This window comes from Bos indicus x Bos taurus, chromosome 24 (genome assembly GCF_003369695.1).
Source record: "Bos indicus x Bos taurus breed Angus x Brahman F1 hybrid chromosome 24, Bos_hybrid_MaternalHap_v2.0, whole genome shotgun sequence".
NCBI lineage: Eukaryota > Metazoa > Chordata > Mammalia > Artiodactyla > Bovidae > Bos > Bos indicus x Bos taurus.
This window is the reverse complement of record NC_040099.1, coordinates 7,495,078-7,606,468: the sequence shown is the minus strand read 5'-3', so window position 1 is coordinate 7,606,468 and position 111,391 is coordinate 7,495,078. Positions and strand designations below refer to the sequence as shown.

The following is a 111,391-nucleotide window of genomic DNA, read 5'->3' as shown; positions in this document are numbered from 1 at the left end:
ACTTCTTGAATCCAGATATAAGTATCTATAAGCAAACAAATAAAAATGACAGCTAACTCTCATTGCATGTACATAGTACAACTGGGAGTGATCGTTTTCATTCTTTCCCTTCTGAAACAGTTAGGGGCACTCACAGTTTCCATAATTCACAGAATAATTGCACTATTTGGTGTGCATGGTATGTAAAGATAAAACCACAACATATCCACTGTCTTGCTAAAACTGTAAATTACAGCTTAAGAATCTAGACAATGTGAGGATTTGCTTTGGGTTCATTTCAGATTATCATGCCAAGTCTCCAACTTTGAAACCTAAATGAATCTTTGAGATGAGTCTTTTAGAAATAAGGATCTTTTAAAGATGAGTAATAAGGGCATGAGACAGGAATGATCACTGTTTTGTCATTACCAAACCACTGTGGTTTCAAGGTGACCATGACCGTTACTGAGTTTCACAAATACTTTTCATTGTTGCTTCCATCTAGAATTTGGACAACAACAGGCATGGTCTAATTGCTCTGAGAGTCATATCATGAGGCCAAACTGGGTACTTGTCAAAGCTTTGAGGCAAAAAAAAGTTTTTCTGTACCTTCCTACTCTTTGATCCCTTTTCCTCCTTCCTTACACCCTCCTCAGCCTCTTCCCCTCTCCTTCCCAGTAATGGACTTGGGCCCCACTCCTACACAGCTCTAGCAAGCCCTTAACTGACTTAGCCCATCCACCCTTTTCTGGCCATGTTGTTGTTATTGTTGCTCCGTCACTAAGGCATGTCCGACTCCTTGTGACCCCATGGACTACAGCACACTAGGCTCCTCTGTCCTCAACTTTCTCCCAGAGTTTGCTCAAATTCATGTCTACTGGGTCAGTGATGCAATCTAACCATCTTAACCTCTGTTGCCCTCCTTGCCTTTTGTCTTCAATCTTTCCCAGCATCAGGGTCTTTTCCAGTGAGTCAGCTCTTCCCATCAGGTGCCCAAAGTAGTGGAGCTTCAGCTTCAGCATCAGTCCTTCCAATTGATATTCAGGGTTGATTTCCTTTCTGGCCATGATGACTGCTTAACGATGGACAAGTCATCGAATGTGCTTGCTCTCTACCAGGCAGAAACAAGGATTATGACTTGCTGAGAGTTGTCGGCAGTCATCTTGGAAACACAAGCGGAAAGCCTGAAGGAGAGTGAGGCTAACATCAAGGGAAGTAGATCCGATGCTGTGAAAGGGGATCCAGAAACTGTCTTTTGTCCATTCTTAATTCTGGACATAATCTTTAAGCCCTGGAAAATAACCCTTCCCTGAAGCTTGATCTTCCCTGGATTGTCCCATTACATGATTCAATGTTTCCTTTCATGTAAAAGCTAATTACAGTCAGGTTTTCTAAAACATATCTGTTAAGAATGCTCTCTATGGTTAGGCAGTATTTTTCTTGTCGAATGAAATAAATTTGGTCAACCAATATCCAAGGTAGACATTAAATAGTGGGAAGAACTGTATGACAATCCATTTACATAATAGTTATCATTTACATTCTCCTATGATGGGCTTAGACTCTAGCCCTTGGTCCAAGACAGAAGACCGGGTGGTTGACATAAATGTCCTCTCCTGCACCACCTGCCGGTGGATTGGGAGGGAAGGGATTTCTGTAGTTGTTGGTTGCCTAGAAAGATAAACACAGAGGATGTTAATAATTCACTGCATTTCAGCACTTAATCAAGACACTCAAAACAAATTTCTCCTCAATTCAACCATAATATAGGTCAAATTTCTATTACAATTAATTTCATAAACCATTCTCTTCATTGCATGGACTTTCCACGAGAAAATTACATTCTTGATCTCGTGACTCTGAGATACAACAGAGACTAGTCTTGATTATCACTTGATATAGAGGGATATAAATTACCTCTTTAGATGTAAAATTCTCTCTCCTGATGTTACGCTATTTCAAAGAGAACAATAATTCGCATTTTTATATGGAAGGTCTAGTACAGTATTTTCCCGTAGTGGATAACCATTCATTTCTGTTGAACGGATGAATTACTAAATACGTGTTTTTAAAGTACACCATGTCCTGGCTTAGGAATAAGCAACTGAACACAACTTAAAAATTACAAAAGCAAGAGGACATTCACTTTCCAGACGATGTTTTACAGTCATTAATCTTCCCTAGCTAATCAAGTCTCTTTGACCACATGTATGCATGTGTGTGACAGAAGATGCAGAGGCATAAGTGAGAGCAGGGAGAGAGAGCAGGGGACGGAAATGAAGGGAAGAGGAGGAGGAGAGAGAGGCCTTTTGGTGAGTAGTGAGGAGCTTGAAAATTTAGAGTGGTATTGGTGTTTGCACAAAGAAAGCAAAAGTAAAGTTCAAGTGGTATTGCTATCTACTCAATTTGTCTTTTTTAAAAGAGCCCCCAAAGAATCAAGGAAGTCTAACTTTGACAGACCAGCTGACTAACTTTCTAATTGCCACTCAAAATATTAAAAAGCCTGCAAAAGCCTGGAAGCGTTGAACATCTAGGGCAGGAAGTTGCAAAGCGCCTTTCCTCCCCTGGAATTCAGAGCAATAAGTGTACCTTTGCATTGGCTTGAGTGGACAACAGCTAAGGACAGAGAAGAGACCCAAAAATTGTATGTGACAGAACAAAGCCAGGCTTCTCCAGCCTTTGCACTTGGTGCCCAGAAGCAAACCATGAGTTATTGAGGAAGACAAAAATTTGTTTTGCAAAGAGTAACTCCTTAATAGAAGAAGAAAGCTAAACTGAGAGATTATTAAGAAGTCTGAAGCACACACACTGGATTGTCAGAAGCTTTTTAGAACTGGATGTTTTGGCCATGTAGCATTCAAGTGCAAATAATTTAATTGAAGAGAAATGGATGTAATTTTAGATAACACTCGGGGAAATGTTTTATTGTAAGATTTTGTAAACAGAAAAATGTGCATTAGAGGGAATATTTGACCTACAGTGGAGATAATGAGTGAGCATGGAAATAAGCATACATCTTATCTGCAAACCCAGAAACCTCCTCTTTCAATTAAACATGAAGGGGCAGGAGCAGGTAGAAAGACAATGTCATGGTTAACCCGCGTCCTGCCCAGCAGAAGGGTCTCTAGCTTCATAATCTGGACATCAATTAATTAATCAATTAATCCAAATATCATTTCAGTAATGAATATCCTGTATTGCATCCTTTTATGTGCTTGCTATGCGTTAGTTTAAATTAATTTAACCCTCACAAAAACCTCAAGACACAGAATATCGTCATGCCCTGCACCGGGTCAGAGAGCATCTCCCCCAAATGTATGTACTTCCTAGACCTTCATTAATGTGACCTTATGTGGAAACAGGGTTGCTTCAGTTGTCACTGGTTAAGATGAGGTCGTACTGAAGAACCATGGGCCCTTAGCTCAATATCACTGGTGCCCTTAAAGAAACGGAGAAGAGACACAGACATTCACGTGTGCATGCGGAATAACGCCATGTGAAGACAGAGGAAGAGGTTTGGGCAATGTGTCGACAAGCTGCAGATTGCTGATAACCGCGGAAACGGAGAGAGAAGCACGGAGCAGAGCCTCGTGCCAAAAAGGACTCGACCCTGCGGAGACCTTGATTCTAGATTTAAGCCCTCCAGAACTGTGAGAGAACAGGGTTCTCTTGTTTCTAGTCACCCACTTTGTGGTAATTTTGTCGTTGCAGGCCTCCAATGGCGGTAGCTAAACGTGCAATGTTGACTATTAAGTGTAATTGCTCCTTTATTTATATGGATGTAAAACAGTGTCCAAGGGTATTAATCATAGGAGACTAAATCAGAAAAGAACTGCTTCATCAAATAGCTGAGACTTGAACAACAGGCGACTGTGTGGTTAGGTTATTGAGAATAAAAAAGAAGCTTGCAAGCTGCAAAATGAACTGACTTGACAAGACACTCAGGATGCACAAAAGAGTTGGGGGGGAGAGGGGAGTAACTATTCTGAGAACACTTACCCTATTCTGTGTGATCCAGACGTCTTTAAATAGGCCTCTTTTCTGTTGCCTTTTCTTTCTGGGAACACATGTACAAAAGAGAAATTAAGAATGACATGTCAGCACTAGCAGTATTTCTTCTTTTTTTTTCCAAAGATTTTTTTTGATGTAGACCATTTTTAAAGTCCTTATTGAATGTGTTACAATACTGCTTCTGTTTTAAGTTTTGGTTTTTTGCCACAAGGCATGTGGGTCTCAGCTCCCCGACCAGGGACTGAACCTGTGCCCCCTGCATTGGAAGGAGAAGTCTTAACCACTGGACCACCAGGGATGTCCCAGCACTCTCATGATTTCAAACGCTCTATACCTCACCTGCACCCCAACCCTTACTGATTAAGCTGAAGTTGTTCATGGCTGCTTTATATGCAGTCACTCAAAATTCCATTGACCTAAATTTTTCCATTTTCCCTACATTCTCCAATGTGCTCACAAATGGCAAAGGCAGCTAAATGGATATCCAGTAGTGTAGCTTAGTAATTAATCTCAGGGAGTTTACTGAAGAATGCTGCAGAGTAGGTTGTTACATATATGACTGACAACCTTCTCCAAATAATTTCAGACATTTCCCACAATTAAAAGTTCCTTTTAAATGCCCACAGTGTAACTTCTTGGATGACAATGACAAAAGAACTAAGCTTTACAGACTCTTTCAGGCACTTCACTAAACCATCTGTATTGCTTTGCTTGCTGAGCCCCTTCAGGTGCGTCCCACATTTTGCAACCTTATGGACCGTAGCCCGCCAGGCTCCTCTGTCCATGGGATTCTCCAGGCAAGAATACTGCAGTGGGTTGCCACGTCCTTCTCCAGGGGATCTTCCTGACTCAGGGATCAAACTCTTTTCACAAGTGAGGAAATATATGCAGATCTATGACCTTTGATTCATTGTTAAATTATCATTCACAAGGCTTGTTATATCATAATATAGAGTTAACTTTCCAAGTAGGTCCAAATATATATATATATGTGTGTGTGTGTGTGTGTGTATGTGTGTATACATGTGTACATGTGTAAAGAAATATATTTTAACATAAGCCTTAGTGTATACAATGTGATGAAAGAAAAGAGAACATGATTTCTTTTCTTTCAGTTTTATTGAGATATAACTGACATGGAGCACTGTATGGGCTTTCCTGGCGGCTCAGCAGCAAAGAATCTGCCTGCCAATACAGGAGACGTGGATTCAATCCCTGTGTCAGGAAGATCCCCTGGAAAAGGAAAGGGGGCCTGGTGCCCAGGGGCTTCTGGGTGTGTGCCAGGCATGAAGGAAGGATTTCGTTTCCTCCAGGCACCCTGTGATGTATTATGGCTCCTCTCCAGGTCAATGCATCTGAAGCTGAAGCTGCAGGATTAGTTTAAACGTTTGCTAAAACAGAGTTCAGAAGGTCATTGTCAGGTCCTTGGGTCATTTTTCAAGACGTTTCTATTCTAAGCAATGACCACAAACCGATACTAGCGACAGGGTAGAAAAGAGGACCCAATTTTTGCTTTGTGGTTTTGGCCATGATCGTGCATTCAGGTCCACTAATCTTCTTTTTATCACATTTAACCAAGTAGAACAATATATTCTACAGTTCCATTTAGCTATTCACGTAAAAGTGATGCATTCTCATGACTCAAAATCCATCCTGTCTGACACCTGTGACCCTCCCGAGACCTGCCTGTCGCTCAGTCTCTCTCCGCTGTGTTTCCCGTGTTCCCATGCGCTCTAGCTGTCACGTTGGCCCTCAGCACATCTTTATGAACCAAGGTGAAGCAGGGGAGAAACCCTCACTGCCACTAACAACCTGGCTTCCGCACCTCGATTTGCTTATTTCTGACCAGGGATTGACTGGAGGGCAGCCCGCCATGCAGAGAAAGGGACATCGACAGTTTCATGTTTCAACTTAATTAGGCATATGCTTGTGGACCATCCATTGTTTGGAAAGATTAGCACTAAATGCCATCAAGCACAAAGAAATGAATAAAACACAACCCCTGCCATTATGAATAGCAGGGAAGACAAGCGAGGAGGAAATGATTAAACTACAAAGCAGGCTGAGAGGCGTGGAGGGTGAGAGGCGCAATGGGACTCTGGATGGTGACCTCACGTCTGCTTGCAGGAGGTGGAATGCAGGGCAGCCCCCCAGAGGGGACATGCTCCCCACACCAAGAACATCCACAGGACTGAGGCTAAATCTGGGGGAACCAGCATTTTGGTGGCATCACAGAGGGGAAGAGTCGGGTGTGTTCACAGAATAAAAGTTGTATTTCAATACAACTGGTCAATATCAGGAGAGTAAGTAAAGTAGAAAATATGAATGAATATTAGATTGAAAGAAAGTGAAGTCGCTCAGGCATGTCCAACTCTTTGTGGCCCCATGGAGTGTAGGCTACCAGGCTCCTCCATCCATGGGATTTTCCAGGCAAGAATACTAGAGTGGGTTGCCATTTCCTCTTTCAGGGGATCTTCCCAACCCAGGGATCGAACCCTGGGCTCCGGCATTGCAGGCAGACACTTTACCATCTGAGCCACCAGGGAAGTTCCTGAATATTAGATTGAGGTTAGATTAATCAGGCTGAACAGAGGGTACCTGTGACACAAGGTTAATGAGTTTAGCATTATTCTGGTGGCAGTGGAAACATAAACAGTCTTTAAACAGGGAGACAAGGTGGTCAGTCTAACTTTTAGAGAGGAACCAGGAAACATCAGATGAGTTAGAAGGAGAGAGATACCTGGGAGCAGGCAAGCAAGTTGGAGGGATCTCAGATGGCAGGTGAGCAGTGAGGGCCGCCTTTGGAGAGCTGCAGGCTGGGGGCGTGGCAACAAGATGGAGAAACCTACGGGAAACCCTACCAATAAGCACACATGAGTGTGTGTGTGTGTGTGTGTACATTAATATTACTGGGGGAGAGGAGTGGAGATGGATGTAGATATTCACTCAACAAACATATAATAAATGGTTACAATGTGTCAGACTTTCAAAAAGCAGACACCAAAAGTTTGGTTCCTTCTTTCCCTGAGACTTAAATGCAAGGGGTGGGATTGGGAGTGGGAGGGAAGCTGAAAGAGAGGGGATATGAATACATTGACAACATCCATTAGATCATCATTGAAAAAGCAAGAGAGTTCCAGAAAAACATCTACTTTATTGACTATGCCAAAGCCTTTGACAGTGTGGATCACAACAAACTATGGAAAATTCTGAAAGAGATGGGGATACCAGACCACCTGACCTACCTCCTGAGAAATCTGTATGCAGGTCAAGAAGCAATAGTTAGAAATGGACATGGAAAAACAGACTGGTTCCAAATCAGGAAGGAAGTATGTCAAGACTATATTGTCACCCTGCTTATTTAACTTATACACAGAGTACATCATGAGATACGCTGGGCTGGATGAAGCACAAGCTGGAATCAAGATTGAGGGGAAAAATATCAATAACCTCAGATATGCAGATGATACCACCCTTATGGCAGAAAGTGAAGAGGAACTAAAAAGCCTCTTGATGAAAGTGAAAGAGGAGAGTGAAAAACTTGGCTTAAAACTCAACATTCAGAAAACGAAGATCATGGCATCTGGTCCCATCACTTCATGGGAAATAGATGGGAAACAATGGAAACAGTGACAGGCTTTATTTTGGGGGGCTCCAAAATCACTGCAGATGGCAACTGCAGCCATGAAATTAAAAGATGCTTGCTCCTTGGAAGAAAAGTTATGACCTAGACAGCTTATTAAAAAGCAGAGACATTACTTTGCCAACAAAGGTCTGTCTAATCAAAGCTATGGTTTTTCCAGTGGTCATGTATGGATGTGAGAGTTGGACTGTGAAGAAAGCTGAGTGCCAAAGAATTGATGCTTTTGAACTATGGTGTTGGAGAAGACCCTTAAGAGTCCCTTGGACCACAAGGGGATCCCAACAGTCCATCCTAAAGGAAATCAGTCCTGAATATTCATTGGAAGGACTGATGCTAAAGCTGAAACTCCAATACTTGGGCCACCTGATGCGAAGAACTGATTCATTGGAAAGGACCCTGATGCTGGGAAAGATTGAAGGCAGGAGGAGAAGGGAACGACAGAGGATGAGATGGTTGGATGGCATCACCGACTCAATGGACATGAGTTTGAGCAAGCTCCGGGAGTTGGTGATGGACAGGGAGGGCATTCTGCAGTCCATGGAGTTGCAAAGAGTCAGACACAACTGAGCAACTGAACTGAACTGAATACATACACAAGTAACTGATTCAGGTTGTCTCATGGCAGAAACCAGCACAACATGGTAAAGCGATTATCCAGTTAAAAATAACTCAGTAAATAAATTAACACATTAGTTAGAATCACGAGTTATAAGGAATGATTCCAACCCAATGTGACTACAAATAAGATTGCCACAAATACCTAGACTGGTGAGTCGATGAATGTGGGGCAGCTAGGAGGGAAGGGTCAACCAAGAACATCCTAGAAAATTCCCAAGAGTGTCACAGACAATAAAAGGTAGGAGACTTTAGAAGAGGCAAGGTGGCCCCCTGCTCTCTCTAGGGTAGCCCCTCCCAACTCCTTTCTTCTCAATAATCTGTAATAAAGGCACCTATATTACTTGTTTCAGACATTATATAACCATTTAAAATCACACTGTTTGCTTATTAGAATGTGCATGCCATTACATCTCATTCACTGTGGTCAGAATAAATAAATAAATGAAGGTGTTGGGGGTTCCCAGGTGGCGCAGTGATAAAGAACCTGCCTACCAATGCTGGAGACACAAGAGATGCAGGATAGATCCCTGGGTCAGGAAGATCCCCTGGAGGAGGAAATGGCAACCCTCTCCAGTGTTCTTGCCTGGAGAACCCCATAGACAGAGGAACCTAGCGGGCTACAGTCCCTGGGGTAGCAAAGAGTTGGACATGACTGAGCATACATGTAATGAGTGTTCAGCCCTGGTTTTGGCCTCAGAATCCACCCCTCCCCGACCCCTCTGTCACACACACACACCTCGCCCCCCCATCTGCCAGCCTTTTGTGTTTGCAGGAGGAAGAAGACAGATATAGCTGCAGACAGGCAGTTGAACCTGTGGATGAGGGGGTGGACTGCCCACTCCTCCTAATTCTGAGATGAACTGCTCTAGCCTTCTCCTCTAACACCCCCACAGCCCCTGCTCCTCCTCTACCTTTAAGAACAGCATTCAAAGGACATGGCCTCAGTACATGAGTCCTAAGACAGCTCAGCCAGCTGCTGGGTCATTAATAGAGAAACTCGAGCATCAGAATTACTCAGGAGGAGCTGCAGTACTCACCTCTTGTAAGTAATGACAGTGATGGTGGTAATTAGGATAACCAATAGGAACAGAAGAACTGCCCCACCAGCCACAAAGGGGATGTATGAGTTCTTGGTTTCACCTAGGAGGAAAAAAAATAAATAAATTATAGGAGGAATTAGGAACTCAGCTAAAGCTAGAATAGAGAGGAAGTTGGGAAAATTTTTAAAGTGTACATTAATCATCACAGAATAACAATGTATATAAAACAAAGAATCCAATTTAAAAAACATAGGATGAGTAGGGGGAAAAGATTTCTTCTTTCAGAGTCTCCTAAATATCTCTGACTCCTCACAGATTTTCCTTACTTCCTTGATCTAATAGTGGGTTTGACACCTTAAGAAGAATAAGAATAGAAAGCATTTATTCACGGTAGGTAGCACTTCATTCTAATGAACTCCCAATCAGAAACACAAAATCTTTAGTAGGAAAAAAAAAACTATCAAACTAGTATATAAATGAAGATTACTGCTGGGACTTCCCTGGTGATCTAACGGTTAAGACTTTGCCTTCCACTACAAGGGATGCAGATTCAATGCCTAGTCAGTGAACTAAGATTCCACATGCTTTACAGCCAAAAACCCAAAATATAAAACAGAAGCAATACTGTAACAGATTCAATAAAGACTTTCTAAATGGTCCACGTTAAAAAAAAAAAAAATCTTTTTTAAAAAATGAAGATTACTCCTTAGTTCTGATAATAATAAGTACATCACAACAGTATGTAACTTTGATATCTGTAAGTGGAATTTTGCTTAAGAAATACTGGCTACTTAATGGTAGTTTAGGATAAAAATAATCAAGAAAAGTATGTTACTTTTCCAACTCAGGTATTAACTGGACAGACCAGCGATCGGGGTAAAAGGAAAATCTGAAATTTTCACACTGATTCTTTCACTATTTAGCTATTTGACCTCCAGCAAATTCCTAACCTTCTCTGCCAGCCTTCCTCCAACTGTCAAGTGATGCCAACACTCCTAATTACATCACGGAATTGGGATAAGAGTCTAATGAGGCAATATTCAAATGAGCAATATTTGCTCCCCTCTGGACTGAGATCCTGTGAGATCAGAGACCATCTTATCTTTCAGATGTCCTCCTGCCCACAGCACACCTCACCCACCACCACCCACAGAGCTCCTTGCAAGAAGATATCAGAATGTGTTGTCGATGGAAGTGGGATTGAACGGAAACCAAGGTGCTGTCTTTATGCCCATCTCTCTTTAGATGGCAAATTTTCCAGGCCCCCCTCCTGCAGAAAAGGGGCTGCTATGGCAGAGAACAACACAACTGCCCATCCTCTTGAAACTGAGATTTAATTTCCTGATTCCCAGGCTGTCTGGAATCCCATGGCAACCTGAAAACCATGCTTTTCACAGCAGTCTTCCCAATCTCTCATTCAGATGATTTCTTCCTTCCTGACTCACTATTTAGCTGAGATTTTTTTTCATGTCAGTTCAGTTCAGTCCCTCAGTCGTGTCCGACTCTTTGCGACCCCACAAATTGCAGCACTCCAGGCCTCCCTGTCCATCACCAACTCCTGGAGTTCACTCAGACTCATGTCCATCGAGTGGGGGATGCCATCCAGCCATCTCATCCTCTGTCGTCCCTTTTTCCTCCCGCCCCCAATCCCTCCCAGCATCAGAGTCTTTTCCAATGACTCAACTCTTCGCATGAGGTGGCCAAAGTACTGGAGTTTCAGCTTTAGCATCATTCCTTCCAAAGAACACCCAGGACTGATCTCCTTCAGAATGGACTGGTTGGATCTCCTTGCAGTCCAAGGGACTCTCAAGAGTCTTCTCCAACACCACAGTTCAAAAGCATCAATTCTTCGGCACTCAGCTGTCTTCACAGTCCAGCTCTCACATCCATACATGACCACTGGAAAAATGATAGCCTTGACTAGACAGACCTTTGTTGGCAAAGTAATATCTCTGCTTTTGAATATGCTATCTAGGTTGGTCATAACTTTCCTTCCAAAGAGTAAGCGTCTTTTAATTTTATGGCTGCAATCACCATCTGCAGTGATTTTGGAGCCCAAAAAAATAAAGTCTCTCACTGTTTCCACTGTTTCCCCATCTATTTCCCATGAAGTGATGGGACCGGATGCCATGATCTTTGTTTTCTGAATGTTGAGCTTTAAGCCAACTTTTTCACTCTCCTCTTTCACTTTCATCAAGAGGCTTTTAGTTCCTCTTCACTTTCTGCCATAAGGGTGGTATCATCTGCATATCTGAGGTTATTGATATTTCTCCTGGCAATCTTGTTTCCAGCTTGTGCTTCATCCAGCCCAGTGTTTCTCATGATGTACTCTGCATATAAGTTAAATAAGCAGGGTAACAATAAACAGCCTTGACGTACTCCTTTTTCTATTTGGAACCAGTCTGTTGTTCCATGTCCAGTTCTAACTGTTGCCTCCTGACCTGTATATAGGTTTCTCAGAAGGCAGGTCAGGTGGTCTGGTATTCCCATCTCTTTCAGAATTTTCCACAGTTTTTTGTGATCCACAGAGTCAAAGGCTTTGTCATAATCAATGATAAGAGCTCAAAGTTTACTCCACTCATTCTTTGGTAAGGTTTACTGCAAAGAGAGACTGAATCATATAATAAACACTATTTTTACTTTTTAAATTTGTTTAACCTATAAGGTGAATAAAGGTAGCAAAATATATGAACACTTTAAAGACCTCGTACGTAGCATCTAAGATGGGGTTTTGTTCAGATATGATGGGGAGAAGGAAACTGAAATTTATTCAGAGCAAAAAATACATTGAATCATCACTGCAAAAGGAACAAGGGAATTTTCTCCCAATCAAATAAGAAATTAGCATTTTTCAGTTCTTGGCACATTTTTAAAAGTAAACAAAATATCTGAAGTTATTCTGCATTATAACACAGGCTTATGAAAGGACCACAGTTGCTATGCTGACATAATTTGAATATAGTAGGTGCTAAGGTTAAGTCAAATGAACAATTGTGAAAGAAAAAAATGAAAGTTATGATCAAAAAATTCATTGACAGTACTCTGGGAAAATAATTTACCTACTTTTTGAAATATTTTTTAGATCTTAATTACACTAAAAAAAGAAAGAAAGAAACAAAACCAATCTGGGTAGACTACAGAGATCTAAATGTTTAAATGTAAACATGAGAAAAATGTGAGTATTATTTAATCTCTGAAATGAGAAATGACTTTCCAGTTTATACAAATAAGCAAATACATAGGATCTATTGGGTCAAAATGAAAAGTATCTGGAGGTCAAAGTCATCACAAACAACATGCAGAAACAAAAAAAATCAGTTGACATCTTTAACATACCCTTGCTATTAAGAGAAAACTAAGCAAGACAATGAGAAGGATGTGGATAACTTATTAACCAAAGCACTTAAATTTGCATGAAAGGAAGCCAGTGGCAAGATGGATGACCTCAAGTTCAATCTAGGGAGCGAAATCTACCACAACCAGCCTCCAGGAAGAAAGCATTCTCTGTACATCCATCCTTTCATGAACTGCTTGCACATTTGATTAATTTTTTCTCTACAAAAATGTTCAGAAATATGAACAAAGAGTTTTGTGAAACATTTATAACAGCAAAAAAAAAAAATCTTTATTTTCTGAGAGCAGACTAAAGCAAGACTACATAGCGGAGGGTCTCATACGAAACTAGCATCACTAGCGGGCTTGTTAAAATGCAGATGGCTGAGTGGTCCCCTTGGAGTTTCTGACTCAGTAGGCTAGGGAGGGATTCCCAGGTGGTGCGCATAGTTTTGCCTTTTCCAGGTTATCACATGGTACGTAGCCATTTCAGATTGGTTTCTTTCACTTAGCAATATGCATTAAGATTCCTCCATGTCTTTGTGGGTGTGGAGATTCCTTAAAAAACTGGAAATAGAACTGCCTTATGATCCAGCAATCCCACTGCTGTGCATACACACCGAGGAAACCAGAATTGAAAGAGACACGTGTACCCCAATGTTCATCGCAGCACTGTTTATAATAGCCAGGACATGGAAGCAACCTAGATGTCCATCAGCAGATGAATGGATACGAAAGCTGTGGTACATATACACAATGGAGTATTACTCAGCCATTAAAAACAATACATTTGAATCAGTTCTAATGAGGTGGATGAAACTGGAGCCTATTATACAGAGTGAAGTAAGCCAGAAAGAAAAACACCAATATAGTATACTAACGCATATATATGGAATTTAGAAAGATGGTAACGATAACCCTGTATACGAGACAGCAAAAGAGACACTGATGTATAGAACAGTCTTTTGGACTCTGTGGGAGAGGGAAAGGGTGGGATGATTTGGGAGAATGGCATTGAAATATGTATAATATCATATATGAAACGAGTCGCCAGTCCAGATTCGATGCACAATACTGGATGCTTGGGGCTGGTGCACTGGGACTACCCAGAGGGGTGGTATGGGGAGGGAGGAGGGAGGAGGGTTCAGGATGGGGAACACATGTATGCCTGTGGTGGATTCATTTCGATATATGGCAGAACCAATACAATATTGTAAAGTTTAAAAATAAAATTAAATTAAAAAAAAGAAGAATCCTCCTGTCAATGCAGGAGACACAGGCGACTCGAATTCAATCCCTGGGTCAGGAAGATCCCCTGGAGAAGGAAAAGGCAACCCAGCACAGAGTTCTTGCCTGGAAAATTCCATGGAGAGAAGAACCTGGTGGCAGAAGAGCCTGGTGGACTACTGTCTATGGGGTCACAAAGAGTTGGACATGACGAAGCAACTGAGCACACAGGTCTGGGAGGGTCCCAGAATTTGCAGGTCCTGTGTGATGCTGGTTTGGAGCCACCTCTTTGAGAATCAGGGCATGGACATTAGAATGATGAGTGTAAAGAATTCCAGTGAAATGGAAAACTGTTGACTATAAATAGAAAGTTAAGTAAAATTTCAAAGCCAGAATTCACAAATGCGCATGCTAAGATATCTCAATAGAGGATAGAACTTATGAGAAAAAAAGTCTGCCAGGCAACAGCATGCCACAGTTTTAAAGTGATGAGCTTCAGGGAATAGAATTAAAAGTGATTATTTCTTTAGGCTTTTTGCTATTTTCCAAATGTACTAAATGATAATAGTCAGAAAAAAAACAGTAGAAAAACTTAGAGGTCTGCCTGCTTAAAACAGAATACTCTGCCGGTTTTTAATGGTTATATTTAAAGTGCAGGACGTAGAGAGTTTCTCTGCAGAACTGTACTCAGAACCCTTAAAAATCACAATGGCTTTCTTTGTTAAGCTCTACATTATGATAAGTAAGTAGAAACCACTGAAAAGTATGGTGATTTGTTTCATGCTGCTTACTTATAAAACCAAAATCAAAATTTCAGATTCTTCACATTCTTTCATGTGAAGTATGTTGGCTCTTTTTAACCTCTTCTAGCAAATGTTGGACTCAGATCCATCTTACTCATTTTTTAACACGTAGTATTTTAAGGCACAGTGCGTACTTGGCATTAGAGACGGAATGGTGGGTAAAAACAAAAAACAAAAAAACAAAAAGGTAGAGATTCAATCACACTCCAGAGGTATGACAATCCAGATATCTCAGCCTAAAGCCAATACTACTTTTTTAAAAAATTTCTTTCTTTTCTTTTTTTTTTTTACTTTTTTGGCCAGGCAGTGCAGCATGTGAGATCTTAGTTCCCCAAGCAGGGATTAAACCTGTGCCCCCTGCATTGGAAGTATGGAGTCTTAACCACTGGCCTGCCAGGGCTGTCCATAGGTAATCCTACCTTTTACCTCTTCTGTGCCTCCCACTCCTCGGCTGCATTAATGTGAACCATAATTGATGGGGCTAGTGTAACCACACAACTTGCTGGGCCCTCTGTGACTAAAACCAGAAACAAAAGGGAAAAGCAAACAGTGGTGGAAACTTTAGGGAGTCAGTCAATATTTCCTAATGCTCACTTTTTCCTAAATTCTGCTACTAGATCCTAGCTTGAGTAATGTCAGCCCTCAAGCCCCTCTCTTAAAGAAAGAAGAATTACTGTCTCATCTCAGGCAGCCACTTTTTGGCTGATTTTTTTTTTTTTTTTTTTCAACTTTCATCCCCATGCTGTGTTGATTCATGGGAGGACAAAAGTGTCGTGAACCATAAAGCCATTATTTTCCCACCCATCAGAAAAGATAAATACAGTTAAAACAATTTAAAGCACGTCAGTGAGAGATATAAATGAATAATTTACTCCAGGACTGCAGCCCTCCCGGCTACGTTTCTGCCGATGACAAGTATTTATGGCTGAGTTATAAACTTTTCTTTAGAAAGGCTCGGATAGAAATGCTTCCTGGTCCTTTCCTCAGAGCCAGGCGGGCAAGAGCAGGCGTTGATGTTTACAGTATGTCCTTTATCATGGTTGGGGTGGGGTCAGGGAGTGGGGAGACCAGGTAATTCCAAACCTAAATATCTGGGTCAAAATAATGAACATTTCCCAGTTTTTCCATGCTGGGAAAAACTCACAGTTCCTGACCCTCTCTCTAGCCAGCCCTGGATAGGTCACGGTAGATACCAGTAAAAGTTATCTGTGCTGAATTGCCCTATTAAAAAAGAGAAGTATTCAAGTTCACTCTAGGTTCAGACAGGATATATTCAGGGTGTGTGTGTTCCCACAGGATGCATGTGTGAATGGACAGACTCAGCATTATCAGGTCGATTCCAATTTTTGGCTCACGGTATGATGCAAATATCCAACCTGTCCCAAGCTAGATATTGAAAAGCACAGATTGAGAAGGGAAGCCTTGGAGTCTAAGTTCTGTCTTCTAAGTCTTTTCCCTGGAAGACCCCAGTACAAGACACTTGAACTTCTGGACACTTTTCTTAGCAACTGCAAAATGATGATGAAATCAACACCAGAGTGGCTATGGCGGTGGCTATAGATAAATCATGTAGAGGTGCTTTATATATTTAAGCATCACATAATGTAAATCATCAAGAGTGTGCTTATATTTTGTATGCATGCATTCAAAACAGAGTTAAGTAACTAACTTCTGTTCTTTCGTGTTGAAATTCCATGTTGTTCTAGTCATGTAAAACAGAGGGTGTTTGTTTCTGGAACTAGATTCACCTTTCTGGGGAAAGGTAAAAGGGGTGTTGATAAACATGTACAGGATGGCTGTCCGTTTCGGGGACCCCTGGAAATAACGGTAGCCTTGAGTTTGTTGAACTTTCCTGTATGCCTGCAATATGCATCAAGCGGGTTTTGGCATGGTAATATGATTCCAAGTTTTCAAAGGTCAAACTTCTTTGTGCAAATCAATTTTATACTCTCTGTATTTCAGAAACCTTTCCCTGTTTTATAGCAAGAAGGTCCTAGGGAATAAATTATTTGCAGAGAATTAAAGGACCATGACATCAACCTCTAATTTTTCTTCAGAGTGAATAGTAACTATTCCTCCTCAAAATAAAAGTATCGTGCATGTGGAATCCAAAGTACAACACAACACAACGTTGAAAATCAATTATACTCCAATAAAAATTAATTAAAAACAAGTATAATAAAATGCTGAAACTAAAAAATATAAAAGTAAAATAAAATACGACACAAATGAACTTATCTATGACACAGAAACAGATTCACAGACTCAGAGAAGGGACGGATTGCCAAGGGTGCGGGGATGCGGGAGGGGTGGGTTAGGAGTTCAGGTTAACAAACGCAGAGTATTATGCAAAGAATGGATAAACAAGAAGGTCTACTGTATAGCAGAGAAAACTATATTCAATATTCTATAAAAACCATAGTGGAAAGGAATATAAAAAAGAATATATATACACATATATATATATATAAAGAATATATATGTGTGTGTATATATATATATTTGTATTAATATAACTGAATCCCTTTGTTGTACAGCAGAAAGCAGAGAGTAGTTAAAGAGCCTCTTGATGAAGGTGAAAGAAGAGAGTAAAAAAGCTGGCATAAAACTCAACATTCAAAAAATTAAGATCATGGCATCCAGGCCCATCACTTCACAGCAAATAGATAAGGAAACAATGGAAACAGTGACAGACTTTATTTTCTTGGGCTCCAAAATCACTGCAGATGGTGACTGTAGCCACAAAATTAAAAGACGCTTGCTCCTTGGAAGAAAAGCTATGACCAACCTAGACAGCATATTAAAAAGCAGAGGCATTACTTTGCCAACAAAGGTCTGTCTAATCAAAGCTATGGTTTTTCCAGTAGTCATGTATGGATGTGAGAGTTGGACTATAAAGAAAGCTAAGCACCGAAGAATTGATGCTTTTGAGCTGTGGTTTGAAAAGACTCTTGAGAATCCCTTGGACTGCAAGGAGATCAAACCAGTTAATCCTAAAGGAAATCAATCCTGAATATTCATTGGAAGGACCAATGTTGAAGCTGAAGCTCCAATACTTTGGCCACCTGATGCAAAGAGCCGGCTCATTAGAAAAGACCCGGATGCTGGGAAAGATTGAAGGCAGGAGGAGAAGGGGATGATAGAGGATGAGGTGGTTGGATGTCATTGCTGACTCAATGGACATGAGTTTGGGCAAGCTCTGGGAGATGGTGAAGGACAGGGAAGCCTGGCGTGCTGCAATTCATGGGGTCACAAAGAGTCAGACACGACTGAGCTACTGAACAACAACAAGAATGTTAAGACCTACATACATCTTGCTCACTTCCGTGCTGAATCAGTGTGCAAAAAAGAGTCAGTGTAGCAGCCCCAAGACCCCCATCCTTAGAAAGCCCTGCTTACAAGGTTTGCCTTTGGCTGATGTGTGGGAAGTTGGGTTTGGAGAGCATTCTTACCTTTTCTTAACTGCCAAGGTGGTTCGTTGAATCTGAACTATTGACACAATGTGGTTTATGCTAAACACCTGCTTTCTTTCTGGGACTCAGCCAATCCTGACTTTGCCCCACCCATCTTTTCCATTAGCTGATATTGCTTTGTATCCTTTCGCTCTACTAAATCAGGGCCATCTCTTTGAAATGCAATCATCAAGGAAGAGAGAGCCCATATCTTCCAGTTCTATGGGAAGACAGGAGTCTAAGGTCCAAGGGCACCATGCTTCAAGGTGCAAAACTACCTCCAGCTGCTTGAAAACATACATATAGTTGCATCTGCGGGACTCTATGAGAAGTTAAGATTTCCTTCTATCTTTGCAGTCTCTTAGTGGACTGCCTGTGACGCATATCACAATTCTAGTTTAATGCTTATTCAATAATAAAATTGTTTTCTTTCCCTTCTACCCTTGTGGAGCAGTTTTCCGGGTAGGGAGAAGATTTTGTTTCTAATTCTAATTCCCCAACACATTGTTATTACTGTTGTTTAACCAAGTGTAGCTCTACCTTACGGTGTCACTATTATGCTAATCCAAGAGGATATAATGGGAAAATTTTCAAATGTTCCACTAAAATCCAGATGAACATTTCACCCATGCAATAAGACATGGTGGGCATAACATACCATTGAAATATTTTATGTATTTAGCTGTTCAAATAAAGGTCCATAAATATGAGAGACTATAACTCTTCAGAATACTTAACATAGAAAAGAAACTTTTGTTTTTCCTGGGAGATTCTAAGGGTTAAGCCTTCACTGCCCTAATTCTGATAGCTAATAACTCCAGCTCTGGGTTCAGTGGTCGTTCATCATCTACAAGACCTAAAGGAAGAGCAGGATTTCAGAGGAAGAGGCGGAGGAGAGACTTAAAATGGAAGGAGGGTGATGTGGGGAACTCTGAGCTGATTCCAGGGAAGTTGCTCAAGGAAATGGAGCTTTCCCACGGGACGAGTGTACTGGGTGGGTCTGGTGAAGACCTAGGAGGCAGGTGGTTGCAAAGCTGAGAAGCCACTGGAGAGCTGAGCTCTCACCAGTTCTCTCCAGCAAGAACCTTCACTCGCCTTTGTTCAGGGGTTACTCTTAAAGTCCCCTTATCAGTTCCTGGCATGGACTGGACCAGCCCTCACCTCCACACCCTAATACCTGCTACCTGATTTCACTTGTCCTTCATGAGACTGATGCAAAGAGCCAACTCATTGGATAAGACCCTGATACCGGGAAAGATTGAGGGCAGGAGCAGAAGGGGGCAACAGAGGATGAGATGGTTGGATGGCATCACCGACTCAGTGGACAGGACTTTGAGCAAACTCCAGGAGATAGTGAAGGACAGGGAAGTCTGGTGTGCTGCAGTCCAGGGTGTCACAAAGTGTCAGTAATGACTTAGTGACTGAAGAACGTGAGACTGTGTGAACACCCTCCCTCACGTGACTTCACGATACTCAGAAGCCCCAGGAAAGGGGACGAGTCAGTGGGGAACTCACAGACACAGCACCTGGATGACCTGAGCACACGTAAGCACAGGGGCTGGAAGAAAATAGTGGGTGATCAAACCCCGCTTCCTCTGCCTACCCCTGCTCCATGTGTTGGTTCAGTAGGTGATCTATGATACCTACTCACTTCCCAAAAGGAAGAGCACAAGGCTGTGGAACTCTACTGTAGCCAGCTTCTCCTGTGATGCTGCTGTTGATGGCAGTAATGTTTTTTTTCCTTCTGCTTGGAGAAGTAATTCAGTGCTGTGGTTAAGAACAAGAACCCTGGAGCCCATCTTCACGGCTGTGAAACCCAGCCCCGCTCCTTACTAGCTATGAAGCCTGAAATAAGTTTCTTAAGCTCTTCATGCCTCACCTTCCTCATCCATAAAATGTAGATAATAATAGAGTTGTGGTGACACGGCATGACTAATTATCAGTAAGTGTTAGAGTGACTGGCACAGACATAAACATAATATGCAAGGCTGTCATACAGCAGCCAAGACAAAGCCTTGTGCCACTTAGTCCTTATAACTGCTATTTATAACTTTTCCCTTGGGTCCTTAGAAAACTTTATACCTCAAACTCTATGACATTTATAAAGGCGTATATATAAATGTGCTATAAATGTCATACAGATAGTTTCAGAATATGAAACAGAAAGCATTGGGCTGAAGATTAATTTTTCTGTACAACTTTAAGTTATGTTACACGAAAAAATTTACTAATTGCTCTACAAAACATGTAAAAGTCAATGCCTGGTTATAAGAAACAAGGGATCTGGTAATAATTTCAAAATCTACAGCTTTATTCTCTAGAGTTTAACTATTCATCCGTTCTCTCCATTTTTAAAATAGCCAGTGATTTTATTATAAAAAGAACTGCATGATTGGATTTCAAAGTTGATATCTTTACTTACTAGACCAGGAAGAAAAGACAGTCATCAACATAAAAGCAAAACAACTTGTTTTGATTAAAGTATTTGGGATTTGTGAGTTTCCTGTGAGTGTAAAATTGCCCACACAAGCACATGTATTTATTGAATGTTTGCCATCTGGCAGATTGTTCCTCCTAACAAATATTCACAGTTATCTTAATTCACAAATGCATACACACACATGTGCACACTAAAAGAGTGAAGAATTATCTCAATGCTCAATATAAAACATGAAAAACAACAGGAGAATAATTACACTTTGCAAGCCTGTATTGCTTTATATTCGTATACTTGCCTCCTATGTGGCCCTGATTTGGGGGTCATTTGCATATCCATCACATCCTTAAGATTCTTTGATTTGAAGTCACAAAAACATCCTATCCTTTGTTAACATCGTTTCTTCTCATCAACAATTACTCTTGACTTGCCCATGTCCATCATTGCAATGATAAGGATTTTCATCACTCACTATTCACCTTCACTAAAGCCATTTCACACTCCTGACCAGCGCTATGGAGAGCTTAAAACAGCTCAACCCTATATCCATGAAAGGAAGAGTTGCCTCCTGTGGGTTAATTAAATAAAACCACTTTAATATTTAAAAGATTATGAGCATCATAGTTACTTCTGAGTTTTAGCCAAAGTGAACTACATTCAATTAATTCTGAAAATAAGGTGTAGAGGGATCAATGGGGATTGAAAAATATTTATTTTATAAAAATTTATCCAAGCATATTCTTCTGTTGAATGTGAAAGGGTTAGTCACTCAGTCAAGTCTGACTCTTTGTGACCCAGTGGACTGTAGCCCACCAGGTTCCTCTGTCCATGGGATTCTCCAGGCAGGAATACTGGGGTGGGTTGCCATTCCCTTCTCCGGGGGATCTGCATGACCCAGGGATCAAACCCATGTCTCCTGCATTGCAGGTGGATTTTTTACCATCTGAGTCACCAGGGAAGCCCTATGCTGTTGAATAAATACCTTTAAAGAAAACTCTGAATCATTTCAGTATACATAACTTTACAATACAAATGGGGGGTTCAAAGATGTATCTCTACGGCTGACAGGACTGCATTTATTCTTCATTTCTTTTTCTTTCAAATAATATAGACTACTGAAAATGAACTAGGTCACCTTTGAATGCTTATCAAGGGTCAGGTCAGAACATGTTCGAAATATCTCAGTTGAAGTTGGAAGTAGTTGTCTGACTAATTGAACTGCAATACTTAAAACTAGAATTTCTATTAAGAATGAAATGCCATTAACCTTACACAAAGAACTGTCTTTTTAAAAATTTAAGAAGTTTTCTACTTGCCTTTGGGGAAAAATTCACACCATCATCTATGTTCGGTTCCTAATAAGGCTCTAAGAGATCATTATAAGCTGTTAACGATTCTCAGATGTTTTAAAATTTAAAAAAAAAAAAAATCACACATGACACGGAAGAACAAATGGCTATTTTGCAGTTGGAGTCATTAGACAGGTCTCTCAGGTAAATGTGGTCATGGATTTTAAGTGGGAGGAAAATCAGTACATTTTTCTGAATTTGAATTCCTACCTGAACTCTGAGTTTCTAGGGAGAGGAAAGCGTTATGAAAATTATTTAAAATTCAGGCTGAGGATAAAGATCCACTTTAAGAAAAACAGTTCTTAGGATTAGCTGCTTTCTAATACCATCAACTCAGGGATGCCCAGGTGCCTCATTGGTTAAAAAAAAAAAAAATCCACCTGCCAATGTTGATGATACAGGTTCAATCCCTGGGTCGGGAACATCCCCTGCAGGAGGAAATGGCAACCCACTTCAGTATTCTTGCCTGGAGAATGCCATGAACAGAGCAAACTGGCGGGCTACAGTCCATGGGGTCACAAAGAATCGGACATGACTGAGCGCACATGCACACACACACAATACCACCAGCTGCTTCGTGTACAGTAGTGATGATAATGAACAAGGCTCCTTATGCAAGAGCTCCATCAGATCATTTAACACGAGATTTTCAACATTTCCTTCTCTCTGATACTAACTTGTCACTATCATTATTCAGCTCAATATCTTGTTTATCTACACAAATATGGTATGTACAAAAAATGACTTCAGGCCGCAATTCCAGGATTGTGTGCTTTAGGAAAGATGAATAAATCAAGATGTAGGGCTTATAAAACAAACTGACTGACTGCTTGCTTTTTTTTTTTTTTTTAATTCAATGACTCGTAAAAGAAAGATGTGGGCAGAGGCAAATGTAAAGTAAAGCTGTGATGTGTGCTCAGTCGTGTCTGACTCTTTGCAACCCCATGAACTGTAGCCCACCAGGTTTCTCTGTCCATGGGATTTTCCAGGCAAGAATAAAGGAGTGGGTTGCCGTTTCCTCCTCCCAAAGTAAAGCTACAAGGACAAAAGAGGGCCATGACTGAATAGCTAACTCGTTTGTGATGATGGAAACAGTATGTTTCATCTGGATACCCAATTATCATCCAGAACTTTAATAACGACTAAACAGGCTAAAAACCATAGGTGGTCTGTACTGGTAGAAGATACTGAACTTGCAGGCAGCGACACCAGTGCTCTGAGACTCTAGTCCTGTGGTTCCAGCATATAAGCTGCCGTGACATGATTTTCTCTGCAGGAAGAGATAATAAAAGGCAGATGTTCACCATATCAGGTCATGGAAACAGATGTACCTGGGAGCCTGGCGAGCACCAGCTCAGACAGCCACCATGCCTACCATTTCAGGGTCTTTTCCAATGCCTACAATAGTCACATCTATTATAAATTCAGAAGACTCAGACAGAAAGTTCTGGATTAATAAATCCCTAAAAATCATATTTTATCTACAACTTCAAACTCTTTAGAAATCCAAATCAGCTGGGAAAAAAACGGAGTGAATTTTAGCAGAAACTAAGCCCAAATAAAGAAATGAAATTAATTCCTCTTCCTTAATAGTTTCATAGTCCAACTCAGGAGCACAGAGTCCAGAGTCAGTGATCTCCGCAAGCCATTAGAGGCAAGATTTAGAACCCAGAGAAGCTACTCCTCAACACTACCCCTGTGTTGACCCATACCTCACAAAGATCAGGAAAGAGTCTCTTGGCTGTGGGCCCATGATTTCCTAGTGAAAACTTCTGCAATCTTCATTTACAAGTTCCATCCTCCACGTCTATCAATTAGTAATTACACACCATTAATACAGAATTGGAAGGACCGATGCTGAAGCTGAAGGTTCGATACTTTGGCCACCTGATGCGAAGAGCTGACTCACTGGAAAAAACCCTGATGCTGAAAAAGATTGAAGGCAGGAAGAGAAGGAGACAACAGAGGATGAGATGGTTGGATGGCATCACCGACTCGATGCACATGAGTTTGAGCAAGCTCTGGGAGTTGGTGATAGACAGGGAAGCCTAGTGTGCTGCAGTTCATGGGGTCCCAAAGAGTCGGACACAATTGAGCGACTGAACTGAACTGAATACAGAATATGCACAACAAGAGAAGTTTAAAAAGAAGATATACTTTTTGAAAGATATATATGTAAATGAAGCTCATGAGAATTTTCTCCCCAAACATTCCAATGGATCTTCTGAGAGCTCAGGTTTCTTTTGATTAGCAATCACTAAATCTCAAATGTTAAGTGTTGATGAAGAAAACCCAGAAGCAATCCAGCTAGAAAACTGGAAAATGAAATGGACACAGTTTGTACTAGAACACACAGGAATATCGGCATGCACAGCATGGGTCAAGAACACTTACTAAGCATACTCTGGAAGGATACTTTGACATCTCTAAGCAGAGATATCATGATCCTCAATCTCAAGTAATTTCTAATGTAAGGGTCTGGGTCATTGCAAATAGATGCAGTTATTCAATAACTTGAGGTTATCACCTTTCCTGCTATAAAAGTTTGAAAAATTAAAGCTGCTTAATGGTTCAATGTCAGGGAATCATTTGAAATTATAGATTCATGAAGATGGTGAGATCTGACCGAAACTCTAAAGGAAACGAGGTAACTGTGGTGAGAATGAGTAAATGGGTTAGGAAGAAGAGAGAGTAGGAAGGTGTGAGTGACTGTGGAGGTGGTGACAAGCACAGGCTGACATTCTCATCTGACCAACATCTTTCCGCTTCGCCAGGCTACGTGTGCCCAGCCGAGTGGTAGGGGACCTGGGGCCCATCACCAACTTGTACATGAGCTTGGATCTGCATTGGTGCAGAGAAGGGGAACCTTTTTCTAATTTATATGCCATTTGTAATTTGTCTATCAAACTGTGGGCTCCTGTTTGTGGGCCAAAGACCCAGAATGTGACAGTGGCAGTCCATTTGAGAGCCCCCTCACTGATGCCCTGACTGTTGCAACCAACTCTTAGCTAATTTCCTTTGTCTCCAATGCCTCTTTCTTATTCTATACTACTTGATTGACACATCCTTAAATACTACCTTGTGCCACCTGTGATAAAGAATTGAGAGTAACTTTCATTGCTCTTATACAACATCCAGAATTTCACCAAGCTATCATTCAATTGAGACTACCTCCTGTATTAACCCATAACTCAGAATCTCAGCACCAACCTAGTCATTTGATTGCAATCACCTCCTCTGTCCATGGGATTCTCCAGGCAAGAATACTGGAGTGGGTAGCCATTCCCTATCTGGGGAATCTCCCCAACCCAGGGATCGAACCCAGGTCTCCTGCATCGCAGGCAGGTTCTTTACCATCTGAGCCACCAGGGAAGCCCAACACACACAACTCCTCCTTCCCCACACGTGCTGTGTAAGTCCCCAGATTCTGTTTTAACTCTTTCTTCTGCTCTGATCATCAAAGTCTTATTTGAAACTTGATGGTTCAGCTAAATACCCTCATTAGTGGGAAAAGATTGGAGAAGAATACTTCTTAACAGAGTTAGAAACAGGTCTTCTCCAGAAACTTTCTGAGACGACTGCTTTCACGTCTTTGATCCCCCTTCTTTTTATAATCAAAAACAACTGTAGTCAGAATGCTATTTAGTTAATATTAGAAGACCTCAAAAATCCTTCTGATGAAAGTTAAAATACTTTTCCCATGACTAGTGAAAATCCATAGGATATTAAGGGTCCAAATTAATTTTGGTCATTGTAGGTATACCAGCATTTTCCCCTGTTCCTGGCCCTTCCTTGGTCCAGACAAGCTCCAAATTCAGAAATTTCAGTCTGGATCCATTTTAGACTACTTACCAGGTCTTGAGTACAAAGAAGGGGAAACAAACATTTCATTCCGCAGAGAAAATGTTTCTGCCACTTTCTGCCTCTGTTCAAAATAAGTCAAGGCCTGGATATACGATGTATCAGTTGATAGCGTATCATCTTTTTGGTGACCTCTCAGTACCTGGTACTTGTCTGAAGATGAACGCAAGTGGGCAAAATCAGGGGAAGAGGCATGTGTGTGTATGTGTGTGTGTGTGTGCACGCATGCATGGGTGTATGTGTGTGTGTGTGCATGTGTGTGTATGTGTGTATGTGCGTGCATGTGTGTGCATGCACATGTGTGTGTGTGTGCGTGCGTGTGTGTATATACATGCATGTGCGTGTGTGTCGAATACGAGAGTCATGAAAATCTCTTTTGGATCCCATGAAAAAAGTTGATGGGAGCTCACAAAAGGATGCCCAGCAGTTTACAAAATCTGCGTCACCATCACCTTTCCCTTGACAGTTGAAATAAATTAGATCGCCTCCACATCTCATACCTGTCTCTCTGCTTTCATCCCTACATTGATTTTTGACCGAACAGCCCTAGGACTTGAAATAATCAAATCATATCAAAGAAATACAAGTGATCTATTTTTGCTTTCCATCTGATTTTTTTTAACCTTCAATCTTTACTTACAGTTATTTTGAAAAGAATTAAACCAAAATATTGAGTCAACAGCTATCATGTTCTGTCAATTATAATGTTTTACTAATGGGCCCAGTTGATATTCTTTCAACCTGTCAATTGAATGTCAAAAATCCATTTTTTAAGTATTCAAAACACTTGAACCCTAACTATACTGATCATTACATTCAGTCATTTTCAACACTGTCTGTGGCTTATTTACAGAGAAAAGAAATAGCTGTGTGCAAGGAATTTAGCCATGTTTGGATAAGTGAAAGACATTTTTATTAATTATTTAGAGTTAAATAACTATACCTCCTAAGAATCCATTTTTCTCTAGGATTTAAGATGTTTATAATAACTTTTTCAACATATAATGGCCAAGATCTTATTTCAGATGTGTTTGAAAATGGTTATGACATTTTCTGAAGAGAATATTCTCTTACCTTGGTCTCTGAGAGAAGATTTGTGTGTTTATTGTTTAGTCGCTAAGTCATGTTCGATTCTTTGCCACCCCATGGACTGTAGCCTGCCAGGCTCCTCTGTTCATGGGATTTTCCAAGTAAGTATACCAGAGTGATTGGTCATTTCCTTCTCGAGGGGATCTTCCCCACCCAGGGATTGAACCTGCATCTCCTGCATTGGGAGGTGGGTTCTTTATAACTGAGACACCAGAGAAGCCTTAATGATTGCTTTTATTCTTTCTTTCTCTGGCCAGGTGTTAAAAACACTTCTATAATGCAAGAGTATTTCTTCAAGGCAAGAAGTATTTTCTCTATATGTATGAAGGAATGAAGTCAACATTTAAAATGAAGAACCTCTGTTAATTTTTCTCCCCTGAATATTTCCTCCCTCCTCAACATTCCATTAACCCTCTAGTTCACTTGAGAAGCAAAGAAAGCTTTGATGCTGTCCAAAGTGATTATGTACTGACAACTGCTAACCTCTGGCCAAGAACATCCTTTGCACACACAGCTGCCGGGGCGCAGCTGCGGAGGCTGCTGTACACACTAAACCTCCTCTTCTTCCCGAAGCAGGAAGGCACTCTGGCCGGCAGCGTGAGCAGCGTGTATGCAGGGCAGCCACATCCTAGGAAGCCTCAGCTCAAAAGTCTACACACAGGCTGAAGCACACGAGGTGGCTGGAAGCACACGAAAGTAATGGAGAAAGAGATATGGGTGGATGGAGAGAAGGAAGGAAGGAGGAAAGGAGGGAAGGAAAGCAGAAAGGAAGGAGGAGGAGGAAAGTAAAGAGTGAAAATACAGTGAAATAAAATTTCTGTCATCAGTAAATATACATTATTTTCTCTGACAGGTTCCTCTGACATTATTTTCTCTGACAGACTTCCCCAGAGCCAGAAGGGGGAGTCTGAGATGGCCTTCCTCCTGCTAGGCTGTAACTCGGGCCTCTGGACTGACTTCTACACAGGTCCGTACAGGTCTCTCTGTATTTGCACTTCAGCAGGTGAAATACCACTTTTTCTTACTCTCACACAGGTTTTAGGGCTTCATTATGACACAGCAGACAAATGACTAATACTAAATAAGCACTGGGCCTTGAGCCAGCTCAGATGAGAAGCCTTGAAGGCGAGTTGCAAAGCTTCAAGGCCAGTCTGTTCCTGCTCCCAGGTCTGAAAACAAGTGAGGGAACCAAAGCTCTGATCTGGCAAAGGAGCAAGCACATTACCACACATGTATTACATTCTACTCAATGCTGATTCAGCAGACGCTAATCAAACATCTTCCCCGTCATTGCTGAGGAGCCACGAGGATGGTAAAACCCAGTCACCACCGTCAGCAAGTTTGAACAGAATTGAAAAGTTAGAAATTATATAGCTGAGGGGATTCCCTGGTGGCTTAGTGGTAAAGAGCCTACCTGCCAATGCAGGAGACACAGGTTCGATGCCTAGTCCAGAAAGATCCCGCATGCCAAGGAGCAACTAAGCCCGGGCACCAAAGCCATTAAGCTGTGCTCTAGAACTGAGCCACAACCACTGAAGCCTCTGTGCCCTGGAGACCATGTCCACACTAGAGAAGCCCCCGTGATGAAAAGCCCGCATGCCACAACTAGAAACGCTCGCTGCCACTCAAGAAAGGCCTGTGCAGCAACAAAGACCCAGCACAGCCAGAAATAAATTGATTAAATTAATAAAAAAAAAAATTTAAAGACACTTTTTAAAAAAGAAATTATATAGTCAAAACATATTGGATGTTAATGCCACATATTTTTCAGATGCACTGAATTTTTTAAAAGTTTTTGGAATATGACAGATCCAAAAAAAATCTGTGATTGACGGATCAGCAAGATAAAGAATAACATTCAGTAACTGACAACTTACCAAATTCAATCATTACAGGTATTTTGTATAAGAAAGTCATGAGAAAGACAAAAGAAATCAACCCACTCGAGCTTTTCCTATTTTTGACACGTGGAGACAGGTGCCACCCACTCACCATTGGTTACGGTCAATCTCATCACGAAGGTTTCTTTTTCCCCAGTGCTGGCTTTGAAGCCACAGCGGTAGAGTCCTGAGTCAGAGCCTATAACATTAGGCATGGTGACAAAGGCCTTTTTCATGCCCTTGTTGCAGTTGCTCAGTATCTGTCTTGGGTACTTGGACGTGTAATTTCTTCCTTGGGACAAGTTGCAGCTTATTAAGAGGTCAATCTGCTGGGGCTGGATCTTTTCCCATGACACTTCTTCTAACAGATGGTTCTCTCGAGGCTCACAGGTGAGCGTGATGTTTTTTCCAGGTTCTGAGACCATCTGGCTATTTGGTGGCCCAGCATCCTCAAAATTGTCTGAAAAGAACAAGCAAGTGATTACATTTTGGTCCTCGAGTTCTTGGATATAAGGGTGGAGAAATCCAGAAAGCTCTATGAAAATGATGATTAATGATGTTATTTAACATAGTCTCACTGAGTGTAAATGATACCTTTACACCACATTTTTTATAAGAAAAGGATTTTTGAAAGAGGCTGGAACATAAATAGAAAAGAGGATGTGGTTGTTCACACATATTCCTTTAAGATTTCCTTGGTTAACCATATAATAGGAACATAACTGAACCCCCTGGAGTTTTTCTTGGTAGTGATCATATCAAAAGGCTCAATTTCACAAGACTGTTCTGTGGTGATGCTAGGCTGGTGACTCAAGTGTTTGAGTATCAAATATACAGATTGTAACCTTACTGATTGAGACTTTAATGGCCATAAAAGAAAGAGCAAATCATTGTCACAGAATATATACATAAACTCATCTTTCAGATATACAGGTTGTCTTATGCATAGATAGAGCAGGAACCCACATGTGATATGAATTCCTGGAAACCAAGAAAGCTCTCTAATACTTCCCCACCTCCCTATCACCATAGCTGGCAAACCCAGCACACAGTGCTCAGGAAATCATTACCAACTATCTAAGTCAGTAGTTCTTATAATGTGGTCTGAGGACCCTAGGGAGTTCCCGGTCTGAGACCTGCAATAACAAACTTATTTTCACAGTTATATTAAGATTTAACTTACCTTCTTAAATCTTATTATATAAGAATATATATATATATATATTCTTAGAAATTCGTCATCATATAGGAATATACTGATGTTTTCAGAGGCTCTGATGGATAATGCGATATGTACTTATAAACCAGACATGGAACAACAGACTGGTTCAAAATTGGGAAAGGAGTATGTCAAGGCTGTATACTGTCACCCTGCTAATTTAACTTATATGCAGAGTAGATCATGTGAAATACCAAGCTGGATGATTCACAAGCTGGAATCAAGATTGCCAGGAGAATTATCAATATGGCATTTCACATGATGTACTCTGCATAGAAGTTATTGAAAAGTATATCATAGAGCCTCTTGATGAGGGTGAAAGAGGAGAGTGAAAAAGCTGGCTTAAAACTCAACATTCAAAAAACTAAGATCATGATATCTGGTCCCATCACTTCATGGCAAATAGAAGGGGGAGATGTGGAAGCATGGACAGATTTTATTTTCTTGGGCTCCAAAATTACTGCAGATGGTGACTGCAACCATGAAATTAAAAGACACTTGCTTATTCTAAGGAAAGCTATGACAAACATAGACAATGTATTAAAAAGCAGAGACATCACTTTGCTGACAAAGATCATCTAGTCAAAGCTATGACTTTTCCAGTAGTCATGTAAGGATGTGAGAGTTGGACCATAAAGAAGGCTGAGCACTGAAGAATTGATGCTTCCAATTTGTGGTGCTATATAAGATTCTTGAGACTCCCTTGGACTGCAGGGAAATCAAGCTTATCAATCCTAAAGGAAATCAACCCTGAATATTCATTGGAAGGATTGATACTGAAGCTAAAGCTCCAAAACTTTGCCCACCTGATGCAAAGAACTAACTCACTGGGGAAAACCCTGATGCCTGGAAACACTGAAGGCAGGAAAAGAAGGGGGCAACAATGGATGAGATGGTTGGATAGTATCACTGACTCAGTGGACATGAGTTTGAGCAGACGCCAGGAGATAGTGAAGGACAGGGAATCCTGGCATGTTGCAGTCCATGCGGTCTCAAAGAGTTAGACACAACTAAGTGACTGAACAACAACAACAATTTGTAAGTTCTGGTCTTTTCAGTTTTATGCCATTTTAATATCTAATATAGTAAATATTGATAGTTATAAGCTATATTAACAAAAGACTCTTTGGAGTCCCTGATAATTTTAAGAGAATAAAGAGAACAAATAATTCTAAAATTTATATGGAACCACAGAGCCAAAAAAATCTTGGAAAAGAACAAAGCTGGAGGCATCACACTTCATGATTTCCAACTATTCTATAAAGCTACAGTAATTAAGAACATGATACATAAAGACATAAATACAGATATATTTCTAAAGAAGACATACACACGGCCAACAGACACATGAAAAGATGCTCAACATCACCAACCATCTGCTGCTGCTGCTGCTGCTAAGTCGCTTCAGTCGTGTCCGACTCTGTGAGACCCCATAGACGGCAGCCCACCACGCCCTGCCGTCCCTGGGATTCCCTAGGAAAGAACACTGGAGTGGGTGGCCATTTCCTCCTCCAATGCACGCAAGTAAAAAATGAAAGTGAAGTCGCTCAGTCGTGTCCAACTCTTAGTGACCCCATGGACTGCAGCTTACCAGGCTCCTCTGTCCATGGGATTTTCCAGGCAAGAGTACTGGAGTGGGGTGCCATTGCCTTCTCCCTCACCAACCATCAGGGAAATGCAAATCAAAACCACAATGACATAGCTCCTTACACTTGCCAGAATGGCTATTATAAAACAGACAAGAAATAATCAGTATTGGTGAGGATGAAGACAGACGGAAGTCCGTGTGCACCGCTGGTGGGAACATAATAAATTGGTACGACCTGTGGAAATAGTACGGAGGTTCCTCAAAAGATTAAAAATGTAACTACAACATGATTCAGCAATCTCACTTTTTGGATATTTATCCAAAGAAAATGAAAGCACTTATTTGAAAAGACACATGCACCCCTAAATTCACACTGCAGCATTATTTACAACAGCCAAGATTATGGAAGCAACTTAAGTGTCCATCAACAGATGAATGGATAAGAAAGATGAGGTATATACACACAATGGAATATACTCAGCCATAAAAAGAATAATGAAATCTTGCTCTTTGCAACATCATGGATAGACCTAGAAGGTATCATGCTAAGTTAAATAAGTCAGATAGAGAAAGATAAATACCATATGAAAAACAAACAAACAAACAAACCAGAAGCAAACTTATAGATACAGAGAACAAACTGGCAGTTGCTAGTGGGGAAAAGATGGGGGGGTTAGGTGAAACAGGGGAAAGGGATTAAGAGGCGCAAAATTCCAGTTATAAAATAAACAAACAAGGTATGTAATGTACAGCATGGGGACTATAGATAATAATATTGTACTGGGAATTCCCTGGTACTCCAGGAGCTAGGACTGGACTAAGCAGTTTCAGTGCTATGGGCCTAGGTTTGATCCCTGGTTGTGAACGGAGATCCTGCAAGCCACTCAGGGCAGCCAAATAATATCAATAATATTGTACTAACTTTGTATGGTGACAGATGAACAAGACTTATCCTGGTGATCAGTTCGTAATGTACATAAACGTTAAACCACTATGTCGTACACTTGAAACTAATATAATATTACATGCAAAATATACTTCCAATAAAGAAAAAAGGCATAGAGATGAGAGGACAGAAGAGGAGAAGGGAAATCGCTCTTGAAAAAACAATTTATTATAAAATACAATAAGACACGCCATCTGTGTTAAACTACAATACTCTGTCTATGCAAGTCTCACGTCCCCCAAAAACTAGCTTCCTCCTCAGCAAGTGGATCCATGTGACAAAATGCTGTTGGAAAGAGAAACCACAGCCCTGCAGTTTACAATCTGCAGCCATACAACAATTCACAGAGCTAACACTCCAGACAGAAAACACTTCCTGTCCAAGCAAGACAACCCAACACCAGGGGAAAAAAAGGAAAGGGAGACCATGCACAAGAAGAAAATAAAAGCTTAAAGGAAACAAAGGAGAACTGAGATTCAGACAGGGAGAGGAAGGTATGAGAAAAGAGAAGGAAACGTGGGGCAGTATAAATGAAAGGCTACACCAGAGAGGGGCCCTGTGTTGGGAGAAGTGAAAGAACAGAGACATAATTTTAACAAAAAAGAGCAACAAAAACTTTCTGCGAGCCGTGCTGGACCCTGGGAAGGAAGAGGCCCGCTTGCTCTCCCCGCGGGTTTGCTGTCTGTCGTCAGGGCCAGAGCCCCTGTTTGTTTGCTTTGTTTTCCTCTGTGGGTCTCGCTCGGGGTCTCGGGCGGACAGACCCCTCAGGGAGCAGGCACAGGGAGGTTTTCACAGCGCAGGCCCTGGGTAAGGACCCGACCCACCTGTCACTAGACACTAACTGGACTGAAGGTCAAGGCCCCCATGGCAGAGGCAGGTGACTGCAGCACAGACTCGCCCCCATTAACCTCTGCCGATGAACCAAACAGCTGACTGTGTCCCGTGAGAATCCAGACCCCGAGGAGGGCTGCAGAGCCTGCCCTGCGCAAAGGCTTGCTGGGCTCAGGCCTCCTGGTCCCCCTGCTCAGCACATGTAAAGCGACATGGAACGACCCTGAAAGCAACAACCAGAGAGACCCCACAAGCCCGAGACGACCCGGCATCTGGATGTGCTTGGAACCGGAAAGGGAATCTACTTAAAGGAAGGATCAAAATGACATTATTAAAAGGGAAGCAAGAGGTTGATTAAAAATAGAAACAAAAAATAATAAAAACCAGTTAATTTTATATATATTTTAGTTACATATGGATTTGTAGTGCACACATAGAATAGTCTGTGTTGTCTTTTGTTTGAAAGACTAGTTTTTAGAACAGTTTATGGTTGACAACAAAATTGAGAGGAAGATACTTCCCTGCCTTTGTGTGTGTGTGTGTGTATACACACACAGCCTCCCTCATTATCAACATCACACACAGAATGATAACATCTTTTATCAAGGCTGAACCCACAATGACACATGATAATCATACAAAATCCATCATTTACCTTAGAGTTAACTCTTGGTGTTGCACATTCTACGGTTTGGACAAATGTGTAAGGACATGTATCCATCATCACCATGCCATGTAGTTTCCCTGTTCTAAAACCCTCCATGTGCTTCTAATAACCCCTCAGTCCTGCAAACCACTGAGCTTTTTATTGCCTCATAGTTTTACCTTTTCTAGAGTGTCATACAGTTGGAATCCTACATATGTAGTCTTTTTCCAGGGCTTTCGTCATGGCTCAAATGGTAAAGAATCTGCCCACAATGCAAGAGACCTGGGTTCCATCCCAGGGTTGGGAAGATCCCGTGGAGAAGGAAATGGAACCCCACCCCAGTATTCTTTCCTGGAGAATCCCATCGACAGAGGAGCCTGGCAGGCTACAGTCCATGGGGCAGCAAAGAGTCAGGACAACTGAGTGACTAACACTTTCACTTTTTCTTCCACTTAGTAATATCGATTGAAGTTTCCCCTGTGTCTTTGCATGGTTTGATAGCTCATGTCTTTTTAGTACTAAACAATATTTTGTCATCAGGATGTACCACAGTGCCATTCACCTACTAAAGGACATCTTAGTTTATTCTATAAAGTTTGGGAACTTAGGAATAAAGCTGCTATAAACAACCGTGTGTAGGTTTTCACATGGATATAAGCTTTCAGTTCCTTTGGACAAACATCAACAAGCAAGACTGTTGGACTGAATGGCAAGAGTAGGTTTAGTTGTTTAAGGACTGACCGTCTTCCAAAGTGGCTGCACCATTTTGCATGGAAACCAGCAGTGAATGAGAATTCCTGAATGACTGAGCTCCACTTCCTGCCAGCACTGGGTGTGGTCAGTGTTCTGGCTTTGGGCCATTCTAATAGGTTTGTCAGTGTGTTGCTTTCACGTGATTTTTTTTTTTTAATTGTAGAATAACATGATGAAATCCTCTGCACTGTGCATGTGTTTTTTCTGGCAGGGTAATGGATCATTTCCGAAAACTACTTCAGTGCTTCACTGCCGTTTCCAAGCACCATTCAGTCCCTGGGCACCACCTGCATTCCGGGGTGCCTCTGGGCATCCTACCGCTGCCTGCCCGCCATCACATCCCAGCCACTCACCATCCTTCCCCACAGTCCTCACTGGTTCTGCCTGCAATGTGAGCAGCTCTGCCACAAAAGTCACCAACCTCACAAAACCCTGAGTTTTGTTTTACTTCAAACTTCATGAACCCAGACCTTTATTTACCATTCTATCCTTAGGACCTAGAACAGTGCTTGGCATAGAGTAAAACATCAACTGATATTTTTCTAACAACAACAACAACAACAAAAATTTGCAGTTTCACTTGGCAGACAATATGCAATGTGTATCTGTTGATAATATTAAGAAATGTGCTTAGTATCACATTTAGAATGCCTAAATGAATTAATAGGGCTTCCCAGATTGCTCAGTGGTAAAGAATCTGCCAGCCAATGCAGGAGACGAAGGTGCGATCCCTGGGTGGAGAAGATCCCCTGGAGAAGGAAATGGCACCCCACTCCAGTATTCCTGCCTTGATAATCCCATCGATAGAGGATCCTGGCGGGCTCAGTCCATGGGGTGGTGAAAGAGTTGGGCACAACTTAGCAACTAAATAACAACAACAAAATGAATTAATGTTTCCCAGCAACCATTACCCATGTTGACAAATTCACAACAAAGGCACTGGAGTCGCCACAACGCCACCCTGGAAGTAGCCGCCTTGCCCAAATGATCAAACCTGACTGTGATCAAGCCTCTAAATCCAAGGACCAATTTGCAGAACTAGGAAGGGCAGAGAGACGTGCCACGTGACACCCTGGCCAACACTCCAGGGGAAGACGGGAACCAGAAAGCTCCTCGACACTGAGCAAGGTCTCCCCCGGCCCTGAAAGCCTGCTTTGCACGCTGACCCTTTGCTTCCCCATCCGTTCAGAATTCTGCAGGGCACCCGCTGCCCCGGACTCCGCCTGCTCAGTTCCGACGTGAGCTTCCGCGCGGAACACCGTTTCCACCAGGCCCCACGCTGCTCGACTCACCCACACTCTTGATCCTCAGAACTGAAGGCTCACCCTCCTGGAAACGCCTTGGCTTTGCTGACACCGCACGTTCCTGCTTTACCCCTCTCCTTCCTCACCTGCCCTGGTCTCCTTCCCTCTTTCTTTGCTGGTCTTTTCAAACACCGTTGTCCTCCCTGGATTCCACTGCTCTCCTCTCTGCACTTACCATCCCTGGGTCATCCCACCCACCCTCCCGAGAGAGGCCACATCCATAACCTCTGCTTGGTCAGGCCTCTCCCCGGGCACAGCCTGAGACAACGCCTTCTCCTACTGAGATTTCCAACAGGCTAAAAATTCAACAGCCAGATGGCCTGAAGCTTTCTGCAAGAACACTGCATTTTTAAAATATTTTATTTTTAATTGGAAGATAATTGCTTTACAATGTGGTATTGGTTTCTGCCATACACCTATGTGTATGACCTATGGATCATGTATAGGTATACACATGTCCTCTCCCTTTTGAACCTCCCTCCCACCTCCCTCCCCATCCCACCCCTCTAGGTTGTCACAGAGCACCAGGCTGAGCTCCCTTGTCATACAGAAGAGCGCTGCATTTACACCAGCTAACGGGAAGTGAGCAGAGCAGAAGCCTTGTATACTCCCAACTGCACCGCAACTACGTATGTGCTCAGTTGAGAACTTCTCTAAAAACTCACCAATAGAAAGTGTCCCCTACAAACGCAAGATAAAATGATGACTGCATGGGACTGTGGAAGTATTCTTAAGTGACCTGAGATAAAATTCTAAAAAAATAAGCAAGCAGGCACTTGTGGGCCAGTGGCTAAGTTTTCATGCTTCCAATGCAGGGGGTACAGGTTTGATCCCTGGTCAGGGAACTAAGGTTTCACATGCCATGCTGTGAGGTCAAACTAATTTTTTTAATTATAAAATTTTAAAAAAGAAAAACAAGGAATCACGAAGAGAACAGATCTTAAAAGTTCTCAGCACAGGAAAATTTTAAATTCTGTGTATATATAGGGTGATGATTTTACAGTATGTACAAATATCAAATCATTATGCTGCACATCCAGCTAACATAATGATATATGCCAACTATATCTCAATAGTTAACTAATTAAAGCAGTGTAAAAGGCAAGAAAAAGAAACAGAATCTCAAAGACTCCCCTGGTGGTCCAGTGGTTAAGAATCCATGCTTCCAGTGCAGGGAGCATAGGTTTGATTCCTGGTCGGGCATGGCATGCAGTGTGGTCAAAAAAAAAATTAAAATAAAGAAATAAATAGGGTCGGTCTTAACATGGCAGAGGAATAGGACGGGGAGACCACTTTCTCCCCCACAAATTCATCAAAAGAACATTTGAACGCTGAGTAAATTCCACAAAACAACTTCTGAATGCCAGCAGAGGACATCAGGCACCCAGAAAAGCAGTCCATTGTCTTCAAAAGGAGGTAGGAAAAAACATAAAAGGTAAAAAGAGAGACAAAAGAGGTAGGGATGGAGCTCCAACCCAGGAAGTGAGTCTTAAAAAAGAGAGAAGTTTCCAAACACCAGGAAACACTCTCACTGCCAAGTCTGTGGCAAGCCTTGGAACAACAGAGGGCAACATAACCGGGAGGAAAAATAAGTAAATAATTAAAACCCACAGATTACGTGCCCAACAGTAACTCCCCCAGCGGAGAAGCAGTGCAGATGCCTGCACCCACCACTAGCAAGCGGGGGGCTGGGCAGGGAGGCACAGGCTGCATTGCTTAGAGTAAGGACTGGGCCTGAATGCCCCGAGGGCAATCTGAGGGAACTAACTTGGGCTAGCAAACCAGACTGCGGGATAGCTACCACACAAAAAGCCCTAACCTAAGACACCACCAGGCCTGCTCACAGAACAAAGGACTGACTAGAGGTACGCGAAAAGCCCTAACCTAAGACACCATCAGGCCCGCTCACAGAACAAAGGACTGAGCAGAGCTAGCCCGGCCCATCCCCCTGCCTGGTGACAGGCAGGCGAGGGCAGCCAGAGCCGGAAGGGGTCAATTGCGGCCCCAGAGAGGCATTGTCTACCAAACTGCAAGCAGGCTTCGTTGCTAACCAAGACTTCTTGGGATTCTAGACAGTCAACATCCACCTGAGAAGGTGCGCTGGTTGTACACCCAGAAAACCAAGCGGCAGGGATAGGGGAAGTGATAAGTTGCAGTGACCTCGCTTGCCAAACACCTGGTCACCTGAGCTGCTCGGACCTGGCAAGGGTACAAAACACAGGCCCAACTGAGTCTGCGCCTCTGAGGAGTACCCAAGTTCCTGAAGCTGAGCGGCTTAGACCTGGGAAGTGCATACAATCCAGGGCCCGCCTCAGACAGTTCCCGGCAGAGCAACCTAGAGCCTGAGCAGTGTAGACAGGGAAAGCACATACGCCGTGAGCGGGGGCAAACCCAGTGTGGCCGAGACCCTGCGAGCACACACCAGTGTTATTTGTTCGCAGCGTCCCTCCCTCCCTCCCCACAGCACGACTGAACAAGTGAGCCTAAAAAATTGTCCACCACCACCCTCCTTGTCTCAGGGTGGAAATCAAACAATGAAGAGACCAGCAAACAGAAGAAGCTAAAACAGAGGGAACCTCCTTGGAAGTGACAGGTGCAATAGATTAAAACCCTGTAGTTAGCACCGACTACATAGGAAGGGGCCTATAGCTCTTGAGATATATAAGCCGGATCAAGGAACTATCCGAAAATGAACTGACCCTACACTGCCCACAACAAGACCAGAGAAAGTCCTAGATATATTTTTACTATCATTCTTTAATTTTTTTAATCTTTAAGTCCTCTATTACTCCTTTAATTTTCATTTTTATAAGCTACTATTACTTTGCAAAAAAAAGAGAGACACCCTATTTTTTAAAGAAAGCTTCATATATATATATATTTTATAATTCTTGTGACTTTGTGGGTTTTTTTCCTTTAATATTTTATTTTTGAAAATCCAACCTCTACTCTAGATTTTTAATCTTTGCTTTTTGGTATTTGTTATCAACTTTGTACCTTTAAGAACCCAATCTTCAGTATCCATTTTTACTTGGGAGCGAGATTACTGGCTTGACTGCTCTCTCCCTCTTTGGGCTCTCCTTTTTCTCCACCAGGTCGCCTCCATCTCCTCCCTCCCCCTTCTCTTCACTACCCGACTCTGTGAATCTCTAAGTGTGTTCTGGACAGTGGGGAACACTTAGGAAATTGATTACTGGCAGGATCTGTCTCTCTCCTTTTGATTCCCCCCTTTATCCTTCTGGCCACCTCTGTCTCCTTCCTCCCTTTTCTCTTCTCTGTGTAACTCTGTGAACATCTCTGAGTGGTCCAGACTGTGGAGTACACATAAGGAAGTGATTACTGGCTAGCTTGCTCTCTCCTCTTTTGATTCCACCTCATCTCATCCTGGTCAACTCTATCTCCCTCCTCCCTCTTTTCTTCTCCATGTAACTCTGTGAACCTCTCTGGGTGTCCCGCACTGTGGAGAAACTTTTCATCATTAACCTAGATGTTTTATCATCGGTGCTGTATAGACGGAGAAGTCTCGAGACTACTGTAAAAATAAGACTGAAAAGCAGAAGCAGGAGGCTTAAGTCCAAATCCCAAGAACACAAGAGAACTCCTGACTCCAGGGAACATTAATTGACAGGAGCTCATCAAACGCCTCCATACCTACACTGAAACCAAGCATCACACAAGGGCCAACAAGTTCCACAGCAAGACATACCATGCAAATTCTCCAGCAACACAGGAACATAGCCCTGAGCTTCAATATACAGCTGCCCAAAGTCACTCCAAACCCACTGACATCTCATAACTCATTACTGGACACTTCACTGCGCTCCAGAGAGAAGAAATCCAGCTCCACCCACCAGAACACCGACACAAGCTTCCCTAACCAGGAAACCTTGACAAGCCACCTGTAAAACCCCACCCACAGCAAGGAAACTCCACAAAAAAGAGAACTCCACAAACTGCCAGAATATAGAAAGGCCACCCCAAACACAGCAATATAAATAAGATGAAGAGACAGAGGAATACTCAGCAGGTAAAGGAACAGGATAAATGCCCACCAAACCAAACAAAAGAGGAAGAGATAGGGAATCTATAAAGAATTACAAATAATAATAGTGAAAATGATCCAAAATCTTGAAAACAAAATGGAATCACAGATAAACAGCCTGGAGACAAGGATTGAGAAGATGCAAGAAACGTTTAACAAGGACCTAGAAGAAATAAAAAAGAGTCAATATGGAATTAATAATGCAATAAATGATATCAAAAACACTCTGGAGGGAACCAACAGTAGAATAACGGAGGCAAAAGATAGGATTAGTGAGGTAGAAGATAGAATGGTAGAAATAAATGAATCAGAGAGGTAAAAAGAAAAATGAATTAAAAGAAATGAGGACAATCTCAGAGACCTCTGGGACAATGTTAAACACCCCAACATTCGAATCATAGGAGTCCCAGAAGAAGAAGACAAAAAGAAAGACCATGAGAAAATACTTGAGGAGATAATCGTTGAAAACTTCCCTAAAATGGGGAAGGAAATAATCACCCAAGTCCAAGAAACCCAGAGAGTTCCAAAGAGGATAAACCCAAGGTGAAACACCCCAAGACACATATTAATCAAATTAACAAAGATCAAACACAAAGAAAAAATATTAAAAGCAGCAAGGGAAAAACAACAAATAACACACAAGGGGATTCCCATCAGGATAACAGCTGATCTTTCAATAGAAACCCTTCAGGCCAGGAGGGAATGGCAGGACATACTTAAAGTGATGAAAGAAAATAACCTACAGCCCAGATTACTGCACCCAGCAAGGATCTCATTCCAATACGAAGGAGAAATCAAAAGCTTTACAGACAAGCAAAAGCTGAGAGAATTCAACACCACCAAACCAGCTCTCCAAAAAATGCTAAAGGATCTTCTCTAGATAGGAAACACAAAAAGGGTGTCTAAACTTGAACCCAAAACAATAGAGTAAATGGCAATGGGATCATACTTATCAATAATTACCTTAAACGTAAATGGGTTGAATGCCCCAACCAAAAACACAAAGACTGGCTGAATGTATACAAAAACAAGACCCCTATATATGTGGTCTATAAGAGACCCATCTCAAAACAGGGGACACATACAGACTGAAAGTGAAGGGTGGAAAAAGATATTCCACGCAAAGTGAAAGTGAAGTCGCTCAGCCATGTCCGACCCATTGTGACCCCATGGACTGCAGCCTACCAGGCTCCTCCATCCATTGAGTTTTCCAGGCAAGAGTACTGGAGTGGGGTGCCATTGCCTTCTCTGATTCCATGCAAATAGAGACCAAAAGAAAGCAGGAGTAGCAATACTCATATCAGATAAAATAGACTTTAAAATAAAGGCTGTGAAAAGAGACAAAGAAGGACACTACATAATGATCAAAGGATCAATCCAAGAAGAAGATATAACAATTATAAATATATATGCACACAACATAGGAGCACCACAATATGTAAGACAAATGCTAACAAGTATGAAAGGGGAAATTAACAATAACACAATAATAGTGGGAGACTTTAATACCCCAATAACACCTATGGATAGATCAACTAAACAGAAAATTAACAAGGAAACACAAACTTTAGATGATACAATAGACCAGTTAGACCTAATTGATACCTATAGGACATTTCATACCCAAACAATGCATTTCACCTTTTTCTCAAGTGCACACGTAATCTTCTCCAGGATAGATCAGATCCTGGGCCATAAATCTAGCCTTGGTAAATTCAAAAAAAATTGAAATCATTCCAAGCATCTTTTCTGACCACAATGCAGTTAGATTAGATCTCAATTACAGGAGAAAAACTATTAAAAATTCCAACATATGGAGGCTGAACAACACACTGCTGAATAACCAACAAATCACAGAAGAAATCAAAAAAAGAAATCAAAATATGCATATAAGTGAATGAAAATGAAAATACAACAACCCAAAACCTGTGGGACACTGTAAAAGCAGTGCTAAGGGGAAGGTTCATACAGGCATACCTCAAGAAACAAAAAAAAAGTCAAATAAATAACCTAACTCTACACCTAAAGCAACTAGAAAAGGAAGAAATGAAGAACCCCAGGGTTAGCAGAAGGAAAGAAATCTTAAAAATTAGGGCAGATAAATGCAAAAGAAACAAAAGAGACCATAGCAAAAATCAACAAAGCCAAAAGCCAATTCTTTGAGAGGATAAATAATATTGACAAACCATTAGCCAGACTCATCAAGAAACAAAAGGAGAAAAACCCAATCAATAAAATTAGAAATGAAAATGGAGAGATCACAACAGACAACACAGAAATACAAAGGATCATAAGAGACTACTATCAACAATTATATGCCAATAAAATGGACAACGTGGAAGAAATGGACAAATACTTAGAAAAATACAACTTTCCAAAACTCGACCAGGAAGAAATAGAAAATCTTAACAGACCCATCACAAGCACGGAAATTGAAACTGTAATCAGAAATCTTCCAGCAAACAAAAGCCCAGGTCCAGATGGCTTCACAGCTGAATTCTACCAAAAACTTAGAGAAGAGCTAACAGCTATCCTACTCAAACTCTTCCAGAAAATTGCAGAGGAAGGTAAACTTCCAAACTCATTCTATGAGGCCACCATCATGCCAATACCAGAACCTGACAAAGATGGCACAAAGAAAGAAAACTACAGGCCAATATCACTGATGAACATAGATGCAAAAATCCTTAACAAAATTCTAGCAATCAGAACCCAACAACACATTAAAAAGATCATACATCATGACTAAGTGGGCTTTATCCCAGGGATGCAAGGATTCTTCAATATCCACAAATCAATGTAATACAGAACATTAACAAATTGAAAAATAGAAGCCAAATGATTATCTCAATAGATGCAGAGAAAGCCTTTGACAAAATTCAACATCCATTTATGATAAAAAAAAAAAAAAAAAAAACTCTCCAGAAAGCAGGAATAGAAGGAACATACCTCAACATAATAAAAGCTATATATGACAAACCCACAGCGAACATTATCCTCAATGGTGAAAAGTTGAAAGCATTTCCCCTAAAGTCAGGAACAAGACATGGGTGCCCACTGTCACCACTACTATTCAACATAGTTTTGGAAGTTTTGGCCACAGCAATCAGAGCAGAACAAGAAATAAATGGGATCCAAATTGGAAAAGAAGAAGTAAAACTCTCACTATTTGCAGATGACATGATCCTCTACATAGAAAACCCTAAAGACTCCACCAGAAAATTACTAGAGCTAATCAATGACTATAGTAAAGTTGCAGGATATAAAATCAACACACAGAAATCCCTTGCATTCCTATACACTAACAATGAGAAAATAGAGAAATTAAGGAAACAATTCCATTCACCATTGCAATGAAAAGAATAAAATACTTAGGAATATACCTACCTAAAGAAACTAAAGACCCATATATAGAAAACTATAAATCACTGGTGAAAGAAATCAAGGAGAACACTAATAGATGGAGAAATATACCGTGTTCATGGATCGGAAGGATCAATATAGTGAAAATGAGTATACTACCCAAAGGAATCTATAGATTAAATGCAATCCCTATCAAGCTACCAATGGGATTTTTCACAGAGCTAGAACAAATAATTTCACAATTTGTATGGAAATACAAAAAAAACCTCGAATAGCCAAAGCAATCTTGAGAAAGAAGAATGGAACTGGAGGAATCAACCTGCCTGACTTCAGGCTCTACTACAAAGCCACAGTCATCAAGACAGTATGGTACTGGCACAAAGACAGAAATATAGATCAATGGAACAAAATAGAAAACTCAGAGATAAACCCATGCACCTACGAACAACTTATCTTTGACAAAGGAGGCAAGAATATACAATGGAGAAAAGACAGTCTCTTTAACAAGTGGTGCTGGGAAAACTGGTCAACCACTTGTAAAAGAATGAAACTAGAACACTTTCTAACACCATACACAAAAATAAACTCAAAACAGATTAAAGATATAAATGTAAAACCAGAAACTATAAAACTCCTAGAGGATAACATAGGCAAAACACTCTCTGACATAAATCACAGCAGGATCCTCTATGACCCACCTCCCAGAATATTGGAAATAAAAGCAAAAATAAACAAATGGGACCTAATTAAAAGCTTCTGCACAACAAAGGAAACTATAAGCAAGGTGAAAAGACAGCCTTCAGAATGGGAGAAAATAATAGCAAATGAAGCAACTGACAAAGAATTAATCTCAAAAATATACAAGCAACTCCTGCAGCTCAATTCCAGAAAAATAAATGACCCAATCAAAATATGGGCCAAAGAACTAAACAGACATTTCTCCAAAGAAGACATACAGATGGCTAACAAACACATGAAAAGATGCTCAACATCACTCATTATCAGAGAAATGCAAAACAAAACGACAATGAGGTACCATTTCACGCTACTCAGAATGGCAGCTATCTAAAAGTCTACAAGCAATAAATGCTGGAGAGGGTGTGGAGAAAAGGGAACCCTCTTACACTGTTGGTGGGAATGCAAACCAGTACAGCCGGTATGGAGAACAGTGTGGAGATTCCTTAAAAAACTGGAAATAGAACTGCCATACAACCCAGCAATCCCACTGCTGGGCATACACACCGAGGAAACCAGAATTGAAAAAGACACGTGTACCCCAATGTTCATCGCAGCACTGTTTATAATAGCCAGGGCATGAAAGCAACCTAGATGTCCATCAGCAGATGAATGGATAAGAAAGCTGTGGTACATATACACAATGGAATATTACTCAGCCTTAAAAATGAATACATTTGAATCAGTTCTAATGAGGTGGATGAAACTGGAGCCTATTATACAGAGTGAAGTAAGCCAGAAAGAAAAACACCAATACAGTATACTAACGCATACATATGGAATTTAGAAAGATGGTAACAATAACCCTGTATGTGAGACAGCAAAAGAGATACAGATGTATAGAACAGTCTTTTGGACTCTGTAAGAGAGGGCAAGGGTGGGATGATTTGGGAGAATGGCATTGAAACATGTATAATATCATATGTGAAATGAATTGCCAGTCCAGGTTCGATGCATGATAACAGGATGCTCAGGGCTGGTGCACTGGGATGACCCAGAGGGATGGTATGGGGAGGGAGGTGGGGGGGGCATCAGGATGGTGAACATGTGTACACCCGTGGCGGATTCATGTTGATGTATGGCAAAACCAATACAATATTGTAAATTAATTAGCCTCCAATTAAAATAAATAAATTTATAGTAAAAATATAAATAAAATTAAAAAGAGCTTCCTTTAAAAAAAAAAGAAATAGAAACCCACATTCCTGATCACAAGCAGGCAATAAGGTTCAGAAAGGGGAGCAGTGGCCACTGAGGGTCTCCCAGGGATGGCGGGTGGGGGGCAGCAGAGGCCGCAGGCGGAAGGAAGAGCATAGACCCAAAGGCTGAATTGACCACGGGTGACTTTGCCTCCCCCCAGCTCTGCCTGGTCAGATACGCAGTCATGCTGAACCGAGAGTCCAGCAGCTTCGAGCGGAACAGAACTAGAGCACCCTCAGGAAGCCGTATGGACTACATGCTCTGACCACCCTCAAACTCTTGCAGTGTCATTGTTTCGAATGTAGAAAGCACTGCAAGGAACGACGGCATTTCTCCATAAACCTGGACTTATCCCAGGTGATGTCTGGGGTGTTGTAGGTTGAATTGTGTGCCCCCCAGAATCCCTGTGCTGAAGTCCTACCCCCAGCACCTCAGAATACGACCTTGTTTGGAAACACGGTGGTCGCAGGGGCATCAGGTAAGGTGAGGTCGAGCTGAAGGACAGTGGGCCCTGATCCAGCAGGACAGGTGTCCTTGTAAACGGGGGAACTCGGGACACAGACAGGCACACAGAGAGACTGTCTGTGACAATGCAGGCAGAGATCGGGGTGATGCATCCACAAGCCAAGGAACGCCAAGGATGGCCAGAGAACACAGAAGCTGGGAGACATGGTGCAACAGCCTCTACTTGAAGCCTCGGGAGGAACCAAACCTTTGACACCTTGATTTTGGATGCCCAGCCTCCAGAGCCGTGAGATAACACACTTCTGTGGTTTAAGCCACCCAGCCTGCTATCTTGTTCCAGCAGCCCCAGCAGACTAATGGGGGGCGGGGAGTGAGGACTTCAGTGGCTGAATTTCAGTACAATCTGGATCTCGCCAGAACTGATCAGAAGCAGCAAGACCACCTGGTTAGGGAAATTAGGGGTCTTCACAAAAATCCTCTCCCCATGTCCTTCATTTAAAGTTCAGATAAGAGGTAAAGGAACCAAACAAGATAAAAATAAGCTAAAAGACTGCTTGACAGAAACACGCAGATAAATCTGGAAGAATGAGAGCTGCGTCAAGAGATAAAAACACCAGCCACAAAGCCCTCAGGGAGGCAGGACCAGTGTGGTCATTTGTTTAAATGCAGGATGTAACCAGAATCAGGGAGGCATGTCCTGGGTGGTAAGTCAGAAATTCGGCCCCAACATTACATAGTAAGACAAAGTTTGCCTCATGTCCAAAATGTGATGCCCCTGTCTGAGCATCAAACAGTAAAAGGCTTGCAACTCAGGCTGCCCATACTTGTGATTAAAACCCTCTGTGATTCCAAGCAGCTGCTGCAGACCCAACACCCCCAGCCTGATCCCAGGCAGCCCCCAGAAGCTTCATGGAGCTCCTAGACGCTATGTGAAGGGTGACCAGGCCTTCTTACACAGCAAACTTTCCTCATTTTTTTATTTTGGGGTGGGGGGGCGGCGGGGGCTTTGTTTTAAGTACAGGCTTCCTTCGTAGCTCAGTCAGTAAATCTGCCTGCAAGGCTGGAGACCTGACCTTGATTTCTGGGTCAGCAAGATCCCCTGGAGAAGGAAATGGCAATCCACTCCAGTATTCTTGCCTGGAAAATCTCATGGACAGAGAAGACAAGCAAGCTATAGTCCATGAGGTTGCAAGAGTCGGACATGACTTGGCAACTAAACCACCACCACAGTTGATCTGCGATGTTTGTTAGTTTCAGGAGTACAGCAAAGTGGATCAGTTATACATACATCAGTTACACGTACATATCAGCTATACACATAAAATAAGTGTGTGTACTTGTTGCATCTGACTCTGCAACTCCATGGACAGCAACCTGCCAGGCTCCTTTGTCTATGGGATTTTTCAGGCAAGAATACTGGAGTGGGTTGCCATTTCCTTCTCCAGGAGATCATCCCGATCCAGGGATCAAACCCGAGACTCCTGTGTCTCCTGCACTGACAGGTGGATTCTCTACCACTGAGCCACCTGGAAAGCCCTTAGTTATACATAGATACATATATATTTCACTATTTTTTAATGCTCTTTTCCCATATAGACTATTACAGGGTATGGAGTAGAGTTCCCTGTGCTATACAGAGACTCCTTATTAGTTACATATTTTATATATAGCAGTGTGTATATGTCAATCCAAATCTCCTAATTAACCCTCATGGGTTTTAATTGCTGAAAGAACACATTGCAATCTCTCAGTCATGGTACAATGAAAATGATGCTTTTTATTTAAGTCAGTATCATAAGGTCTGTTGAAACAGTTTAACTTTGGGGTATACACTGCAATTTCTCCCAACTAGGAAAAGAAATGACCCACAGGATATAAGAATTTTAAATAGTCTAGTTCTGAAGTCTTGTAAAACCAAAAATGACAATAGTGCCCAGGAACGTTGGCTTGTTTTCTGCTAAAATGTTAGCAACTGCCCGCCCCCCCCCCCCCCCGCCCCAGATTTGGAAATTTAATGTAGAGTTTCTGCATGGCAGAGTTTTCCAGAAAAAGAATCAAAAGATTAACACCAACTCTAATCATACCCTTCTGTGCCTGTGTGCTAAGTTGCTTCAGTCACGTCTGACTCTTTCTGACCCCACGGACCGTAGCCTGCCAGGCTCTGCTGTCCATGGAGTTCCCCAGAGAAGAATGCTGGTGTGGGTTGCCATGCCCTCCTCCAGGGGATCTTCCCGATTCAGGGATCGAACCTGAGTCTCTTACATCTTCTGCATTGGTAGGCGAATTCTTTACCACTAATGCCACTGGAGACTAAATTGTGTTAGTGAATTGTCTGCTGCTGCTGCTGCTAAGTCGCTTCAGTCGTGTCTGACTCTGTGCGACCCCATAGACGGTGGCCCACCAGGCTCCCCTGTCCCTGGGATTCTCCAGGCATGAACACTGGAGTGGGTTGCCATTTCCTTCTCCAATGCTTGAAAGTGAGAAGTGAAAGTGAAGTCGCTCATTCGTGTCCGACTCCAGCGACCCCAAGGACTGCAGCCCACCAGGCTCCTCCATCCATGGGATTTTCCAGGCAAGAGTACTGGAGTGGGGTGCCATTGCCTTCTCCATGAGTCCTAATCATGCACCAGCATTAGACGCATGACGAGTGCCAACTCAGACTGACGATCAGAGGTGAGTCTCCCAGACGGCGGGTGGCACAGAAGGGGTGGGGTTCACAGAGCCACCCTCAGCCAGGGCTGGGGCCCCGGCCCTCATCTCCGGGAAGGATCTCACGTGATACTCCGAGTTCTCCTCTCCACCCTGCAACCAGGCTGAGTCACACAAAGGCAAAATAGGCTCCCAGGAGGCCCTTGCTTTTAAAAATCTTATTTTATTATGCCTTAAGTCCTATAATTAGAAATCAATTTCTTTACTTGTCCTTGTTAAAATGCACATAACAACTTCTGCTCTTGGCAGGCACCCACACATTAGTGTGAAATCGTCCATTAGATTGCTCTCTGCGTGAAGGAAAGGAGGCAGGCTCCCACAGGCAAGTGGCCTGGAGCAGACCGGCTGTGGCAGAGGACACAGAAGAAGCAGGAGTCAGGCCCCCACCGGCCACGGTGCCCCCCGGGGAGCAGAGGCGGGGGGGGGGGTGCCTGCGGGTGCAGGAAGGGGCGGTGGGAGACATAAGCAGGGTGACGGATAACGGATGGGAGGCAATGACGTTTTACCAATTTTGCCATTCATTCATTCAATAAAGATTCCTGAATATTGACATAAAGTAAGGCACACGTATATCAATGAAGTTAGAATATTCCCTCACACCATACACAAAAATCAACTGAAAATGGCTGAAAGTCTTAAATATAAAACATGACATCATAAAACTCCTAGAAGAGAATATACAAAAAATAGTCTTTAACGTAAATCGTACCAGTGTTTTATTAGGTCAATCTTCCAAGGAAAAAGAAAGAAAAGCAAAAGTAAACAAATGGGACTTAAACTTATAAGCTTTTTCAGAGCAAAGGAAACCATAAACAAATAAAAAACACAGCCTATGGAATGTGAGGAGATATTTGCAAATGATGTGACCAAGAAGGGCTTAGTTTCCAAAATATACAAACAGTTCATACAGCCCAATATAAAAATAAAAATAAAAAATAAAAAAAATGGGCAGAAGGTCTATTAATAAATAGACATTTATCCAAAGAAGTCATACAGATAGCCAAAAGGCACATGAAAAGATGCTCAACATGGCTAATTATTAGAGAAATGCAAACCAAACAAGGACCTACTGCATACACAGCACGAGGAATTATAGTTGATATCTTGATGGGGTCGCGAAGAGTTGGACACAACTGAGCAACTTCCCTTTCACTTTTCACTTTCACGCATTGGAGAAGGAAATGGCAACCCACTCCAATGTTCTTGCCTGGAGAATCTCAGGGACGGGGGAGCCTGGTGGGCTGCTGTCTCTGGGGTCACACAGAGTCGGACATGACTGAAATGACTTAGAAGCAGCAGCAGCAACAATCTAAATGGAAATAATCTGAAAAAACAATGCATATATCTGCTATACATGTATATTAATATATGTATCACTGAATCACTTTATACCTAAAAATAACACAACATTGTAAATCAACTATACTTCAATTTAAAAAAAAAAAAAGACAAATAAGGCACAGTTCTAAGTGGATGAACAGACACATAATCTGGTCTTAGAAAAACAGAGCCTCTAGAAATTGTCCATTGAGACTCCATGTTCACAGAAATCCTGGGATAGAAAAAGTGTCATTTTGATTTCAAGCCAACCAAAAGCCATTCTGTAGGCTGACTCTGGGAGCACCAAGATATCTCAAAGCTTCTTTGACCAAATGCAAAGTTATTCGCCCTAAGAAAACCTGCTGAGGACATGAAAGGCAGATGGTTGATTAAGTTTCACAGCATCTACCCCGTGTTCAATTTCTTTCCTCATTTAGCATTTTCTGGCACATCACTATTTACAGTATTTATTTTAGTATCTACTTCATTACATTTCTTCAATATTTTCAGTTGGCTTTGTGCAGAACAAATAAAAGATGAATGACATGAGAAATGACTAAGGAGCAACTGATATAAAGCTAAAAGGGGCAAAGAAGAAATGACACATGCACATCCCCACAATTCATCAATATATAACGTGTGTGACATTATATAAATATATGTCTGAGGATTTAGATACTTCAACTGCCATAGAAGGAAACGATGTAATAAAATTAACTGAATTGCAAAACCCAGTCTTTAAAACACACTGCTCAGAAAAATCGGGAATTCACAATTTTTACCAACAGGATTTCTATCCAATTCAAATTTCTCTGAGAAACTGGAAAGCAATTTCTGCAAAATTCTACAGCCAGAAGTCAAGATCTATGAAACAGAAGACATTTTAAGTAAGGAACGGGGAACTTGCTGCCCTTTCATCTCCCTTGGCTTTGCAAAAATCTCCAGTTAATAATAGCAACAGCATTTAAAGAAAAGCAAGCTGAATATTCACTCTTACAGCTCTCTTTTGACTATCTGAATATAAGCCTCTTTCACTTGGGAAAAATATCTTATACGTATGGTGCCATCACTAAGAAAGGAGAAGGCTTCTGGGGACCTTCAACTCTCAGACATTCGTGTTCTCCATAACAGATAAAGGCAAGTGATGAAGGGGAGAATGGAAAAACCTGGTTCAATGCTTGGTGTCTCCAAGCAGTGAGCTCCAAACAGCCCTGCACTGCAGGGAGCTCTGTAGACTTGAGAAGGGGCCATGCGCGACGTGGACACTGACGAGATTTCAGCACTCCCTGCAAACCCCCTGGGCCCTCTATACGCTGTGGGGGTGCACCTACCCCTGTGTGCTTCTCTCCCTAACAGCCAGTAGCTGCCACTCTTCACTGGGACCACCCAGGGGGCTGGAACCTGCTGTGCCTGGGAACCCACACACCGAGAGGGACCCTTACTCAGGCCTGACGGGGTGCGATCCTCTGCCCTGTGGTTGGCTGGCCCAGCTTCACCAGCAGCATCTTACCCGGACTCATAAAGACATCTTCCCAGCCTTCACCACATGATGTTTTCAAAAGCAGTAGAGAAAAGAGAGAGAGAGAGATCTGGAGATTAGCAAGGGTATCACAGAAAGAAAAAAGAACACAGGGGCGTTGCAGAACATAGAATGGTAGAGCTCTGACCACAAAACGAGTCCTTAAATAAATATGCTTAAAGGATTTGACATCCTCAACAGATCACAGATCGGATCATTTTTCCATTTAAATTTCTCATTTCTCAAAGTGAAAGAAGGACTGGCTTGGCCACAATCGGAAAACAAACAAAAATGTTTACTACTTCAAATAATTGTATAATAACGCACACATATGGAAAGAAAAATAGTGTAGATGAGCCTGTTTGTAGGGGAGGAAAAATGACGCAGATGTGGAGAAGGGACTTGCGGACAGCAGGGGAAGGAGAAGGTGAGATGAACTGAGAGAATAGCATTGACATATAGATGCTACCACACGTACAGCAGATAGCTAGTGAGAGCCTGTTGTAAAGCACAGGGAGTGGAGCTCAGCGCTCTGTGATGACCGGGTCGGGGGCATGGAGGATGCGAGGGAAGCTCAAGAGAGAGGGGTTTATGTATACATATAGCTGATTCACTTTATAGTAGAGCAGAAAAACTAGCACAACACTGTAAAGCAATTACACTCCAATAAAAAATTTTACTTCCTAAAACAGAAAACTACCTGAAGCAAATTTAGAATTTCCTTAATCTATGCTCATGCATAGATTAATGCACTTCATGCATTGATTAATGCATAGATTAATCTATTTATGCATATATTCATAACAGATTTCACTAATCTATGCTCATGCATAGAATAATCTATGCTCGTGGGTTTTCCATGTGGCACTAGTGGTAAAGAATCCATCTACCAGTGCAGGAGACATAAGAGATGCAGGTTTGATCCCTGGGTTAGGAAGATCCCCTGGAGAAGGAAATGGCAACCTACTCCAGTGTTCTTGCCTGGAGAACTCCATGGACAGAGGAGCCTGGCGGGCTACAGTCCCTAGGGTCCCAAAGAGTCAGACATGACTGAAGTGACTTAACACACACGCACACATGCTCGCTCATGCATTAAAGTGTGAATTTTTTTTTAAAGATCACCTTTAAATTGGTAAATTTCCATCTATGTTGCTCTTGAGTGACAACCGGAGAGCATTTACCATTACATTCCAATAGCGGGGTGAGCGCCAGTGACGGTGGAGAAGGAGGTAGCTGTGGTCCCTCCGCCAGCACGGATCTCAGAGGCAGGAGAAGGCACTGTGGATACAGAGCGCTTCATCCACAGCCCAGGAGTCCTAGTCAAACAGTTGTTACTGAGCAAAGGACCAGTCCAAAGGAAACAGGCGAGAACTCAGATAGGCCAAGAGGGTGATAGAGGGTGATAAACCACCCTGTACGAAGAAAGGGGGAGGAAAGAAGACGCTTCTCATCAAAGGGCACAAGGAAGAAATCAGCATCTCACACCTTCTCCATCCCTGGGTCAGATCTTCTCGACTTCCTCTATAATCCCTAGTGATCCTAATGAAGTTTCTGGACACAAAGTAAGTTGGTGAAAATACCTCACGGTTATCAGAGGACATTTCCAAAATTTGGAAAGCTGTGTTACTGTATTCATATTTTCCGAGCGTTATTTCAGAGCAGTGATCAAAAGTGTCTATGATTTATAATACTGTCCAAGAGTTGGGTCTGTAAATATTATATCAGGAAGTAGACATTTTCTGGCTCTGAAATCCTTTCTACAAAAGGATTCTGTGCACCACATTCAAAACAGCTCTGCAGCCCTTAGTCTGCCAGGTGACCGCATGCTAAGAAGTCTCTGCACTGCTGAGCCTGTGAGGAGTTTGATGAGATCTGCCTTGACTGTTTCCTGTCAACCACCTCTTATTAGTGCCGGTGGCAATAAGAAGAAGCAGTGGAACTCAGTTCATTACCACTGTGAGAAATGAAACTCACAGTGTACACCTTATATCAATATATTCATGATGTTCGTGGATCCAGGGCAAAATATTTTTATTTCGATTTGCACCTGAGGTTGGCAGTTCCTTAGCAAGGGCTCTTTCGATTTTCTCACTGCAGAGCTGTAGAGTTCGGTATTTCTGCCAGGTCCTATATATCACTCTTTTAGAAAAGTAGTTCTACCAAAAGAAATTGGAAAGAGAAGAAAGGCCAAGCTAGACCAGACTTTCGGCCCTTTTTCTAATTGAGAATGACAACCGAAACCATTTCAGTTGCATTCAGCTGTCATTCTGTTACTCCCAATAAAATAGCCATGTTCACACTCTAAAGTAACTAACACACAAATAACCATCAATTGAGGACCTACCACATTTAAGACAATGTTCTGAGTTCTGAGGCAAAACCTAACAACAGTCAAAGGGACTACAATTAATAATGTAAGAGGTCCTGACTCATCTGAAAATGAACTGGTACAAGAAAAAACCCACGAAATATTTCTGAACCCTTTTAACATATCCTGAGTTTTTTAGGAATTCTATTTCTAGTCAGTTTGAATCAGAGTGGATTTCACTTTGAAGTATCAGAACTTCACCATAAGTTGTTCATTTTGAAAACAGCATTGCTGTGACAATGCCACTCGAGGTAACTGCATCTTCAGTGGCACATGAAGTCACGGTTCACAGTGATTCTAAACAGAGTGGACACATTTGACCACTTTATTTTGTCTTTTCACATAATAAAGCCTTAATACTTATGCATTAAAGTATAGACTCAGTTCAGTTCAGTCTCTCAGTCATGTCTAACTCTTTACAAACCCAAGGACTGCAGCACGCCAGGCTTCCCTGTCCATCATCAACTCCCAGAGCTTGCTCAAACTCATGTCCATTGAGTCAGTGATGCCATGCAATCATCTCATCCAACCTTCTCCTCCTGCCTTCAATCTTTCCCAGCATTAGGGTCTTCTCCAATGAATCAGTTCTTCGTATCAGGTGGCCAAATTATTGGAGCTTCAGCTTCAGCATCAGTCCTTCCAATGAATATTCAGGACTGATTTCCTATAGAATTGACTGGTTTGATCATGAACAGTATGAAAAGTATAGACTATCTTATTATAAATTAATTTCTTGTTACTTCTCCTTGAAATTATGCTTAAAGCACTAAGTTTACTCTGTTAAAATGGTTTGTGTAGGTTGGTTTTATTATCTAAGAATATGATTTGAAAATAGTTAAAGGGATTTATAAAGTATTGATTATGAAAGATAACATTGACTCTAACAGGGTTCAGAATCACTGCTACCTTAATTTTTACAGTCTTATCATGTATCTATTTTTGGCTGTGCTGGTCTTCGTCGCTGCACAGGCTTTTCTCTAGTCGTGGCGAGCAGGGGCTTCTCTCCAGTTGCGGTGCATGGGCTTCTTAGCGCAGGGGTTTCTCTTGTTGCAGCTCCCGGGCTCTAGAACATGGGCTTGGTAGTTCTGGCACAGGGGCTTAGCTGCTCCATGGCATGTGGGATCTTCCGGGACCAGGGATTGAGCCCATGTCTCCTGCATTGGCAGGCAGATTCTTTACCACTGAGCCACCAGGGAAGCCCTACCTTAGTTAACTAGTAAGTGAAAATATACAGACAAGTTTAGGCATCAAGTGATCAAGTAGCCTGTGCAATATACTCTAGTCTAATAAAGAAATCCACTATTAATGTCACTGACCAAAGACCCTGGGTACTTTCTCTTTGCCATAGCTCTCCACATGTTAGAATTCACCTAAAAGCCACATTAAACATGTAAACACTGGAAGCAAATATGAACCAGGAAAAAGAAACAGATTTCTTTTTCAGATTACAATTAGTTCTCAAACACAGTTTGCAGCCTTGAAGAACTTAGATAAATATGTCTCTTAGGAATGTGTGTGTCTCTTGTTACATGTCATTTTTTTAAAAGCAGACACTAATTAAAATGGTTATATCTAAACCCTGCATTTGGCATTTCTCCGGCCTATCTTGCTGTAAACACTTCCTCTAAATTAGGGGTGACTTCCATTTCCCCTGCACAGTAGAGACTTTCCTCCAAAGTCTGCAATTTAATTTCCACCTCCATCATTTTAAATATTTTAAAGTCATCATTTTACACTTTCCATTTTCCTCTAAAATTGCCTTCACTGATGGCTTCCTAACTCCATTATCTTGAAATTACATTTATCCCATTTATGGGTCTGCCTTTTAAAAACAAAACAAAAAGCTGTGCAATTGGGGGATCAGTGTCTAATCGTGGGATGTGTTAGAGCTGGCCGTTGTGATTACAAATACTCCCTAATGTGCTGCAGTCAAGGTGAGGTTTATCATAGTTGTCTATTTCATTTCAGAGGTCTACTGTGTAGAGTAACAGATAGGAGAATGAAGCATCTTTTTTGTCTGTCAATAGAATCAACTGTATTCAACAGCAAAAGTAATTCACTCATGGGTTTAAATTAGGTATCTAAGCGATGCATAAAAATAAATCACTGGTGGCTTCAAGCTACCAGAAATAACCACCAAATGATGATTTGTGAGTTGTGATACACCACAAATAAAACCCAAAACCTCACTGCATATTTCAGGAAAAGATTAATTTAGCACTTACTTACTTATAAAATCATATAAGATAAATAAACCAAAACTGATTTTAAATAATAGAAGTTACCAATATGCTAGCCTTAGGGAGTAATTTAGTATGACATTGACTATCCACCCTTCTCCACTTTCCCTCTCCCCAAATGTTATTTCAACTTTAAAATGAAATACATCTTCTGAAAAAATTCAAAATAAAAGGTAAAAAATTAGGCTGTCAGGCTAATCTGTATGAAATAAAATGTTTTCCAGAAAGCTATGACTCAACACATTTATCATCTCAACTAGAAACAGTCCTACATTTGATTCACTGAGTAATATGAAAAAGTATATTTTCTTGATATTTAAACAAAAGGTAACTACAAAATAATATTTTACAATGAGTCATTCCCAAGGAATTAGAGATCTGACTTCATCTTCTGTGATGAATGGTTGAATGGTTCATCAACTACAGCAGAAACCTACTCCGGGCATGAACCATGCATATGCCTTCTGTATCCAAGAGAACACCAGGGAGGATTTTTACACTCAGTATGTGTATGTGATCAGCATTCCTCACAGCCTCAGTTTTGCTCTGAGAGGTGTTAAAAGAACTGACTTACTGCATGTCACTTCTGAGCCTTTGTGACATGGTATCCTTCTGATGGTGTCTATCCTGGTAAACTCATCCCCAGACGCAGTAAAGACTCCGCCTGCCAATGCAGGGGATGCAGGTTCGATCCCTGGGTGGGGAAGATTCCCTGTAGGAGGAAATGGTAACCCACTCCAGTATTCTTGCCTGGAGAATCCCATGGACAGAGGAGCCTGGCGGACTAGAGTCCACGGGGTCATGAAGAGTTGGACACAACTTAGCGACTAACCCACCACCACCACATGCCCTGTTACCTGGTTAGAAGCCAAACTTACTCTTCCCCTGCTCCCCCTCCTCAGCTAATGCACCTCCAAATCCTCTCACTTGTGCTCCCCACATGCCTTCACACACCCCCTCCCTACATCCCCTCTTGGGAGATTCATATCGTCCCCGCTGCCCTGGGTGGTAGCAATAGGCTGAAACTGACGCTTTCTACTCAGGCCCACTTCACCTCCATCCATCCCTCATCGCAGAGTCAGAGCAATCCTGGGAAAAGACACAGCTGGCCCCGTAAATCCCCAGTTTAAAATTCTTGAATGTACCCTCAAAGCCTGCATGGGGCCAGTTTTGCCAGCCTGCGGCGTTGGTGCACACCGGTCCTCCCGTCCCTGAGTTCACTCTTGTCCGCCCTCACACCGCTCACACGAGGTCGCCCCTGCCTCCTCCATCCTTTCCTCCTGCCCCTTCCCTGGCCGCTTCCCCCGGCTTTGCAGTCAGGTGTGGATTCTCCTGTTAAGCTTCTCTGTTTCACTCGTCCTTTTTCTCCTCCTGCTAGTTTAGACCAACCTCCCTCAACTTATGCCCATAGTTTAACCTGTACGGTTGTTGACTTTAAAAAAATAGAACAGAAGGACTTACATATTTTCCTACCCAATTTTGTCTTGACAGTTTGATTTACATATTTGCAAATTGTTGCTTTTATCTTTCATTCTTCAGAACATTAGATAAGCCCTGAGTTTTGTATATAAACCTTTTTTTTAAATTCCTTATATAACTTGTTGGCAAAAGAGAAAAAAAAAAGTCATTAAAAATGACCAGAGGGACTTCTCTGATGGTCTGGGCGTTAAGAGTACACGATCCCAATGCAGGAAGAACGGGTTTAGTCTCTAGCTGGGGAACTAAGTTTCCACATGCTGTGGGCACAGCCAAAAGGGAAAAAGAAAAAAGGAAATGATCTGAGACTGAGACTCCAGTGTCAAAATTCATTCATTGCTCGCTGTGCTTTGAGATCACAGTGGGAAGGTTTAGTGAAAAAATTTTTTTAATGAGTAGTTCGGATTCCCTCTGAAAAGGAGTAATAGGGCTTGATAATTGCCGAGCGCCCCTGGTGTCAAACCTTGGAAATGGCTGGAGAGCTGGGTGTGCGCTTATGCTGAGTCTTGCAGATTAAACGTCTGGGGCAAAGCTGTGATGGCGCAGGGGAGTGAGTTGGATGCAGTTCTGTGTGGACACATGGGAAGGCAGCAGAGGAGACAGGCAGAGGAGAACCTGTGCAGGGCCCAGAAACTGAACAATGAAGAGGACTTGGGAAACCACGGAGCTGAGCAATGATTCGGCCACCAAAATGAGAGCAAAGAGCCACGGGGAGAGAAACATCAAGCCCACAAAGAGGGTGAAACTTTACATGGTAAGCATTTTGACAGGAGAGGCTTCAATCACTGCATCGAATGAGACTGGACATTATCTTGGCTAACTTGCCGCCTCGTTTCTCCAGGGTAACCTGACACTGGCTGGGGCCACTGTCCTTCCATCATGAGTGCTGGGGAAGCTCGAGCCACTCAAACGCTGCAGAAAAGCTGCCGGGGAAATGGTTTCAAAAAAACCTGACCTTATACATGACTACAACAGAATATCCAACATACTCCAAAGGAAGCCATGAACCAGGAAAATTTATCACACAGGACAAAATATTTCATTTGCACCATGATATTTACAGGGTCATCTGGAAGGCAGACAAAACCCTTCAAACAATGGCTGATGACTGTAAAGTCATGACTCTTTGTTTTTTTTGAAAGAACTGAAGGCAAGAAGATTATCTCAATTTTAAGAATAAACAAATGGTGAAGAGACCGAGCATATCATCTCTGTGTGAAGTGAGTGGCCTTCTGCAAAGCATATTTTCACCTAATCTTGCTGAACAACACAAGGCAAGACCGTGGAGTCTAGCAACAAAGGATGGTTTATCATGGCTGGTGCGTGAGTGCTAGTAACGAGGTGTGGAACTTGCTGAATAGTACAGGACGCTGCATGACGATTTTGCAAATCAAGTTCTTCCAAAAAAGAGTCAATGGTATCCTGAGGACCATGAACCACCCCCTTACTGTCATCTGCTCTGTTCTCACTCTTTCTTCCTAGACTCAACCCCAAACTGGCAAGCACTGAAGATAATCTTCACTGTCTCCCTAACCTCAGGAAAGACACAGCAAATGAACCCACTGCTGTCCCTTACTGGTTCTGATAAAAGGTGACCTCGTCTCTTTGAGCTTCATATTTCGAAGCTTCACGTCACATGTTCTGAAACACAAGCATTTCCCCACAGAAAACACACTCCTGTGCATATATGTGGAATTTAGAAAAATGGTACAGATGAACCTACTTGCAAAGCAGAATAGAGACGAGACATAAAGCAGAAACGTATGGACACCAAGCGGGGAAGGGGGGCTGAGATGAATTGGGAGGTTGGGCTTGACACACATACACACTGTATGTATAAAACAGGTACAACTAATGAGAACCCAGTGTACAGCACAGGGAACTCTGCTCAGCGCTCTGAGGTGACCTGAAAGGGAAGGAAGTGTAAAAAAGAAGTGACACTCCCCCAGTGGCTCAGCGGTCAAGAATCCTTCTGCAAAGCAGGAGACACGGGTTCAATCCTGGGTCAGGAAGATCCCCTGGAAAAGGAAGTGGCAACCCACTCCAGTATTCTTGCCTGGAGAGTCCCAAGGACAGAGGAGCCTGGTGGGCTACAGTCCATGGGGTTGCACAGAGTCGGACACAACTCAGAGACTGAGCATGCATGCACACATATATGTACAGTTGATTCACTTTGCTGTAGTAGAAACTAACACAACATTGTAAAACAACTGTGCTCCAATAAAAATTTTTCTTAAAAAAGAAGAAAGAAAATACTCCCCTGTTACTTTCAAATGTCCATTCAGACATGAGATGAAAGGATGCCCCGAGAAGCCCTTATTGCCCTCCTAAGGCATCCCTTTCTTTTCTTATTATCTTATTTGACGAATCTTATCTCTTCTTTCTTTTACTTTCATGAATATATGTCTTCTGCATCTCTCACTCTACACAGCACTACTCTTAACTCTTCCCTCAAAACAAAACAACTTTGGCACATTCTCTTTGATGTGGTATGCTGTGCTTAGTGGCTCAGTTGTGTCTGACTCTTTGTGACCCCAGGGACCATACCCTGCCAGGCTCCTCCATCCGTGGAGATTCTCCAGGCAAGAATACTGGAGTGAGTTGCCATGCCTTCCTCCAGGGGATCTTCCCAACCCAGGGATCAACCCAGGTCTCCTGCCTTGCAGGTGATTCTTCTACTGTGTGAACCACCAGGGAAGCCCAAGAATACTAAAGTGGATAGCCTATCCCTTTTCCAGGGGATCTTCCCAACCTAGGAATCAAACCAGGGTTTCCTGCACTGCAAGCGGATTCTTTACCAGCTGAGCTACCAAGGAAGCCCCTTTGATGTGCTAATTTGGGCCAATTAACGAAAATAATATTTAACACGTCCTCAGTACTTACACCTTGACCTGAGATGTGACACTATCTGGGGAGTGTTTCATTGAATCTCAAAACCACCCTATTTAAAGGCTCTATTTTTATCCTTCTCACTTTCAAGATAAGGTAACAAAGTCATGGCTATGGAAGCCATAGTCAGTATTTGAATCTGAAACGTGATTAACAGAAAGAACCAAGGGCTCCTGATGGACCAGAATAGTAGGTGTCTATCTTACAGCACATCACAGCTCCTGCTTTGACATCTATAAACCACTGATCCTGGAGCCCTTTTGATAAAAACGCCATCTCCCACGTGCAGTGCCAATCGGCTGTACGTGTCCTCCTGTTATCTTCATACAACCAGTCACCGTCATCCTCAACAGCATTTGTTTTTCATGCCCAGGTTGTGGAGACAGACATCCGCCTCTCTTCCGAGAGCTCAGTCTTCCCCAGTTGTAAGTCTGACGGTGACGGCCTCTGCCACGCAGACCCACAGCCCAGCACCCCGGCCCGAGCACCGTCCGCAGCTCCGCCTCTCTGCCCTCGCCATCCGTACCTCACACCCTCCTCTCTGCCCGAATCCCATCAAGTCAAAACACTCAGAACCAGGTGAAACGGGGGACACGCGGTGCTGAAACGGGAAGGGAGGAGCCCTCTATGGCTCCACCCCCAAATAGATCCAAGGTGGGAGATGGGAGACTGAGAGGCATGGAGAGTAGATTTGAAGCAGAAATATGGTAACGAAATAGAAAAATATGGCCTAATGTTGGAGAGGAGGGGTCAGGTTGCAGGGTGTCAAGACTGGAGGGAACTGACCAATAGAAATCCATCTTTATCTCCACCTTTCTTAAAATGTGCTGTCCCAGAGTGAAGTCTCCATCGACCCCACCCCAGTCCGGGAACTGACCAACAGAAATCCATAACTTTATCTCCACCTATCCTGGAGCCTAAGGAAATTCAGTGGATTAATGGAAAACTTACGAGAAACTGACAAGCTTGATCGAAGCGACATGTCTGATTTGGGGTGGAAAGAGGTTACTCAATAAAAATCAATAGAATATTTTGCCTTCGGACAAAAGAAAATGTTTCTGGGAGACAGATACAGCATCGTTTATAAAAGAACAGCATACACGGAAATCGTCTGAATAAGAAAATGTTACATAAACACCAAATTACAAAGTAGGCACTAACTTCTTGGTGTTTTTTTTTTTTTTTTGAAAGTTAGTAGTATCATCATTTTATTTTGTTCACTGGAGAGATCATTATGTGAAAAAATATTCTTTCTATTTTTTATATTTTCCTTTAAGTTATTTTAAAGTGAAAGTATTAATTGAAACTCAAAATGATAAAAGTGAATCCATATAATGCTGAATGTTAAAGAAAACACAAAAGGAAGTTTATATAGGTAGGTGGCATAAACAACGTTTCACTAACAAAGTTATACATAAATAGCTTTAAGTTCTATCTTCTTGGGCTTGGGTTGTTCTTTGGACCTTCGAGCCAATACTATAAAACTTAAGAGGAAAATATTATGCAAAATGGAAGAGGAATGAAAAGTTAAACTGGTGGACTCCTTAGATGTGTCTACAGTCCATTGTGAATTCCTCCTCTGAAAAAGCTATCTATGCTCTGAATTTGGGTTGTACATATAACTGGTCTATGTGTCCACAGAAAATAAAAATACCTTGAAATTTATATTACATTGTGAAAGGGAATAAATACATGCTATGCACTTTGAAGCACCTATCACAATCCAAATGACTAAAGGCAATTCTAACTAGAAAGCAAATGAAAAAAAAGAAAACTGGAAATTCTGCATAAGTAGAAATGATAACAAAATGCACATTTCCTGGTTAAAAAAATAAAAGATATAGTTGAAAGGGTAAAAATCCCAAAAGAAACCCCAAGACTACTGAAAAACACTGTTTTGAAAGCCCGGGGGAAGTAAGTGCTGCAGATCTAAAGGGCTGGGTGTTTGAAACCAAACCCCTCACGGCTAGGCTGGCAAAGGGAAAGTGCCACAGACGGATGAAGCTCTCACCCACAGACAGACCTTCAACTGAGAGTGATGAAGCCCAGAGGTACAAATGAGTAACCAAGCCAAAAGAGTATCTGAAAAACACCGTGCAAAAGACTACGGAATAAATGCCAAAAAGTTTTACAATACATCAAAGAGAGAAAGTGAGTGACAGAAACTTGATGGCATTTGAAACTAGCACACACAACAAGTTTTCGAGAGAACAAAAAGAAAATGAGAATAAGGACACGTAAGGAATGATCTGATTCCATCTTTCTGGGGCAAGCTATTACGTTAGGGAATTTCCAAACTTCCCTATTAGAACAGAGAGGTAACAGGTTACTCTAAAGAAATGATGAGCACTTGATCTAACTCAGGAACTGGATAGAGAAATGACCTCTCCAGGAATAGTTTCTCCTCCACTCAGAGTTTCTCTGCAGATGCCAGGCCCAGTTTGTTTGACAAAATGTGCATGATATTTACGAATGGGTACCATGCTTCAGAACAAGTATCTTTCCAGCGGGCACCATCTAACAGGGGAAGTCTAGATAGGTCATGAAATTGACTTCACTGAGGCCCCCTCCTGTCCAGAAAACAGGGAGAGCGTATTGGAACAGCATTTAGTGCATGCATGCATGCATGCTAAGCTGCTTCAGTCATGTCTGACTCTGCAACCCTATGGTTCATAACCTGCCAGTCTCCTCTGTCCATGGGATTCTCCAGGCAAGAATACTGGTGTGGGTTGCCACGCCCTCCTCCAGGGGATCTTCCCAATCCAGGGATCAAACCCCCATCTCTGACCTCTTCTGCACTGGCGTGTGGGTTCTTTACCACTAGCGCCACCTGCACAAGCCAGCTATGCTATGGCAACTAGAAAGGCCACTGCAGCATTGTTCTCCAAACAGAAAGAAAGTCCAACTTGCCTCCTAGATTTCCAAAGTAGACAGTGACGCAGCAAAGGAGCACCGATGGATGCACCGATTTAGGTTTCCAGAACTTCTTTCTCCACTTTCTAGTCACAGATACTGCAGAGCCACCTTCCCCTTTCCAAACTGACTCCTTCCCACTCTCCCGGCTTTCAGAAATCCAGGGCCATTCTGAATTTCTCTACCCATGCAATCAGGCTTTGGATCCTGTCAGTTCTACCTCCTAAACATTTGTCACGCATGTCCCCTGCTCTCCATGCCCATCGCCCTGAGTCCAGTCACACCTACTCCGGCTGTGCTACCACAATAGCCTCCAGCCTGTGCTCCCTGCAGTCTCTCTTCCATGCAAACCCCTCCCTACCAGGCCCAATCCACTCCCCCTCCCCTTCAGTCGCCCACCCCTCCACCCGGCACACCGCGTTGAGTCGTGTTTGGTCCCTGCCAGCCTCTTCCATTGACCTGTCCTCACCCCCACCTCTTATTTTACCCTCCAGGACCGTGGACTCCCATCTCTACCATCTCACACGTTTTTTGTTCTCTGGACCTCTATGCATGCTGCTCCTGCCACAGAGAACATGCCTACTAGGCTCCCTCTTTGGCCAACTCCGACCCCGCTTTCATTATCAGATACTCCTGCCAGCAGCTTGAACAATGGGAAAAATTAGGGTAGTCTTAAAGGTCCTGACAGCCCCCTTTGGCATTTCTCTGCATCAGAGCATCTATCATACTATGAATTGCTCTGCATCAGAACATCTATCATACTACCATCTAAGACCACCTGTTTTTCTCCCCTACGAACATATAAAGGGGATGAGGGCAGGAGCTATTTCTTATCACTCATCACATTATCTCAAGTTCCTGATGGGCTACCTGGCAACTAGTAACTGCCTACTCTGCAATTGTGGAAATAGTCTCTTTTTTTAGACTCAGTAATTCATTTACTCAGCCATTAGTTATTGAGTGCTTATTATATATCAGGTGCTTTACTTAATTAACAGCATCAGTTCTAACATGAGTGCTGAACCTTTATTCTTTCCATATATAACAGGTACTAGTGATGATAGGTAATACTGATTGAACCTTACACTGTACCGCTGTAATACTGACTGAATCCTACACATTGTATTTATATTATCTGGTTTAATTCTCTCACTAAACCTGTAAAATAGGGAGTTGCTATGCTCTTTACAGGTATATTTTCATACAGTGCCTTTGTAGATATCTTTCCATTGGGATCAAGGTATATGATCTGCTTTTAAAATTTTGTTTTTGAAATTTGAAAATCTATACTTTAGTTAATAATATTGTATCACATGTTAATGGGGGGGTACAACATAATATTTCTTTATATCCCCAGTATTGGATTAGAAGTTTCAAACGTCATTCAAATTTTATTTTTAAAAATCACTAAGGTAACAGAGTTTCTAGACTTTTAGTGGTAATACTAGATGCCAAAATACATGGAACTGTATCAAAGTTTTGAGTGAATATATAAATTAGAGCTCTAGCACTGTGGAAACGCTCTTGACACAGAACAAGAAGATATTACCTTTTAGGGGGCATGGGAAGGGAATCCAATGTGCCCACCAGGTACCCAGCATCTGCTGTGACCTCACAGGGCCTGGACACGTGATCTCATTAATGCTCAAGCGTGCCCCCTAGGTACCCATGATTATCCCCGTTCTATAGGTGAGTAAACAGGAAGAGACTTTCCCAATGTCACAGGAGTACTAGAAAGAAGGGCAGACACGGAACCCAGAGTCCTCTGCCAACAGATCCATTTTCGTTCTCACCGTCACGAAGACAAAAAGCCACACAAACGGGAGCGAGAATTTCTCTAAACAGAAAACTGTCAACAGTGAAACTGCCCATGAGTTAATCCTGTAACTAAACTCACTACTGTGTATTTAATATATGCTATTTCTATATTTATATTTAATTGCCATAAACTTTATATAACATCCAAGTGACCATTTTCACCACCTTAAGTGTGCAGTTCCATAATGTTAGTATATCCGCACCATTATGTAACCAGTCCACAAAACTTTTCATCCTGCTAAACTGAAACTCTGTACTGCACCCACTAAACTTCCCCTGGGCCCCACCCCGCTCCTTTCTGTTTCTATGAATTTGACGGCTCTAGGTAACCCATAAAAAGGGATCGTGCAGGATTTGCCGTCTTGTTACTGACTTATTTCACTTAGAATTATATCCTCAAGGTTCATCCAGATAATTTCATGTGTAAGAACTTCCTTTTTAAAGACTAGATAGCATTTACTGCATGTCTTTACCACATTTGCTTACCCATTCATCCCTCTTCGGAGACCTGCGTTGCTTCCATCTTTTGGGTATTATGAATAATGTATCTAGGAACTTGGTGTACTAAACTCACAATATATTCACAAATAATGTGCTAACAGATATCATAACAAAATGTCATCCTTGTGGATGACACTAAACCTTTCTGTGTGTGAATAACAAACCAGTAGGGTGAATTACCAAAGTATCTTAGCAAGCTGTGAATTATGCACAAAAGTGGTTAGATATATTTTAATAAATGCTCAATGGAAAGAAAACTTTGGGGGTAAAAAAAATCTCCTCTATTTATCTTTTAGAATGAAGTTAATATAAATAATTAAATTATTTAGGGAAAAAACTACACCTCAAAGTACTCCAAACTCTATTTTATATATGAAGAAAGTGAAGTGAAAGTTAGTTGCTCAGTCATGGTGTCTGACTCTTTGCGACCCCATGGACTGTAGCCCACCAGGCTCTTCTGTCCATGGGATTTCTCAGGCAAGAATACAGGAGGGGCTTGCCATTTCCTCTTCCAGGGGATCCTCCCATCCCAAGGATCAAACCCATGTCTCCTGCATTGGCAGGCGGATTCTTTATCGCTGTGCCACCTGGGAAAATCAAATCTGTACTTACTACCCAGGAAAGAACTTTACACTTCAGGAAGTTATTCAGAAGAAGGCATTCTGTTTCACATAATTGTCTCTGGAATAAATGCTTTTTACCTGTCCACTTAACACTCTTTTACCAAGTCACCCTTATGTGCTAAGTTCTTTTTCTCCCTACACTCTCATGGTTTGTCCTTCACTTTCTGCTTTAACGCATTTTCAAAATTCTACATTAAGACTATCTACTTCATGGGGTATTTCAAGGATTAAATGAAAGAATCCATGAAAGCCTTTAACCCTGCCCAGGGCTGCCATGTAATAAACATTCAATAAACCACAGTTACTGATGCAAAAGAATCACCAGCCAAAGCTCTGCACACTCAGGGCTTCACCACACTTACATCTCCAGCCCAACTTCTCTTGGGCTCTGACTCAAAATCCTCCTGCCTACAAGAAAGAGCTTCCCTCGGATGTCCAGAATTAAACCACTCAGCCCCACCCCAGACCGTCCCTTCACCCCATACACTCCAGTTCAGGAAATGGCAGCATTGTCTGCCCGGGATCTCAGGTTAAAACTGGGAACCACTCCAGTGGCCTCCTCCTCTTCACACCCGACATTCACTCCACAGCTCTCCTGCTGCACAGCCACTATGTGAGCTCGTTCCGGAAACGGGGAGGCTAAGCAGACTGTCTGCCTCAGCTGGGGGTGGTCAGCAATGAAGGAGGCCAGGCACCCTTTATCTGCATGTAGAGCACAGATAACTAGAAACAGTCCTGGCAGGTCCAGAATCCAAAAACAGGGCAACGATGCTGTCATTCTGGGAAGATGACAGGCTATGTTACTCAGATCAGACCTTCACGTAAACACATGTAAATTATGAATAAACTTTTTAAAAAATACATAGAGGTGAGAAATAATAGCGCAATAAGGACAGAGATACAAGGATGAGATACTTCTTTTGAAAGTCTAGCCTTTTAGATAAGAAGAATAAGAGAAAATAAGGTAAAAAGAAAAGAACCCGAGATGGTGACTCCAGTGACAGAGACTAGGAGCAGAACAGATTGGGGGGTGAGTTTATTTTTTAGAAATGTCATTTCAGTTCAGTTCAGTTGCTCTGTCATGTCTGACTCTTTGCGACCCCATGGACTGCAGCACGCCAGGCCTCCCTGTCCATCACCAACTCCCGGAGCTTGTTCAAACTCATGTCCACTGAGTCAGTGATGCCATCCAACCATGTCGTCCTCTGTCATCCCCTTCTCCTCCTGCCTTCAAGCTTTCCCAGCATCAGGGTCTTTTCTAATGAGTCAGTTCTTCACATCAGGTTGCCAAAGTATTGGAGTTTCAGCTTCAGCACCAGTCTTTCCAATGAATATTCCTTTAGAGATGCAGATATTTCTAGTAAAATACCAGGCTCCATTATTAGCACTCAGCCTCCTACTAAAAACTAAATAGGTGTGCTGCATGATTTAAAATATCTTAAAAGCACCAAATTTCTGACAACATGGGAGTCACCAGGAGCAATCTAGGAGCATGTAAGAAATTGGGGCCGTCAGAATGTGGGAGAAGCCCACTGGCCGGTCTCAGCAGACTTGGGCTCTGACTCAGCCTCACACAACGCAAGGGACACGGATGTCATAGCCCAGGGTCTCCCCGCAGGGGAATTGGGAAGACCACCTGCCGAGAGGCCTGAGGGGGCACACCCTTGTGGTGAGGATGAACCAGAACTAAACCTGGCCTCATCCACACGCCTAGGAGACCATGGAAACAAAGAAAATCCTTGAGTAGCTGTAAACCACAAGTCAGTTCTCGTGTGAATTTTCAGTCAAAATTCTCATTACACCGGTGTGCTATAAAGACTAAAGCAATCCAGGATAACGCCTCTGTGAATGAAGGTCCCTGCATTCACAGAAGAACCGGCAACGCTTTATGAAGAGTGATGAGCAGCACAGAGTCAGAAACGGCCAAGTACTTAAGGAAATAAAGCAGTAAGAGGAACAATCAGCGATGGAGGTGGGGTGGGGGGACTGATATTGTAAATAGAGCCTTTTGATATGAGAATGTCAGACACAGATTACGAAGCCACTGTGTGTCTCCATTCTGGGATCGATAGGAGGGTGTGTGCTGGGAAAAACAGCTTAGGATGGAGAGACAATGAGGATCCGGAGTGGCAGGTGAACAAAGTCCTCACAAAGCGCACAGGCGCGGGGCGGGGGCAGCGCTCCAGCAATGTCTAAGCCAAAGGGCTGGCAGCGGCAATGTTTTTTTGTTTTTTTTTAAAAATATAAGTTTTGACTCTTTGGGAAGAGAAGAAAATCAAAATAATGAGAAGCACGCTAGAAAGAGAATCAATATCCTACCGGTGTAAAATAGCTCGTGGGAACCTGCTAGAAACACAGGGAGCTCCACCTGGTGCTCTGTGATGACCCAGCGGGTGGGCTGGGCTGGGGAGGGAGAGAGGCCCACGGAGGAGGGGCCCACGGAGGAGGGGACGTATGTATACACACAGCTGACCCACGCTGTTGGACAGCAGAAACTAAAAACACGGTAAAGCAATTATCCTCCAGTAAAATTAAAAAAAATAAATAAATGCTAAACAACCAAAAAGAAAAGGGGACTCTCTTAAATATGCCCCCTCTGCTTCAGCCCCACTTCTGTGGCCTCAGTGTAACTCTTCTTCCTCTCTTGTCTGACCTATTTCTCTAGCCGCTGCATGACTCTGCTGCGGACTGGGTGGCTTAAACCGCAGAGCTCTCTGCTCTCACAAGGCTGGAGGCAGGAAGTCGGCTGTCCTCCTGAGGCCACCCTCCCCGGGTTTTCACATGGCCGTGGCTTTGCGTGCGTCTGCATCCCAATGTCCTCTTCTTTCAGGAGAGCAGTCATACTGGATTAAGGCCCACTCCCGCGATGTCATCTGAGCTTGGTTCTCTCTTTACAGACAACTTCCGTATATAGTCGCCTTCTGAGGTACCAGGGATCAGGGCCTCAATATACGAATTTGGGGGGAATGTGACTCAGCCCACCGCCACCTCCGTACTTCCCCCTCACCTCTAACCCCCTGTAGACTCTTGTCTGATTTCTCTAAATTGCAAACCATTCAACTAATCAAAATTCTTAACCGCTCCTCATTGCCTAAAAGAAAATAAATAAAGTAGGACCCCTTAGAATGGAGTATGGTTGTGACACAAAGATGGAACCAGAGTGAACCCTCGCTACCCGCCCCCGCCCCACAGCAAAGAAAGCTGCTCTCTAAGCCCGAATGAGGCCTTGCACACACAGCTCCAAGTCGAGTATTCTGAAAACTGCCCCCACTCCTTCCAAATCAAAACCTGGAACCCCTGCAGAAAACAAAACAAATTTCTTCTCTGCTGCTCTCCGCCCCTTCAGGCTTGCCCCTGGGTATCACTAGCCATTGAAACTAAATTACACTCTGGCTTAACTCAGCAGCCTGGCACCCAAGCATACAGTCTCAATTTGCCTTTTTTGTACTATTACCATGAATTGATGCTTTTGAACTGTGGTGTTGGAGAAGACCCTTGAGAGTCTCTTGGACAGCAAGGAGATCCAACCGGTCCATCCTAAAGGAAATCAACCCTGAATATTCACTGGAAGGACTGATGCTGAAGCTGAAGCTCCAGTGCTTTGTCCATCTGATGCGAAGAACTGACTCATTGGAAAAGACCCTGACTCTGGGAAGGATCAAGGGCGGGAGAAGGGTTTGACAGAGGATGAGATGGTTGGATGGCATCACTGACTCGATGGACATGAATTTGAGCAAGCTCCGGGAGATAGTGAAAGACAGGGAAGCCTGCATGCTGCAGTCCATGAGGTTGCAAAGAGTCAGACACAACTAAGCGACTGAACAACAATGACTATTAGCACGAGCTCCCTCTAGCAGGAGGGCTGTCCTGCAAACAGCTCAGTCATCCTCCAGACTAAGAGGTTTCTAACCTCCCTCTATGAGTAAGCTCAAGCATCTTTTGTTTTCTGAGGCTTCCTGAATGACCCGCTCCCCTGCCAACAACCATTCTTCCAACACACACACACACACACACACACACACACTACTATCCCCACCACCCTGTCACAACCAGCACCTCTTCTGTATATTGAATGGCATTAAAAATGATCCCTAAGCTGGAGATCAGAGACTGGGACATTTCTGTGTACCCTCAAAACTCACACAGCCAACATTCCATAACTATGTACTGAAGGGAAGCGGGAAGGGGGCGGGAAGCAGGCACCTGAGGAGGGGAAAGCCTTATCTGGTTGTGCACTGGTGGGCCATGCACACTCCCTCGCCTTGCTTCCTAGTCTCCCATCTGTCTTCTCCCTGCCTTGCCTCTAAGTGATCCCACACACACCTGCCGCAGGAATGGTCCCAAATAATGGCTGCAGTCATGACTGACGTGCCACTTCCACGGTTCGGAAACTTTATTAAACACTGAAGAAGTTCAAAGCTACACCTTCCACTACTGCCTTTCCTCCACTCCTGTGATCTTTTTCATTTGCCCCAAATGCAAAGAGTGTTTCCCTTTTATGGGATTTTTCCCCTGATGCATTTTCCCCTGGAATCCTACCTAGATCCCAGTTGGTGCAGACAGCTTTCAAGATCCCCCAAGCGGTGAGCTAGTCCCCACATGTTATTCTCCGCTGCTCATCAACTTCCACCGGACATCACGGCCACTTGGTCCATGTGTTTACATAACGCAGAGGACCTACTTCCCTGTCTTAGATTATAAGCTTCTCGAAAATAATGACCTTCTTCCTCATCTCTCCTTCTCCTCACAGCAAACTGTAAATGTCTATTCAGTATCTTCAGAGAGGACTTAAAATGCTTTAAATTACTGTTATCAACATTCATCCAATAAAAGAAGAACATCCCAAAGTGTCTTTCAACAGTAAGGTGTAATAACTAGCCCTCTGGTTCCGCTGTACTACTTCCACTGAAAACATAATAGTCAGGGCTGTGTTAAGAATAAAAATTCAAACACTGTGTCAGCTTAAAGAAACACAATGCCTGTGATTAGAAATGTTTCCATCTTATTAAATATTCATTCTTTCTGGAAACATTTGTAGGATTTCAGGAAAACCGGAGGAAGAAGTAGCAAGTCCTATGTTAAATAGATATGCTATTGACTTATTTAAATGAGCAACTATGTTTCTTAAAAGATAGCAGGGACATAACTTGAGAATTGTGGTGTCACAAGCTAATGGGACACAAAATAATCTCATTTGGGGACATATGCTAATGTCACTGAGCTTTGCCTCAGAGACAAGTATGGAATCCCTGGCTGCTTCTCAGATGTAAAATGGCAGGTGCATCCACTTTCAACAGTAGCATCCAGTTTGTAAAGAGAAATAAATGTACTCTGTCCATTAGTGGAATAGATTAGGTAGATGATCTAAAATTTTCTGAAGTCTTGGGGTCTTTCTATGTCAAGAAGGAAAGCATCCTGTACACAGGCATGCCCCTTTGGTACACTATTCTGGAAATGCCAGTGTTGGTATTAATAGCATACAGGATTTCACGTAGCCTGGCAAGAAATGGGACAAATATGGTCTTAAGAGGTAATTTGCCAAAATGAGACTGTTAAGTTCCTTAAGTATTCCGGTAGTTAAACGGTGCACAGAAACGCAGAACAGAATTCATGCTCAGACACCATCCTCACCGGCCCCACTAAGCCCAGCAGGTATGACGCATGTGGCTATTCACAGAGTTATTAAATGTGAATTCTGCATCTAATATCTTTGTCCTTAGAAAGCTTTCTCTATCAATCTTCTATGGAACACAGGTCTTTCTCTCTAGGCAGATTATGAAGGCTTTTTTTTTTTTTAATGTAAGTGGGTTAAATGGCTGAAGTCAGGGAAAATTTTCTCACATTGAGATTTATTGGGTAGTGAATAATCTCTCCAGGGAAGTAGCAGAAGCCCCATCAGCTACGTTATTTAATTAAAACTTTTGTGGAGTAAGGAGAAGAGATGGTGCCTGGAGGAATAATTTCGCATTGATCCCTGAAGGATGGACTTGATAAACTTTAAAATTCTTAATGGTTTCAAAATCTTAACTGTCTTCAGAAATGTGCCTGAAGGAACAGAAGAACCATCCTGCTTGCGACCTCCCCTCCCTATAAAAACGAAAGGAAAACAAAAACCAGGAACCAAAGGCAGAGACCAAGTGATTTTTCTGTCTATACTAAACCAGCCCCCTGCCCCAGCATCAGCTCAAAGAGACAGTGGGTTGCGGAGTCTCAAGCCGCTGGCCCTGAGAGCTTGATCTTTCACCTTGCTTCAGTTATTTATTTTCATTTCTCCACTTTTAAACATCCAAAATCCAGCATTTTTATCTAATAAAATGCAAAAGTATCATTTTATACTCAGTCAGTACTGTCAGGATGCCTGTCCCCATAAGGTTTCTTTGAAGGTCCCTGACACCACCTCTAATCCTATGAGAAGCTTCTGAGCAAAGGTGCAGTGAACACACCTTCTCACCCCTTCATAGGAGGAATTTTTTTTTTTTTTAAGAATCTAGAAGCTGAGATGGTGCAGAGGAGGGTCTCGGCGTGTGTGGGCTGAAGGGGTTCCAGTTAACCCAGGGGTAGTGGAGGGGGTGGCTCTTACTCATACTTGAAGCCACAGTCCCCACCCTGCACTCACACCCACACGCCAGCAGCACCCACTCGGCAGGCAGAGGAAGCGTGTTCCAGAGGCTGCGGTTGGCAGCCACCTGAGCGCTGGGGAGAGAAGGGCTGTGGTCACGAGCGACAGAAGAGTGTGAGCTGGAGGAGGGAAACCCGAGAGCTGTGTGTCTGCGCGGCACTAAGGCGATTTCGAGGGCTGCAGGCGAGTGAAGCGCACCTTCCTGCGGTCCCACCAAAGCCATCCCCCACCCCGGGAAAGGAGAGCAGCTGGTCAAGGAAGGAGTGGGCTTGTGAAGTCAACAAAAACGCCCACGGGCAAGGAGCGCAGCCAGTGGCCTCCCCTGCTCTGGACGGCCTGGGTGCATCTTCCCACAAGCCTGCATGACCATTCTCTCCAGGGATGCAGAGGCCTGGCAGAGTGGGAGGGATTGAGTGACCCAAAAGGGCTCTCAGGCAACACCCCAGAGAGAGGTCTGTGCCCCGGGATGGATGAACAGAAAAAACTACTCTCGTTGAAACCGAGGCAGAGGACGGGATGGCTCTTAACGGACATGAGTGTGAGCAAACTCCGGGAGATGATGAAGGACAGGGAGGCCTGGCGTGCTGCGGTCCACGGGGTCGCACAGTTGAACACGACTGAGCGACTGGAGAACAACAAAACTGAACTTCACCAGCCACTCGATTGTTGAGTTTAATTTTGTATACAAATCCAGTATTGCCTTGTTTCAGAGTCGTTTTTTATGTCTCCCTTTTTGATTTTTTATTACAGAGCTCTACCCCGAAGACCGAGAGTTGACTCTCATGGTGAATCTCAAGCATCTCCTCTAGGTTTAGCGACCAGAGAGCGAGTCAGTAGAAGCAAGCATGGCCCGCGTACTGGCGACTGTTCCACTTTCAGGCTCCCATTAATTTCACCCTTGAGAAGTTCAGTGACCGTGAACTCGCTCTCCACACGTCTTAAGATGCTCTTTATCGTCTGCCTCCTCTATCTGCTATTTTATTTCATTAAGGAGTGAGATTTCTCAGCCTTTAAAATATTTCTGCTTTCCTCAGCTGGCTATTTCTTATTGACACTATTTAATATCTTTTTCCCTTCCTTAAATGAAAAACTACTGAAATGTAACATTTTAGAGAACGCATTTTTCTTCTCATATATGTGTACAACACACAGTTGTATAGATGGGGAAACGCTCATGACTTACTTCTGAGCTTTTAAGAATGGACCTTAAGATCTTGAGTTTGGTATTTATTAATATCATTTATTATTATCTATTAGTAATCATTTGTTAATTCTTTCAATAGTAAATGTGAAAGAATTTTTCTACCTCACTTAAACAAACAAATAAAAAAATCCAACTCCAAAGCAAGAGCATACATCTGATGGGCAAAACTGAAAGAATCTGGCAGAGATGAGACATGCTGGTGTGTCCTGGTGACACTTGTAATGGGAGAGTAAGAAAGACCCTTTCCAGTGGCCTCTTAGTCCCGTCTGGAATTACCACTGAAAGACAAAGAAGCCTTTTAGACTAAGTATCCTCCTCCATCTCTTGTCACTAATATATAAGGTAGTGTTAGTTTCTCTGTTTTCTTCCTTTCTTCTGAATTTGGGATAGATAACACACCAACTGAATTGAGAGTATGAAAATATCTTGAGATAGATTGTAAAATATAATTTCCAAATACATCTGGATTCCTATGCCTCTTGAAGCATTAAGTCAGCAACACGCTGAAATAAACCAAGCCATGAACTGTAAACCAGAATAAACTGCATCTTCCCAACCCAGGGATCAAACCCAGGTCTCCCGCATTGCAGGCAGATTCTTTACCGTCTGAGCCACCAGAGAAGCACACGCCTAGGTGTTGTCTTGCAATGTGGGTTAAAGCAGAGCCAAAGTTGTCTACTTTTTAGATAATATTTGAAGTGATTCTCCTGAATGCTACTATCTCCTTATCCAAATATTCAAATTTACCTCCATCAGGGTGAACTTCAAATTCCCTGTTTCCAGGAAATTTATCCTGAATTTCCCGGTTGAAAGTAAATAGCACTTACTCTTGGCTTTAAATTATAATTTGCGATACACAACTTCTATCTCCCCTAATACTTTGTGTACGGTTTAGAGCTAAGATCGTGTCTCTCTAGTTTCCCAAGCACAGACATTATTTTAAATAGATCAGGCTCTCAATAAAGCCGTGATGAGTGAATTAGTGGATGAGTGATGTCATTCCCACAAATCAGCCCAGCCAGGTCTACCTGCCAGATCTGGGCCACTTTCCCATTTCCAGCTTTAAATAAATTTAAATCCTGAGATACCCCAACTTTAGAAAAACCAACTGACAAGACAAGAGCAAATATTGACATTGACGGGCGTAGCGATAAGACCCATCTAAGGCCAAGTGTCAGAGAAGGCAATGGCACCCCTCTCCAGCACTCTTGCCTGGAAAATCCCATGGATGGAGGAGCCTGGTAGGCCATAGTCCATGGAGTCGCTGAGTCGGACACGACTGAGTGACTTCACTTTCACTTTTCACTTTCATGCATTGGAGAAGGAAATGGCAACCCACTCCAGTGTTCTTGCCTGGAGAATCACAGGGACAGGGGAGCCTGGTGGGCTGCCATCTATGGGGTCCCACAGAGTCGGACACGACTGAAGCGACTTAGTAGTACTAGTAGTAAGGCCAAGTATGGACGACATACAGGGAGTCTCATCCCACCCAGGAAAGAACAAAACCAGAAAGGAGACAGTGAGGAACACCCTCACTGTCCGAGTTGAGATGGGAGCAGGTGGGGCTGGAGTGCCGAAGAAGATAGGGTGAGAAGCCTGCGTGATACAGCGACACAGAGCACCTCTGCCATGAACACAGTAGCTCCCACACCAAGAGCCCCCATCCTGCTTGAGTGTCCCCCACTTCCCTCCTCCCTGCCCCCAGCCCTCTCCAGTCTGTAACACAAATGCTCCCCACCAGCTTCAGTGTGACCATCCTGTGACGCGATGTTCTCAGCTTCCTCCCACCCATAAGAACTCGATTGGTTAACTGCCGTCTTCACATGTGCTGGGTGATCATCCAAATGTCTTCAGTCCTCAACTTTCTTTTGGTTTTCTGTTCCATAACCCAACCCATTAACTGGTCAAAGGCTACTTTTCAACTCAATGTATTTGAAACCATTTGCAGTTACTTCCTCTCTTCCAAGACAAGCCATCTCCTAAGTTCCCATCTTTCTAAATGAAACCATCATTTTTCAGCCCTTGGATTATAAAAATTTGGACCGTTTTCCCTCTTCTGGACCTCTAGCCCAAATCAGAATGAAGATCTCACCATTAATTTAGATAATTATCTGTGAATGCTCAAAATCGCAAGTGCATTCTTCTTCACTGTTTTTTTTGTTTTTTTTTTTATTAGAAATTCAATAGATTTAAGAGGAATTTCATGAAACATTTTTAAGGCAGATGGGAAACAAAGCTCCTGGATAAGAAAAACACCTGACTGGGAACTCGGAAGACCCTCGTGTCTCTCCTTGACTCCATCTCTTTCCAGCCTGTGCTTTCCTCAGCGTTTCAGCACATGTGTGCATCTCTAAGTAACATATCACTTAGCCCTGCATGTTTCTAAACTATAAAGGAAAGGAATCGCACCCTACGTGTTCTCCAGAAACCCTTGCTTTTTTCCTCTCACATGATGTTCCCCAAATTCATCCTGGCCGGGGAGCACCGTGATCAGTCATTCATTTGTAGGCTGTCACAGCAACCTGCTGCCTAAACCTTCTCAGGCATGTCTCCTACATGTGGGCAATCCCCAGAATACACAAGGGGGTGGAATGATTAGGTCTTAGGAATCGGATTCTTTAACTAAAGCAGTATCATTTTCCAAATAGATGTGATGGCTAAATTTAGGGTGTTAATTTGGAGAGTGGTTTTGGTTAAGTTGTTGTTCAGTTGCCAGGTTGTATCCAACTCTTTGTGACCCCACGGACTGCAGCATTCCAGGCCTCCCTTTCCTTCACCATCTCCCAGAGTTTGCCCAAGTTTGTGTCCATTGAATCAGTGATGCCATCCAACCATCTCATCCTCTGTTGCCCTCTTCTGCTTTTGCCCTCAATCTTTCCTAGCATCAGGGTCTTTTCCAATGAGTCAGTTTTAGTGAAGATTAACATTTAAATTGGTGACTGCTGAGCAAGAAGATTGGTCTCCCTAATGTGTGTGGGCCTCATCCAATCACTTGAAGGTCTGAATACAAGAAAAAGACCGCCCCCTCCCGCCTTCAGCAGGCTGCTTCCCGATGGCATCTGCACCATCACTGGGCCCTCCTGGGTCTCCACCTGCTGGCCCCCCCTATCCAAAATCACATGACACACGGTATTGACTCTGTTTCTCTGAACAGCCCTGAGTATTACCATCACCATTAACACAATAGATCCACCAACTTGCACTCCTGTCACCAGTGGATAAGCATTCCAACTCATAAAATCCTATTAATATTTGTTCACCTGCCCTTCAACTCTTCCCCTTCTATACGGCTGCAATGAGTTTAACATAGGTGGTGAGGGAAAAAACTGGTTTATTATGTGTCTCCCTCTGAAAACATTCAGAGACTTCCGATGGTCTACACTGCAGAGTCAAGTTCAAACTCCATCAGGCACAGCGACATTGGGCCGTCCAACATTTCCAGGCTCTTCTCTGACTTTCTGCTGCTTTGTGGGCTTTGGCTTCTTTTTTAAACACAGAATCTACTGTATAAAACCTTAGCTGGGCCCACAGAGAACCTCTGCTGTGAGCGCAGAGAGAGGGTCCCACTGTCACAGTTCCTTCTGTGACCTCGAGGCCGCCTCTCAGGCAGTGAGGGGCCCCGAATGAGGCTCAGGTGAGACCTGGAGCTCTGCCCTCCAGTCACACCATCCAGTCTCCATCTGCCTGAATCAGACTTCCCCATGCCCTTCTCGTGGCCATCAGCACCCCCACTTTTTTCCCTCCATTTTCAGTCTTTCCTTCCCCCAGGCTATGCTAAAAAATTCCTTGTAAAAATGTATTATGTATTAAATAAGCTACAAGGATATATTGTACAACACAGGGAGTATTAGTTGCTCAGTCGTGTTTGACTCTTTACGACCCCATGGACTGTAGCCCGCCAGGCTCCTCTGTCTATGGAATTTTCCAGGCAAGAATACTGGAGCGGGTAGACATTCCCTTCTCCAGAGGATATTCCTGACTCAGGGATCGAACTGAGTCTCCTGGACTGCACACAGATTCTTTATCATCTGAGCCACCAGGGGAATATTGCCAATATTTTTTAATGACCATAAATGAGGTGTAACTTTTAAAAACTGTGAATCACTACACTGTATGCCTGTGATTTATATCGTGTGTGTGTGTGTGTGTGTGTGTGTGTGTGTTAGTCCCTCAGTTGTGTTCCAACTCTTTGTGAACCCATTGACCCAGCAGGCTCCTCTGTCCATGGGATTCTCCAGGCAAGAATACTGGAGTGGGTTACCATTCCCATCTCCAGGGGATCTTCCCGACTCAGGGGTTGAACCCGGGTCTCCAGGCTTGCAGGCAGATTCTTTACTGTCTGAGCCACCATGGAAGCCCAGCTTATATCATACTGTACAGCAATCATATCATAATTTTTTAAAAGATCCTTCCAAGTCCTCCAGGTCCAGCAGGACCTGTTCCTCCTAAGCCTCCTTGTTCACACCCACTCTGCTGGCATCCGGCTCTCCTTCTCATTCTTTGAAAATACCACCTGGTTTCACCCTGGTGTTGCAACTTGGCAACCTTGAATTGGCTAATGACCCTTCGGTTTCCTCAGCTGTATTTGGAATTCCCAGGAGGCACAGTTGTAAACCTACCTCCCCATGCAGGAGATGCGAATTCAGTCTCTGGGTTGGGAAGATCCCCTGGAGGAGAAAATGACAACCCACTCCAGTATTCTTGCCAGGAAAATCCCATGGACAGAGGAGCCTGGTGGGCTACAGTCCATGGGGTCGCAAAGAGTCCAGTCCCACCGTCAGTCTCTTTGCAAGAGAGACTATAGTCTCTTTTGTACAGTCTGTGGAATAGCCAAGAGTTGGACATGACTGAGCAACTGAGCACACACAGAACGGGAACACATTACCTCCGACCCCACCTTGTTTCATGAGCATTAAACCAGAGGATAAGTATCTACCTCATGCACACCTGGCATGAGTCAGATTTAGCTAATCTGGTCAGAGTTAGCTGGTGGAATATTTGGGGTGCATGACACGTTTGGGGGGACACTTCCACCAATGTAACTACATTCACCCTGACTAGTGAAGCCAGAGACACGTGGGTTACACAGTCATTTTCTCCACAACCCCACTTCCTCCACAAACTCTTCCATGAAAGGGCTGCCTTTGAATTGTCCCCTCTCGAGATGCCTCAGTATATCTTTCCATGAGGCACTGAAATAAATGTAGCCATTCTTGCCATTAAATGCTCTAAATCAGTTACTGATTAAGAAATGCCTGCTCTGAAGGGAACGCACATTTTCACATAATTTTGCACTAACAATATCATTTATCCAGAAGGAGATCTTCAACGTGCTCTTCCACTCTGTGCTGAAAACTCAAGGAGGAGAAGGACCGCAGGGACCAGCAATGACGGGTGTCCCCTCAGCCCCCACCTGCTCACGTGTCCCCTGAGCCGGCACTTCCTGTCCTCTACTTGCAACTCGATCCAGTCGACACAAAAGCCTGAGAACTTGGACAGGTCACTAGACCTCACTTCCCTTCAGTGTCCTCACCCTCAAATCTAAGTTACATCTACATCCAAGTGCGAAGGAGGGGGAGTTAAATGAGAAGACCTCAGTAAGGTTGACTGAGCTCCTTGCACACTATCAACTTTCAGTAAAGAGGAGAAATCTGTATATTTAGAGCACACGTGGCTCAATGCTTTCATCTTTTTAAAGATCTTACAATGTGTTGTACACATGAAGATCTCTGGATTCTGAGTCCAATCTTTCACTGTTAAATAGATAACTACCCCTCTGCGTTATACAAGCAGGTGATGTTTGTAGACCCTGACATGCACTAAAGCACACATGGGACTTCCCTGGTGGTCCCCTGGTTAAGAGTCCCCCTGCCAAGGTAGGGGACATAGGCTCGATCCCTGGTGAGGGAAGATTCCACGCGCCACGGAGCAACGACTGAAGACTGCAGGCCCAGTGCCAGCGCTCCACAACAAGAGAAGCCAGTGCGATGAGAGCCGCGCACTGCGACTAGAGAGTACCCTGCTCGCTGCAACTAGAGAAGGCCCACGCATGGCAAGGAAGGCCCAGCACAGCCAAAAGTAAACAGATAAATACGTTCTGAAAAACAAAGCACGCAGGGAAGAGCTTAAGTATAGTTAAGATTAATTTTGAAATATAGCTACTATATTTTATAAATTCACTATCATTCTTAGCTTAAAAGAAAAAATGAAACCCTCCAAATCTCAAAAGTGAATGAAATACTCTCACCAGCTGGTTAATGCAATCTATCCTTTAAAAATATAAATGATCAAAAACAACAGCAAAATATGTTTAAGAATACCATCATCAGAATTCCGGCAACAAGGAGAGTTGGCCTTTTCTCTGACTGGTGACTGACTGACAATCTCACCACAGTTTCTGAAAAAGTCCCATATGGCAGAGATCTCCCTTTTCCTCAAAATAACAACAGGGAGAAATAAATCTGGATGGGGGAAAATATTGCCGAAGTCATTCGTACATGGTGCTACAAATCCTACCTTGGGGTGGCAACCATAATTTAGTTCTCAATAATTTAGTGCTACCCTGTATCCTTAAACCCTCAGAAGAGGTCAAGCTACATGTTTTTGTTCCAAATAAAAATTGTATATATTTAGGGCCTATACCACAAAATGGTATGTAGAATAATTGCTATAGTCAAGTTAATTCACATATCTTCTCCCCACAGTTACATTTTGCTGCTGTTGTTGAGAAGAGCACCCAACATCTACTCTCTTAGCAAACCTCCAGAGTTCAAGATGATGACATTAACTATGGTCTTTACACTGAACATTGGGTCTCTAGACTGATTCCATCCATGTAACTTCAACTTTGTTCTCTGACCAACATGTATCTCCCCAACTTCCCACCTCCCCGCCCTAGTAACCAGTGCTCTACCTGTGTTTTGTTTTTTTTTTTAAAGAAAAGCCTTTCTCACTCACAGTGGTTATTTTAAGACAATTGAGCATAGACATGTCAGTTCTAGAGACAGAAAAATACAAACTTTTATACAAAGCGTTTTTTTTTTTTCATATAAAGAAGACAGTGCTAATAAATCATATTGAATCAAGACCTTGAAAGAAGCAGAAAAGTCTGTACAGATCTCAAATACACCCATGAAAAATATATTACCTTGCTGCTGCTTCATAACACAGTATTTTCACGTTTTCATTTCACTGGAGTACAGCTGGTTTACGGTGTTGGGTCCGTTTCAGTTGCACCTGTTTTCAGTTGACTGTTCTTTGACAGAGATCAGAATACCTGACTTGGAACCCAAACTACAAAATCTCGCCACCCGAGGCAGGGTGGGGAAGCATATAGGTTTCTGGCCCAGGTGGTTCAGGCCGTGCATCCAAGAGCTCACCCCAAGACCCTAGTCATCCTCTGCCCCACCTGAGTGGCTCATCAGAGTGGACGAGACACTGAAGACGTGCAAACAGCTTTTAATAGCTTTCACCAGCAAATGAGAGCTTGAGTGATGAATGAGGTCTTTAATAAGTGAGTATTTAAGGAGAGATTTTGCTGATTGACACTCTGTAAGGCTCATTCATATGCACAGAATTATTCTTAAGCTTAGCTAAAGGGAAAACTAACACATGGAAGTTTGTCTCACCTCCTGACCATTAGATATTCCTATGTACTACTGTAAGTTGTTCTTTATAATACGGATTCCTTAAAAAGAGAGCACTGTATCAGGTGGTATATGGTGTGCTCTGCTGGAGGTCTGTTTGGGATACAACTTGAGAGACACCAGACAGGAAACACACAGTCCCGAACTTTTGCCTTACCCAGTCTATCTAAAAATGTCATCGTTAGTCATTTTGCATCAAAAGCACAGGCCTACCCTGGTGGTCCAGTGGTAAAGAATCCCCCTGCCGATGCAGGGGACACAGGTTTGAGCCCTGGTCTGGGAAGAACCTGCGTGCCATGGGACAACCAGGCCTGTGCATCACAATGACTGAGCCAGCGTGCCAGGGTCCAAGAGCCACAAGAGGAGCCACCGCAAGGAGGACCCAGCACCCCGCAACCAGAGAGGAGACCCTGCTCACCACAACTAGAGAAAGCCCACGCGGCCATGAAGATCAGCACAGCCAAAAATAACAGAAGAAAAACTGTTTAAATTTTTTAAAAATAAAGTAAAAGCACAAGCAATAATAATACCTACCAATAATAATAATTCCCCGGCTATCGAGGACCAAGTTCTTTACATATCTGATCCCTAAACCATTCAACAAAGAGAATGGAGCTATTAACTCAATTTGCTGTTTTGGAACCTGAGATTCAGAGAGACTGAGCAGCTAATTCAAGGTTATAAAGGAAGTAAAGGCTTTAAAACCGAGTTTTTCCAAATATAATACCCCATCCATGTGGGTATTCCTCGCAGGACTCACTCACTCACTAAGCACTGAACCACAGTCACTGGCAGACATGGCAGGAAACACTTAAAGAGCTCATTTGATTCTTCCTGAAATGACAGCTTGCAACTTCTAAAGCATCCTTTCTAGTGAAACTTGGGTGAAGAGAAAACAGGAGCCAGGGCTTGAACCCTGCCCAGGACTCACTAATAAACCCAGATTTGCTGTCACAGAAAGGACTGAATGCGCAGAGCTGAAGCACTTGGAGTCTTGCAAAAGGAAATGGGACCACCACACAGCGGGTGACTGGCCCCAGAACCCAAACACTGTCCACAGCAGCTTCACTGAGGTTCAAGTTCTCATCAAGGCAAGGTAAAGCCTGTGCTTTCTCCCATGACATTTGAATTCACGAGATGATAGCACATTAAGAAAAATGGAATTGATTCACAGTATTATTTCTTTCAAACAACAATACAGAATCTAGAAATGCAACTGGGAAATGACACAAAAATAGGGTAAGGCATTTCACAGTTGCTACATGGTCTTCGTAGAACCAAATATTGGAGGTGGGTGAAAAGGTAAACGAAAATGTCACTTACCTGGTGGGACCACCTGTATCACCTTCTCCCAGGTTCCGTGTGGGAAAGTATGCAGGAGGCAGGAATAGAAGCCCACGTCCGCCTCAGAGGCATTGTGGAAGGACAGGGTCATGTCGTTAGAGGCCATGGTGTGATTTGAGAAGTAGACCCTATCAGTGTAGGCCTCTCTTATGATCCCATGGAATGCAGGGTTGAAAATGGCCATGGACTCTCTCTCCATCTTAATCTTGAACCACTCCATCTGGGTTACAGTGTCCGCTAATGGATACACACATTCTAGGGTCATATTCTTAGCAAGTTTAACAGTCGTGTCCCAAAAAATCTCTTCACATGGCGCTGAAAGACATGTCATCACGTGAGTTCAATTAGACTGAAACACCAGAGAGATATCAGAAACTTATTCTAGACCTAGGAAGATAGTCTTGTAAATACTTATAAATACATTGGAATCACGGTAAAGGCTGGCAGTTTCTATCTTAGCCTAAAAAGGTTTCCACTGCTGATTATGGGCATTCACAACTTGTAGTTTTTCTGAACAAGTAAGAAGTTATCTAGACCAACCCAGAGCGTCATAAATTCTGAACGTGTCACAGTATAAGACTTGAAAAAGGAGTAAATTCTTTAAATGAAGACATTATCGTTACCTGTGTACACATAAAGAATTGCCAAGAGGAGGGTGAGGTGATCCATCTCTGGAAGCGTCGGGGAGGCCAGTTTCTAGAAGGACAATTTATAATGTCATCTGCAGAGCCCTGCCAGCAGGCACTGCTTCCTTCCTCTCAGATCCTATCAGCAGCGTCTTCTTTATCTGAAGTGTGAACACAGGAAAAAAGGTCTGAGGTTCAAAGTCAGGCTCACTCGCGCAAGGATGGGTAGATTCGAATTACTTCTCTCTTGGGGAAATGGCTTATTTTCAAGCTTTCGTTTTCTACAAAAAACTCGCTCATCAAACAAATGTGGTCTGAGCGCATGCTCGGTGCCTGGCTCTGCTCTAGGTGATGAGGCTGGACCAATAAATTAAAAAAAAAAAAAAAAATCCTTGCCATCATGCACCTTACCTTCCAGTGGGAAGAGACAGAAAATAAAATAAGGAAGTATGGGGTGTGGTGAGGCGGTGAGTGTACGAAGGAAAACAAAGCAGGGCAGGCGATGGGGAAGAGGTGGTGGTGTTCCCCATGGAAGGAGGGCCAGGGAGTCTGCACTGAGAACAAGAGAGGGGAGCAGAGTCTGCCGGGTGTGAGGAGGGGCCTGAACTCTACCAGCGTGGCTGGCCCACTGTCACAGCCAACCCGTCACCTCTGACTCTTTGCTGACCTCAGGCATTTGCTTTGGGGGTAAATTAAGGGACTGCAGAAGGCCCTCCAGAGTGTGGCTCGGGTTATATACACCTCTGCCTCTTTGCTGACCTCAGGCATTTGCTTTGGGGGTAAATTAAGGGACTGCAGAAGGCCCTCCAGAGCGTGGCTTGGGTTATATACAAATACACCGTTGTTTTTTTTTTAACTTTTTATTTTGAAATAATTGTAAAGTCACAGGAATTTTCCAGAGAAGGCAATGGCAACCCACTCCAGTATTCTTGCCTGGAAACTCCCATGGACTGAGGAGCCTGGTTGGCTGCAGTCCATGGGGTCGCAAAGAGTCGGACACGACTGAATGACTTCACTTTCACGTTTCACTTTCATGCATTGGAGAAGGAAATGGCAACCCACTCCAGTGTTCTTGCCTGGAAAATCCCAGGGACAGGGAAGCCTGGTGGGCTGCCATCTATGGGGTCGCACAGAGTTGGACACGACTGAAGTGACTTAGCAGCAGCAGCAGCAGCACAGAAATTTTCAGAAAAAGTACAGAGAGGGTCTGTGTACCCTTCACCCAATTTCTCCTGATGCTTCCATCTTACATAATCCTAAGAGGTGCATCATTGCTCTCCTTCTCTTGTAAAACAATATTCAGTTTCCTGAGAACTTGCTGGGAGCATACTACAAGAGACAATGAAGAAGAATGCACCTGACCCCCTGATGAAACGGTTGAAATAAAAGGTGGGTTAAAAATGGAGAAAACAGGGAGCAGGAACCATTAAAGGCACCTTTGCCTGATGCTGACTCTGAGCCTATGTGATTCCATATAAAAAATTCGCCAGTATGTGTCTTCTCCTTCACATCAGTAACTAATGTGGGAACTTCAAGTGTGACATCAGAAATGTAATGATAGGGTTTTCCTGGTGGCTCAGGGGTAAAGAATTCGTCTGCCAATGCAGGAGACACGGGTTCAATCCCTGGTCTGGGAAGATCCCACGTGCAGCATGGCAACTAGGCCCGTGCACCACCACTACTGAGCCTGTGCTCTGGAGCCAGGAGCCCAACCACTGAAGCCCGAGCGCCCAGAGCCCATGATCTGCAACCAGAGAAGCCACCACGGTGAGCAGCCCCCACAGGGCACCAGCCCGCCACACCTAGAGGAAGTCCCGGCACAGCAGTGAAGACCCAGCACAGCCAAACATAATAAACAAAATTATTTAAAAAAAAAAAAAGGTAACGATCATCAGAACAAAACTCTAACGTGTCTGTAGAATACTGCACAGTGCTTTCTTATGTCTACAGAGCACTCTGTTTTCCAAAACCTTTCCTCTCTGTTTTGTGACCTAGTCCGATGAGGCAACTGTCATCTTTGTTTTGTAAGTAATTTGATAAAAAATTTTACTGAGCCCTGTCTCAGGGACCCTGATTAGGTCCTGGAGACACAAGAATGGTCTCTGCCTTCCAGTCATGTATAGCACATCGTATCAGACAGATACAAGGAGCAATTTATGATAACAAAACTAAATCATTTCTATTCAAGTTGTATGACCGAGTTTTACGACATCCCAAAGAGGAACAAATTCATTCTATCAGATTTGGGGAAGATTTCATAGGAAAGCTGCACCTCTTCCTGGGCTTTTCCACCTGAATGAGACTTTCCAAGTAGAGAAATGGGAAGAGGAGGGAATGCCCTGGTAGTCCGGTGGTTAGCACTGGACGCTTTCACCGATGGGGCCTGGGTTCAATCCCTGGTCGGGGAACTAAGATTTCACAAGCACAGCCAAAGAAAAATGTGAATGATATCATTAAAAAAGACAGAGAGAAATGGAAAGAGGAGATAAAGGTGCATAACACGGGGCATTTTCAGGAATGATGTGACTACAGCCTAGAGGGGTGGGAAGGGACACAAATGAAGTTGCGTCTGGATCCAAAGGGTCTTAAATGACATCCAGAGAGGAGTTCAGACTTGGCAGCTATTTTACCACTGTTGCTCCAGCACCAAGCATGATTCCTGGGACATGTATTGATGGCATAAAGAATCCCAGCTCCAGGAGGAAATGTAAAAAATCACTGCAGCTGAAGCCATTGAGGGCAGATGGAGACAGAAAATGACAAGAGATTAGACTGTGCAGAGAGACAGGATGAGGCTGTTTGCCCTCAAAGACCTTCTGATACGATTCTAAGTGGAATCTGTTGGAGGCACTTAAGACAACAATCTTAAGTGTCTGCTTTAAATTCTTAGAAAGAGAGCCGAGCATTGCCCATCTTCCTCTCCCGACTCCTAACAAAAACCTGTTCTGGTTTGGGGATTGGTTTCTCCCACACCACAGGGATATCATGACTAATTGGAGCCATTCCACTGAGAACTATGACAGATTTGGGGGCTGGAGGTGGAGAAGGCAAGTGGGGCCTGAGTAGATCCAAGAAGAATCAAGGAAATGATCTACACTTCACATCAGAAAGACAGAAAGACCCTCAGTGAACCTCCTCGCCCAGGGAGTGAGGACTGGGGAATGCAGGAGGCTGACCGGGAAAGGGGTGTGCATGAACAAAAACTTGTAGTAACCCCTTCATTCCCAAGGCATCCGAGGCCAACTTACTAACAGGTGAAGAGAGTAGAGGGCACTTGCATTCTGAAGCGTCTACACTCAAGGGGCCTAGAGGTCACAGACGTGAATTAAAGGTGCAGAAAGACATGGGGCTGGAGATAAGGTTCAGCTGCAACACCTTTGCTAAGGATGTGCCCTATTGATCAACATCCAGCTGAAGACAAACAGAAGCTGTGCAGGATCTATTTTTTGCTGTGCAGGCAGCCTTTTTTTTTTTTTTTTTGCATGATTTATGAAGGGATTTGGGCTTGAGGATTTTTCCTAATAGAGCCATCTGTGTAAAAAAGAGCCCATTCTCAACGATGGCATTCATCAACACATTCCTTGACTTCTCTACCGTTGACCGCATCTCTGCAATCTGCAGAAGTGTGACTTCAACGCACAGGGCTGATGCCCGCCACATGTCCTGCCTGGGCTGGGTGCCCCTCCCTTGGCCATCCTCACAGACGCTCCCCACCTCCTCAGCTGCACTGCTCTGCTCTCTATGAGGCGTTCTGCTTTTCCAAGTGCCGGTGAGACTGGGAGGATCCTGCTCTCTCCTCGGTTCCCCAAGTCCGCCCTCCAGGTCTCCTGCGGAGACTCCTGGTGCGTCCGGAAGCCCATCCCTGCTCCCACCTCCTCCTCCCAGCCTGGACAACGACCCACATGCCCGGGAGCCGAGGGCTGTGGAACAGAAAGCCTGAGCTAAGCCCTGAGAACAATGCGGCAAGGCGGGCGGGTCAAGACCACTCAAGCTCTGTCCTCTCCCCAGTGTTCAGAGGGAGAGCTGACGGGGCCTGTGGCTGGGGGTCCTGGCTGCTCAGAGGCTCCTGCTCGCAGCCTATCAGGGGAGCAGCAGGGTCCAGGGGCTGCTCCTGCTTCACTGAGTCTCCTTAAAAGAACCTTTCCCACCAGGGCCTGGTGGCCAGTCACAGACCTCCCTCTGACAGGTTCTGCTGCCTCTGAGGGGCCATGGAAACTTGCTTCCATTCAAGGCAGAGACTTTGCTTCGGGATCCCCCAGAACAAGCCAGCCCACTGTCCTATCTCTGGAGACAGCTCAGCGGGAACTCAGACATGCCCGTTCGGCTGTTTCCTGCCATATGAGGAAATGTACCGAACAGCACACGGCCTCCAGAGCCCAAAGTGTTGACTCTCCGGCCCTTCGCAGAAGTTTGCCATCCCTTGCCTAGGGTTATTTACACCTGGAGATCAAACCTTTATGACTAAGTTATCCTCACTCAGGCTTTCTTGATGGCAGGTAGGTTAAGCCAGAGGCCTTCCCTGGTAGCTCAGTTGATAGAGAATCTGCCTGCAAAGCAGGACACTGGGGTTTGATCCTGAGTGGGGAAGATCCCCTGGACAAGGGAATGGCAACCCACCCCCACATTCTTGCCTGGAGGATGCCCCTGGACAGAGGAGCCTGGTGGGCTATAGTCCACAGGGTCGCAAAGAGCTGGACATGACTTAGTAACAAAACCACCATCACCAGGTTAAGCCAGGCAGCCCAACACTGGTAAAAAGGCCCAGTTTTCTTATTCTCAAGATCCAAACTATCGGACCTTCCCAGGAACAGACAGAAAAAGGACTTTGAGCGACACCCTTTTACTAAACTATGCCCATCATTAAACTTACATGCTTGTGGGAATGGTCGTCCTGGAGTCAGTCACAGCTCTTCCCCGCAGCAACTTGCCTGTTTTCCCCGCTGGTCATCCTTCTGGATCCACAGCCCCCCTCTCCCTGATCAGTATTAAGTTTGAAAGCGTGAGTTCGACCACATCCAACCTTCCTCTAGAAGGTTACCACCAACCTGGAGACGCAAGGGCTCGGCTCGTTCTGAGTCCTCTTCCCGGTGTGCATCTCCGGTAAGGGCTTCCTGTTTATCGGGGCCTCCTGGCCTCACTCCCTCTCAGTCAAGGCCATCTCCCCACCCCGCTCATTCCCTGGGGGTGTGTCTTGGGGGCAGCTGGGGCTTGGTTTGTCCCAGAGCCTCCTGGTCCCACGCCCCCTTCACACTAGGGCTCCCTCAGGTCAGAGCTGAAGTTAAATCACTGACATTTCACCCGGGAGGATTCAAACCAATCAACAAGCAGCCCTGCTTCTCTCTGGGAGCATCTCTACTGTTTCAGCCACTCAGACTCATTCCCAAGTCAGATATACTTTGGTCCCTTCTCTTTCCCCCAGTAAGCGTCTACAGTTTGAAAGGATGCACTTTCACCGTCAGTGTTCTAACTCTGAACTGAAACTACACGCTCAAAAAGAAAAAACCTGAAATTGGTTACTTTGCCTTTTCTTCCCCATTCGTTTTCCTGCCAATCAAAGCACTTCAGAGGCAGAAGTCTCTGAGGCCCAGGAAGCTTATCTCTGCCCAGATCTGAGCGCTGCCTCCCAGATACCCTTCTCGGTTTTGTTTTCTGCCTCTCTGACTCTCTGACACAGAAAGCACACAGGTTGGTGGTTTCCTAAGAACCTTCCCCACAAATCTATCAGCTTCTTTGTTTCAGACACACAACAGTTTCTAGGTTGTTCCAGAGGACAGCAGAGTTAATTTTATCCATGCTTTTGACTTAGTAAGGGATGGAGGTTAAACCAACACACAGGGTTTGTGGCTGAGGCTCAGTTCATGCAGTTTGTGGAAATACTGGCGAGAAAACGTGGCATCAAACAAAAGAGAAGGCATGACCTGGCCCCAGGGTTGAACAGTGGGTCGCAGCCTCAGGCTGGCCTCTTCTGCAGAGCACATGGATGCCTGAAAGCGTGCAAAAGACCTTGAAGTGCTGCCTTTTATTACACAAGTGTCTTTCGAGCACGTTGTTGTGGGACAAAGGAAGCTTCCCAAAGCACCTGCCTGACTCTTGTCCTCCCTTCAATGCCGCACCATCCTCAAAAAGAAGATCCAACTTCTCGCTGACTTACAAGGGCAGACACACTTGAACTCGGCTGTTTTTTTTCGAGGCGCATGTCTTGAAAATTTGCTCACTCCCTTCCTCCATTCCTGATCCTCCTAACGGCTGATAATTTGGGGAACATATTCTGAAGGGCAGAGGTTACTTTGCTGTGACTTCCCTTGTTCTTCTTCCACCCAGCAGGTCTCAGCTTAGACGTCCCTTTTAGAGTCCTCTCCCTGAGCACACCCCCCAAGACAGAGAGGTGTTCTTCCTTTGAATTTCCTGAGAATCCTAGGCACATCCTGACCGAAACACATACCACATCCTTTGCAATGGCCCATTTAGCTGCTGAATTTCTTATGATACCTAACCAAACCCCTTCAAGGTGAAGATGAGCTCTTGTCCAGCGCCGTATCCACAGGGCCTGGCACGGTGCCCAGCACGTGGTGGGTGTCCCATCAAATCAAAACGTGTTGTGGGTGGGTGAAGTGATGACTTCTGTTAGATTTCACAACATGTGATCTAACTACAATCTGGAATCTGTCCCGATTCCAAGGTGTGATTTTTATTTTTTCCTTTTGTCTCATCTTTCTATTTCTCCAATGAATAAAACAAAAAAAAGAAGAAGAAGAAGAAGCCTCAGGCCAAAATGCACACTGATTTTTCAGAACCAACCCAAAGACAAACTTTGCAGTTTGGGGCCAATCCTTTCTCAAAATGACACAATAGGCCTGAACTGAACCGCAAACAGCACCCAGAACCATCCCCATCTACCAAGATGATTCACGTCGTGCCAACTATCAGAGCCTGTTGTAACGGTAGGTGCTATTTATTTACATCTCTTGGGTCTTAGGCTTGCAAATTCATTCTTCCACACAAAATCCAGATTCACACAGGTTAGGGGCTTTTCCACGATTACTCTTCTATACTCACGTCCTAAGTTTTCATCCACCTGCAAACACATGCATGTCATCATCACGCGTATCATAATACATATATTGCTATTACTAAGGAAGGAGGAGCGGAGGCAGTTTCTATTGCATCTCTGTAGGATCCTCTTTGGCTTCTTCTTGGGGCTTTCGGAATCTAGCCAGAATCTAACCATCAGCTTTATATCTGCTCCTGTGGGGACACTGGCATCTCAGTGTCTTGGCCCCAGGAAAGCAACAACGGTCTCCCCAGCAAGGTCTTACTCAGCAAGCAGGGGAAACGTTAAAAGAGCACATGATCAATAATGAATCCAAAACAGACAATAACAGCATCCTGCGCAAATGAAACTGCCTGACACCCCCAGACAATGGTAGTTCTAAGTGTTCCCCCCGGCACGCTGCTGTCAAGATGAGGAAGAGCAGAGGGTCAGGATAGAGATGAGAAAAAGTCTTCCCTCCAGTGGTTTCATTGACTCTTATTAAGGACTTCTTCAACAGTTTAAAAGTCAAAAGACTCTTTAACGTTACCATTTGTTGACAGAAGTAGAAAGCACAGCTAAAATCCTCACATCTCTGCATAGAGCACTATCTCACCTGCCACCTACTTCTTCCTCAAAGGTGGTCAGGGCACCGACTTGTCGTTCTAACAAGTGGTAAGTTTTAACAAATGCCTTTGCTATACAAATTGCATTTCAGAGTGACCTGCATTTCTCTCTGAAGAAAAATTCAGCTACTGAGTGGAAAAAAACAATAATAGATCTTTTCAAATCACTGCTTTTCAACACTATTAAAGTAATAGCTTGAGACAATTGTCACTAGATGCTAAAGCCATTAGGCAAAAGGTGAGTGGGGGTTTTATAACGACATATACTCTTGACTGACAACACCTGAGCCCTCTGATCAACCCTGCTGCTGCTGCTAAGTCACGTCAGTCATGTCCGACTCTGCGACCCCATAGACAGCAGCCCACCAGGCTCCACCGTCCCTGGATTCTCCAGGCAAGAACACTGGAGTGGGTTGCAATTTCCTTCTCCAATGAGTGAAAGTGAAAAGTGAAAGTGAAGTCGCTCAGTTGTGTCAGACTCTTCCCGACCCCATGGACCACAGCCTACCAGGCTCCTCCATCCATGGGATTCTCCAGGCAAGAGTACTGGAGTAGGGTGCCATTGCCTTCTCCCTGATCAACCCTAATCTCACTAAAATGGTCCACCCAGACAGGAAGGGACTCCTGACGTGATGTGGCAGAAGGAAATACAGTACCACTTGGGAAGAACTCCCACCAGTGATGGAACCTGCATCTGGACCAGTCTCTAGTGTCTGGGGATACGGGAACTAAAAGAATGGGCCCATGAGGAAGCAATGAACTGAACACAGAAAGCAAGAGAAACCATGGGACAAATGTTTTGGGTTCTCAATAAATAATGAAAATTATGGTTAACATGAGAAAACGCCTCAAGGTCGGGAGGGGCGGCGGTGGGGAGATACCCCTCGTCCAAGGTAAGGAGCAGCTGTGAAGAGATACCCCACGTCCAAGGCAAAAGAAACCCAAGTAAGAAAGTAGGCATTGCAAGAGGGCATCAGAGGGCAGACACACTGAAACCATAATCACAGAAAACTAGTCAATCTAATCACACTAGGACCACAGTCTTGTCTAACTCAATGAAACTAAGCCATGCCCTGTGGGGCCACCCAAGACGGCCAGGTCTTGGTGGAGAGGTCTGACAGAATGTGGTCCACTGGAGAAGGGAATGGCAAACCACTTCAGTATTCTTGCCTTGAGAACCCCATGAACAGTATGAAAAGGCAAAATGATAGGATACTGAAAGAGGAACTCCCCAGGTCTGTAGGTGCCCAGTATGCTACTGGAGATCAGTGGAGAAATAACTCCAGAAAGAATGAAGGGATGGAGCCAAAGCACAAACAATACCCAGTTGTGGATGTGACTGGTGAGGAGCAAGGTCTGATGCTGTAAAGAGCAATATTGCATAGGAACCTGGAATGTTGGGTCCATGAATCAAGGCAAATTGGAAGTGGTCAAACAGGAGATGGCAAGAGTAAACATCAACATTCTAGGAATCAGCGAACTAAAATGGGCTGGAATGGGTGAATTTAACTCAGATGACCATTATATCTATGACTGCGGGCAGGAATCCCTTAGAAGAAATGGAGTGGCCATCATGATCAACAAAAGAGTCCGAAATGCAATACTTGGATGCAATCTCAAAAACGATGGAATGATCTCTATTCGTTTCCAAGGCAAACCATTCAATATCACAGTAATCCAAGTCTATGCCACAACCAGTAACGCTGAAGAAGCTGAAGTTGAACGGTTCTATGAAGACCTACAAGACCTTTTAGAACTAACACCCAAAAAAGATGTCCTTTTCATTATAGGGGACTGGAATGCAGAAGTAGGAAGTCAAGAAACACCTGGAATAACATGCAAATTTGGCCTTGGAATACGGAATGAAGCAGGGCAAAGGTTAATAGAATTTTGCCAAGAGAACACCCTGGTCATAGCAAACACCCTCTTCCAACAACTCAAGAGAAGACTCTACACATGGACATCAACATATGGTCAACACCGAAATCAGATTGATTATATTCTTTGCAGCCAAAGATGCAGAAGCTCTATACAGTCAGCAAAAACAAGACCAGGAGCTGACTGTGGCTCAGATCATGAACTCCTTACTGCCAAATTCAGACTTAAATTGAAGAAGGTAGGGAAAACCACTAGACCATTCAGGTATGACCTAAATCAAGTCCCTTATGATTATACAGTGGAAGTGAGAAATAGATTTAAGGGCCTAGATCTGATAGATAGAGTGCCTGATGAACTATGGACTGAGGTTGGTGACACTGTACAGGAGACAGGGAGCAAGACCATCCCCATGGAAAAGAAATGCAAAAAAGCAAAATGGCTCTCTAGGGAGACCTTACAAATAGCTGTGAAAAGAAGAGAAGCCAAAAGCAAAGGAGAAAAGGAAAGATATAAGCATCTGAATGCAGAGTTCCAAAGAATAGCAAGAAGCGATAAGAAAGCCTTCCTCAGAGATCAGTGCAAAGAAATAGAGGAAAACAAGAGAATAGGAAAGACTAGAGATCTCTTCAAGAAAATTAGAGATTCCAAGGGAACATTTCATGCAAAGATGGGCTCAATAAAGGACAGAAATGGTATGGACCTAACAGAAGCAGAAGATATTAAGAAGAGGTGGCAAGAATACACAGAAGAACTATACAAAAAAGATCTTCACGACCAAGATAATCATGATGGTGTGATCACTCACCTAGAGCCAGACATCCTGGAATGTGAAGTCAAATGGGCCTTAGAAAGCATCACTACAAACAAAGCTAGTGGAGGTGATGGAATTCCAGTGGAGCTATTTCAATTCCTGAAAGATGATGCTGTGAAAGTGCTGCACTCAATATGCCAGCAAATCTGGAAAACTCAGCAGTGGCCACAGGACTGGAAAAGGTCAGTTTTCATTCCAATTCCAAAGAAAAGCAATGCCAAAGAATGCTCAAGCTAACGCACAATTGCTCTCATCTCACACGCTAGTAAAGTAATGCTCAAAATTCTCCAAGCCAGGCTTCAGCAATACCTGAATCGTGAACTTCCAGATGTTCAAGCTGGTTTTAGAAAAGGCATAGGAACAAGAGATCAAACTGCCAACATCCGCTGGGTCATGGAAAAAGCAAGAGAGTTCCAGAAAAACATCTATTTCTGCTTTATTGACTACGCCAAAGCCTTGGACTCTGTGGATCACAATAAACTGTGGGAAATTCTGAAAGAGATGGGAATACCAGACCACCTGACTTGCCTGTTGAGAAACCTCTATGCAGGTCAGGAAGCAACAGTTAGAACTGGGCATGGAACAACAGACTGGTTACAAATAGGAAAAGAAATATGTCAAGGCTGTATATTGCCACCCTGCTTATTTAACTTCTATACAGAGTACATCATGAGAAATGCTGGGCTAGAAGAAGCACAAGCTGGAATCAAGATTGCCGGGAGAAATATCAATAACCTCAGATATGCAGATGACACCACCCTTATGGCAGAAAGTGAAGAGGAACTAAAAAGCCTCTTGATGAAAGTGAAAATGGAGAGTTCAGAAAACAAAGATCATGGCATCTGGTCCCATCACTTCATGGGAAATAGACGGGGAAACAGTGGAAACACTGTCAGACTTTATTTTGGGGGCTCCAAAATCACTGCAGATGGTGACTGCAGCTGTGAAATTAAAAGACGCTTACTCCTTGGAAGAAAAGTTATGGCCGACCTAGATAGCATATTAAAAAGTAGAGACATTACTTTGCCAAAAAAGGTCTGTCTACATAGTCAAGGCTACGGTTTTTCCAGTGGTCATGTATGGATGTGAGAGTTGGACTGTGAAGAAAGATGAGCGCCGAAGAATTGATGCTTTTGAACTGTGATGTTGGAGAAGACTCTTGAGAGTCCCTTGGACTGCAAGGAGATCCAAAAGGAGTCCATCCTAAAGGAGATCAGCCCTGGGATTTCTTTGGAAGGACTGATGCTAAAGCTGAAACTCCAATACTTTGGCCACCTCATGTGAAGAGTTGACTCATTGGAAAAGACTCTGATGCTGGGAGCGATTGAGGACAGGAGGAGAAGGGGACGACAGAGGATGAGATGGCTGGATGGCATCACTGACTCGATGGACGTGAGTCTGTGTGAACACCAGGAGTTGATGATGGACAGGGAGGCCTGGCATGCTTCGCTTCATGGGGTCACAAAGAGTCAGACACTACTGCGCTACTGAACTGAATCCAGCAAATGCCCAAAAGGCACATCTTTTCCTGATAAAAACTCAGAATAATTTTGGAATATGATTAGCATAATAAAGAAGCCTGATTAGAAACACATGGTGAACTTGATGGTAAGACATAGAAGGATCATAATTAAATTCCCAAGATGAGGATGACTGCTATCAAATGCCACTATTTGGCACTGCTCTGGAAGTTTTTTTTTTTTTTAATGTATTTATTAAGGTGGAAAGTAGACAGATAATTTTTTATTTTTTTTATTTTTATTTATTTATTTATTTATTTTTTATTGTATTAGTTTTGCCAAATATCAAAATGAATCCGCCACAGGTATACATGTGTTCCCCATCCTGAACCCTCCTCCCTCCTCCCTCCCCATGGAAGTTTTCACTGATGTTCTAAGTTTTTAAAAAAAGAATAAAAAATTGTAAATGTTGTATTATTTTAAATACACTATTATTTGCAGATGATCAACAATGTATGTGGAGAACACCACAGAAATCAAACAAAAAAAAGGAACTGAGAAAAGAATAAATGATATGTCTAGCAAAAAGATTTCATAAGGCTCATCAGCTTTACTTTATATCATACCAAAAGAGCAGCAAAATGAACATATATATGCAAGTCTATGCATATACATATGTATGTATGAATATATATGAATGTTCCTCAAGAATCTGTAGTAATTATACAAAATCTGTGAATTCTATTGAAGGAAATAACATATAAGTCTTGAATAAATGAAGGTAGCATCCTATGTTCCTCCATGGCAAGAACCAATCTTGGGAAAATATATCAGAAATGTTTCAATTTATCTGGAATTTTAAAATCTTTTATATTCTTGAGCAGGTCGGGCTGGGAGAGACTGTGAAAGCCTCGCTGACTCATGAGATGGCAAAGGCCATGGGAGGCAGTCGGGGAACTTTTCGTCAGCACTCGGTGTGGTTGGTATGTATGGATGTTCATATAACAAACATTTCTCGATGAGTAAGAGCTTTGTTTAAATGCCTAAGAGCAAAGTGCACTTTTAATAAGAAGAAAAATGGAGTGAGGTCACCGTGCACTACCAGATATTAAAATGCATGATAAAACAACAATGTGAAAAGGTTTTACTCTATTAGAATTGAGAATTCAGAGGCAGACCTGAAGAACTAGAGATGTTCAGGGGTCGAGATTCAGTTCAGCTGTTCGGAAAAGAACACTCATGACCTCCTCCACAGGCTCCTCCTGGTGTCTGTGACACAGTGATGAGTGTGTGATGCTGGCAGATACTGCAGCCAAGAAGGTGTGTGGGGCCTGCCCTCGATGCCTCCTTACACCAACACCCTCCTCCCACTGCCGGTGGAGGTGGTGGTGTTATCACTCAGTTGTGTCTGACTCTGCAATCCCCTGTCCATGGGGTTGCAAAGTCAGACATGACTGAGTGACTTTCGCTTCACTTCACTCACTGGGCCTAAAGGTGCTGCTAACTTGAAAAATGAAGATGGTCTAGTGATCTCATGCGGCCCAGAGAGCAGCTCTGAATAGAAACCAGGGTCCTTTCAACAACTGCAAACTGAAGATGGTCTAGTGACCTCATGCGGCCCAGAGAGCAGCTCTGAATAGAAACCAGGATCCTTTCAACAACTGCAAAAGAAATGTCCCTCTCTTGGGACAGGAGGGGGTTCTGCTGCATTCCTTCAGCCAAGAAACAGCAAGGATACCTACACAGGCATCGCCATTCTGCCTCCATCAGGCTTGAAGTCATAATAAGCAGCAAACCCTGCAGGAAGCCAGTCTACAACTGTTTCATCAGAGTTCCCTCTGATTAACGAGGGAGCGAATGAAAGAAGTAAGCTGCTCTGTGGCTGAAGCTCAGCTCGAGTAAGAAGCCCTTCCATCTCCTGCAGAAGGATGCTGGGCAAAGGGACGAGGCCTCACGTAGGAGGAGGGGGCCCTGCCCTCCTGGATATTCCCAGCACCTGCGGGACGTGGAATACTCTCTTACATCACTAAAGGGGCTTTCTTTGTCTTAGACAAATGGCTCACCATCCTTTCAATGCTAACATCTCATTTCCTATGACACCCAATGTTTCAGTTGGTCAGGATTGGGTAGATGGTCCACATACGTGTAAAATGTTTTCTTGTAATTGAAAAGTAAAGTAAAAGTGTTAGTCGCTCAGTCATGTCTGACTCTATGCGACCCTATGGACTGTAGCCCGCCAGGCTCCTCTGACCCTGGGGACTCTCCAGGCTAGAATACCGAAGTGGATCACCATGCCCTCCTCCAGGGGATCTTCCCAACCCAGGGATTGAACCCAGATCTCCTGCATTGTGGGAGGATTCTTTACCACCAAGCCACCAGGGAAGCCCTTTCTCATAATTACTACTACTACTAAGTCACTTCAGTCGTGTCCGACTCTGTGTGACCCCATAGATGGCAGCCCACCAGGCTCCCCCGTCCCTGGGATTCTCCAGGCAAGAACACTGGAGTGGGTTGCCATTTCCTTCTCCATTGCGTGAAAGTGAAAAGTAAAAGGGAAGTCACTCAGTCATGTCTGACTCTTTGCAACCCCATGGACTGCAGCCCACCAGGCTCCCCCGTCCATGGGATTTTCCAGGCAAGAGTACTGGAGTGGGGTGCCATCGCCTTCTCCGTTCTTATAATTAAGTGGCATCAAACAAAATGTATTTAGGTCACAGGGAAAATGATTTTTTAGAAATGAGTAGACAGTGGATGATGGCTCTGCAGGTCAGGTTGTCAGCCTCTTTTCAATAAACCCAGAATTAATTGGGGTTTGCTTCCTTGGTGTGGCTCAGGTGGTAAAAGAATCTGCCTGCAATGTGGGAGACCTGGGTTCAATCCCAGGGTTGGGAAGATCCCCTGGAGAAGGGAAAGGCTACCCACTCCAGTATTCTGGCCTGGAGAATTCCATGGACTGTATAGTCTATAGGGTCGCAAAGAGTCGTACACGCCTAAGCGACTTTCACTTCCACTTTTCCCTGGTGGCTCAGACGGTAAAGAATCCACCTGCAATGTGGGAGACCTAGGTTCAGTCCCTGGGTTGGGGAGATCCCCTGCAGGAGGGCATGGCAACCCACTCCAGTATTCTTGCCTGGAGAATCCCATGGACAGAGGTGCCTGGCAGGCTACAGTCCATGGAATCACAAAGCGTCAGACACGACTGAGTGACTAAGCACATTTGGAGTTTAAGAAAACAGAACAGCAGATTTTCAGCACATGACAACTGTGAGATTTCCGCACGGGGTGGGGCAGGGCCGGGCGGGGAGGAATACATTGTCTACTGTCCGGTGTTAGAGAAAGTGCCTAGCTACTGGGAAAAGCTGAAAAGTTGGCTGCCACCCCTGCCCATGGACGTCTGCCACCCCCAGGTAGTAGGACTGCCCCGCCACGTCCACCTGAGGGCCCGCACAGCTTGCCTCCGGATGCAGACATAGGCTCCGCCCATACATTTATTTCATCAGAATTGGACTCCAAAGCTTGAGGATTCAAAGCAGGATATCAGCACCGCCCCAGGGCCCCTGAGGGCCGCAGGGCTGCAGCCCCACCCGTGCCCTGGGCAGCAGCGCACAGGCTCTGCCGGCAGCGGGGAGCTGGCTGTCCCCATGCAGGCGGTGGCGGGGCCGGTGCCAAGCGACAGCTGCAAGGGTGTCTTCCAGGCCTACGGGGGGGCGGTCCTGGGGGACTGTGGCCGGTACCACGGCATGGAGCCGGCTCCCCGCAACTCATCCCATTCACTCTGTGGCCTGTTCCACGTCCCCTGTCCTTTCAAGTTGTTTCCTTCTCAACTTAAGACGGAAGCATTTTGGAAAGTTAGAACTAAGAACCCTGACCCGTGCACTCAGCTCTCACAGCAGCTGACACTTCAAATATATTGATAATTTGAATAGAGAACACATTCTAAAAATGGGAGAAAAAGTTTTATTAGCCTGAGAGTGAAGACAGAATTTTGGTTTTGAGATTACATACATATATAATATGTATATATGTAAAATATATTAAGATACACATATTAATATATATATATATATATATATATAGGGCTTCCCTGGAGGCTCAGTGGTAGAGAATTCACTTGCCAAAGCAAGAAATGTGGGTTCAATCCGTGGGTTGGGAAGATCCCCTGGAGAAGGAAATGGCTACCCACTCCAGTATTCTTGCCTGGGATAATCCCATGCACAGAGGAGCCTGGTGGGCTATAGTTGATGGGGTTGCAAAAGAATCAGATATGACTTGGCAATTAAACAATATATATATTGACAGCGACTAAACCACACACACACACACACACATAATGCCAAAGCCAGGGAAAATGTGACAGTTTTTCCTACATAAAAACTTAAAACTCTGACTTGGCAAAAATTACACTTCCCTGTAGCTCAAATGGTAAAGAATCTGCCTGTGAGGCAGGAGACCAGGGTTCAATCCCCGGGTTGGGAAGTTCCTCTGGAGAAGGGAATGGCAATCCACTCCAGTATTCTTGTCTGGAGAATTCCATGGATAGAGAAGCCTCCCAGGCTACAGTCTGTGGGGTCGCAAAGAGTCGGACACGCCTGAGTGACTAACACAACAACAACAACACACTAGTAAAGCCAAAGGTGGGACAATTAGGAGAGGGATGTGACAGTGGGTATTTTCTAAGTGCAAAGTACTTAAATATGAGTGACCAAAAAAATCCCACAAATGTCCCAATATAAAACAGGCAATGGATGCTGAACATCAATTCACATCAGAAGGACTACAGACTGAAAAATGTAAAAACCTATTTAATCTCATCAGTTGTAATAAATGAAAACAAGGACCAACTAATTTTTGCATGTCATGCCTGCAATGCAGAAGACCCCAGTTCCATTCCTGGGTCTGGAAGATCTGCTGGAGGAGGGATAGGCTACCCACCCCAGTGTTCTTGGGCTTCCCTGTGGCTCAGCTGATAAAGAATCCGCCTGCAATGCGGGAGATCTGGGTTCCATCCCTGAGTTGGGAAGATCCCCTGGCGAAGGGAAAGGCTACCTATCATGGAATGTTTAACAGTAGGATTCCTGTGTGGTGTTTCCTATCTCTGTTGAGCCCTCTGTTCCTTATCAGTTCCTGTCAGGAGCAAGAGGAGTGGCAAGCCATTCCCAGGACTGAGATCATAGAGATGGGATGCTTCCATATGATGAAAGGGATTATCTATGATCCTCTTTTGATATGGATTGCCTTTTGGCCTTATGGCCTCTATTGCTCCTTGATTCCTTGGTAACTTGTAATGTCTGGTCTTTTGATCTTTATCTGAAGAAGCTACCTTGTAATATGGTATATATACTCACACAGAATTCAAAAAAGTACCCTTGTTCCACCAGAGACTTGGGTCCCCATGTCCTTTCTCTCTCTCTCTCTCTCTATCTCTCTATTTCTGGCTGATTCCCTGGAGCGCAAAGGCCAGCTGCGTAACTCAAGGAATATTCGCCTCGTTCCTTCTTTCACTTTCTTATTGTCGACTCCGGACCACCAGGTTCCGGTCCATTAAAGGACCCCAACAAGTGGCACCCAGAACAGGGGCCTGGTACACGCGGCACTTCGGACGGAGTGACTCAGGGCCTATCGAGGCTGGTAAGTACAAGGACATGGATCAAATGGCTGGAAAGCCCCCTCACTTTTCTACTTTACTTCATCATTTGTTTACAGTTCAGGGACTTCCGGTTTCGCACTAACGAGTAGAGGCTTGCCCTCAAACAATAGTTGACCATCATCCCTGGTTCCCTGATGAAGGCAGTTTTGATTTAGAAATTTGGCACTGGGTCAAAAAGAATGTTGAACAAGCCGCCAGATGGGGAAAAAATATTCCAGTTGATTTCTGGCCCCTGTGGACTCTCATTAAAGCTGTAATTCTGCCATTTCAAGGCAATTCTAGCCCTCCTGATATTCGACAACAGACAGAATGCTTATTACATGAACATGAATTAGATGATGAAACTTTACAAAAGGACCAATTAGAACAACATAAAACATTTCAGAATTTTTCTACAAGCCCTGCCCTGGCTGCTCCAAATGCTCCTCCTCTGCCAACAGGCACGAATCCAAAAGTCTCTCTTTTTCTAGAACCTAATGATTCTGACAACGACTCTCCTGAGACACACCTGGATAATAATGATAAGTCCTTAGCACAATCTCATATTTGCAAAAAATTGCTAACTACTCACTCTCCTTCGTGACAGAGGCTCTCTGAATTGCTGGCTTTGCAATCACAAGACTCTGAAGACGATGGTTTTTCCGCCTTCCCAGTTTTAAGAAATGCTAACACTCGAGGGCAAATAATACCTTAATATGAAGATATTAACATTTTTCACATGCAACAAATAAAAAAGGCTGTAACTATGTATGGCCCACATTCACCTTTTGCTAGAGAAATTCTAAATGCTATGGTGTCTTCTATTGAAATCTTTATTCCCTATGATTGGCGAACTTTAATAAAAAGCTCTCCTTAAACCAGGAGAATATCTTCAATGGATAATGTGGTTTCAAGATATAGCCAGAGATCATGCTAACAAAAACGCTTGAGCTAGCGCTCCCCAAAACCAAATAACTTTTGAAATGTTAACTGGCACTGGACAATTTGATGCTATAGAAGCTCAAATACAGTGCCCTCCTTTGTTGCATGAACAATTGAAAACAGTGGCCCTTGAAGCGTGGGATAGAATTACTCCTCAAGGGGAACCTACAGGTAGCTACACTAAAATATTGCAAGGACCTAATGAAACTTATGCTGATCTTTTAGCTAGATTAGAAACTGCTATTTCCCATACTGTAATCGGAGAAGAAGCTAAAAGGCAACTAGAGAAATTACTTGCTTATGAAAATGCAAATCAGGAATGTCAAAAGGCTATAGCCCCAATTCGTGAGACAGGGACTATTATTGATTATTTGAATGTTTGTCGCAATCTAGGATCAGAAACTCAAAAAATGCAAATGCTAGCTGAGACAATGGCTGCTTGCTTTAAAAAGGGAAATGAGAGATGTTCTATATGTGGGGATGAGAACTATTTTAAAAGGGATTGCCCAAAGAAAGCTAATAAAAAACCTCCAAAAAGTCTGCCCCCACACACCTTTGGTCTTTTACTCGGCAGAACTAGTTTAACTTCTAAAGGAATTACTGTTCACCCTGGAGTAATTGATTCAGATTATAAAGAAGAAATTCAAATTATGATGTCATCTAAGATTTCATGGCAATTCAAAAGAGGGGACAAAATTGCTCAATTATTTCTTTTATCCTACATTTCTATTAACTCCTCTAATGATGTATGGACAGGCAGATTCGGCAAAACAGATCAAAAACAATCTTTATTGACATCACTGGTATCTGAATATGCCTGACAAAATATATATATCAAAATTAATGGTAAAAGATTTTCTGGTCTCCTCAATACTGGATCTGATATTACGATTATATCCAAACATTTATGGCTCAAATACTGGCCTATACAAGAAAATCTCTTGCCAAATTGCAGGAATTTCTCAAACTAAAGTACAAGAAGTTTATCAAAGTGTTCAAATCTACCTGTGTGAGGGACCAGAAGGCCAACCTGCAACATTAAAACCTTATGTGATAGATGCACCCCTTAATTCAATAGGAAGGGATTTACTTATGCTATGGCAAACTCAGATATACATTCCACATTTTTCCTAGGGGCCACTGCTCATTTAACAAATAATACAATTATTAAAATAACTTGGAAAAACGACGAGCCCATTTGGACAGAGCAGTGGCCCCTTACGAAAGGGAAACTACAGGCTGCTAAAGAACTTATAGACACACAATTAGAACTGAAACATATCGAGGACTCTTGCTGTCCTTGGAACTCTCTTATTTTTGTTATAAAAAGAAAATCTAACAAATGGCGTCTCTTAAAAGACCTTAGAAAAGTTAATGCATCTATGAAACCTATGGGTGCATTACAATCAGGAATCCCATCACCTACCACTATTCCTCAAAATTGGCACATTATTATTATTGACTTGCAAGATTTCTCTTTTAATATACCTCTACACCCTTTAGACCGGAGAAGGCAATGGCAACCCACTCCAGTACTCTTGCCTGGAAAATCCCATGGATGGAGGAGCCTGGAAGGCTGCAGTCCATGGGGTCGCTGAGGGTCGGATATGACTCAGCGTCTTCACTTTCACTTTTCACTTTCATGCATTGGAGAAGGAAATGGCAACCCAATCCAGTGTTCTTGCCTGAAGAATCCCAGGGACGGGGGAGCCTGGTGGGCTGCCGTCCATGGGGTTACACAGAGTCGGACACGACTGAAGTGACTTAGCAGTAGCAGTAGAGAGAGAATCTCTCCCTTTAGACAGAGAGAGATTCGCTTTCTCTCCCCCTTATCCTAATCATATCCGGCCTCATAAACGATACCAATGGACTGTATTGCCTCAAGGAATGATGAATTCTCCCACCATGTGTCAGTACTAAGTAGCTAAAGCCCTTCAGCCTGTGAGAAAACAATTTCCTGACTTTCTTGTTATCCATTATATGGATGATATATTGTTTTTGGCTCCATCCATTTTAGAAACTCACACACATGTTTGATATAGCTCAAAAATGCCTAAAAAACTCTGGATTAATCATTGCCCCTGAAAAAATTCAAACCTCTACACCTTATTACTTAGGATTTGTTGTTAATAGACAACGTACTACTCCCCAACTAACTCAGATTTGTACTAATAAATTATCAAACTTAAATGATTTTCAGAAACTCTTAGATGATATAAATTGGATTAGACCCTCTTTCAGTTCAGTTCAGTCACTCAGTCGTGTCCGACTCTTTGCGACCCCATGAATCGCAGCACGCCAGGCCTCCCTGTCCATCACCAACTCCCGCAGTTCACTCAGACTCATGTCCATCGAGTCAGTGATGCCATCCAGCCATCTTATCCTTTGTTGTCCCCTTCTCCTCCCGCCCCCAATCCCTCCCAGCATCAGAGCCTTTTCCAATGAGTCAACTCTTCGCATGAAGTGGCCAAAGTACTGGAGTTTCAGCTTTAGCATCATTCCTTCCAAAGAAATCCCAGGGCTGATCTCCTTCAGAATGGACTGGTTGGATCTCCTTGCAGTCCAAGGGACTCTCAAGAGTCTTCTCCAACACCACAGTTCAAAAGCATCAATTCTTCGGCACTCAGCCTTCTTCACAGTCCAACTCTCACATCCATACATGACCACAGGAAAAACCATAGCCTTGACTAGACGGACCTTTGTTGGCAAAGTGATGTCTCTGCTTTTCAATATGCTATCTAGGTTGGACATAACTTTCCTTCCAAGGAGTAAGCGTCTTTTAATTTCATGGCTGCAATCACCATCTGCAGTGATTTTGGAGCCCAGAAAAATAAAGTCTGACACTGTTTCCACTGTTTCCCCATCTATTTTCCATGAAGTGATGGGACCAGATGCCATGATCTTCGTTTTCTGAATGTTGAGCTTTACGCCAACTTTTTCACTCTCCACTTTCACTTTCATCAAGAGGCTTTTGAGTTCCTCTTCACTTTCTGCCATAAGGGTGGTGTCATCTGCATATCTGAGGTTATTGATATTTCTCCCAGCAATCTTGATTCCAGCTTGGGCTTTTTCCAGCCCAGCGTTTCTCATGATGTACTCTGCATAGAAGTTAAATAAGCAGGGTGACAATATACAGCCTTGAGGTACTCGTTTTCCTATTTGGAACCAGTCTATTGTTCCATGTCCAGTTCTAACTGTTGCTTCCTGACCTGCATATAGATTTCTCAGGAGGCAGGTCAGGTGGTCTGGTATTCCCATCTCTTTCAGAATTTTCCACAGTTTTTTGTGATCCACACAGTCAAAGGCTTTGGCATAGTCAATAAAGCAGAAACAGATATTTTTCTGGAACTCTTGCTTTTTCCATGATCCAGTGTTGCTGCTTCTAAGTCACTTCAGTCGTGTCTGACTCTGTGCGACCCCATAGATGGCAGCCCACAAGGCTCCCCTGTCCCTGGGATTCTCCAGGCAAGAACACTGGAGCGGGTTGCCATTTCCTTCTCCAATGCATGAAAGTGAAAAGTGAAAATGAAGTCGCTCAGTCGTGCCCGACTCTTAGCGACCCCATGGACTGCAGCCTACCGGGCTCCTCCATCCATGGGATTTTCCAGACAAGAGTACTGGAGTGGGTTGCCATTGCCTTGGCATTGCTAATTATCAACTGACTAATCTATTTAATACTTTGAAAGGAGATCCTGATTTAAACAGCCCCTGAGCACTTTCTCAGGAGACATGAGAGGAATTCTATTTGGTACAAAATAAATTACAAAAGCAATTTCTTACTCGCATTAGACTAGATTTAAAGCATCTGCCTGCAATGCGGGAGACCTGGGTTTGATTCCTGGGTCAGGAAGATCCCCTGGAGAAGGAAATTGCAATCCACTCCAGCATTCTTGCCTGGAAAATCCCATGGACGGAGGAGCCTGATAGGCTATAGCACATGGGGTCGCAAAGAGTCGGACACGACTGAGCAACTTCACTTTCACTTTTCACCTTTAGAACTATTTTTACTCCCCTCTCTTCATTCTCCCATGGGACTTCTTGCCCAAAAAGAACACCCAATAGAATGGATCTATACCCATTTTAGAGGAATAAAGTCAAGTACACTCTACCTTGATTTAATTGCTCTAACCATTATCAATGAAAGAAGTAGGACTAAAACTCTAATTGGCTCCGATCCCCATAAAACTGTGATACCTGTCAATAAATCTCAATTCGAGAATGCCTTACAAACTTCTATTGATTTCCAAATAGCTTTTCTGGACTATTTTGGAGAAATTTCATTTCATTATCCTTCTAACAAGCTATGGAATTTCTTCAAAAATACTGAATTTATTATTTCCCGTATCGTCATGTCACGCGAGTGTATGTTCCTCGGTTCTTTGTCTCGTCACAACAAAGATTTGGAGCAACGGACATTAAAGCCCTCGGCGCGTCACAGCTCTTGGGTCTTGGACAAACCGTGCTACAGCTCTTAGGCAAATCAGTGTTACAGCTCTATTTTATTTAGAAGATAGCAGGAGAATCCAAGACTTGAAGAGAAGAGAGTGGAGGAGTGCATGGGGAGGGAGGGGGAGAGAGAGAGAAAGAGAGAGAGATAGAGCGCATGCACGCGGGAGAGAGAGTCCGAGAGAAAGCGCTTTGGCTCCTCCTTTTATATGTTTTTTCCTCCACCTGGGCCTGCCCTATGCAAATTGGGCTTAGCCAGGAGTGCTGTTTGTTCTGTTTGTTCTGCCTGAAGTCTTCACTCTGGTCCTCGGACCTTCCTTGTCTTTTAGCCACCGCCATTTTGGACTCCTTTTCCCTATTCTACCTACCTTACATTCAGCTCACAGCCAATACCTCAAGCTGAAGCTTTCTATATAGATCGGACATTATCTGAACACTAAAGAACACTAAAGCCTCTTTCTGGTCTCTCAAAGAATATAAAGTTTTTTAAACTAATTCCATTCTGCTCAGCAAAACGAATTATATGCTCTTATTCACATCACAAACTAAAATTGCAAATAAAAAAATTTAAAATGGGGGAATACACTGAAACATTGCTATCTTCCCTTTCTAAAGCAGACTCTACTAGATTCCAACATAAGATATTCTCTAAACCTATAACTATTGTTAGTACAGTTTTATTTGTTTTAAATTTTTTAAACTTACCACAAAGAGATATCTTGACAAGAGCAGAAAAACATTTCGAGTAATTGAAGGACACTTCTCTTCCTCTGCCCATTTGGTATCAAGACGGGTTCAATAAACAATGGAAATCTGGGAAAATAATCTTACAGGGAAAGGGATATGCTTGTATTTCCCCAGATGGATCCAATGAACTCACATGGCTTCCTCTTCAGAAGATTCGACCCAAGGGGGCCCCCAGCGTTCAAAATGGAGACCAAAACAACAAAAACCCCAGGAGGAAGAAATTCCAATATGGGCCATGTCAGCTCTAAAGACCTCCAGAAAGCACCGCCCTTGGTGACATCAACCGTATGACCTCCCCTCTTGGAGACAGAAAAAAACCCTTACTAATCAAGCTGAAAATCTGGTTTCTCAACAGGGAATGCCTCGGAGTCCTGAAAACCTTCTTATCTCTTTGCTCACTCGGTTGGCCTGCATATCCCCTGGCTCCCGCTGGAGCCAGATTAACTAATCATACTTACTGGGCTTACTTACCCAACGCCCCTTTATTGCAGGTCATAGAATGGACGGAGAAAGGATGTATCAACCAATGACTCCACCCATATGCCCCCTCCCTGGAATGTGAAGGGACCCTCACACCCTGGGGAGGAGGGAAAACTAATTAACATTTCTTTAGGCTATGAAGTCCTTCCCTTGTGCCTGGGCCCAGGGTAAGTATGCATAAACGTCAGCCAACAAACTTGGGCTTTCATCCTGCCTCCAAAAGAAGACTTTCAGACATTGCTTGGATTATTTACTGCCCTTTCTTTGTGAACCATGTTGATACTACTGAAACTTTAGGGAAAGAGTTAGGGAAAGAACAAAGAACATTATGTAAAGGGTTTACTTATAAGAACTTTAAATATACTCCTGTTCATTGGGACAAATGTCAAGCCAAATCAGGAAAACTAATATTTGTGGCTAGCCACACCATTGTCAATTGGGGACCCCATGGTATTGGTTGTCCAACTATTCAGATGATATTAATAGCACTGTGTGTGATTATGCTACTCAAGTGGCTTGGAAAGTTACTAACACTAGGATGGAACATTACCATGACAAAGGACTTCTTGGCTAGCTTGATGGTGGAATGGCACCACCTCGTCCTCGGATCATCCTCGATAAACAAATTGGGCCTGAACAATAGGCCATATGGAAACTTGCTGCAAGCACCAAAGAACTTGGAACTTGGACAGGACATTTCACAGGAACCAGTCGTAGTCATAGTAATTATTTCTTTAGCTTTAACCAATCATATTTCATACAGGCTTGTATTCCCCTTCCTTTTGTTTCAGCCACAGGAAACTTACAATTCAATAAGACTTTACATTCTGTAACTTGTATAAACTGCAAATTGTATACCTGTCTTAACTCTTCTATTTCCTTAAGAAATGAATCCCTTTTGATTCTTTGATCTTGACGTAATTTGTGGTTACCAGTAAATTTCCAACGGCCCTGGGAAGAAGGTACCATGTCCGGGCTTGCTTCCCAGTTACTTACTAAATTACTCCGATGATCTAAATGATTCATTGGATGGCTGATTCTTGGCATTTGGGGATTAATAGCTATTTGCACCACTGCTGCCATCGTTGGAATTGCTTTACAAACCTCAATTCAAACACATAATTTTATCCAACATTGGACTAAAGATGCTCATACTATGTGGGCCACTAGGCTCAGATAGATGAGGATATTCAAGATGAAATACAGGAACTAAAAACAGCCATCAAATGGGTTAGAGATCAATTAATAGATGTACAAAAACAAGTGATACTAAAATGTGATTGGAATTCTACTCAATTTTGTGTTACTCCTGTTCAATTCAATCATAGTGCCTATAACTGGGAGCAAATCAAATTTCATTTACAAAATAATACATGATAATGCCTCTCTGAATGTACAATTATTGCAAAAAGAAATCTTTGAAACCTTCTCTAAAAGTCTGCCCTCATCCCCCATCTGGAAATTTTAGCTGAACAACTAGCTGATCAATTATCTGGGCTAGACTCACAAGGATAGTTTCAAAGCATCACCCACAGCATCGGGTCTGGAACTGTAACTCTGGCGATTGTCTTGGTAATTATATTTGTTGTTTACCACTGCCTTTCTGCAAAAATTGTTAAAACTAAACAAACTCAAATGTTCTGGACCTTTTTTTTACAAATATAATAAAATAGGGGGAATTGTTAGGGAATGTTTAACAGTAGTATTCCTGTGTGCTGTTTCCTATCTCTCTTGAGCCCTCTGTTCCTTATCAGTTCCTGTCAGGAGCAAGAGGAGTGTCAAGCCACTCCCAGGACTGAGATCATAGAGATGGGATGCTTGCATAGGATTTCCTTCATTAGCCTTCCCATATGGTGAAAGGTATTATCTATGACCCTCGTTTGATATGGATTGCCTTTTGGCCTTATGGCTTCTATTGCTCCTTGATTCCTTGGTAACTTGTAAACTCTGGTCTTTTGATCTCTATCTGAAGAAGCTACCTTGGAATATGGTATATATACTCACACAGAATTCAATAAAGCACCCTTGTTCCACCAGAGACTTGGGTCCCCATGTCCATCTCTCTCTCTCTCTCTCTCTCTCTTTCTGGCTGATTCCCTGGAGTGCGAAGGTCGGCTGCATAACCCAGGGAATATTAGCCTCTTTCCTTCTTTCACTTTCTTATCGTCAACTCTGGACCACCATGTTCCGGTCCATTAAAGGACCCCAACAGCTACCCACTCCAGTATTCTGGCCTGGAGAATTCCATGGACTGTATAGTCCATGGGGTCGCAAAGAGTCAGACATGACTGAGCCACTTTCACTTCACAAATGTAAATATATAAATGAGAAGAATGAAAGTGATCATTATTAACAAGGGTAGATGGAGGACTTCCCTGGTGGCAAGGTGGATAAGAATCCAGCTGCCAGTGCAGGGTACATGGGTTCAATTCCTGGTCCAGGAAGATCCCACATACTGCAGAGCAACTAATCCCTTGCATTGCAAGTACTGAGCCTGTGCACCAGAGCCTGCCAGCTGCAACTACTGCAGCACATGCAGATTAGAGCCCGCTCTGCAACAAGTGAAGCCATTGCAGTGAGAAGCCTGTGCACCACAACAGACAAAGGCCCGAGCAGCAGCCAAGACCCAGTGCAGCCAACAAATAAATAAATAAATAAATTGACAGTAAAAAAAAAAAAGAGTGGATAGAAACACAAATGCCAGATTCTGTGGGTGTAGACTCAAACAGGTTTGCATTTTCTACATGGAGAACTAAAGCTATGACTTATTGTCTCCTCTGACCCAGTAAGGTCACTGCAAGATATTTATCCTACAGAACAACACGTTTAGCAAAGATCTGTGTTTAAACACCTAAATGTTTATTACAGCACCGTTTTTATGAATGAAAGCTGGGAACTCTCTGTGTGCCTTTCTCTAGGGAACTGGATCAGCTTATGGTGCTAAACCCATAGGCTGGGATGCTCCACGGCTCTTCAGTGGTTATGCAGATCTCTACTTACTTGTGCAAAATATGTCACATACCAAGTGAAGAACTTTTTTCAATACACATACGCTCATAATTGCCCACAATGCAGGAGACCTGGGTTTAACCCCTGGGTCGGGAAGATACCCTGGAGAAGGGAATGACTACCCACTTCAGTATTCTTGCCTGGAGAATTCCATGGACAGAGGAGCCTGGTGGGCTACAGTCCACGGAATTGCAAAGTCAGCCATGACTGAGCAATTGACACACACTTACTTATGCTCATAAAAATAAGACATCCATTCAGAAAAGCTCTGCGCGGGCCAGGAGGCCCAGCCTCTGCTCACCTGGTGTGGCACTGCCGGCCCCAGCCGCACCTGAGCCTCCGCTGGCCTCGGTCTTCTTCTTCCTCCTCTGTGTATGCCTCTCCTCTCTCCTGATGGTCTCAGGGTCTCAGGAAAACAAACATTGCACAGACATTTACAGGGCTCCTGACCTGACAGCCCGAGTGAGGACTAAGTTCTCTGGGAATTTGTTCAGAGGCCCCAGGGAACAGGAGAAGTCACTGTCTGTGAACAGACAGGGACTCGCAGATATTCCTATCTCGTCCCCACAGCTGTCCCCTGACCAAGCTCCTTCCTTCCTCCTCTGCTTCCCACATCTCTCTGGGCTGCTGCTAAGTGACAATATTCCCTCTGCACCATGGTTAGTGAGTGAGCAGAAGCGAGAGTTACTTCCCCATAAACAAAAGAG

The 111,391-nt window shown here is 43.3% G+C and overlaps 1 protein-coding gene across 3 annotated transcripts; it reads right to left on the bottom strand.

Moving 5' to 3' along the window:
• Window positions 1-809: 809 nt before the first annotated feature.
• CD226 (CD226 molecule) lies at window positions 810-111,165 on the bottom strand. Of its 3 annotated transcripts, none has more exons than XM_027526036.1 (7): window positions 110,986-111,165; window positions 83,627-83,790; window positions 82,983-83,318; window positions 28,835-29,182; window positions 9,289-9,391; window positions 3,979-4,036; window positions 810-1,650 (listed from the first exon to the last, which is right to left on the bottom strand). In XM_027526036.1, exons 2-7 carry the CDS (start codon window positions 83,670-83,672, stop codon window positions 1,537-1,539), a joined length of 1,005 nt encoding a protein of 334 aa, XP_027381837.1. In that variant the 5' UTR covers window positions 83,673-83,790; window positions 110,986-111,165; the 3' UTR covers window positions 810-1,536. The 3 variants fall into 3 exon arrangements, with proteins under 3 accessions (XP_027381837.1, XP_027381838.1, XP_027381836.1); XM_027526037.1 differs by lacking the exon at window positions 110,986-111,165 and adding an exon at window positions 107,154-107,892; XM_027526035.1 differs by lacking the exon at window positions 110,986-111,165 and adding an exon at window positions 88,500-89,117.
• Window positions 111,166-111,391: the final 226 nt, after the last annotated feature.

Excerpts from the sequence above, each read along its gene's own strand:
- CD226 (XM_027526036.1), bottom strand. The coding sequence starts at position 83,672 with ATGGATCACCTCACCCTCCTCTTGGCAATTCTTTATGTGTACACAG. Across the intron at positions 4,037-9,288 it reads ACTGTCATTACTTACAAGAG|AAAGAAAAGGCAACAGAAAA; the intron begins GTGAGTACTGCA and ends ATGTGTTCCCAG. Across the intron at positions 1,651-3,978 it reads TCTGGATCACACAGAATAGG|GCAACCAACAACTACAGAAA; the intron begins GTAAGTGTTCTC and ends TTATCTTTCTAG.